The sequence below is a fragment of the Platalea leucorodia genome (genome assembly GCF_965183815.1).
Source record: "Platalea leucorodia genome assembly, chromosome: 7".
In the NCBI taxonomy this organism is placed as follows: domain Eukaryota; kingdom Metazoa; phylum Chordata; class Aves; order Pelecaniformes; family Threskiornithidae; genus Platalea; species Platalea leucorodia.
This window is the reverse complement of record NC_138829.1, coordinates 8,428,429-8,549,981: the sequence shown is the minus strand read 5'-3', so window position 1 is coordinate 8,549,981 and position 121,553 is coordinate 8,428,429. Positions and strand designations below refer to the sequence as shown.

The window sequence follows — 121,553 nt, the reverse complement described above, 5'->3', positions numbered from 1 at the left end:
ACTGGGTTTGGATTCCAGAAATAAGTCTGTTGCATGGGAAATGTGAGCCATCCCATTCAGCACAGTTTGTAAAAGCAGCAGCCATCTGTTGGGGTTTATAGAAGGCTGAGAAACAGGATGTTTACTTTTATTCAGATGTGCAGTGGATGTGCCTTGTATGAGCAGACTTGTTACAATACTAATAAAACAACTGGGACATAAAGCTCAAGAGAAAAGCTTGGTTTATGTAGTAAAATTGAACCTGAGCAAGATAGAAAGCATTACAAATATACGTGCACACATGCATATACATAATCATTTAAGTAAAGGTCAGCAGAAAACAGGCCAGACAGAAATTCGGAACAAATATGGCACTAAGTTTGAGGCTAGACTGGCTGCTTTCCAAGGTGCTTTGTGGAAACCGCTCCCAAAAGAAATAATCTACAAAAGGTAAGATAAGGAAGGGTCCAGTTTCAAAATAAACCTACATGGCAAAATTATGAGCTGAGATTCGTTTAAATAAACTCTCCAAAAGGGGATTTGGCATTACTGACAAAACCGAAACATGGGTGCGTACAGCGTGAATCCAAGACCTCTAAAAATGAGACAGAGGCATTCCTTTATCATTGACAGTGATCAGCGACACCACGTAAGACGCTCAAGAGGGAACGGGGCTCAGGTGTCTTCAATTGCAGGAAAATGTCACACACAATGTGAATAACATCATGCCACTGGGAACGCTAACCACCAAAGGGGAAAAACTCCCGTGAGAGTTCAGAGGACGCAAGCAGAATCCTGCAAATGCTGGGAGAACGAATCCAAGCAGTAACCAAAGATGCAGATGGAGACGCTGGCAAACAGCATTAGCAACAGCGAAGGTTGTTTTTGCCAACAAAGGAAAAAGTTAAGTATAGTAAATCAAATAAAATTAAACATGTAGCAGCAATAGATGCCCTACTTTTTTCTGCAAATGTCTTTTACCATTTTTTTTCCCAGGAGGTAATGGAGTATTTTTGTAAATCTCAGTTGAAAGCAGACTACTTTACTTATATTTCTGTCTAATGGCTTGAATAAGCAGATAACATTTCAGATGGCAAATATTTTTGCAACTAAAATAAAATAAAGAATTCTGCATACGAGGCGTTCTGATTGAAACATCCTGTAGATGATCACCAGCAGGACCAACACTAGATGGTAATTTTCTTGAAGAAACAATTTGAATGGGATGATAGGCAATGGTACCGTACGAAAGCTTTGGCATGCGTATGTGTTGTAATTGTGTCTATTTGTTAAAAGCAAAGCAGTGAGTCGTAGTGGGGAACAGGAGGCAAGTTAAATTACTTACATGTATGTATCAAAACAGTTTGCTAAGTGCAACGACACCAGGAATTATGAAAAAAAAACTCTAAAGCATATTCACTGTTGTGTATTAGAATGGTAGTGTGTAACTTCCTATAACATCCCCCCAAAACCAGCTGGATCACATTGGGAAAAGGCCGGAGGTGGGTTTCAGTGGGTGTGGAATTACATTTGATGGGATCAGAACAGTTTGAATGTCAAGGAATGAAATTCTGGATCAAAAATTGTGTACTTTGGGAGAAAGTTCAGTAACTCAGAAAGGATGTTTTATGTAGAAGATGATAGAGAAAATTTATTTTCATATATTCCAGGATGCGGCTTAAGTAGTATTTTAAGGTCCTAAATGAAGCTGCACTGAGTTTTCAAGAAAGGAACCTAAGATCGTAATATGAATTTGACCTAGGTATAAATCAGTGAAAAGAAAAAAATCACATTTTAAGATTGTACTCAGGCAGGCATTGAACAGCGCTGCCCAGGAGTATCTCCCACTCAAGCTACAAGATGGTGATAAAATTCCAAGAACTAAGCTTTACAAATATTACAGGACTAAAAACCCTGTCCAACAGCCCATCATTAGAACCCAGTAACTGCAAGACACTGGAATTATTCTACAACAACCTTTAGGGAAGAGCTTGTTTGAAGGGCTCTCGTTACCCATTTGTGTCCTAAAAGCCCTCAATATTAGGATTTCATTGTCTAGCATGTTTTTGGTGGACTTCCACACGTGAAGTACAGATGCACACCTACAGAACTGCAGTTAGAGATGAATCTGCTCAGAGGTAGGAGCTCATCTAGAAAGACACATTTTAGAACTAAACATGACTCAGAAGTGCACAATTCCGTTAAATATTTATTTATTCAAGATGAGCGAACAGTCTATGTGATCTGATTATTTTTTATCTGTATTTGAGCTGAAATGGCTCAAGTGGGAGCCACAGTTTCTTTGAATGTACTAAATATAGCTGAAGATTAATTTTCCAGAGGTGTCTGCTGGTGCCGCTTGGTGCCTTAGCAAATCACTGTTTTAACTCCTCCTTGCATCTTAAAAAGGAAAATCTCAGCTCTATTTTTGATCTTCTCTCATTCAAGTCTTGGCTATTGATTCTTGCTATAAATTCTTCCGGGACCCACCTGACACTGGGTAATGTTGAAAATTCTCTTAACTGTGGGGACTGGATAGCATGTCAAAGAAGTCACTCAATAATGATAATATGCCAAATCTTATCATGACATATCACAGATTTTATATTGGCTCAATTTTTTCTATATTTACTGAGCTATCTTCCCCTAAATCTGGTGTCTAGACTTCTCTATAGAACAGATTTTTAAAGTTGATAGTGGTGCATTTTTATTTAGTGGTAAATAAGCTTCTAAACTCCTTCACGTGTTGTATATATATTGTATGTTGCAATTATGGTAGCCTGTTAAAGTACAAAGGCAATTTAATGTCCTTGGTGCCCTTGGGCATCTGGTTTTTAAAATTTTGTTGTATTTGAACCTGTTCATACCCTCTGCCTCTGTAACAGGACGTGAAAGCTTGTAATATTCCATCTTGCCAGATAACACAAGAACAAATAATACAAAGCAGTTTTGAAAAATAAGTCATTCACCCATCACCATTCCATCAAAAATCTTGACAGACCTCTATCAAATTCAGCCTGAAGTTTTTTCTTCTGAGCTCAAGGTCCCCAATGTATTAATCCTCTCCTCGTGTGGGAATTGTACCAAGCCATCTTATTTCTTGGCTTTCTCTACATTCTCTTTTCTAAATACAGTCTACAGCGAATTACACAGAGTTAAAGGTAAGGAAGGATGCGTGATGGATTTGTACAAGGGTATAATGTTGTTTCTGGTTTTATTCTCTGTTCCTTTCCTAACCTTAGCATTCTCATCTCTTTTTGTCATCAAGTACTGGAGAGGCTTTAATGCCATTCCTTCTCAGTGTATCCTAAAAATCAGTTCTATCAACGTGCTCTTTTAAAGTGAGACATTCTCATCTCTTCAACGAACTTTTTAAACTTCCAGCACTTGCACAGAAGAACACCATTTCTCTTCTTGTTTCAGTTTTCTGGTTTTCTGTGGCCTGCTTGGTCAGGAGATTGTTTAGGTGGTTCTTTGCTATTTTCTGTCTAAATCTAATCAATTTCTGTCTTTTTTGAGGATTCATTGCTTTTGGATTTCAACTCCAGTTCCTGTCTCATGTGAAGTCCTTTCTTGCTAGTCATTTGTAGGGTATCTGTAATCCCGTACAGGGTCATGAAAGAGCCAGAAGTCTCCTTATTCACACTATTTTCTCAGTGGTGAAATTATCCTTTGTTTAACCTGACAGTGGATCTGGGAATGTTTTAGAAAATGCTTTTATAACCTTTCTTTTCCTGTCCTTCCTATTTCAGCAGCATTCATACAGATCCCTTCCCAGTGCTCCCCTACCGTCTCCACTGCTGTATCCGCCAGCCGGGGAAGAGCCAGCAGCGCTGACGGGCTTGCACCCGTGCTGCTGCTGGCTAATCCCCGCTTGCGGTGGATGGAGAGGGGACGACGCTGTTTCGCTCAGTGTGAGGGCTCTCCTGCTCATCCAGCAGACTCCCAGGAGGATTTGCGTTTAGACCTGTGACTAACACTCAGCCACTTCTGTCCACGTGGCTTTGCTCCCGACACCTCTTAACAAGTTGTTCAAAAGCTCTGTGGAAGCGCCCTCGGCACCTGTACAGCCCTTCCTCTGCCCAGCTTCATACCACAAGCTTCGGAACCCATTAGCACTTGTACTTTAAACTTACTTTAAGTGCTTTAAGATTCCCCCTGATGTTAAGCATTCCCTACAATGCAGAGCTACAGACTACAGAACAACACTTTCATTTGCCGTAATTTGAAAACTTTAGAAGTATCTAATAGGTTAAAGCTGTACCATAAGATAAAGCAAGTTGAAAAAAATATGAGACGAATACTTGCTTGTTCTCTTTTATAATAAAGAGAACAAGAGACCTCTATCTCAGCCTACTCGGTCCTCAGGGTTTCTGTACTTGGGGAAAGTCTCAAGTGTTTATCGACTGCCGCTATACCCACGAGATGCACCGAGCTCGGGAGGGAGCTGCTGGGTGCTTCACTGGAGATGTGGGAAGCGCCGAGAGCAGCAGTTCACACACTTAGAGCACTGCTGGACACCTTAACCACACACTGGTATTTTACTCATTTTATTTGTTCGGTTTGGGGTGTGGTGACGTAGGAAGCTGGGCCACAGCAGAGCGTGCTCGTCTGAAGAGGATGGCTTTATACTGGGAGATCCCAACAGCGTATACGTTGGCTTATATGCATTAAATGCAGAAATAACTGAAACGAGACTTGATCGCAAAGCGAAGAAGCGGAAGCAGACCTGGTTTCACTTGGGATTCAGACATTGCTCAGTGGCACAGGGGACCACGTAACGCACAGGCAGGCGCTCGGTTTCCAGGCGCAGTTTCAGGCGCCAGAGGCAGCCCCGTGGGCGGCTGCCCCGGGAGGGAAGGGAAGGGAAGGGAAGGAAGGGAAGGGGGGAGCGCTGGAACCTTCAGAGGCAGTTGGGGAGTGACAGTTGGAGAGAGGAGGCTGGCTGAGGAGCACGCCGCAAAGCCCGAAGGCACAGGTAAACAGGCAGCGGAGGAGAGTTAACAAAAAATTCAGAAAACTAGGCTTCAAGGAGCACCCGGGGCCTGAAGGCGAGTTCAGATGCTGGGGGAGGGGAACAAAATAAGAACAAAAAAGTGAACTGGGGAATAAGTGAAAGCAGCGTTGTGCTAGGAGGAGGCAGCTAGCCAGCTGCAGAGGCGAGCACGCTCCTACTTTTCTTGCCATGTTGACTACAGAAACAGACTTCAAATGACGCAGCGTCTATAAACAGAGAGGAAGAATTAGTTCCCGTTCGGGTAGTTGTGCCTGTGACCCTAAAATCCTTACCCCACACATGCATCAGGAATTCAGCTCCTGAGGGCACTGACAGCGTTATCACATAGCTGGTACAAGGAGGAGCGGTAGGCAAAAGGTCCGTGTAATAAGCGCTTGCTTATTATTACACAAACTCGGTACTGCAATTATAAACGTTGCCGAAAAGCTGGGCATACCATTCGTCCCCAAAATGTAAAACATGAATCGGAAGTCAACTGCAGGGTAAACAGACTTCATAGAATGTTTTTCGTTACACATGAATTTGATTCAGAAGTAAACAAAAAATCTGATTGTTCTGTTTCACTCAAATTGATGGAGCAGGACAGTTACTTTGATGCGGTATTCCACTGTGCTCATTTTTGTTAAAAGATGTATCACAAACGCCTTGTTCGCATGCTGATTTGCCTCTTCAAACAGCACTGCTGCTTCCTCCATAACGCTTTCTCTTTCTGGTCTTTTTCCTGCTGGTCTGAATAATTAGTTCTCTGGGGAGATCAAGTCTTTTCTTGCTTACTAGTATTGGAACAGGGAATATCCGAACTAATCCCATGGTACCCCCGATAATGCTCCTTTTGACATATAGAGATCCTTCATGTAGCATTATGTGACCCTTACTGTAGACAAATACACGTCAGTTGTACTCCGTGAAACATTTACAAGCTCCAGCTAGATCCATTTATGTTTATCGCTCCATGGAGCAGGACTTCCACAGTGGTATCTATGTAGCAATCCTGTTTGATAAGCTGCTACGTAGAGAGCAGAATGCCAACGTGGATGCGAGCTCCGTATTCCTGACTGGGTGGCCATAACAGATGGTCTATAGTGGAACCTCAGTCACACAAAAAAACGTGAAGCGGCACAAATCTGAGTCACTGGTACAAAATCTCTTTTGGAGGACTCTTGACTGCTGTTCTGACTGTTGGGGTGCTAAAAAGGACAGTGCCTCACTGGTGAGGAGCTGGCCCTGAAAATTCCTTTCTAAGCTATTTTTAAAAAATCCTTTTTGTAGGACAGTAAGGCAGTATAACTTTTAAAAAGGACAGGCTTGTCTTGTGCCTTTGATAGCAGTGGAGAAATACTGATCAAAAGAACTTACTATTGCTTGTAGATCTTCAGGAAGGCTTGCAGGTATTGAACACGTGCATATTTTTATATATATGCCTACAAACTTGTATGCGAGATGTTGCTCACGTGAACTTTATCTGACGACAGTTAATTTTTATTCTTGCAAACTGACATTATATGTATTTATACAAACACATATGTAAATATGTACAAATACACATCTATGTAAAACACCTGTAGTACTCATTTCTTCTCCATCTCTGCTTGGGATTCATGTAATCATTTTTAAAGTAGCATTTTTGCCAAAATACAGACTAAATAGAGAATAGGAGAAGGACAAGTAACAGCACCCCTTTGAAATATTAGCAGTTTTACATTCATATCTTATGTTGTGGTCTTAAATCTCCTTACAGATGGAGACTCTACAGACCAAAGTCAAAAAAGGAAAGCAACCTAGAAATAAAAGGGAAGCCAACTCTGTAAACTCTGCCGGCCAAGTGATAAAGAAAAGGTAAGGTTTCTATTTATTCACTCATAAAGTCTGTATTTTTCTTGAATTGTTACCATACAAACATCACTTGATATAAAACGCATCATAAAAACGCTTTACACAATCAAAATGGACAAAACATACCTCATGATGCATTTTTCATATAAGAAATAAACTAGCTGAATGCATTATTCACCAGCTTGTTCAGCTATACTGAAGAACTAATTCTATAGCTATTATACAAAGTCAGAATTGAAAAGTAAAAAACTCTCTGTGCACAGGACAGTGGACTTGGACAGCAGTCTTGATTTTTATCCCTTCTATGGCAGTTATTTTAATAAATACCCACATCACATGCTTCATTTTTAGATTTTTAGTGCTTTACAAAGATGGATTTCATTTCATACTGGGAAGACCAAAGTACAACCATGTAAAATGACACCCTCAACTTCACCTAAAAAGCCAGTCTAGCCATCAGACTCTGCTAGAGCTTCCCTTTGGCAGAGTATGCTGTCAATAACTTTATGAGCTGCTCACTGCACCGTTCAGTCCAGATCAAAAGCAGCACGCAGGACAGTGAATAAATCTGAGAATTAAAGTATGGCACTGACAAACACAGCTAACAGAATTAAGTACATATAACAAAGCAAAACGTGTGCATCTGCAGGTTCTGTCTCTCATTAATGGGGGCAACAGAAGTTACACTGTTTTGGCAAATTTTACCTTAGATTGGTATAAAACCCCCCGACCTACATTCTTTGTTATCAACCCTTGCTTGCATTTAGATTATTTTAGCTGGTTTAGTTCAAGTTGGTGTAGGTGAATTTAAAGTTTTAAATATTTACAAATATGTACAAATCTCTCTTCTAAATTTGGAGTTACACAATCGTTCTGTAACTGTGGCACAGTTAAATCTTAGTTAAGTTTTTTTTTTAAAATACAATTCTTCTGAGAAATGCAATTGATTTACAAAGGATGACAAATTCTACAGTTCTCTGACTTAAAATCATGTGGAATTTTATTTTAAAAGATGTCTTGACTGCTTGATTGTACACCTGTACAGCAATAAAAATGAAGGGATAGCATTAGGGCTGTTGCAGTAAATCATTTCTCAAGTAGCATTACTGTCTACTTGAGGGAGAAATAACTGGCTTGGTAGGTCAGCAGAAATGGATGCGGGGGTAAAACAGGTCAGCAAAATTATGAATAGGTCATACTGACTCAAAAGTATCTGTATTGGCATGTGTAAACAGGAATGTAGTCTGTGACAGGCATGACAGGAGATGCTGGTGTTGCCGAGGCCTTAATTGTAGTACTGCGTCCAGTCTTGGGTGCTGCAGTTCAAAAAAGATGTGAATGATTTTGAGACAACACAGGGAGAAGAAATAAGCATCCTGAGAGCTTTAAAACTGTGACACACAGGGAAGGATTGAAATGAAGTGGAATTGCTTAGTCAACAGGTAAAAAAAATTAGGGGAGACATATTTCTTAAGATGTGCAAGAGGCATACTGAGAGACGAGAGGCAAAACTGTTCACATCCATTACAGTTATAGTTCAGTAGCAGTGAGCTTTTATTTTAACTAGTGTTCCAGGTTCCTCAATGTGAGCTGGACCAAGGAACTTACCTGGCTGAAACTTAGCCATTTTGAAAGTAGTTTCACAACATCTTAAATCACTCTAAATCGAGCCTGCCACAGTCCCACCTCCCCCGTTATGCCAACATTGGTACTCACTCACCTGCAGGGTAAGCTGAGTCAAGAAGCTGAGCGGGACAAAAACTAGGTATCCTTTGTAGGATTAATAATGTTCAGAGGGTTCAGGCACTCACTACATGCACAAACAGGGGGGACGTGACTCACCCATCAAAGCAACCAGCTCTCAAACTGCCCTTGAGCTCCTTTCCTAAAAAAATGACTATACTTCAGAGGGTTTTGGTCATATCAACACAGGGGGACTACTGCTCATATGAGTCAATTTTTTTTTTTTTTTCTTCTGTCAGAAATACAGGGAAAACAGTGGATAGTATTTTAAAACATAATAGCCATATCAACACCATTAGTTGTATTTTTGGGGAAAAAAAGAAAAAACAAGCAACCACCAAACACCAAGCCATCAAGTAAATAAATTTAAACAAGATTTATGATATTTAACAATACTATTTACAAGCACTCGTTGTGCTGGCCGCTATACATATAAATACACTTAAAAAAAAAAAAAAAAAAGGCAAAATGACTCAGACAACAATCACACGCTGGCTGAAGAACCGCCAGGGCAGGGGGTGCGGGGCTCAGAACCCCGTGGCCGAGCAGAGCCGCGGCTTCCCGGCTCTCACTGCGGCGCAGAGCAGGGGGCCCGCGGGCCGTGCCCGAGGCGGCTGGGTCCCTCCGGCGGCCCCGCCGCCTCTCGCACAGCCAGGCCGGCCCCAGGGCCCCACGGCCGGCCGGGGGGAGGCCTTCCCGCCCACAGCCCTTCCCGGGAAGGGGGCTCTGGGCCCCGCTAAGAGGGCCCGGTGCGGCGGGACGGCGACTTTACCTCAGCGTTAGCGGGGTTTTACCTCAGCCCTGCCGGTTTTTTTACCTCAGCCGACGGGGCTCGCTCTGGCGGCGGCCGGCGCTCGTCCGCCTCCCCCCCGGCCCGCAGAGGGAGGAGAAGGGCGATGGCGATGACGAGCCGCCCGCCGCTGCGCGCCGCCCCGGCCGGCACCGCCTCCTCCTCCGGCAGCGCTCCCCTTTCCCGGCTGTCCCGGCGGCGGCGGCGGGCGCCAATGAGGCGGCGCGTCCCGGCGGCAGGCTCCAGTGGGCGGGCGCGGGGGGCGGGCCGCGGGCCGGGGGGCGGTGGCAGCAGGCTCGGTTGTGAGTGAGTGAGTGTGTGTGAGTGAGTGCCATGGCCGGAGCCCGCTGAGAGTGACAATAGGAGCGAGCCGGAGCGCGACCCCGACGCCCACCGGGACCCCCCCTCTCACCTGAGCCAGCCGCTGGCGGAAGAGGCCTTCCCTCCCCTCGCAGCACCGCCGCGCCGCCCGCCCGGCCTGCCCCCCCCCGGCCGCCCGCACCGCGCCCGCCGCTCCCCCTCGGCTCGGCCCGCACTCGGCTCCCCCCCGCGCCCCCCCCCCCCCCGCCTCCTCAGGGCCCCTCCGCAGGGCTCCGCCGGGAATGTGAGTGAGGCAGCAGCCATCGCAGGCAGGGGGCCGCGCCGAGTGCATGGGACTGAGCGGAGCCCGAGCAGCCGCCCGCTCCTGAACCCGCCGCCAACGCCGCCCTGCGCTGGGGAGGCCGCCAACGCCGCCGAGGCCTACAGGCTCCTGCGCCGCCGCCGCCGCCGCCGCGGCAGGGACCGAGCCCGGCGCGTACCACACTCGGGCCGCCGCCGCCAGGCATCGGCCGCGCTCCGCCAAGCCCGGCTCAGGCCGCCGCCGCCTCCCTCCCGTCTCCGGCTTCTCTACCAGGAGGGTCAAGGTAACTCCATCCCTCCGTCCCTCCGCGCCGGCCCGCGGGGGAGCGGCGAGGCGGCGGCGGTGCGGGGAGGAGGCGCGGGCGGGCCGAGGCGGGGGGGGGGGGCCGGGCGGCGGTGAGGAGGCGCGGGGGGCTGCGCGGAGGACATGTTCCAGCTGCGGTGCTCCGCGGCTCCCTTCTGGAAATGACAGCCGATAGCAGCGGGCGGGAGGCAGCTAATTACACCTCTGCTTCCCCGGGCGCGGAGCGAGCCGCTGGCTCCCTTCCCCGCTGATATCCGTCGGTATTTTCACGTCCACTCGCCTCTCCGTGCATTACACCCCCCTCCCCCCCGGGGACCAGCAGATCTGATGTGCGTGGCTTCGTATGTACCAAAATACTTCGGGAATAAAATAAGATCCCCTGCCGAAAGAAAGAAGCAGCAGTGGCTGGGTTTGCAGCTTTCCCACTCGCACACAATAAATAATCTGGGGCTTCTCCCCCCCCCCCCCCCCCGTTCGTTGAAACAGTGTGTTTCACTGTGATAGTGTATTCAGGGGAGCGAATCTTCATTTGGAGAGATGAAAAAAAGATCAGTGTTTACTGTAAGGTTGTTAGGCTGGATGTAGTCTTGTTGAATTAGAATTAGATTTTAATAATTTATAAAGCAGGTTAGGGAAACTGTTACTAAATTTACAGCAGAGAAGTGTCAGTAAAGCTTCTTGCTGACACAATGATCCTGCAGTTTAAGTGATCTACTTTAGTCCTTCTCCATTATTATTATTTTTTTTTGGTAATTTAATTTTGAGAGAGCGTGCAAACATTTCTGCAGAAATGGTTACACTTTAATGGTGCACGTGATGGGGAGGTGAATCTTTTTGATCAGATGAAATAGGGCCAAGCAATTCAGGTTTTAAAGAATATATTTTTGCTGATACTTCCAGAATTTGGTTTATGTAACAGGTAACTTTGTGTTTGCATGTTTTTTGGCGGACTGTTGAAATCCTAGAAGTGGGTTGCTAAAGTACAGGCCATTCTATTTCAGTTTATCTGAGTTTTTTATTTATTAATCTTGGCTGGGGCCTGAATGCCCGGGTGATGGTGGCATTTTTTTTTTCTCTAGATGATAAACAAGACCAGTTTAAGGTATGGGTTCATGTTGCTGATAGTATATTATATTTAGAAAGCATAAGTTGATAGTGAAAGAATACCTCAGGAGAAATCAAAAAGATGGAATAAGGTTTTTTCATTATTGTAATGCCAGCTGCACAGTTCAGCTTCTGGGTGCTGCACATGCTTCCTCGAAGAAGCTATGGAGTTTATACTTCCATTTTTGATAGATTTTGTGCACTTATATGTAATTTTGCATTAAGTAGTTCTTATCTTTTGGAACTTGTTTACACTGTCGTAGTAAATCATACTTTCTAAAGCTTTTCCTACAAAAGACAAACCCAAATAATGTCTGTTTCAATGGATTTAATAATTTATGAAGCATATGAGTAACCAAATATTTTAATAAAATAAGTACTCGAAAGTGTTCTCTATATTGTGGAATCAACTTCTTTTAGCATACGAGTCACTTCGCTAATTGAAGTCAACAGACATTGAGGATGAGTAATGCTTTCCAAGGACATGTTCTAAGACCCTGATCCTGCAAATGCTTATGCCGATGCTTAACTTTGCACGACTGTAGCCTTACGGAAGTCAACAGAGCTGCTCTTGTTAATAATTGTGTTATTAATGCAGATAGTTCTGTTGATTTCAGTAGAGGTGCACATGCTGGTGAAGTTAACTGTACCCAGAGCTGCTTGAAATATGTAGGCCTAAATTCCTCCTATCTCGTTTCCCTTAAGTATTACTCATGTATTTCACCAAGATGCGATGGGCCTTTTTAACAGGCAGGACAAGACTGCTAAGTACAATAGCTGGACGGATTAATTCACTGTTAAAATGTTTCCTCTTGGTATTTCTTAGTAGTATGGAATCAGCTACAGGAGTACTACCAAGGCAAGTTTTATAGGAAGAAGCAATGCTTGTTTCTTAGACCAGCTGATGGAGTTGGGAAGCAAACAAACTTTTGCTTGCAGAAACCTTTTTTGGCTCTCTGCCTCTCCCTGCAAACCTTGTCTGGCTTATGCCCTTAGAACAGTTATGGCTACCACGCTGCTATTCTTACAGGAATGCCAGAACGTGGAATAACTATGTGGAAAGAGACTCACAAGAAAATAACTGAGTATTTCTAAAATGGACAATAAAGAAGTAATATGTAAAGTTTGTCAGCGTTAGTGAAATTGTGAAGCATAGCAGTACTTTTTGCTATACTTTCTTAAATCTCTATAAAATCTTGTATGTAGGTGTGGCAAATAAACTGTATTTTTCTTCTGTCCTATTTTTTTTGTCCTATGCATATTGATGACTTTAATGCCAAGAAACCATTTGTACCTTTTTGTGTACCCATTCTTTAGCATGCATGGTCCCTTGCAGAATGAGTTTAAATTACTTTGTCCCAAAGAATATGTAGTTTAAGGCTACAATCCTATGTCAAGTCTACAGGTGTATGAGGTTCTATTGACATAATGATGTCAGCACTAGGTCTGAATTTTTCCTGTTGCAGGATTTTTAGCAAATGGGAGACACAGATAAAAAAGTGAGCAAGAAGAATTATTACACTGTTCAATTAAGTTTATTCCGTACAATTTGTAAGCATGTTGGTGGGTTAGCAGTCTATCTGGGTGAGCTGTCAGCAGGAGAGTGGTGCAGAAAGAAGAAGATTTTTGGAAAATTTGGTTTAATCATTACCCACTTCATCCATTTGGAATATGTTTGTAACGTTTGTTTTCCTTCAGTAGGGATATGTCCTCAGCACCAACTACTCCTCCATCAGTGGATAAAGTAGACGGATTTTCTCGGAAGTCCGTCAGAAAAGCCAGACAGAAGAGGTCACAAAGTTCCTCCCAGTTTAGGTCTCAGGGCAAGCCGATCGAGTTAACTCCCCTGCCTCTGCTAAAAGGTAAGATCAAGAATTATTTTTAATAAATAAAACAATTTTACTCTACAGCCAACTTCTAAACTCAAAGTATTCTATTGCCAGAAATTGCAGGGAAATTTTGCCAGCAATGAGAAATGTTTCATGCCAGAAATGTATGTATTTAAGCTCTACAAAATATTTTATCTGTAACTTGAGGGTGTGGTAATTGTTTGCAATACTTTTGAAAGTTTTAAATGCTAATGTTAACCCGTGCCATGACTTGAGTTTTCAAGGCACTCAGGCTATGTGTGAGTATTTTAGTTTGTGAATCCTCAACAGCTGATGTAAATGAACAATAGTTTTGGTAAGGGTAAATTGACTTGTGAGCAGAGGGAAACAGGTTTTTAATATCTTTTAATATCTTCCTTGACGTGTGGGTCTGCAACCTGTGACAGTGGTGCCAAATGGAGCCCACAGGCATGTTTTGAATGTCCTACAGCAAGGTATTAGTGGGGAGATGGGACCCCCTCTCATACCATTTGTGCATGGGTAGCTCCCAGCTCCTGGCTTCTGCTGGGTTTTGAAATCGAGAGGTCCCATGAGCTGCAGCCTCTCAAGAGGAAAGATGCTGCCAGTCGGGTCTTAGGCAAGACATTACTGTTTTGAGAGCCTGCGTATCCCAGCTCCGGTTGAGTTTCTGCTGGCAGATTTAACCTCTAATTTGGGAAAGAAAATTATGATCCTGCATACTGCCCTTGAAAGGATGCCAATATCTTGAATGCTTCCCCTAAATCCCAGTTGTCACCAAATTTCAGTACAAATTGAGGGGCCAAAAGCACCTCTCAGAATTATGTCTGTCTGGTGAGGAAGGTGGAATCACCTCTCAGAAGTCTGTCTTTTACACTGAATTCTCCAATGCTTTATTTACTTTTGTGGATTGCTATTCTTCTTTTCCGCTCTAAGTAGCGAAAATAAGCATGGTTGGTGTTGATAATTCTGGGAAATAGCAAGATTAATAGGCTTAATATTATGTCAGTCCCATTTTTCCTTTGTGGGAAAGTATATTTCATAGAATCATAAAATCGTAGAATCGTTAAGGTTGGAAAAGACCCTTAAGATCATCAAGTCCAACTGTTAACCTATCGCTGCCAAGTCCACCCCCAAACCATGCCCCTAAGCACCACATCTATGCATCTTTTAAATACCTCCAGGGTTGGAGACCCAACCACTTCCATGGGCAGCCTGACTACCCTCTTGGTGAAGAAGTTTTTCCTAATATCCAATGTAAACCTCCCCTGGCGCAGCTTGAGGCCGTTTCCTCTCGCCCTGTCACTTGTTACTTGGGAGAAGAGACCGACCCCCACCTCGCTACAGCCTCCTTTCAGGCAGTTGTAGAGAGCAATAAGGTCTCCCCTCAGCCTCCTCTTCTCCAGACTAAACAACCCCAGCTCCCTCAGCCGCTCCTCATAAGACTTGTGCTCCAGACCCTTCACCCACTTCATTGCCCTTCTCTGGACACGCTCCAGCACCTCGATGTCCTTCCTGTAGTGAGGGGCCCAAACCTGAACACAGCACTCGAGGTGCGGCCTCACCAGTACCGAGTACAGGGGCACTATCACCTCCCTGGTCCTGCTGGCCACAGTATTCCTGATACAAGCCAGGATGCCATTGGCCCTCTTGGCCACCTGGGCACACTGCTGGCTCATATTCAGCCAGCTGTCAACCAGCACCCCCAGGTCCTTTTCCTCCAGGCAGCTCTGCAGCCACTCCTCCCCCAGCCTGTAGGGTTGCATGGGGTTGTTGTGACCCAAGTGCAGGACCCGGCACTGAGCCTTGTTGAATCTCATGCAGTTGGCCCCGGCCCATCGATCCAGCCTGTCCAGGTCCCTCTGTAGGGCCTTCCTACCCTCCAGCAGATCGACACTTCCACCCAACTTGGTGTCATCTGCAAACTTACTGAGGGTGCACTCGATCCCCTCATCCAGATCATTGGTAAATATATTAAACAGAACTGGCCCCAGTACTGAGCCCTGGGGAACACCACTGGTGACCGGCCACCAACTGGTTTTGAATCCAGTCACCACCACTCTCTGGGCTCGGCCGTCCAGCCAGTTTTTAACCGAGCACAGAGTGCACTCCAAGCCGTGAGCAGCCAGCTTCTCCAGGAGAATGCTGTGGGAGACAGTGTCAAAGGCCTTACTGAAGCCCAAGTAGACAACACCCACTGCCTTCCCCTTATCCACTAAACGGGTCACCATATCATAGAAGGAGACCAGGTTAGTGAAGCAGGACCTCCCTTTCATAAACCCATGCTGGCTGAGCCTGATCCCCCTGTTGTGCCACACGTGCCGCGTAATGGCACTCAAGACAGTCTGCTCCATGACCTTTCCTGGCACCGAGGTCAGGCTGACAGGCCTGTAGTTCCCCAGATCCTCCTTCCGACCCTTGTAGAGGGGTGTCATATGTGCTAACTTCCAGTCATCTGGGACCTCCCCGGTTGACCAGGATTGCTGATAAATGATGGAGAGTGGCTTGGCAAGCTCCTCTGCCAGCTCCCTCATTATCCTCAGGTGGATCCCGTGTGGCCCCATGGACTTGCGCGCTTCCAGGTGGAGGAGCAGTTCAGTGACTGCCACCTCTTCGATAACTGGGGCTTCGTTCTGCATCCTGTCTCTATTTCCCAGCTCAGGGGCCTGAAAACCCTGAGGATGACCAGTCTGACTATTAACGACTGAGGCAAAGAAGGCATTAAGTACCTCAGCCTTCTCCTCATCCTTCGTGGCCATGTTTCCCTCTGCATCCAACAAAGGATGGAGATTCTCCCTGGCCCTCTTGTTGCTGATATATTTGTAAAAACATTTTTTGTTATCTTTAACAGCGGTGGCCAGTTTAAGTTCTAGCTGGGCCTTCGTTTTTCTGATCTTCTCCCTGCATAACCTCACAACATCCTTGTAGTCCTCCTGAGTCACCTGCTCCATTTTCCAAAGGCGGTAGGCTCTCCTTTTTTTCCTGAGTTCCAGCCAAAGCTCTCTGTTCAGCCAGGCGGGCCTTCTCCCCCACCTGCTCATCTTACGGCACATGGGGACAGCCTGCTCCTGTGCCTTTAAGACTTCCTTCTTGAATAACATCCAGCCTTCCTGGACTCCTTTGCCCTTCAGGACTGCCTCCCAAGGAACTCTGTTAACCAGACTCCTAAACAAGCCAAAGTCTGCCCTTCTGAAGTTCAGGGTAGCGGTTTTGCTGACCCCCTTCCTTACTTCTCCAAGAATTGAAAACTCTATCATTTCATGGTCGCTGAGCCCAACGCAGCCTCCAACCACCACATCGCCCACCAGGCCCTCTCTGTTTGTAAGCAGCAGGTCCAGCGGGGCACCCCCCTCGTTGGCTCGCTTACCAGCTGCGTGAGGCAGTTATCTCCCACACACTCCAGGAACCTCCGAGACTGCTTTCTCTCTGCTGTGTTGTATTTCCAGCAGGTATCTGGTAAGTTGAAGTCTCCCACGAGAACAAGGGCTAGAGATTGTGAGACTTCAGCCAACCGCTTGTAGAATACCTTGTCTGTTTTCTCATCCTAGTTGGGTGGTCTATAACAGACTCCCACATTTCCCACATTCCCTCCTCTACCTGTTTGACAAATTTATTAATCAGAGTATTGAAATGTGTAATAAATGTGTAATTGCACTTTGGCTTAGTTCTTAACCCTACTTCTTCATAAGAAGAGAGAAGTTGCAAAAAAAAAAAAACCAACAAACCAACCCTCACAAAAACCTCACACCTTAATGTGTGTCTTATAATTTAATTAAAAGTAGGATTCTAGGATTAGTTCTAGTGGATTTGTCATTAAAATATTTGGGGCTTCTTTCTGTGGGATACCTGTAAGAATGTGCAAATGGCCATACTGGGTCAAAAGAAAGGTCCATCTAGTCCCACTGCGTTGTGCCTGACAGTGACTGGCTTGGAAGCATAGAGGAGAGTAGAAGAGCGGGAGGCCTGGAGTGATGCTGTACCTGAATGCTGCCCCCCTTCAGCATGTCTCAATTTAGGATCTGTCGGTGCCAGTGGATTTGACTTTGTAGTCTGCAATGAGTATTATTTTATGAATTTTTCTCATTGTTTTGTGACAGCACGTTAAAGAAGCAAATGCTCCTTTAAATAATTTCGAAGCTCAGTTTTATACTTTTGCAGGTCATTTTTGATATGCAGGTCATTTCCATTGAAAATACTAGCTGCTGCACTTCAGAAGGTGAATGGAGTTTATCCTTTGGCTTAAATGGCTAGATTACTGGAAAACATTGAGATTTGTATTTGTATAAATGAAGAAATTGATGTTACAGTTATTTCATTCTGTTGTGTAGTCCCATTCAGGGAATAAACTAGGCGTGTGCACAAGTACAAGAAAAATGTTGCCTTTGTCTGAGGACCTGGTCTTGCAGAAACAGGCATATGCAGGTGCTTAATTTGACTGCTGTAGCTAGTCCCGTGGATTGAGATATAAAACTATAATAAGATAAAACAAACAGATGGGGAGCAGAGAGTGTTGGTGAGACATTTATGATTAGTGTCATAATGAGTTACAGTGGTCCAGCTTCAAATTAAGAATCTGATCCTGTGAGTTAGTTTTCCCTCTTTGACATAATGCGGATTCCCAGAGGCACAGGGATCTACCTGTGCAGATTAATTTCCAGGATTTGGGCCTAACAAGCTATCTGAAACAGCAGTGGTATTGGCCCCTGCTGAAGGGACATTGGTAGTTAAAAATTATGCTACTGTTTGGAAATATTCTTGACCTACATTAATATTTGTAACATTCAGGATTATTAAACTTGAAAGAAGTGAGGAAACAATTTTCTCCTGCATTTTTCATACTTTTCTTGGCCAATTGCCTGAAAGTCCTAATTTTTTAAACTCTAAGGTTTACACTTATCTTCAAACAAGTGACTAGTCCTATTATTTCAGTCCAGTAACTACATGATTTCCAATTTTATCCTTATTGTTTGGGTCTGTCAAACCAGAACAGAGAAGAGATTTCAGCAAAAGAGCTTTTTAAAGTCTCAGAGAAATGAAATCAGTTTGGAGATCTACAGTTGCTAAGTTTATTTAAACTTCTTGTTTTGGGTAAATTTCAAGTTTAATTAAACCTCTTCAGAAATATTTCAATACAGGAAATTTTTAGAGGACTGACCTCTAATTCAATCTTAGATGTGTTTCATATTCGTGATGGAGGGGCTTTGCTGACAAAACCAGACATGCTATGCTCCCCTCTTTTCTTTTTTGTATAACCATGTTGCATATTGACATTTGCAGGCTGCCTTCTCCCAAACACCATTTTTATGGACTTTAGTATCTTCTTAGATTATAAGAATCATGTATGCAGAAAACGAGATAAATGCTTAGTCCATTCTTTGCGAGTTTTTATACTATGCCTGTCACCATAATGATTTGAGCACCTTCCAGTAGTGTATTAAGTGACGTGACTACACATCTGTCACATCTTATCTGCTCTCATTCCTTTCCCTAGGGGCAGAGTCATATATAGTGAAATGGCTTGTTTTGGTAGTGTTTTAATGCAGTCTGTTGCCTTCTGTGAACATACATGCCTGTATTGCAAAAACAGATAGATAAGTCAGCGTTGTTGTTGTTCATTTGGTAATAAAAATGTTTCAGGAAAGAAAAATAGAAGAGATGGTATGTTTTGATGCTTTGTACAAGTCTGAGGGATAACCTGATATTTAGGAAATGTAGTAAGAAGAACTGGAATTTTCAGTATTGCTTATTCCAGAAAAAAAGTATAGAGAAAGTAAGTTGTTTCTGTTGTTTTTTGGGGTTTTTTTTTGTTTGTTTGTTTGGTTTGTTTTTTTAATTAACAGAAGTATGTGTATTGTATCTTTTTGTAAACAAACATTTAATGTATTTAGAAAATAAGATGTGTCTTCTGGGGCTCTGTTGGGCTGAGTTTAGGCTTTCAAAAGCCACAAGCCAAAAAGCTGCTCCGTTTGCTTACAAGTAAAGACTTAGCTTTTCTGATAATTTAACTATATTTTTATTTATTGCGTTATGACTAAATCTAATTTGGAGTTATGTTTTTTTGATATGACTAATGTGCAATATAACACTTTAAAAGCAGCCTTTTTTTTTGTTTTAAGTGGAGAGGAATGGGACGAGAAGTGCATATGGGAGTTGCGATACAATTGTCCTGCGTTTTCAATATGTGCACTCTTATATATGTTTCAGTCTCACATGCATTTTTTAATGTTTGTGTGCTCTTGCCTGGTGTATCTTGCAGTGCGTTATGGCTTTTGATTTCGACTTCACTTTTAAAGAGGCTTTTGGTATCATCATCAAGGCTGGCAGGTCCCCTAGATAACTGGTTTGTGGCAGAGCAGTCCTGGTGAAGGGCCCTTTTCTGGGAACGAGTACTTCCACCTCTGTGCCTTAGTCGAACCCAGCCCAGGTTTGTTAACCAAGTTGGTGGCATACCTCAAATCATGCTTGTTCTGTCGAGGAAGATAGTGTTGTGTGTGCATGAGATAGGTGTATTATTTATTGGAGGATTATTTTACTTTCATTTTGTATAGGTAGTCTTTTTACTTAGAAGTCTCTAGAGGTGGATCAGTAGGAGTGCAATGTTAGAAAGAAATTGGTTGGAAAAAAGTATATTGTAGTACGGGACATGTGAAAACAGCAATTTCAGTATTACCTGTGAAAGGGGCAGGGGGAGTTCATTTGTGTTTCTGCCAGTATCTGTAATGGTAGGGGAGTGTCCAGAGGATGAAGACATACATATAGATGACTAAAAAGATCATATGCCTTATGAATACGTGTTTATTATCTTGAGAAATTGGACAGAAAACTTGCATGTAATTCACAGTATTCTTCCCATCCCCCTCGCCCTCATTAAAAAGTCATAAGTTAGGTAAAGCAAACCATCCAAAACTAAGACTGTTAAATTTTAAATCAGTGTATCCCATTTTTGTGATTTCAATGTCTGCCTATTTTTTCCTATCATCCTCCTACATTTTCCAATGATCTAATATAATTAGTGTACTTTACTTTCAGGTTTTCTAAAACTATTGTATATTTCTGTTGAAAACAGCTCAAAGTATGATTTTTATTTTTAGATAATTTTTCATCCTTAAAATAGGCACTCAGAACAGAAGTTCTCTGTCAACAATACCAATTGCTTTGCTACCTCAATATTATGAAATTTATTGAGCTTCTAATACATTTATCAGATAGTTTCCATGGCATCATTAAAGAATTGCTGTAGTGACAACGAAAGAGCATTGCATAGTCAAAAAGGGAAAATCTCTTTTCACTTGCTGTTTGCTTTTGGTCATTATATTATTTCCCTATAGTTGAGATTTTATTATAAGCTTTTCTTATGAATGCTATCTATAGGTCAAATGCTGAATTTCCTAAATAGTAAAAAGTCCTACCAACTCCAAAAGACTCTTGACTAAGTGAGAACTGCAAGATGTGCACCTTCTTTTTCAAATACAGTTACATCTGATTTTTTTTTTTAAATCTCCTTTATCATAAAAAGGTCTGGCTTTTTCAGCCTTAGGATACTGCCTTCAGAACTGTACATATAGTTATGATTTGAGTTGAAGAAGAATAAAGATATAGCTTCTATTTTCTGTTGACTTCCATGGGGGTTGGCTGCTTGTCTTTTCTGTGCTACTCTCCATTTGTGAAATCTGGAATGCTAAACTGTTAATAATATACCTAAGCTAAATACTTTCTCTTAATTTATAAACAGGAATTTAGGGTCACAGTGGTTATGACTTCTCAAAATAAAATTTTGCTTTATTTCTATAATTGGAAATAGATCTCTAGACTCCTAATTCATTGTGTGGAAGAAATGCTGGAACTGTACATAATCAATGGTGAATCAAGCATCAGTCCTGGAAATACTTTTAGGAATTTTGTGTCCATTCTGGCTGAAATAAATCTGGACATAATGGGCCATCTCTCTGTAAGATTTGGGAATAGGGCCACAATCCCAAAAGGGAGGAGGACTTAGCCTATTTGTTGTTTTTCCTTAAGATGTATGAGGCTCTTGTCATATGTAATTAATTTCTTCACTTTCTCTTGTCTTCTTGGCAATTGTTTTTTGAATATATACTTAACTTTCTTTTTATTTTTTTCAGCATCTGGTGGTTGTAGAATAATTCTTTCCAATAATCTTCAAGGTTTCTGGTTGTTTCTAAGAAGTATTTGTTTGATGGTGTTTAGAAAGGGCCATATACTAATTACCTTCTGTCTTTTTGAATGTTTCTCCACTCGTTATTGTCTCCCACATTTGGAATGTAGTTTTGTCGAGCTACATTTGTAGAGAATGGGCATGTGTGGAAATGCTGACTTGAAATTAAGATCACAGTAACAGAATACCTCCTTATCTTAACAGTGTATTAGTGAAACGGCAGTCGATGAGAAATTCTGTCAGCTTAGCCCTGATCTTCTAATGTTTCCCTTCAGTTGTCTTTATTTATTTTTAAGTCTCTTTAGGTCTGGCGATTTTCCTATAGCCCTGGTGGTGCTGGTTTTTTGTTTGTCGAGGGGGATTTGTTTTGTTTTGGTTTTGCTTTTTAACCTGAAGCCTTCAGTGTAATTGTTTTACTTCTGGAATTTTTCAGTCTACCTTCTGGAAATGTTAAGTGATGATCATTCCCACCTCTTTTCTTTTTTCTTTTATTTTTTAAATTTATTTTTAAAGTAGCTTGTAATCACTGTGTGAAATGTATTTCTGTACAATTCACAAGATTGAGTCTAAAATCCTGATAATTTTATGTAGGAATGTTTACGCTGTACCGTCATCAGAAACTTTTGTTTTCAGTCTGTATTTATAGAGTATGTCTCTATAATATGTTTCCCAGTATTATCTATTTCTGTAACAATACTACAATTTAATTTTCTGTGTCCAAGTGTAACTCTATGGGTCTGTGATAGAACCTCCTGTTTCTGTAATAAGTACCTCCTTTATATTCCTTTCCTTAAGTACCTTTGACAAATGTAAGTTCTGGTTTAGCCATGCAATTATTTCTATATAGTATGCATGATTGTTGAAGTATAGTGCTGCCCTTATAATTCATTATGATATGGAGCTTTACTGTTGTGAAGGGTACATTTTCTGTGTCTCTGGAATGATGTGCATATTTATAAAATCTGTGTTTATGTATATTAAATGTGTATAATATAGATCTGTGTATATAAGTAAGTGGTATATATATTTCATGTCATCTATAAAGTTTAGGTTTTGAGCTTATTTAATTTTCTGTTTTGGTTTTAAAATTCAGTAATACTACTGTTCATTGGTAAAGCTTCATAGTGAGGAAGCAGGCCCTTCACGTTCATCCGTTGTAAGCTACTGCCTCCCTGAGAAAAGAGCTTTTTCATTTATGCTTTCTGGGGAGTGGGAGGAGGACAGAAAACTATTTTTAGGTTCAGGGTAACTTCCTTTCACCTACATTTTTTTCATTCAAGTTATTACTGTTTCTTTGGCTCAATCAGGCAAAAATCCTTAGAAGTAACAGATGAGAGGACTCACTGAGTTCAAGTGAGTTTTGGTAGGGTTGGGCATTTCTGGATTAGTGGTGGGACCATGTAATCTTGGTAACTGTAATTCACAAATATCAGCAAATGGGCGCACATTACTTCATAAAAGGTTAAGGAAAATCTGTTAGAAAAATACTAGAGTATTCTTTCAGAAGGATATGGCAGGGCTTATCTTAGTATGAAACCTCGCTGGTTTTAAGTGTCAATCTTCGTTGCAGGTGCAGTTACATGAGGGTTTTTTTCCGGTGGACAAGCTTCTTCGAGAAATTCCCTAGCATACACCACAGAGCACTGCCTCTCATCTGTGCTGAGACAAGTGTCTGTGGGGCCACAATGTAAACCAGATTGTTAAAAACATTTTGCCTCCCCTTAATTTTAGTGATGTGCTTGACCCTGTGTCCTCTCAAACAGTTAATTCGGCAGAACTGAAATGGTGGTGATCTTTTACGTAGGGTTGATAGCTTCTGTGTGTGTGGTTTTCTGCTTTAAGAAAAAAAAAAGTAAAAAAAATTGCTGCAGCTACAGTCTGAGGATCTTTATCAAATGTTTTCAAAAGATAAGGCAGCTGTCCAGAGAACCGATGTAAAATACTTTTGTGCCCTTAGTTGTTGCACTTGATTGGAGAAATTGTCTTGTTTTGAACAGTCTTGAAGTCAAGCTGCAGGGGAGTCAGTTTTGATCAGGAATAATAATGATTTACAGTAATGGAAGGTTTTTCACCAGTAGGTTTTGCTAATTGATAGTGATGTGTGTATAATTTTGAAAATGTATGTATTCTTAGATTTGTTTAATATAACAATGTATTTTTTCAATCTCCTGTAGAAAGTTTATTTTTCAAGTCACAGTATATCTGATATTAACTGTTACATTAAGTTGTATTGCTTGAAGACAAAGTATGTAATATAATAATTCTATTTTAAATCACTAACATTTTACAATGTTTTTATTAATACATTTTTATTAAAAAGGCTCATTATTTTGCATTTATGCCCTTAATTAATTTTTACCACTATTTTTTCCTTTCCGATCTGTGTAACAGGTTCTTAACTGTGGTATTTTCCATGCATGTAAAGTGCATGGTCCTTCCCCTAACATCTGCAAGAGTCCGGGGCAGAGAAGGAACACAATATAAGAGTTGATGTACCTGGTTAAATGGGCAGAAGGAGAGAAAGTGAAAGGGATCCTTTCTGGGTAGCTTCCTAAAAGAAAAAATAGAACAGCGGTTTGCTGTAAAGTCTGTTGAACATCATTGGACATATTGCCAGCTCTTCTGTAACAGTAGCTTCTTGTGTCCCCTGATCTGAAGAGCTTGTTTTAAGAACTTCATGTTGGACTTCAGAACTGACCAAGTTCTAAGAGAAGTGGAGGCAAGCAGTTTGTTATTCTGATTATAAAAGTTTGTGCATAATTAGGTTTTTTTGAAGATTTTTATGAATTTAAAAAGACGTATCTGCTGCAAAACATCCATCACAGACTTAGCCTTCCTTACTTGGTGGTTATCTTGCAGAAGCTGAAGTAAATCATCAGTGGTATCTCAAGGATGATGAATAAATGCAGATAACTGTGTGTACCTACTGGTAAAAGTATTCGTTTTAGGACTTGACCCCCCAGTTGGAGATAATGGTTAAGTACTCAGATACAGTAATTTTTATTCAGAAAAATCGGGTACCTTCATGAAGAATAAGGTTAAGCTAAAATTGTATGTTGCCTGGAGAAGTACTTTACTGTCAGATTTTCATTAAAACAATGAAATAAATGTGACTTGCACAGTTATCCATTTTATGCTTTTCATTGTGAATAGTGGCTAGGTATAAATATAGTTTGTGTAATGGGAGGGGAGTGTTTCTTTAGGTATTCTTTTGTCATGAGGTTAAAAAGATCTGTCATTAGAATTGTTATTTTTAATGGGTTTCTAAATCTTTTTGAGGAGCATCATAAAAAATGTTTAGTGTCATTAAGAAGAAATAACTGTGATTTGTGTTGGATGTGGTCTGTAGTTTTCTGTGGGGTTCCTGGAGGATTTTCAGGAACTTTTAGGGATACATTGTGTGTGATCTCTTAGTTTTTCACCATGCTTGTGATATCTACCTGATCTGAGCTGGCCTTCTGTTGTTTGGGATTTCTGTGCCTCTTCTCAGTGTCACGAGTTTAATTTAACATCATCGTGACTTTCTTGGCTTCTTTTTTGTGTGTGCTTGTACCAAACTTGGATTTTCAAGTTTTAAAATGCAGGTGGCAGTAAATTTGTTGTTGCTTTCAAGGTTTTGAATATATTGTCATATGGATTACGTTGTAAAGGAAGACTACTGCAAGTTAGATTTCTCATATTACAAATTGATATTGAGGATAGTCAGAAACTGAGGAAAGGATGATTCCAGATTTTAGAGCAATTAAATATTCTGATTTTTCTTTTATGTTACCCAGTAGGATGTAATGCGAATGCACAAGCTTCCGTTAGTTTTCTTTGCAAGTTTAGCTCATGGGCTCTCCACTTTCACATTCCAACAGCAGGCCATAGATGTTATATGCAGACTGTTTTTAAATAAGAAAGTATCTAGTAAGTGTTTTCTGACTTAAGTTTTGAACAGTTAATCTTGTGTGTTTATAGAGAATGTATTTTCCCCTGTGTGTGGAAACAAAGGTGCTGCAAAAGATGGTGATTACAGCTGAGACAGTACTTGAATCACTGTAGAGAGCATAACTTATTTGTTGAATATTGTCAGTGTTACCAAGGGGGAGTAAATTTGGCAGCTCGTTATCTTTGGTGTTTTCAAATAACATTTTTGGGATAGCTTTTTGAAGAAGTTGAGTGGTAGTGTGTTACTAGTCATCTTTGTTCTCCTTCACTGTCCCTTTATTCCACCCAGCCCATACTTCTTTCTTCTTTGCTTGTTCTTTATCACTGCCTGCCTTACTCCCACTTTCTACTTCTTCCTATAACCTCTGACGGATACAATTCACTTCTTTTTCCACAAGAGGGTGATAAAACTCACTCATACATGTTAAAACAAGCACTCCAGGTGGAGTGGGTTGCAGAGGTTATTGAAAATCTCAATATAATAAAATTAGATATATTTATAAAGACAAAAAAATTGTCTATTCATCTTCTTAAGCTCCACCAGTGTGTTACAGTGGTTGTTTGTCTGCACTTCTGGAGACAAGACTAGACCTGTCAGGATGGAGATCCACCCTGTGAAGAGCATGCCAGCTCCATCCTGCCTCTGTTGCAGTAATCAGACCTTACTGCTAGACAGTCTTCCCTTTCTGTTATTCATGCAATAATTTTCCTTGTCATTTCTCCTCTACACACACTCTTGATTTTTTTTTTTTCTCTTTGTCCCCACCCTCCTGCTTATTATTAGCAGAAAGGGAACCTTCTTCCCCACCAATGCTAAGAAACTGCAGTGGTTGAAATTTCTACTCATCTTTAAGAAGTGCAAAAGGGTGAAAAGGCAAGGCAAAGAGAGAGAGAAAATAGCCACCACTGTGATTTGCCTCTAACGGAGGATCTTAGTAGAAAACTGTATCTGCTTTTGGCAAAACCTAGACTTAGGAGGTATTTTACTCAAGATTAAAAGCCACTCTAGTTTCTCTTTTTAGGACTAGAAGGGATGATGGAGAGAAGTGTTTATTAGTCCTTCTGAGAAGAGTAGCTCCAGAATTGTCTGTCTTCAGTGATGGAAATTGAAGCTAAAGTTCTGGCACCTGGTTTTGGCTCTTGGAAAAGTAGTGCAGTTGTCTCAGGGTGTGTTGGATGGCAAAGGTATGGGAGCAGACCTGTTAGGTATGTGGGGGAGGGTTGGGATGCAGGGCTTTTGAGATCCTCTTTGAGGAAGAGACAGCGTATCTGAGGTGGCTGTTAGCCTATATTTTGGATGCCATAAACTCAAAAAAAGTGTCCGTTGCTGTAAACTGCTTTAAAATGTCATCTGAGCTGCCAGATTAAATCTCGTTAGCCACAAGTAAAAAGAACTGCAGCGAGTCCCTTAGTATTAAGAGAAATGAGCAAATGGGATCTATACTGTGGATTAGGCATAAGCTAAGCAGTGAAAAGGCTCCTGGAAAAATTCTAGACACTTCATTGTGATGAGTCAAAAGGAGTCCTGGCAAGGAAGGAGAAAGGAACAAAATGCTTGAGGTTATGTTTACGCCATCCTTCCATTAACTGTGAAATTTCAGGTCACGGAGTGAAATTTCTTATCATTCCTTAATTTCAGGAAAAACAAATAAATGCCCCAAATAATAAATAAAAAAGATGCAGTCTTTTAAGAAAAAGACAACCACAGAGTCAGTGATGTCAATATTTTGTCTCCTTCTAATAGTAGGAAATTCCAAAGGCCGGAGAAATGTGTTGAATTTCCCAGGACAAGTCTGTTCCTCTTCCTGTTCTTTGTGTCCTCTTGTCCCTAAACTACCACATCCATAATGCGCACAGTCAAGTTCAACAAACAGCATTTGGAGCGCCTTGCTTCTTGGGCAAAAAGGGCCAAGTTTAAGGTTTGGTTCAGGTATCTCTAAATCTCAAGTGGGACAGATTCTTCCAACTAACGCACTTGAGGGGGACACCGCCACCCTTCTACAAGGGTGAAGAAGCAACCCTTCTACAAAAGGAAAAATAAACCCCACAAAACCCAAGTCATTGTTAGAATTTCTGTATATGCTTCTGAGCTGGTTCTGAGAGAGTGTAAGGGAACTGGAGAGTAAAAGTATTTTTCTTAAGTTTTCAGGATATTCTTCTAATGAAGGAATGCCATAATATCTAGAAACAGAAGTAAGTGACTTAGAAGCAGGTTTCGAAGTATCTCTAAGCAACTTTCTTTTATTTCCTGCTTGGTAAGGAACAGTCATTCCTGTTGCAGAAACTTTCTTAATCAAGGATTTTGCAGAGAGGAGGATTGACATGCCCTTCAGAATAGATTCTGAGGTGACCTCATTTGACATGAGTGCATCGTTGGTCTCCCCTTGGTTTGCACACTTGATCCTAGCATGAACAGGCATTGCACCACAGCAAAAATTAATTTGAGAGCCAACATCTTCAAAGTTATTTTTCACTTGTGGTGAAATGTGCCAAAACTTCATGGTCAATAAAAAGTAAATGGTTTGGAAATGAACTTATTTTCATGTTTATTTGTTTTTGGATAAGTATTACACTTCTGGATTAAAAACCCCTTATATTTCAAATATAGTGGAAAAGCTCTATGGCAATACATAATATGCAATAATAAAAGACAGACTGTTCTTTCATTACAGTTGGTCTTTTTAGATAAAGCATTCAGTACTTGATAATATTTTTGCCCATGTAGTTTTAAATGTCTTGCAACAGGACCTATCTCGTATCCGGAGCTGCAGCAAAGATAGTTGAACAGAGTGCCCCCCTGTGCGTGCTTCATTTCAGGAGAGGAGTCAAGTGGGTGCAGGGGAAGCGATTCAGCCTCCCCCCCCTCCGAGATTCAGTGGCGAGATGGGCAGTGCCTCCTCCTCTTCTGAGCTCATGCCGCTTTTGTGGTTAATGCAGTTTTTCTGCATTGTTGTTTCCCAGGTTTCTTGTCCATATTGAATATCTATATTTGGGATTATTTTTCCCAGATGTATTAGTTGGTGCTTTTCCAAACTGAATTTCACTTTGTTTTCTGGCCATGTAAGGAATTTGCTTAGGTTCCTTTGTATTATTTCTGACTTTACTGCTACTCAAAGTTGCCTATTTAATATCCTCAGAAGATGTTATCTATATGCTATTTTAATCGTATAGATCATTAAGGAAGTTATTAATGTCTGAACTAAATTGATTCTTATAACTCAGTGGCATTTCTTTCCAGTTGGATACTTTGAGATTTTTATCCTTTTATTTCTAGACTTTTCGGCAGTGCTATGTTTCTCTTCCTCTCCTATCCAAAAAAATTGGAATCAGATATAAACATAGGACTTTCAGGGAAAACAGAAGTGTGATTCATGGTGGAATGGAGTAAACTTTGTAAATCCAGTCACAGTTGAAATTTAAGCTGTAGTATAATCATTGTGTATGTATCTTCACATTGATTTCAATATGCTGTCTTTGTAGTCTAATTTGTACAGTAGTAGTTCTTAAATGATAAATTATTAAGTAAATATTTTCCTAGTGGAATGTGCTTTCTATTTTTGTATATAATCTTGAGAACAGAATGTGATTCTTTTCTGTAGGGTCAGCTATTTGAAATACTTGCCTGTGTTTGTTCTAACTGCATAATCTATAATCCTCAATATGTCTTTAATCCACTTTATCTCCTACAGAACTACATCTCTGGAATAGGGAAGCATATAGTATGATAGATAGAACGTAAGGGTATAAAGTTTGGGAAGATGAAATCAATTTCTGAGGTTAGTATTGATAGGATTTGGCAAATACCAGATAGAAAAAATGACTAGTTAAGAAAATTAAATACTCCTCATGTTTTCATTCCTATGGAATGAACAAATAATAAGTTTTACAGTATTTCATATCTGGAAATATGATAAAATTAAAGATGGAATTTACCACCTGGCTAACCTTAAACGTCTCCTACAGTGTTAAGGGAAAGGAATTCATTTATTTTCTTTTGATTCTTTATGGTTATCGCGTGAAGTCAAATTGAACTTAATGTTTACCTTTCTATGCATGACTAAGATGGAAACCAGAGTGCACGTTTCGTAGCACTGACCACTTGAGATACGAGTGGATGCATTAACCTGGAACAAATTTAGCCGTGGATTCAAGGAAGGGTGTTTGTGTGCATGCACATGCGTGTGTAGAAGTCTGTCTGTGGGTGAATAAGCGTGTTCTGGTATTGGTTAGGAGCGTTTTTGACAGTTTGGTGTGTTGGTTTTGTTAAGGATTGCACAAAGAGCTTCTGTTGTCATTGCTCCATTAGAATAATGGAGGAGAAAAACTTGAAAAAATTGCCTGTAGCCTACCTGTATTAACAGGCAAAACGTGACCCTTAAACAAAATTATTGGTGCTGTTGGGGGGGCGTGTGTTTTGATGGAGCTGATAAACTGCATTTTTCAGGTAGGAGAATAAGGGAAGACCAGTCATCAACAATTAGCTATCAAAATTTCAGATTTTTTTAATTAACCCCAAACAAACTTTATTTAAACCCGCTATTTTTGTGTGTAAATTTCAGGTAGAGTATTTTATTAGGTGATTATCAAAGTGTTAGATCCAAATAGAGTTGACTTTTTTTCCCCAAATGTCGCTGTTGCTTTTGTATGTTTTGGTAACTGACAGCAATTGAAGGTCGTTAAATAAAGCAAGTTGTCAAAGGTCAGGTTTGTGTATTTGTCTAATACTAAGGTATTAGCTACCATTTGCCAGGGGACAATGGATTTCTCATTTCGCTTAGTGACAAATAATCTCATTTTACAAGGTCTTTGGGTTTGGGGGGGTGGACTGGGGAGAGTGATCGTGTTAAATGGCAAACTTGGACAGCACAGGTTTTTGTTAATGAAACCACACTACTTAGCAGGCCTGGGTTCAAAGACCACCAGTACTTCTATTTATTTATTTTTTTTAAAGTAGTTGGTGTTAAACACAAATATTCCTGGGTTTGTATTGTAGAAGGTGGTGATGATCAGCAATGTTAAGTAAACCTGGCGCATCAGTCCTAATGTTTGTTGTTCTTAGAAGTGGCTAGGAACATGCATAACACTGAAACCCCCACATTCTTATAATACTAAAGAGAAGGAAAAAGGTAGTGTGGAATTTCAGCGTTCCACATCTGTAAAACTTCTGAGAATCCTCTGAGGGGATGTAAACTGCGGGGAAGCTTATTTACGTGAGTGGAGATTTCCTTTATAGAAAAAAAAGATACTGTGTAAAGCAGCATGGTCCTTGTTTGTTACTCACCCTTAAAAATTATTCCATCTAATCCATTCCCGGGAAGGGATGGGAACTGGCTAATGGGGCAGCAAGTGAATCTGAACCCAAAAATGTCTATTACTGCGCCTGTATACGCCATCGCGATAGCATCCATGTGGCTGCAAGGAGGGAGGGTCTGCAGAACTGACTTCCACTGCTGATAGAACTTAATTTTATTTTTTCCAGTAAGGAAATAAGTGGGAATTTGCATTTTTTCCTTTTAGATGACGAGAAGTTTTCTACCAGCTTCGCTGCTTAAATTCATATTGTGCTTTCTGTGCTGCCATACCATTTTCAGTAAAAGAGCAGTTGCATGGAGACAAAGAGGCTGCTGATTTAAGTCTCAATAGAGAAGTCTGTTAGGCTTCAACTGTGGGAGGATACTAAATGTAGCTAAGAGGTTGGCAGATGCTACCTGGACCAAAACTGCTTGAAAAATATTAAGCAGCTGTTCAGTAGGTTTGCCTAAAAACCATTTAATGACTGGAAGAATTGCTGGGAAAAATGTGACAGAGGAGTTTTGGTTTAAAAATTTACTTATTGTTTGGATGTAATTTGCTGTTCATGTGGAATAAAAGAAAAAAGTAGAGTTCAGCTACAAATATTTTGCTCGTGTTGATGTGAGGGGAAGAAAAATCCAACCCAAGCCCTTTTTTCTCTTCCCACCTGTTTTACAATTTTTTGGTAAATTATGTGAATTTATGCAACATTTTGGCTTTAAGTTTCAAAGGGAGTAATACTGTTTCTGATTATGTAAGTGAAGCTGAAAGCTTTGGAGTGTTGTCTTCTGAAGTTTTCAGAAAGCTCAGTGTGTCTGCTGCTATTAATGTTTTTCTAAGCTATAACACTGAAAATTTACCTAAAGGGTTTATTTTGCGCTGCAGTCTTTGAGAACACCATAAGGAGGCCAGAGCGAGGTGGTGGGACTGGGCCTGAATTTCAGCCGGCTGCATGCAGAGCTGCGTGCACGGCCCAAGAGGCGAAGCTTTCTTCATCTGCACCTTCCTCATCCCTGGCCTCCTCTGCAGGTTGGATAGTCCTGGTAGCTGCCCTGGTTTCTTGCCTTCTTGCTGAGCCGGAGTGTAAACGCTCTTTAGCCATATCATTTCTGACCTGTGAGATGCTGTGTGGGACGTGTGAAATGAGCTATCCCAGCATTTTTGGTTTGTTTTTCCTTTTGGCGGGTGGAGAGGGGAGATAAAAAAGTTGTGTGAAGCTGTTGTGCTGCATGACTAAACAGAGAGAAAAGGCCCAAGGAAGCCATTGCTCAGGACCAGGGTAGTTAATTTAAGCAGGGAGTATGAACTTCTAATTCATTTCTAAGTGCGGTTCCCTTTATGACCTGTTCCATGGGGAGACTTGATTACAGGATCTCTGTGCTGGGTCATTAAATAGTTAACATCAATGGAGATATTTATGCTTCAGAAGCTAAGATTTGCACATGTGTGGGTATAAGCGTTTCCAGTAGAACACATCTGATACTTAACCTGGAAAAAAGTCAAAAGAGGTGATTAATGTTTTGTACCTTTGGAATAGCTTTAATTTTGTGTGCCTAAAGCTTCTAGGAGGTGCTGTAGAAACTGAGGGGAGAAAAAAAATCTTTTCAGCATGTCCCACCCGTACTTCTTCACATAGAGCCACAAAATAATATTCAAATGAACAAGAATCTCTTGATTGAATCTAAATGGAAAATGCAGTTTTCCATGGCCTAATTATTCCAGAAATGACCATTTCATTGTAGGCAAATTTAACTAAAACCTAGGAAATTTCTGCAAAATTATCTGAAAGAAAAAATACTTTTCTCTTTTAAAGTGAGGCAAAGAAAAAGCAAAAGTTTTTTCACAGAGTCTGTGTTGATCTATCTCGGCTACTGGTTCTGCTTCTGATAGAAAGGGGTTTTCAGTTTTCATTAATATGTTCTTTGTCGTTTGCTTACTATTTTGTTTATTGTACAGTAAAGTGGCTAAAATTTCTGTACACACAGTTTCATAAATTTTCAGTTTTTCTTGTAGGATTTCTAAAAATTTATTTCTGAAAGAGTGCACTTTGGCCCATGTGAAATGGTTGCTTTAGAACTTCTCTAGTGGTCCCTTGCTGTTTGTTGGGGGTGGGTTTCGTGCCCTGGATCAGCCTTTCGCTTTGTCCACAAATACCAGCCCAAATTTGGCAGAGTTCTGAGACGACGGATGATTATTTTGTGTGTAACAGCTAGATAGGGTTATCATAATTAAGAATGATCAGGCATTTTAGCATCTGTTATTAACCAGAGTGTGCATGTGTCATCCTCGCAGAGCAAATGAGGATGATTTGTTTGCTCTTAGGTGTGACAGAGGCATCAGTATTACTTTTCTTTGGGGCACTGATAAGATCAATACGAGGATGCATCATGGGGTCTGGGACTTGGCATGCTTGAAGAAGCTATAGGAGAATAAGAGAGATGTAGACCCATTAAATGATCGAAGACCCAGAGAAAATGCCTTACGCAATACAATTTAAAAAAAAAAAAATCTGTTTGAATAGTTTATCAAAAAGCTTGAGACCAGATCTGGTCATAGTGTCTTAGGGGGAGAAAATACTGGTCAAATACAAGGAGAACCAATGCTGTCAGCTAAAGCCAGAAATTAGGCATGCGTTTTTAATAACGAGGAAAAATATGTGCTGGCAGGAATTACTTAAAGTGATGTTAGATTCTCTGTTTTTGTGCTTCCAAATGAAGAGTCACAGTTTCTTTAAAAGTTATATTTTAGTTGAACACAAGTTACCGGACTTAATTCATGGAGGGTTGCTGCATTTTGAAATCTCAGGGAGTGTTTCATTTAGGTTAGACTCTCTGCTCTGGCAGCCCCTTCCAGCTTGCATTTTCCTAGATCGGTAGCTGTGAGACCCCAGCCATTTCAGAAGCTTTGAAGGAAAGGCAGTACGGTATTTGGGAAGAAAAGCGAGACTTTCATGAGTTAGACTAGTTTGACATTTCCTTGGAGGAATTACACTTTGTTGTTCTCTCTGCTCTGTCTGTCTTGGGTGATACTCTGCTAGTTGTTTAGAACTGCTTGCTCTTTTTGCTGCTCAGACTGAGACACTGGGTCGTGATTTACAGAATGGATGATGACTCAAAATGCAAGTGAACTTGGTGGGAACTAGTCCTGAATACTACAAAGAGCTAAGTAAACATTCAGAAAAACGAGGATGTCTCAAATTGGGCATTGCAAATTAATGGATGCTTTTAATATGAATATTTTTATTTCTCAGTGTTCTTTTAAATTAATACCATGTGAATAATAAGGCATAAAAAGGACAGTCTTCAAAAATGTTATTCTTGTTTGGCTTGAGAAAAACAAGAGATAAAAATTAAATATGACATTATACAAACTCTTCACGATTTGCTGCTTTTATTACAGCTAAGTAACTGAAAGATTGCTCTAATCTTACTTTAATAGAACCAACTCTGATTGAATTCTTTTTGTTTTTCTTTTCAAAAATCACAGACTGTCACAAACATATTTTCAAAAGTCTTGATTAAAGGTAGTGATGCAGCCTAGTGAAATTCAGGTATGATCCAGACTGGAGCACTATTCCTTCATTGGCTCGCCTTGACTGTGAAATCCCTTCCTTCTCAGTCAGACTTCTTTTTTTTTTAAAAGTAATACAACTTTTAAATGAATTATTCTGTTTTTAATTCATTATTATAATTCATTAATTATACAAAATTAATTTTTTTCCTAAGAGTGGTGTGCTGTGTATTTTTTTGTATTGTTTTTACTGAAATCCATAATTGTTCCTTCACCGGATCTGTTTCTTCTCATTAGCACATTTTAGCAGGCCTCACCAGGTTAAAGTAGGGCTGTAGATTTAAAATAGTTTGAAACTGCGATCCTGCTTAAGGTCTTCTATTTTTTCAGTTCCTTCTGCCTCCCCTGAGCACAACTGTCTTTGCCTGCCCGTTCTCCCCTCTTTCTTTACTGCTGGGGAGGACACTGGTACCATGTGCATTTGTGATCCTTGTTGTCAACTGAAAACTGTTCAGTGGCAAATGCCTTGTATGTTCGCTTGGTATTCCTCTCCTTGGGTCAAAATCTTAGGGAATATTGAACAACTTCTCCCAGTACTGTGAAGTGATATTTTACAGAGCCAAAACGTTCATCTGTGTGGACTTTCAGTATGTTTTTTCCACTAATTTTGTGGTGTAACATGCAGTAATTTGTTGTAATGCGTTACATGTCCTTATGCTAACTTTTGCCCTTCTTAGGCATTTGCCTTCCCATTTCCAAACAAATGTCTTAAAAATAGTCAAGCAGATCATTGAAAGTAGAAGGGAATGGCTGCCCTTACAGAAAGGAGTGAAACCTCAGAGATGCTGATGATGTGATTTAAAAAAAAAAGAAAAAAAAAAAAAAAAGAAAAAAAAAGGAAAAAAAAAAATTCATGGCTGTTTTATGCCAACTCCTTAAAACTCACTTTTTGATGGGGTTTTTTTTGTGAATTTGGGGAAATGAAACACAATATGCTGATGAATCCAAAATTTGTGATTTGATATGTACTTAAATACAGGCAGTGAATTGCTGAAATGAAAGCTGTTCAGTGTATCTTGTTGAGAAATTACTATGCTCTCATTCTCTGAAAATAAAGGGTTGTAATTCGAGCCTGCCTTTTTAAAAGAAGAGTTTCCTCCAATGTTGTTTCAAGGTAGAGTTTGAAAAAGGAAGTAATTTGTATAATGTTGAAATACAGTTCAGTGTCAAAGCAACCGAAGAATAAAATTACTCAAAATAAATAGTTGCTCTTATTTTGAAAGCGTGTCAAAGTGGAGGAGCTTTCTTTATGCATAGTTGCTATTGGCTGCACAAACCCCCCGTTTCTGTGGCTAATGATAGATAGGAGTATTAATAATATAATTCGTGCCTTGTCATATTTTGCTGCTTAATCATCTTGTTTGGCACTCCCCCGGCCGTGTTCTGTGTGGCCATAATTCAGGAATGAAAGCTCACTCGGGCACTGGTATTACAGTCCAGTAATCAAAGAGGCTGGGATTATGCAGATAATGAAAGGACTGGCCAGCGTGTGTTTACCCATGAAAACTGGAGTGAAGTTAAGAGACAGTAAACAGCCGGGGAGCTGCCTTCCGCGCGGGACGATGGCCGTCGCTCCTACGTCACGGCTGCTTTAAAGATCCAGGGTGGGTAAGCAGAAACCGAGAGCGCGCTCGGGTTCAGAAACGTGTCAGCAGTATTACTTGAAGTTTCTGCCATGAAAAACTTTATTTCTTACATGTCTTTAGTAATGTTGTCTTTTGTATGCTCTTGCTGCTGTCAAAAGTAGTATTTCAAGGAGGTTGCCAACATTTTATTAGAAAATACTTGATTTATAAGCAAACAGTTTCCTGGTCATTAACATAGATTAGAAAGAAAGAGGGGCTATAGCATGAATCTGAATGCAAATAAAATAGAAAATCAGTATTTTTTCTTTGTTTTCCTTAATTTTTTTGTTAACAACTAAAATTTTAAAATCTAAACCTAACATTTTCTCAGGGGCTAGCACTGAACCTTGTGAATCGCTTGTGATTCAAAGCATTGCTGTCTTTGTCTGGATAACTTTTTAAAAAAATTTTGGAGTAGAAAGCAATTGCCTGGCTCAGTACTGAAGGTGGTTGTAGTTGGGGGGCACTGTAACGGATAAAATGATGAGAGGATAAAAGGAAGTACCTAAAACCAATGAAAGGGGAAAATGAAGTTTAGTTGCATTTTGGTTGGTTGGTTTGTTTTGGTTTGGGTTTGGGTTTTTTTTGTTTTGTTTTGTTGTTTGTTTTTTTTTGTTTGTTTGTTTGGGTTTTTTTTGTTTTGTTTTGTTTTTTTAAAGCTCAAGAAGCCCTTTCTCTCTCTTGGTTTATAAACGGTGTTTCATCTTTAAGTAGTGTAGTTTCTTCCAAGATACCCATGATTTTCTGTGAAGTGGTTTCCATGCTCTTGTCAATGCATGAATAACAAATAATAGAATGGGTGGGGAGGAAGTTGATTGTAATTTGACTTAAAAGCATGAATGTTTTGACCTCAACGATTGGCAGTTTGAAAAGAATGATTTGCTGTGCTGTTTGTGTGAGCGTTGGGTTGTTTAGTGTTAATCACCATCCAGTTATGAATATAATTCACGCGTTAGACAAGTGAATTAGACCATAGGCTAGTGTTGGACTTTTAAACATACCTTCAGTAAGCAGTCATGTTAAAAGGAGGGATGTTCTTTAGAGTGCTACGTTGATGGAAAGAAGCAATACTCATCTTGTGGATGTAATGAAGGTAAGGTTCTTCAGGTTGTAGAGGTCTGGAAAAAATAAGTTTTGATTTTTTATTATTGTTTCTTATGTACTTAAAAGATGGATTTCCTGAGATACTATTTTGAGTGACTACTCATTGTGAAATTTTCATGCATAATCGAAGGATATAAGGTGTTGGGGTTTTTTTGGTGTTTTTTTGTTACTGTTTTTTGTTGTTTGCTTTTTCTAATTGTTTATGGTTTAGGTTCTCAGTTTTGAGTAGGATGCTTTTTGGTTTGGTTTATAACTTGGGATGGTTTTCTTTAGCCAGCTGTAAACTTCCATTGACAGGTATTGTTTAAAAATATTCTCTCTATGCATGCTGTAGCAAAGCAGTGGACTCAGAGGAAAGCTGATCCTTATTTTTTTAAATGATACTTTCATATGGCTTGTATTTAGAGATGTCTGATGAGCTTTATGAGAGTGAGTGGAAATTAGATCAATTTATAACCTGATGCTATATTCAGAATTCTTCTAGCCTTGAGAGCCCTAGAATCTGAGGAAGCATAGGATCAGTCTCCACGTTGTAACAATTTTTTCTGCATTTCAGAATTAAGACTGATTTTTGTGATATTCAGAAATAAGTCTAATTTGATTATATTAACACTTTGCCTGATTAAGGATTGTTGAATCAAGTCCATTATTTGAAAGGCGGGCATGTAAAGGGAGATGTGTGTTAATGTCTGTGTTACTCTGGCTAGCGTGTTATGTGGTAACATTAACAAGGCAAGGGCTGATCTGTGTGTTGAAGGATGTTAAGAGGGACTGTATTTGTATTTTAACTCAAAAGAGAGATTGCAGCATATTTTCTTTTTTGCACAACTTTTTGCTGAAGTTAAGACAAGTTTTGAAGTTGTCATTGAACATGCCAGGGCCTGAGTGGGTTCTCCTCCAGTTGGAGGTAGAGAATTATGTGCAGAGTAAAGGTAAAATTGACTTCTAAAGACAAGTTAGAATTCCAATTTTCCAGGTTTTTAGGTGAAAGTTACAAATCCGGAAGCTTTCATACCAATCATATGTTTTTAAATATTTCCATAGGGAAAAAAATATGTGTTTCTGTTTAGTTTAAGAAAGGACACTGGGATTATTTATTATGCATAATAAAACAGAAGCTTAATTTCAAAATACCACTCCAGCGAGAATTTTGTATGCATCCTGTTAGCCTGTGTATTCTACCCCTTGGACATTCAGAAAATGTGAGGTGTTTCAATTATTATAATTCAGACATTTCTTCTGGTCATCAAATAGTTCTAAAATTCTTCCTACAGATTTCAGTAAGTTCATTACCTGTATTAAGGAAAAAACCTTCCTTTTTTTTTTTTTTTCTTAAGTGCAGGAAGCCCAGAAACATAAAATGACCCATGATTGTTATCTTAGACCTACCCAAAAGTAAAGGGTTAATGGCAGCTTGCTAAGTAGTGACAAGAAAAGGTAGGATGATCAGGGAAGGGGCAAAATCAAGGGAAGTTATTGCTCAGTGGCAGAATGGGGAAGCAGGGAGGAACTGGACAGACCTGTTGTGTAAGGGGCTGGGCTGCATCAGTGCAGCGCAGCGGAGGGGAGCTGGAGCTCCCTGATACCCAGTTAGAGCTCCCTGATACCCGACCTGGTGGAGTACAGAGGAACAAAGCGAGCGCTGCGTGAGCTGATTTATTCTGCAAGTGAGAGAGGAGGCAAGTGCTACTGCAGGCACACTGTTTGCGGTATCCGAGCTTGCTCTGATGTCTAAACCGCTTTTCCCTCAACTTTTTTAACTCTGAGCACTTCATAACATTGGAAGAAGAGCATGAGAATTCAAGGATTACTTAGTATGCTGTTACTTGGAGATAGTGAGGATGTGGAGAAATGATAATAAAATTTTATTCCTGAACAGGTGAAGTACGTTATTGTACAATAATACAATTTTGTTTGCCTTACAAGTACTTTCATCAAAAATACTGATGCATAAACTTGCATCTGTCTACAAGCTGGTTGAATTTTTGAGTAATTTGATTTTTTTTTCAGGTGATCTGAGCTATTGAAGGGAGGGCCAGGGGTAAATACTTGCACCATGAGTGCCCTAAGGTGGTGCCGATGCCTCAAGGAAGGATTATCTTGTAGTGGGAAGAGTAGTGCCCAAAGCAGAAGAACCTGCCGTTTTCCTCTTCATTGCACAAGCAGCCTTTTTCATTTCCTCTGCCTTGCTGCATCCCGATCGAAACCTTGCATTAGGCCAAGGAAACCTGTGTGGCCAGGTGAGGCTGTGTGCAGTGAGAGAGAACAAACTGGGCTGCTCTTTGCACCTTATCTGAGTGAGGACGAACAACTCAGGAGAGCTCATCCAGCTCTGGTAGGCCTGGTTGAATGCAGGAGATGACGCTGAAATGGTAGAAAAGCCCTGTAAGCAGTAGGGACCTGCGAGTCCAAGCCGGGAGGGAAGCGTGCCGGGTGGATGCATGCCATGGGAAGTCAGTGGTGTCCTCTCCTGCGGCTGAGCCCAGCCTGGGGCATTTGGACTGATTGGAGCTGACTCCCCTACATTTTTCCCAACATTTTGGATCAACAAGCATGAGGTTTGGGTGTTGGAGAAAGAGTGAGAGGGATGCTCTCGAGCTGGTTTCTAGGGCACAGGTTGCCTGGTGCTCCTGTGATAGGCTCTGCTTGTCTGTGTTGGCTTGCTCTCGCTCCCTCCAGGCACCGAATGTCCCTCATGGCGCTGTCGTGGGCAGCAAGGATTCCTCGCTGGCTTTGAGGCACCGTGCATTTGAACCCAAATAGATGTGCATGCCTTTTCTATAATAGAATTAACTTGAGTTCTTGCTGTATTACTTGTGTCCTCAGTCTGGACCAAAGTTGTACACAGCTATACAGAACTGTTTATTTAAAACCAAAAGCAACCCCAACCAAACCAAACAAAACTAATATAAGAGTAAGAAGTAGGGATGTGCAGGGCTAATAGTGTGGTGGTGGTTTGCAGGGCAAAGATTTTGCAGTCTGCTATATGTGTTCATTCTTTTTGGCAGAATCACATTTAAAGCAGATCCTTTTTGCCGTCGTTTCAAGTGAAAAGAAGTTCCTTTCTCAGCAAAACAAACCATCATACAAGCATTCAGTTTCTCATTTGCAGAATAAATGATTTCAAGTTCTCTTGGGTCCGCATGGATAAAGTACTCCACCGTTTTACCGGATGCTGTGTTCTCCAAAACATCCCATTTTTCTAAATGTCTGTTTCTTAATTATCCACAGCTGAAGGCCCTTCCCTTTACTCTTGGCAGCCTATGCAGTCTTTATGGGGTGGAACAGGATCTTTCTTTAGTCCTAGGAAATAGTATTAATCCTGCCAGTATTTAACTGAATCCAGGATTACTAATCTGTTGAAAAGCTCTGCTTTTAGTTTTTACAGATGATGTTCAGGACATCTGATAGTTGCATTCATGTTGTCAAAAACGCATGCTGTGTTTGTCTGTGGTAGCCTCAGAATTTCTAGAAGGGATTCATTATATTAGTATTAAACAATTGCGGTCTTCATTAGTAAAAATGAGTCAAGTTCTCTTAATAAAATGGTAATTTTCTCATTTACTTTCTATATTTCTGAAGTAATGGCTTTTAAATACTCAGCATTTAAATTTGCCTTTCTAGTGGAATAATAAAGTATTACAATGACTGTAATTTAGAATGAATTTAGGTAATTTACTTATTTACTTTTCCCAGTGTTTTCCTAGTAGAAGCTGCCTGACTAGTCTGTCTGTCTGTCTCATGATCTGTTTTCCCTGTTTGTACCAATTTGGTTGATAACTATGCAGAAGCAGAATAGTTGGGAGGAAATTCCAAAATGCTTCAACTTAACTTTTCATTAGCAAAGAAGCAAGCAGGGCTCCCTGAGTAGTTTGAAACATCATTTTGTAGCTGTGAAGCCAGCTGTTTTATGTCATGTATATGAGAAAGAAGTCTGCATGGAAAAACACCTGTTTCAGAATGGGTTGCTTATATGTGTGTATTGTCATCACTTGTTTCAGTCTTTAAAAATCTAACTTTACATGAGTTTTCTGTCTTTTACAGATTGGTCTAGGTAATATGTAGGAGAAAAAAAAAAAGCCTGGTGAATAGGTAGAGTACAGTTGATCTCTAGTGCTACAGTTATCTCCTATTTTATGTGGTGCTTCCTTATAGGATTTAAAACCTTAAATGCATAAAACTCGGGTGCGGGAAAGTCATTACTTTAAAAAAAGTGTGTGAATGAAGTTGCTATAGAATCTTGGAAGCTAAAATTTGGTTAATTGATATTAAACTCTGGGCTTGCATGGGAACAAATTTACTGGAAGCTTTCTCGTTTGAATTAATGCAAGTATGAGGCATAGAGATTCCTCAGTGCAGCAGCTCAGAAAGAGTTACTCAACTAGGTTACTTTTCCAGTTGTGACTAAGGGGCCAATTAGCAGCATCCGGAATGAGACAGCAGCGCCTAGGTAAAAATAGATGGCATTTGGAGAAGCTGGCGGCTGTTTTGGAGAAAGTCTTCAGCTGCAGACTGAGAGAAGCAAGACAAAGAGGCAAGCCTCAGAAAGAAGTATTAGAAACATGATTGTGAGAAACTCCATGAACAGGCAAAGGTAGGAGCAGACCAGAGAAACGGCAAGAAGTAACACCAAATTGGACTCTCAAACTGAAGGGCCTCTGCTGCCGAAGGAATGCCTGAGCTGGGTTCTTCACTCCATTCTGACAAGAGAGATAATGCAAGCATTGATATTAAAATGAAACAAGCTGTAACGTCCTCTGAAAATGACAGGAACCAGAGGAGTGGGTGTAAAGCTTGCTAGATTGTTAGGTCTTGTGTTAAGGATTGATATTTTAATGCCTCTGTCAGAGGAAGGAGTAAGGCACACAGAAGTGCTGCTTCAGTAGGTTTGCTTGACGGCGATTAGTTGACTACTGCCAGAGCCCCTGAGACCAAATAATTGAGTAATATGCGAGGTGCAGGGAGGGGAACTTGATGGCATGGGATTGTATTTTGCTTTCTAGCCATTACAGTTATAACTTTGTCCTGTGACCACAACAGTTTTGATGGTCTCTCTCGGTCATTTCTGTAGGATATTGAAGCCACTGGATTAGTATAGTTTAAAACTCTTTTGTTCTTCACTGACCTACTTTTGACTGCACGTTAGCTATTGGATTGGGAAAGGGCCATCTGTACATGTGCCCGCTGATACAGCCTGAATGTAAAGTAAAGAGAACGCAGAATGCCGTCTGCCTTCTCTTGATAAACTTCCGTCCAATGGAGGTAATTACTTAAAATACTAATTTTTACAGTAAATGGCATGCTCTACTTGTCATTTAATAATGTATTAGTGAATTTGATATTTCGTGAAAAATAAGAAGGCAAGAAAGGATGCACCTGAACTCCTATCTTTAAATACACAAAGGAAGTGTGTAAGTTAAGAGCATTTGGTCTAGTAGTGAGCCTGTTGCTTCCTAAAAAGTATGGGCAAGCTAGAGAATGTATGATCTGTGTATTCATATGGTCAGATACGAAGCAGGTTTGCTGTACTGTATATGCTTTCTTGATCAGTGATCTGCACCTGCACAGGCTCTATAAAAATACCTTTTAAAAGTTATGCTAATTCACCAATAGTGTATTTGGGTCACCTCACTTGTGAAGAGGAGCTTTCAGACTTACCTGTGTATGTATAAACCTGCAAAATACACACTTTTACTGCTGAGTTTTTCTCCATTAATTTTTTGTGGCATACATAACGGATGAGATTGCTCTTTCCTTTTCTTGATTAGTAAGCAATGAGCTCTCTGCCACTTAGAACAAAGGTGTAATCGCATTTCTAATGAACCACCGTAACACTCCCATTGACTTCAATTTGGCCCGGATGCCAACTGAAGATGAAGTTTGTGACCACAGTATGGCTGAGGATAAATATTGTTGGTAATCTGTTTTCAGCTTATCATCTTCAATAGAGAAGCACCTTAACTAGTGAGTAGTTTGGAAGGGGTAGAGAGGGTGGCAGTTGAAGATGAAGAGTATTGTTTGGTAACCACAGAGGAAGGGTTTCAATTATATTTAATGCCTAAACTGTTATGTCTGGTTAATATTTGTAACAGTCTAAACTAATAATGTTTTGCAAAGTGACTGGATGTGCAGCAGAGCGATACCTTTGGTTAGATGAGTTGCATGACATAGCCTTGTCTGTGTAGTTTGCAGTTTTCTCAAATTTCTTTATGAATCTTAAGAACTTAATACAAACCTCTTTATTTGTAATGGGTCAAATATTTATTTTTAAAGGTAATATACTGTGGTAGACTAATACTCATATTGCAGAGGAGCTAAGTAATCTCTAGAGAAATTCACTTCAGGTGCCAAGGCCCACTGATCATCAGATAGATTTGTCTGTTCAGTAGCAGATGGTGTTTCTGAGGGACAAAAAATCCTGTGATTGATATGCATGCATGCAGGTAAATATATTCTGCCAAAAGAAAACTGCATTTTTTTTATTCAGTGTTTTTGGAAGAGGTCAGAGGTAAAGATGGTATGAAAACAAGTCCATGCACATTATAGTAATGCAAGGCTATGATAAGGGTTGTTCTCTAGACAATTACAAATATTCAGAAATGAGGTCTTTGCTCTCCAGAGCCTTGTGTTGGGGAGATAAAATGTCTACCTTATTTAAGATTCAAGCAGCAAAAAAAAGTTGCTGTTCAAAAGATAGAAAAGTGGCTTAATACACTTTAGGTATAACAGAGCAGTGAACTCTAAATGTGCATAATTACTAGTAAATGAGCCTCTCATTTACTTTGTTTTAAAACTGATAACTTTAGACATGCCATTCTGTGATGGAGAAGATCGTATTTTTAATGGGATAGCTGGTATTTTTGCATAGACGTATGTCATGATAACACAAATAACATAAAATATACAGTGTAACACAGACTAACTTAGAATCATGGAATCGTTTATGTTGGAAAAGACCTTTAAGACCATCAAGTGCAACCGTTAACCTAGCACTGCCAAGCCCACCACTAAACCATGTCCCTAAGCACCACATCTACCTGTCTTTTAAATACCTCCAGGGATGGAGACTCAACCACTTCCCTGGGCAGCCTGTTCCAATGCCTGACTACCCTTTCGGTGAAGAAGTTTTTCCTAATATCCAACCTAAACTTCCCCTGGTGTAACTTGAGGCCATTTCCTCTTGTCCTGTTGCTTGTTACTTGGGAGAAGAGACCAACCCCCACCTCGCTACAGCCTCCTTTCAGGTAGTTGTAGAGAGCAATAAAGTCTCCCCTCAGCCTCCTCTTCTCCAGACTAAAAAACCTCAGCTCCCTGAGCTGCTCCTCATAAGACTTGTGCTCCAGACCCTTCACCAGCTTCATTGCCCTTCTCTGGACACGCTTCAGCATCTTGATGTCTTTCTTGTAGTGAGGGGCCCAAACCTGAACACAGGATTTGAGGTGTGGCCTCACCAGTGCCCAGTGCAGGGGCACTATCACCTCCCTGGTCCTGCTGGCCACACTATTTCTGATACAAGCCAGGATGCCATTGGCCCTCTTGGCCACCTGGGCACACTGCTGGCTCATATTCAGCCAGCTGTCGACCAACACCCCCAGGCCCTTTTCTGCTGGGCAGCTCTGCAGCCACTCCTCCCCCAGCCTGTAGCGTTGCATGGGGTGGTTGTGACCCAAGTGCAGGACCCGGCACTGAGCCTTGTTGAATCTCATGCAGTTGGCCCCGGCCCATCGATCCAGCCTGTCCAGGTCCCTCTGTAGGGCCTTCCTACCCTCCAGCAGATCGACACTTCCACCCAACTTGGTGTCATCTGCAAACTTACTGAGGGTGCACTCGATCCCCTCATCCAGATCATTGGTAAATATATTAAACAGAACTGGCCCCAGTACTGAGCCCTGGGGAACACCACTGGTGACCGGCCACCAACTGGATTTGACTCCATTCACCACAACTCTTAGGGCCCGGCCAGCCAGCCAGTTTTTTACCCAGTGAAGAGTACGCCTGTCCAAGCCGTGAGCAGCCAGCTTCTCCAGGAGAATGTTGTCGGAAACAGTTGTCAAACGCTTTACTAAAGTCCAAGTAGACAACATCCACGGCCTTCCCCTCATCCACTAAGCGGGGTCGCCTTGTCATAGAAGGATATCAGGTTAGTCAAGCAGGACCTGCCTTTCATAAACCCATGCTGGCTGAGCCTGATCCCCTGGTTGCCCTGTACGTGCTGCATGATGGCATTCAAGATGATCCACTCCATAACCTTCCCCGGCACCGAGGTCAGGCTGGCAAACCTGTAGTTCCCTGGTTCACAGGTTGTAGGGGAGTATTATATAAATGTCGTGTTTTTCCCCTCTGTTGGTGAATTGTTCAAGATCCTGAACAATCTGAAGATCGAGAGGTTGCTGTAGAAATGGTCCAGAATGGGAATATATGTCTGTGCACCAGGGAATGTGGGAGAGCTCTACAGTAATTGCAAAAGCAAAATAAAATAAAGTAGATTTATTTATTTATTTTCTGTCATTTAGACAGACCTACCAGGCTTGGCAATATGAGAAAGGGTGTTCCTTAAACTAACAGCTTGACTAATTTGAGTTATTGTCATAAGTTATTGAATAACATAGTCTGAGCCTTCCAGATGACCATATCTCAGGGCAGCTGGTTAAACCTAAGCACTAGAAGGCCTTATGCAAGGGAAATAATATCTTGAAGGAGGGAATGATGTGGTAACCTCCTTTCTTGACAAATCAACCACGTGGATTGCTTGTGGATGCAAAGTCCTCACGTAGCATCTTGAGTAATGCTTTCTAGTTTCTCAGATGTCATCCCAGTGTGTAGATCAGAATGTACCTTCAGGTTCTCCTGTGTTTTCTCGTGGCTCAGCCGGGATGTAGCGGGGGTGATGTTCTTGTGCTTGGGAAACACAGATGAGCAGCGAGCACTGTGGCTCATGTTCCTGAGGGACATGCCGCTGCAGATGTGTCTCCCCCTGCAACCCCGGCTTGTTTTTGGCATAACATTGAATCCAGCTTGAGGTGTTGATTCTGATCTCAATGGGCTGAAGCTAGTATTTAGAAGACTAAATGAATAATGAAGGCCAAATCCAGTAAGTTTGTTCTTTTGTCGTGCTGGAGCTTCTGCAGTAAGGCGGACACATGTAAGAAGTTGAGCTTGCTGGGGGATCCGTTTGGGGACTGTAGAATGAACTCCCAGTTTGTGTCTGCGTCTTCCATCATAACTTTGGGGTATGTTTGTTAAAGCTTGTCTTTTTCTTACACAGACATAGCATCTTGCATGTGTGGAGTTCCATCAAATTTTTACTCCATTACACACATTGCTTCCTCTATGGAGAGAATGAGAGCGCAAACACGTGATGGGCAGTCGGGATTGCGTAGTGCATTACTGGAAAATACTGGGAGATTATTGTGGTAAATTAGCATAGAGCAGACTATGTTCTTGACTAAATTTATACTACCAAATGAGAAGGGAAGTTATGTTTTCAGGGTTCAATTAAACTCTTCTAAATGTATAAGTGGGATTATAGAATTTATATTTTATATGTATAATAGCTCTCACTTAATTGCTTCTTTCACTGGAGAATGAAGTACTCCTGTGACTTCTGGGATAAATTAGTGGGTCAGTATCAAGCAGAGTAGCAATCCTGAGCCCATGTGGATGAGAGCTATGTTTTGAGTTTCCTATGCTCTTGGTTCATTTTTTTTGCAACTGTCTAAGTGTTTCTGAATAAATTTCATAAAGCAACTCTGTAGTTTGAGCAAAATGAATATTGTATATTTTTATTTGGACAGATGGCAGTTTCAGAGCACTTACTAAGCAAGGTATAATTTTTGCACTCTTACAGGAAGCATGTACACCTATATAATTTTATCTTGACTTCATTATGTACTTAATGCACCAAACAAATAAATGCCAGTGCAAATCCTGAACTGCCTTGTGACCTCAGTTAGAATGGAAGGTAACTGTAAGATTGCTGTGACATGTTTGTATTCCTATATTTAATGATTTAATGATTATAGAGCAAAAGCTTCTCATGTCATGCAGGAAAAAATTGTGATCTGATAAGAATCTTATCGCAAGGAAGACAATAATCCTCTTAAGGATTCTTCTGTCTTAGGTCAGCAGGCCATCGTGGTTTTTTTGCAAAGCTGTTTCTTAGTAGCCTGGAACTAGTAAACATTGTTCTGGGTTTTAGTTTTTTTGCCATCCAAGGAACGCAGAAACCATGAGATGTTCATTACCAATTGCTAGTCTTGCCATTTTCTGATATTTGCCATTAGTTTCCAACACAAAAAAAATTGCACACAATGTAGCAAGATAAAGTTGAAGCTGCAGTGTAATCCATCATTCTCTCTCAAATTAACAGGAACAAAGTACAAGATAAAAGTGATATGAGCATAGTGTGCCAAAGTTGAAATAATGAGCTGAGACTTGTGTCTATATTGACGTTTGGAATTCCAGTGCTCTGCTAAGAACTTGGGAATGGATGGAGGATGGCAGGGTCCTAGAGACTAGCTAGGCAATTAAAAATACACTGAAAAACAGCCTGAAGACCTGTTAGTGATTTTAAAGGAAGACAGCAGTAGGGTGACCCAGGGGAGCACGAAGTTGCTATTGTGTAGCTTTGCTCTATGTCTGTAATTTGAGAAATCACTTGGAAAATGAGACGTCTTTGTTTATGTGGTGTTTCTATCTCTGGTCTTCGTGATGTGTTTTAGGGTAAAGGAGCTGAGCAAGTATGCAAGTTCAGCTTATTTTGGATTTGCATTTGCTTTACCTGTAGCTTTTGCTATGCAAATGTTTACGGAAAAGTCTGACTTTAATTCTGGTGTACAGCTCCTCCTGGTAACAGCTGAAAGGAACCAATGGATGATTCAGCACTGGAGGCATTACCAGCTAGAATTGAGCAAAAGTGTAAGGTTTAATACTTACTTACTAATCCTGGAGTCTCAAAAAACCCAACAGCAAAGATTTTTCATGTAGTGTCAGTCTTTTGTTTGTAATGGAGCACGATGTTAAGATTCAGAGATCTTAAATTTGTAGATATTTTGATTCTTAGACTAAGGATGTTCTAATGCAGCTCTGGGAGCTCCAAAGTGTGAGCTGATAGTACTGGATTTTAGTGTTGTCTCACCGCGTAGTATTGGGTTGTGTTTTTACACACCTAGCTAAATTAACAGGTCAGTGCCTAAAAAGAAAAAAAAAAAACAAACCAGACCACCACCAACCAACAAACAAAAAACTCCAAAACAACCACAAATCCTGAAAGTGGGTATATGCTTCTGTTTATATAAATTGAGAAAGTAGAAGACAAACAGTTTGGGTTCCTCCCCCCCCCCTTTTTAAGAACATTTAAAATCCATCCCCGATTTTTCTTTTTCCCTTCCCGTTGGAGAACACTTTGAAAAGCAACAGTTATGTCTTTCATATCTAAGGGTAGAAGGTGAGACAGAAGGTGTGTGGCAAAGGTATCCTGATCATTTCTTCACTACCTCAGGTCAGTATTCTCAAGTGGCAGAACAAACATGAACAGCAGCTCTCTCTGGTGACTGTTCAGTAAATCTAGTGACTTCGACTTCTCTGAATGAAGGTTAGCTTGTACTTTGAAAGTGCAATTCAGTAATAACCTACTTAAAACAACTAGCATAAACTTTCTGAGCCAGTGTAAAAGAAACTTGAGTCAGTCCAGGAAAATTGGCTACAATAACTCTCAGTGTTTCAGCAAAGTATTTTTGTCTTATTTTGGGATTTTATGCCACGTATTCAATTTAGGAAATTGAAATAACATTTATGTGTGTTTTTGCCAGCCTTTTTACTTCCTTTAAAAAAAATGGCTAGTAATTGGTTTTGAAATATTGGTAAAAATTGGGGGGAGAGGGAGAGAAAGCAACCTACAAAACCTGTGATCAGCTTGGGGCTAAAAAAGAAGTGTTAATTTGATGTCTAGGGAAACTTGCCATAAATAATGTAATGGGATATATTAAAGATGTCACGGAGTGTCAGGAACCTCTAGGTATGTAGCTGCTTAATCAAATCTAACTCCTGAGCACTAACTCATTCATTCTTGTTTTGCTTAAACACTTTGAGCTCTTACTTTTTCCTTTTAAAATATTCTGCTATTTTCATTGTGTTACCTATTGCCCAAACTATTTTTTCCTCTCTGTCTTTTCCAAGTCTCCTGCTTATGCTCTACCTCATTCTCTTTCTCTCTTTTTTTTTTTTTAATACTTTATGTTGTTGCTCTGCCACCTTTGGCTTCCCACTCTGTACCTTTCTCATATTCACAGCTGCTTTGCTGTTCTTCCATCTCTTCTGAAGTTTTTTGGTACACTCATCCACTTGCTCTTCTCCCATCATTTGTTCTCTAAAATTTGTGTCATTTGAATCCTTTTGTGTACCTTCTCTGCTGTCTTCTTTGACCTGGATCATTTTTGCCTTGAATGTACTTGTAGGTAGAACAGGTAAACTTTGACTGTCTTGGATTACTCCATTAGTCTAAACTCTTCCCATTCATTGAAGAACTAATGAGGAGGGATTGAAAAGTGTTGTCAAGGAGGAAGGTATTGCTGCTTGATTATAAAAAGACATGGTTGCTACTAAGTGGTGGTTATTAGTAGATGGCACCATATGCTACCAAATATCTTGTAAGTCTCTATTTTTGTGGGACCTAGAACAGCAATTGGTGTACCCAAATACCCTGGTAATCTCGTCTTCCATTAGTTGCTCATGAGTTCTGACTATCCACTATACATTTCCTTGATTGCTTGTTATTAACTGAGATACTCGATATAACTCTGTTTCCTAACAGATTCATCGTGTTAGGTTAATGATGAGTAAGAGAATCCAAAGTTGTAAAACCTATGGCACCCTGGAAGCTCTCTGCTCACTTGAGGGTGGCACATCATCCATGCTAATTTGCATTAATGCAATCCTTTTGCAACAAGTATGGATGTAGCAGTATTTTGCTATGGCTTATCAGTAGCTTTGACAACCAAGCTCATGGTCTTGGTCCACTTCCGATTTGAAAGATGTCCACAGCACAGACACCGTTGGTGTAGCCAGTGGTGGAATGAAGAAGCGTTGGTCATAGATTGACAAAGTGTAGCCTAAACGAATCTTTGCATTGAAACCTTGGCTGCCGTGGGTCCGGATTGAGCCCTATGGGTGAAAGAAAGGAGGCTTAAACTGTTGCCTGCACCATGCCCACTGTGGAAGTAGGCAAAAACTTTAATTGAAGTTTCATAAACTTTAGAAGTATAGTTTTTAAAAATATACTTTATTGAAATTCTTTTTATTGTCAATTTGTTTTTAATTCTTGGTCTTGTGATGAAGGAAACAGCAGCCTTTCATCCATGTGTTCTATTAAGGGGTTGAAGCTCATGAGATTTTACATATGTGAGTAAACGCAAAATTTTGATTAATATATTTAAAAGTATATTTACGCTATAAAATTTTGGCAGTGTCTATGACTAAGAGTACGTCTGTTAAGGAATATCCCCTGTTGCTTGTAATGCTACTCCATATACACTCAAGGCACTCAAATCAAATGCTAGATCTACACTGCTTTCAGACCACTCGGCCCAGTAAATGATGTTTGTTGAAAACCTCTGTGAAATGATCGGGGAGTATTGGCAAGCAGTAGAGGAGTTCACAGTATCCAGGATCCCTGCACAACTACCCAGGAGACTCCCACTTGATGAGAACTTGTTCAGTTTGATCAGGGAGAAATTAATGGTGAGGGAAGTAATTCTCAATTTTGTGATTAATTATCTGAGGAGACACTGATTATCAGGAGAAGTGGTGGAGTATGTCCTGTGCTGCGCTTCTAATCAGGCATTTTGAATGTGCTGGAAACAGTATGTTAATGTTGCGCTTTTCTTTTTGTGCGTGTTCACTCACGAAAGTCAGCTTGAGTTTGTCCCACTGTATTTATTGCTGTGTGAATAATGTTGGTACTGGTTAGACTTTATATATTTGGAACACAATGCCTAACTGCTGCCCTGCCTGTATAATTATTAAGTATAGAGAATGGGTTGGGAAAACAGCTTTGAAAAAAGCACCTATTATAAATGAATGATTACTGACTTCACAAAGCATTCATAATATTGACAGCCAGTCAGGAAAATTAAATAAATGCAATCAGGATAGTGATTACTTTTCTCAAGAAGTGTGTGTAAGAAAGAGAGGGCAAACATTTGTACTTCTTGGCATCTTAAGACCAATATTCTACTGTGAAAAGTGGCTTATAGAAATGCGGCTCGTTATGTACTGGGGTATATGTATGACGAGAACTTGAGTTAGCTTCGCTAGACCCTCTCTTGAAGTGAACTTCTCAAAGGAGACCAAAAGGCTTTCAAATTCAAATTTGCAAGTTTTATTTGAATAAAAACTAGAAAGTTAGCTTCTTACAAAATAGAGTCTTCATAGTGACCTGTTGGGGATAGATGTAGACATAGAGAGATTTATCCACAACTGCCTACTTTGTGCAGGTAGGTCCTTGCTTCAGCAGGTGGTTATGTGTAACTTGGTGGCTTGGTGAGTGGCAGCAAAGCGGGAGGGCTTTGTTCGGTTTTTTAGAGCATTTTTGGCACAAGGAGATTTTACTTAGCTAGAAAAACCATAATCCTAGGTTTATTTAATAACTGGAAGATATGGAAACTGAAGAAACATTGGGGAATTATTTTACTATCAAGCTGATAGGGAAAGAATATCGGAAACAATCTTGAGGGGTGGAGGCAAGTGAATACAGAATTCTCAAATGTTGGGAAATTATAAGGAAGTTCTTAGAATTAATGTGAGTAAAAAAGTTACTCTTAATCTCTCTGTCCCCCATTCCGGACATATTTCAGTTTTAGTACGTGTTTTTATTTTTCATGGTTAATGTGGTGGTGCTTGCTTTTACTAACGTACAAGATGGTGCTAGTTCTTTATGCAAACGTCATCAAGCTAATTAATAACAGTAATGTATATACTGGAAGCTATAGTTATTCTGAGGGCATTTTGATTTTAATTATTAATAAACGTTCTGATAGTACATATGTGGGTGCAGGGTAGCATGTGTGAGCATATCCTAGTTTTCTTAATATTTTGTATGTAATCTGCATTGTTTGTCTTGTTTTATTCTCATTCTAGGCCCTGTATTGCCTTGCATCTGCAATCCCGTGACTTTTTCTTACAGTTGCCATGCTGGCTTAACCAGCTCAGTGCCTCCCCCCGTCTTTACTTCTTCCCTTCCCGGCATTACACCCCTCATTGCAAACTACAGGCTGAAGTGGATCAGGGAGCTGATCCAGGTGTTCGGTATCTCCCCTGTGGTTTTTTACTGCCACTGAGTGGAGAACCATAGCTCAGTTCTCTGAATGCATAGCTTTACTTTTCTATGATCCAAAATCAGTTACTTGTAAATCATTTTAATTAAAATATGAATGGAGTATAAACATAAATATTTTTTATATATGTTAGACACTTGCAGCTATCAGATTTTTATGTCTTTATTTGATAAAAGGATGCAGAAGGCAGAGACTGCAGAGATGATTGATGAGAAGGGATGGGCTGGTTGGTTTAGGATTATTTTGGAAAAAGGCTATTAAGAGAGAAACTGAATTGCTTTGGCCATTTTAGGATTAGTATTTCAGCCCTTGAGTAACAATTGTTGGTCCACATCTAAAAAAAAAAATTACAGTACTTTCTGTCAATTTTTCTAATAACTTTATAAGACACTTGATTTTGTTAAAGGCTCTGATTCTATCTTGATTATCATTGTTCAGATGTATTAGTACTTGCTTTCACTAAGCCAGTTTCTTTTGAATCTGTGAATACTCAGTGTGTTTCAAAAGCTCTGTACAGTTTTAAATGGCTGAAGAGAAAACTGACAAGCTTGAAAATTAACTCGTGGCAAAGACCTTCTGAAAATGAGGAGAGTTCTCACAGTCATCCAGACGGAAGTTTATCTTTCTTTAAATTTTGATTTTAATAAATGCATATTCTCCTGTGTATTGGACATAAATCACAAGTGCCACTTAGTAGCGTCTTTTTGATTTTATTTTATAGATTAAGGTATTATAGGTATTTACACAGATTTATTAGAGCAGTTGCTCAATTTTCAGTTCTTTCAACTGAAAGTAGATACAATGGTAATATTGCAGGTTATTAAATTTTGGGGCCTAAATGTTTGGCTGCGTATTAGCACAAGAGTAAAATGTTGCGGAATTCATTGAAAGCTCTGAGTATCCGTCTGCTGAGAAGAAAATGATTTGCTGTTTTTCATCAACTCTGAACATCTGTAAGGAGCTGCATGTTTCATTTTGAGTCATTACATTAAAGAGTTCAGCTCTGCTGTGGAGCTCGGTAGGTCTGTACCCCAAGTACCGCTGCGCTCCCTGCTCCGGAGAGTGGCATCAGGGTGGCCGGGGAAGTCCATTTTTAGTGATCTTTCAGTAAGTTTTGTACAGCTGTGAAAGAGGTGTTAGAGGATTAAGGAAAACACCAAGGAAAAAAAAAAAGAAAAAGAAAACGCAAACAAAAAAAACCCCCAAACCAACCAACGGCATGGCTTCTGTGGGAATGTGGGAACATGGAATACTGATTTCTGCTGCCCTTTTCTTGTGCTGTGCATATTAGGACCCCCTAAAATTTACTCTCATGTACTTTTCCTGTTTCCAAGTAGAAAAAAACCTAGGCATTAGGTGTTACCCTGTTCCCAAGGCACCCCGAATTCCCCAGAACGATGGAAAGTATTATTGCATGAAACTTCTTGCAATTTTCTTTTGTAATGGGAATGGCAACTTATTTAATAAAGAAAAGCAGATATCACCAGAACAATTGGGTTTTGGGGTTTTATTTCTTGGGGCCTTGGGTTTTTTTTTGTTGTTTGTTTGTTTGTGGGTTTTTTGTGTTTTGTTGTTTGCCCCTATAGTTTGCATGGCTTGTTGACGTGGTAATGCTGGCAAGAAATTCACGTAGTGTTCTGGAGTGGTTTTTCTTGAGAAGAACTTAATTATATTTTTTGTTTTGTTCTCACACCTCCAGATACTTAACTGGAGGAAAAAAAAGAAAACAAACTTTTATTAGGTATTTTAATGCTTTAGTCATTTTTAAATTTTTATTTAATACCGACCCTGCCTTAAAATGAGTATAATCTTGAGTCATTTGAGTCTCGTTATAACTTGTGCTGAATTGTATCTTAATGGATTCCCATTTGATTTCAGCCTGTGTTTTTCTTTGACTAGGATATCCTTGTCAGCCAAACTAAACACGTGCAAGCCATGTAGAGCAATGCAACCAAAAACCCATTATGTTCATATAACATAATGGGGTTTATTGATACCATTTACATACTGTCATGTTCTAAGGTGGATTATAGATAGCATAACAAAGAGTGGAAGTTAGAATTAAAAATAACACTCTTGAAAAGTAACCGATTGCACTGTTATCTCTTTTTCTTCAGTTTGTATTTACAGTCTGTCCTTTGGAAGAAATCGTTAATCAATTAATTGTTGCCTGCTTGCTAATAACAGTGAATTCTGATGTCTGTTTTCCTTTTTTGTATTAATTGAGGGCAGGTAATCAAGAAAGCAGTAACTAGTCAGTTCACGAGTACTTTGCTTCCCCAGGCCCTTTATCTCCTGTAAGGCTGTAACCTCAGAAAGGTGGCTCATAGAAGTGGTCTTTATTGTAATGGGTGAACAGCTTTAGGGTGACCTGGTTTTGGGACCTTCAGTTTTCCAGAGGTGTTTGGGGGGACTGTTCTCCCACGGAGCTCTTCTCGTTGAGGTTCTGCAGGACCACGTTTCTTGCATCTTCTGTGCCACATATCAATATAGCCTGTGGGAATGTGGGGTGAATAATTACGATGATACAAAGTGTGGTGTCATAACCAGACCACTTCTTTTCCCCCTTAATTTGCTTTGGACACAGCTGTCGTAGAGCTTACCCAAGCCTAATGAATATGAGATTGGTGTGTGCTGCCTGGTATCATCTGTTAAACTTTACCAAGATTTTGGTTGTTCTTTGCGGGATGCAGTTTGTTAACCTATTGAATCCTGTCACTACCGTGGTGCTGTAAGCAGAAAAAAGGTTGAATAAACTGTTGTGCTTTACCATGTCAGGTCAGAGAGCACGTAGCGTCTTTATTTGTATTGCAATCCATATTTATTCTTTCCAGTGTTTAAGCAATGCGGAGAGTTGATCTGAAGTGCCTTGGGGTCCTTGCATCTCTATCAGTACTTTTTAAAACTATGCAGCTGTATGCTATGACCTTGCAATATTTCATAGGTCTTTTGAACTTGAAACTAGTAATTGTTGTGTATGTGGTTTTAATTAAAAGAGATTCATGGTACTTCATCCTTAAAACTACTATACAACTACTAACAGCTTCCAGTGTTCACCAGGTATTCCTTAACTTGACGTACTCCTGTGTCAACAATAAGAAGTTCCATTTAGGTTGGCTTTTTACTAGTATGTCCAAGCTTTATGAAATAAACATCAATTCTTTACTATTAAAATATTTCTAGTTGAAATCAGCAGAGATTTTCATTTACGTCTGGTATTGTGGCTTGGAAGGTGATTTGCTGGATTCTGGTGCTGACAGCATTTGTGCCTTTAAAAAACAAAAAAAAAAGGGCGATTGAAGGAAGTGAAATACCCTCTAGTCTGAGGGCATACTTTCAGAGTAAAAATGCATATTTCATTTCTGCAACTTTCTGCTATTCTTAGCCTCTTGTGCACATGAACATTGGATAAGCTAAGCTTTCTGTGTACTCTTTTGATGCATTTGATAAACTGACAAACCGCTAAGCAGTTGATATTCCTGTTATTATTTTATTAAGTCTTTTATCTGCTGAGAATTAAGAAAACAGCAAAAGTAGTAAGTAGTACATTCTGCTTACTTTATTGGTCAAGCACATACTATTATTTTGTGTAACAATGTTCCTATTGATGCATGTTATGTGTTCATCGTACAGCAAAATATCCTCACTGTGTTTCAGTAAAATTGATTTTGCTATCAAAAGCGTCAACACAGGGATAATGATTGAATCTGAAAACTTGTTTGCAGAATTATAGTCTTGCTGTGTATTCATATACATATTCATGTATATTCATATAGAGTTATAAATGACGCAGTGTTTTTAGAAATATAAATTAATCAAGCTTGATCTGTTTGACAGTTCTTTCATCCTTCTTTGGAGTGTAAGTTAATGATGGTGAATGTCAGCCTCCAGTGAAAGTAGTGGTATATTGTAGAATTAAGCCTTGAATGCTGTTGTGTTTGTATTCTCCACTTCAGCCTGGACTTTTTTGGTGAACTTTATTTTCTTATGAGCGGGTGATGATTAAATTACTTCTACAACACGTCATTCAAGATCTCAAACACACAACAGTAATACAGTTCCTATAAGGGGTTCGTTTGTTAATCTGAGCTCTGTTTTACAAAAATTGTATGAATGCTGCTTTCCTTTGCAATTGATCTTCAAAAAGAAATCCTGTTTTGTATAATAAGATGCCAGACTCACAAAGATTTCCTTTCTTGTTTCATAGACGTTCCATCTTCAGAGCAGCCTGAACTGTTCCTAAAGAAACTTCAACAGTGCTGTGTCATTTTTGACTTCATGGACACGCTTTCAGACCTTAAAATGAAAGAATACAAGCGCTCCACTCTTAATGAACTGGTGGACTACATTACAATAAGCAGAGGCTGTTTGACAGAGCAGACTTACCCTGAAGTAGTTAGAATGGTGAGTTTCTTCTTTCTCGTAGTCTCTTTAAAACCACTTGCCATTCCAGTTACACATTGTGGGCGAAATTGAACCCTGGAGTAGGTGGATTAAATGAGGCCTTTGGTTTGTATTTTCTACTAGACATCACTTGGGGATAATTCTCCAAAGACAAAAATACTAATTTTTATATATGCTTAATTAAAGTCAAGTAGATGATGGTTATTATAGTGTCACAGATGTATGAAAGGAAACCTGGATTGTTTCCTGATGGAGAAAGCCAGCAGCCATAAAATCAGAATCCCTCACATTTCCCCCCACCTACCTTCCCTCTCCCCCCCAGTATAAATAATGGAATAATTTTTGCAAGTTTCTTATCTTTCTTTCAACTTTATCCAAGCTCTTGAGTGTGTACTTTAGGCAGATATAGCTTGAAGTATGCACAGATAATGATTTTTAAATAATAAATGTTAAAAATGTTGTATAGGATCAGTGTGAAAATTTCCTGGTTATATTACGTGGATTCATAGCAGCTGCCATTAGAGTGAGCAAGATTTCTCAACAATAAAGCCATACCTTGTATAAATAAATTGTCATATAATAGTGTTTTCAATGTAAAAATGGAAACAGTACCATATGCTAGCTATATGGTGAAGAACATTCTTTGAGATTGGCAAAATCAATCGCTGCTTTAAAATGTTTATTCCGTACTACCATACGGAACCCCTATAACCCTTCTAACCTGTTATCTAAATGAGAAGGCAATTAGTTAAATATAGAGTTGGTGATGTTGGTTTCCTAATGGCACTGTGTGATCATGGAATCCACTGGCTATGTGCTGTAAGAAGAAAAACGTGAATAGATTTTACATTGCATTATATATGTTCCTTATTTCTTTTCTGACACACAGATACATGCTGTGTGGCTTGTCTGTAATATTTAAAAATAGCTGTAAATTGTGACAGAATCATCAAGCGGTTAGTAGTGAAGATAAAAACCAGAATTAAGGGTGTATGGAAAAAATCTTAGTATGGCTTCTTAGTGTGTATGCATTGTCAGAAAGCCTATAATTATGTGATCAGATTCTTCCCCTTCTCCCCCACCCTCCCTTTCTCCCTTCCATACTGGACCAATCTTCTGAATGAACTGCTTTTCAGTCTGTTGTGTTATTTGTTCAGCATATGGTTTAATCCACCATTCAAATACCGGTCTGTACACAGAATTACTAGTTCTTTGCTGAATTCTTTTGCTGGTGCTGCACTGTAGTCTCTAAATGGTTTGCAAATGTTAGTTTAATCTTACTTGTACCCCTTGTGGTAAACAAATTGTATTGTACCCTTTGTATAGACAGGACACTTACGCGCAGATAACCTCAATAAAATTGGGTACTTTTTCTGTGTGTAGAAGATGCTCCAAACTCACCTCCTGGGAGAATTTGCTTTTTTTTTTTTTTTGGCATTTCTGTTATTGAGGTTGTATTCTCGTATTGACTTTGGTTATAGTTGTTTATTGCAGCAACATTTGTAGAATAAAGACTCTGCAAGTTAGTGTTGTCTTAGGTTGGGCCCCAAGAAACAAGAAGAATTTGATCTGTAACTGCTCATAAAGTTCAATTTGAATCATAAATCATAATTTATGAAGGAATCTGAACTTGAACTGTAGAAGAGATGCAAAACCCCTTTGCTAGCACTTCTACTGTCCCTACAGTCACTTATGTTGATTCACAAAACTGTCTTTATCTTAAGGAAATGATGCATTGCCTAAATAGTTTGAAAAGCATGGTTTTAAATCATTTTCTTAAATATAGTGTGTAACTATGATATGGAGGAGTCGCTGAAAGTAAAGTTACAGCGTGAATTTTTCCAGTGGATTTCACAGATAATTTGCTAATGGAGCTTCAGGAATTCCAGTTTCAGCTTAGCTCATTTTTGATGGAAAACTGTTCTTCTTTTCTCCAGTGTTCCCTAATCCTTTCGTTGCATCATGCCCTTCTTCATCTTACTTTCTTCTGCCTTGCATTTGGGCTCCAGTGATGAACTCAAGCTACATTTTCTCTTCAGTGCCAGGGTACTTAAGCAGGGCAGGAGTGAGAACATTCTTGAGCCCTGTATCTGGCTATTCAGTGGCCCCTGACTGCCCAAACATGTTTTTTTTACAAATAAAAGGGGCCTAAGTAATTAGGGAATTGGACATGTTTTTTTCCTAAGGAATTTCCTGAGAAAGTTGTAATATTTAAATTTTGTAAGAAACGCCAGCCTGCAACAGGCAGCTGTGCTTTGATGAAGGTGTAAGCTATTGGAAAGCTGGAGTCTCCTAATTGTGCCTGTCGCAGCCAGCGGTGTTGCTGGTGCATGTGCTCTTGGAAAAACACTCCTGGTGGCTGTATTCCATGGGAGCAGGATGCTGAGCTCTGGTATTGAATTAATGTGAGTGAATTCATGGCAAATGCATGAATGATTTCTGTCGATCATCCCAACGGATGCTAATGCAGCATTTCTACTAAACCACATCATCAGGGCTTTTGTGCGTTGCAGGTATTTTGTATTTTATGGGTAGGCTATCTGGTCAAAATGCTATTTTTCCTCCTGGTCTTTGCCTATAAAAGCACGACTTCTCCATCACTTTGAGTACAGTTATACAGGCTCTAGAGGGAAAGGTAGGACTAATATTATATAAAATAAGTTTTCAGTACTTATTGCCTGGTGAAGAGACAGCATTAGTCACTTTGTGCTGAAGCATTATGGTTGGTGTAACTTGTTCTTTGCAATAAGTGCATCTTCTTGTTTCGGGAGAATTGTGCTCATAATCGTATACTGAGACAGACTTAACTATACACAGTTGACTTCATGAGTGCAACTGCCGCTTTTATCTGCTTTTGAGGATTTTCATCTAGGTCTCCAACTGTGTTCACAAAGGAGCTGTCACGTTGACAATCTCTGACCTGTCATGATAGCGAAGAAAACAGCAGTATCTATGTCCTGACCAAATTAATGTCCCCGCTGACTGCCTGCCACAATTGACACGGGAGTGTTTTGATTGAAAGACCAGTATCTTATATCTGATCAAAATGGAGCACAAGTGTTCTTTGTCCCTTTGGAAGGTCTCCTCCCTGTTATGTTTAGTGTTTACGAATCCAGGAATTAATATTTCTTGTTTGGCCTTTCAGGCTACTGTAATTTCGAGGTGAAGGGAAGTATTGTAAACAGGGGAAAAAGAAAGAAGCTGTTTTGTGAGTTTTGGCATCATTTAAGCACAGAAAAAAAGGCATACCAGTCTGAAGTTGATCTTTAAAAAGTTACTAATGTTTATGAAGAAGGATTAACGGCTAAAGTGTTTTCTTATCTTAATTATCTAAAATGTCCAAAGAAGTAATATCTGTGGAAGAGCCTTTTTTTGTTTTAAACTTTTATAATGTACATGTATATTAGTGTTCTCTGTTTGTGACCCAAAAGGCGTTTGGCTTTACAGATAGTAGGATAGAAAAAGGTTGCCTGTGAAATTCTTCAGAAACTCTGAGATTTTTAATTACTTCTAAAACGTGGTGGTGTTATGGTATAAGGGTTTGAAAAACAGTCATTTTGGGTAGCCAACATAACAGCTTCTGGATATTTTTACTGCCAGTCATCCTAAATTCATGCCATTAAAACCTTAATCCCTAATCGTAATATCACATATTTTCATCTTGTTCTCTTGAGCATATGATATGATGTTGTACACAGCTCAATGTGAAATCACTTGGCTATTTGTCAGCCTGTGTGCATGTCCACTTCTTTAAACCAGTCTCTTTAGCTTGATATATACAGAAGTGTTTGGCATGTTACTGGTTATTTAAAAAAATAAAATCAAGTTGCATTTACTAATGGCCACCAAAGCAAGCTTGCAGGGGCCTCGTCACTGTCATCAATATCATTTGACGGGAAGAGCAGTTGGGATTTGCGTTAATAGCCATAAGCTGGACAGATTTATTCAGGAGGGTATTGCTCAGTGCGCTTCCCCTGCAGTTTGATGTGTTGTTCAGAAGGGCATATGACATTCTTTAGAATTAGGCTAGTCTTAGGAAAAAAGGCCCTTGCCAATTAAACCACACTCTGCTAAGAAGGAAATGCCAGTAATATGACTTTACGAGCCAATAATTGGACACTTAATCTAAAATTTGCTCCTGTCTGAGCAAAATGTGGAGGCTTAAACTAATGATGCTGATTTTGCTGGTAGATTAAGCAATGGTAGTTGAATGAAATAAATGTTTGTTATTATCTGTGGTATCCTAAAGGGTGTATGTAGTAGAGCTTTTTGTGTTTTCTGGGTTTTAAGACATAGATTGAGGAAACTGATTTCTTTCATTTAAAAAATGGGATGGGAAAAATTGACAAGCTGTTAAACTGAGAAATGTGGATGAATCTCTGCTGGTGAGCAACATTTCAGCTCTCCTACTTGCTTCTTCAAAAATCGTAAACCCAACCCCTGACGTTTACTGTGATGTTTATGCAACATCCATGGACAGTTGCCAGCCCATAAGAGATGGCTAATGAAACTTTTTTGAGGGGTACCTTTTAGAATGGAATTATATTACTTTGTTCTCCTCTCTTTTAAGTGCAGAAATGCCTTTGGCTTCCTGTTGTCATCTTTATCTTTCCTGTAATGACGAATCAAGTAAAATAAAACTGTAATCTCTATAGCCAAAATGAAACATCATATTAAATGTCTTGTGGCTCAGAAGCTGTGTTGAGCAACACAGTGAAAGAAACTTGGTTAAATAAATACCGAAATAAATACCAAAAATTGCATTTGAAAGGTCAAATTCTGATTTTTTCCTTCTTTCTACTGACATAAATCTAAAGGGATTGCATTCCTTTTTCTGCAGGTTTGTCGCAACAGATGTGAGGGCAGAGTCTGATCAGGAGTTTGTTTGTGACAGACCTTTTAAACATAAAGAATATCTTGTTAAGCCATGAATTTTTTAGCATGCAAGGAACCTATTTTTAGGACGTTTGCTAGCTGGTAGACTTTATAGGCATTATGAATGTCTTTATTTTCTATAGCTTTAGCTATAGCTTATGACTAAGTATGCCACCCTGCTTGCTAAATGTTCATCCTGTTTAGGGTTTTCCATGTTAAAATGTTTTTGGACAGAGATTTTCATGCAAGTGTACCTATATTCAGTCTCAACTTTTTGATTTAGCAAAAAACTGTGCATATGTTCCTGTTGGTTCTTGTATTAGATTTAAAAGTATACTACTAACTGTAATTTTGAGCTTTAGGGAAAGAAATGAAATCATATACTTTTACAAGAATTGACAAATAATGTCTCTCTTCTAATATAAATTTTAGATAACTTCAGGAATTCTGTAAAATATGAGGAATTAATCTTAAACTTAACTTGAACCAGTGCAAGTTCAACAGATTGTTTTGAAACCATCTCAAATGCAGAAAGGAAGATGCCGTGTCCTTTGACTCCCCAAAATGGACTTTGATTTAAAATTGTCACATAGGTGCAGCCATGATGGAATAAGCATGTTATCGAAGTTTTTTTAAAAAAATAGATAAATATCATATTGTATTTTAAATTCTGTTCTTGTTTCTTTAATGTGAGGGTTATCAGTTCTCTAGAAGCAAGAAAAGAATCTAGCTTCGGTTTCTTTTATGGATTATTTCCAAATTCCTCTGTTAGATGCTTTTTATTATTCACATTCTTTGTACACCTAGTTTGTACAAAACCCACAATGCTTATTAAAAGCAGAGACTCCGATGTTCTGTACTCCTCTCAAAAAAACAGTTGGAGGCAGCTCCTCTTGCAGTAGTTGTCCCTAATAATTTTTCCCGACAGTATGTAATTACATTTACCCGTATCCATTATTCCTCCTGTTGGTTACATAGGCCTTTCATTCGTCAGACTTTGTCTGCATAATAGTACAGTGACTAGGTCTAAAGCAAAGAAATAAACTGGAAAAAACATTTTTGTTCCAAGAATTACTTGTGTTGACTGCAGCTATTTTTTTTATTTTTTTAAAGGAGCGTACACTCCCACCCCCCATTTTGGCTGTGTCATCTTCTTAAATACCTTTCGAGCATCGTGTCTGTAGATAAGCACAACGTGAATCTTCTGGGAGATTGTTTTCTTGGGTTTTGAATTTTTTGTTTTGTTCTTCAGTTTGGAGTCTGAGACACTATGAGTTTAGTAATGCTGTCTAGAGTTCAAGTTCATGTATTGGCAGGCTTTCGCTTGATCTGATGGCTACTGTAGAAGTGATGGGCTCTTTCTGCTGGTACTGTGTGCTTTAATTTGTCCAAGATATTTGAGTTACTGCGATGATGTTTTAGATTGTATTGTATAGAATTAGCTGGGCACGCATTACATAAATAGCTGTTCCGCGGGATCATCTCAAAATGTAGTTACACGGAGATGGCGATGAGCGGAGTTATTACTGGTAGGGGACCCTGTTTACGGTTCAGGTCTAAGTGACCTAGAGTGGAATTTCAGAGCTCCGGTTTCCAGCAGCGCACAGGGGATGGCTCTGCGCTGGCACTTCTGGCTCAGATGTGAGCGCGCTCTTGAAGTGGGTCTCCCATTTGTTCTCACTGCGGTTTGATGCTTGTCATAGAGAAGTTTCAGGCTTTGTGAATTCAATTCCTTTTGGATAAAATGCCTACGCTAGGAGTGTACCTAATGCTCTCCTACTTGCTAATGGGCTTCAATGCAAGAGATCACTAGAAAGAAACTCCTCCTTCCAACCATACAGAGTGTGGACATTGTACGTGAGCACCAACTCTTCTGTTCTGCAGACCTGCTCCTATTGCACTTCTCTGCCAACAGAAGCATAGCCTAAGGACCTCAATTTTACCAATTGCTCGTCTGTATGGGTGGAAGCTGCTACCACCGCTGAAGTGGGTGATGGTAAGCTAACAAGTTTAGGAGTCCTGATCTAGAGCTAAATTCTTGCAGGTTATTGATTGAATTTTTAAAAGATTTAAAGGTCAAGAAAAGATGAGAAGAACCGTTCCCCCCCCGTGATCTGGATTGTTGACTGTGTTCACAGTCCCACGTAGTTCATTTTAATGTAACCAAGTCAAAAGTAATGCTGCTGGGCAAAAAGAAGGCATATAATATTAAGCCCTGGAAGACTCTATTTGCACCAACAGTGGTGCAGAAAAGGATCTGGGCATTGTATCTTGACTATCTTAATATGAGTTTCTGATACAGTGCACCGTTCAAAGAAGTAAATGTTGACAAGTTCAAATGGCAACATGCAGAAAAACAGGGGGAGATGGTCTGGCTTTTTCAACATACCCCAGGACACTTGCGCACAGGTGGGAGCTCAAAGGAAGGAAGCAAAAATAATCACAGGATTAAAAACAAAGAAAGAGACCAACAACTGGCCGGGTTCAGCAGCTCTATCTTTCCACTAGCAGCACAGAGGTTGAGAGGTGATATGTCTATATAAAAATACCCATATATAAATAGATACATACCGTATATGCAAATATATATAGAGATGTAGAAGAGATCTGGTGATTTAATGAGAAACAACGGGGAATCAGGCAGATTCAACCTTGAAATCAGAAGCAGTGCTGTAGTTAAATTAGTAGTAAAACTTTAGGAGAAGAGAACTGGTAGAGTCATTTATAATCTTTTAAGATAGAATTAGATATTTCTTTTTGTAAGATGTACCTCAGTCAAACTTCTGGGAACAATTCAATGGGTTATATAGAGAGATTACAGCTGAGTGACTGCAGTAGTCACTTCAGGCTCTAAAATATGTAAATCCATAAACCATATTAAAAAAACACATATGCAGATATATTTCAGAAGGACAAGTTTAGCGTCTGTTCCAGGGGCCGTTGTTGTCTCCCAGTTAGCGTGGCTTCAAGTTATGGCCTAATTACATTTTATTGTTACTATATGTTGTTAATATGCACAGTAGTTTAAACATGGTGTGTGTAGAGATACTGTGTTTCAATTTCTTATATACATGGGGTTTATTTGGATGGTTCCACATACTGGTAATAGAAGAACAGGTATTCCCTCTGAGCTAATTGGGTATTAATTTATCCTGTTTTTATATAGCTAATGTATTAAGCTTCCCTGTGTGTATGTTTGTTTTCATTTCAGGCTCCATTCAGGAAAACTATTACTGATAAAAATCTTTGTTTCAAACAGCACAGAGTAGGAGCACTGGGCTGAAATTGAATTTGTGAAGTGTTTCTGTTACAGCGTTGTCATTTTTATAGCACTCCAGTGAGGGACAAAGAGAGGACTTCTCAGAACATTTCTTCCTGGCATCAGACTTAAGCCTCTTAGTACTTTCTTTTCTAAAAGTTATTTCAAATATAAATGTGGTGATAAAACCAGAGCTTTCTTGAAGCTTGTTACTTTTAAGCGTGTATTCGTAGTTTCGTAGTTCTGGATTGCCAGGTACCAGTCGTCAGATCTGTTCAGAGCTTGCAGCTCATTCTTGGTGGGGGTATCAAAGCAGCCTTCCCTATCTTCTTGTTTGTTTTTAGTGAATTGACCTGGACTTGTACTTGCCTGGAAAACTTTTTCTCTTGCTTCTAGTCAGAGCTGTGCCTGACTGACACACCGACATGGACCTTAGAGGTGCCTGGGCATTTCCAATTTAAAAATCTATCATTTTGGCATTTCCAACTTGATCTTGGAAATTTTAGATTCAGTGCTGATGGGTAGATTTTACTGATTTTCTAAATTGGTTTCTGGCACTTGGGTATTCAAATTCTGCGTAGTGGGGGACCAGTGATGTACTTTTCTATGCCCAGTTTGGTGTGTGCTTCTGAAAGGGACAGTCATGGAGAACAGCGTGCAGATGTCTTTGAGGACGTAATAGGGGAGATCTGTTATGATACAACTTCCTAGAATATTAGAGTTCTGGTTTGCTTTACAAAAATATCACCTGGGCTTGGAGGCGTTCCTAATCAGTGGAAGATGGAAGTCAGTATTGATCAGCAGTCATTTGTGTCGGCTGTGGGAGAGGAATTGTCGGGGACTGTATACGCAGGCTGGCAGGGGTGTCCTTTGGCTTGATGATCCAACAGAGGTCAGAAGAGAAATGATTCAGCTCTCCAGCTGAAGGGATTTTGGCATGCTGCTTGGGCCCAGGGACAAAAACTAAATAGCTACCTTATGCCTATCTGAGAAAAATCATGCTTTCCAGATTTGATGTTGCGTATTCCCATCTTTGCATGGTGGCTGTCAAAGTCTCTAACGTACAGCTGGGCAGTTCATGCATGGAAGAACTTGTTGCCTTTGGTTCTCCCTTAGAGGCTTATAAACATTAGCCACCTAGAGGCTACTGATTTAGATAAGCATGCTATAAATTGACGCTGCATGCAAATGAGCTATCATGCCGTGTTGTGGTGATTAATGTAACTGTAATGGCACACATTATTTTTTAAAATTATGATAACCTGGGGAAATCACTTAAAGATAACCTGTTCTGTCTGTTCATCTCAGGAGAATATCTGCATTTTGGCTCCATATAGCTTATCTTTACTCCTAATGCAAAAAAGAAAATGAAAGAGAGCAAACTGTATACTAGGACCATATTCTAACTTGCATTGCATGTACTCCTGCATGTTAATTTTCTTATGCAAAAACACTGCTTCTGAGTTGCCTTAAGACTGGCCTTTTTTTAATAGGCACTCTCCAGAAACCATTCTGGTTTTGTTACAAGCTCAAGATTCAGGTGTCAGTGCTGGCACTCAACTAATTGTTGCTGAACCCTTCGTACTTCTGTCATGCTGTTAAGGCCCTGGCACTAACTGCTTGAGGCTTGGTTTGACTTAATTTAAATCTTACAGGAATGTGTTTTAGTTTAGCTTTTCATTCTGAAAGTATGTACTTTTTCTTGCAGGTTTTGCTTGTGCCATAATTCAATATTTGTTCCAGTTTCTAAACACAACAGCTGATGAATACTTATGTTTTCTCTGATCTATTAGTAAAAGTTTGATTAATTTATGTATGGTTAAATTTGCAGAAAAATTTCTTACTTGTTTCAAATGAAGTTTAAAGCAGAAAAAAAAACCAGCTGCGGAATGCCTTTGGTTTTGGTAGCTCCCTATTTTGGTCCAAATCCTGAGAAAGCTGGGATTTTTGAATGTGAAGCATTAACCAAAAATGCTTCACTAAGTATTGCAGAATCCCAGATGTTTGGATCCAAGACACCAATAGGTACATTTCCCCCTTTTTACTTGGGAATCCTTTGGGCTGCCTACCCTCTTTTGCCCTGTGCTCTAACACAGAAACAACTCTGTCCTACTAATTCTGATCACTTTCCTCCTCTCCCTGCGTTTTCATATCAGGGATAGCAGAAGGAGGAGCTCAGGAATTCTTGAGGAAAGACAAACTATAACATGTGTGTATTCCTGGAATAGTTATTTGACTTCTCCTCATGAGATGAGAAAAGTCTTCATGGAGGGGCTCTTGAGAGCAAGTGAATGAGTCAGGGGAAGAGGATGGAGAAGGGAGAAAGAGAGTATCTCCTAACAAATGCTAGTCCTCACTTGGCAGGTATGCACATAGGGCAAGTAGAGCTCAGTGTCTATCAGCACAGGCTATCATAAGTGCTCTATCTGTTAAGGCTGAAAGCCATGTGACTTGAAAACATGAGATTTACATACACACTGAAGGCTTCTGTAAAAGCATGTTTTACTGTAACTGTAGTGAAATACACCCTCTTGTGGCAAGAAGAAAAAAGTCCAAGCAGAAACCCGGGTGACCTCTTTTTTTCTATGCTCACTGGTTTGCCTTACTTACTCTTGTCTTTCCCCGGCGTTCAGTGAATATTCCTCACTGCTATGCACCACATGTGCTTTCCTGCAGTTTTCTGTTGTTTCATCTTTCTGTTTATGCAGTACCTGCATCTGTTCTGTTTGTCTTGCAAATTCTAAAACTTCACTCTGTCTATCTCAATCTGGTTTTATCAGTATTTGGATTGTATTTAGACTCTTGGCTTTCAAGTGCCCTTTCTTATTAAGTTGCCAGCATATTGAAACTATGCTGTACAGACTAACTTTAAAACATTTACAGGAGTAAAAGGCTGGAAAAATAAATAAGGATGTTGAAGAACATACTAGTTTTGTTTCTTAAAGAGCTTAGTTTGTCAGAATTACTATGAAGGGGTCATGTATACATCGGATTAGGAGATAACATGCTGCTTTTCCCAGCTGTTTGATTAACCAACTTAGAGATGGGTCAAATGCAGTAACAGAGTGCAAAGAAGGAACATCACCTTCAAAGTGCAGAAAAGGCCCTACAGCATGTTTGCAGTTCATCAGATTTGCTGCATAATAAGCTGGTCACTCCATTCAGCACTATAATTAACCCAGGAAAGCACTCCCGTTCAGTCTTTGCCGATAGCATGAACCTCACAGAGCCAAGCAGTCTCAGCAAAATACCTCCAAATAAGATTAAGCAAAGTGAACCAACCATGAAATAAAATGTAGGCTAAGTGACGAGCAAATACTATTTGTTGCTTGCATTTAGTACCAAGTTCTGTACTTGGCATGAGGTGTCCAGTCATATAATGTGTGAAAAGCATTGGCAACTCTTAGCAAGTGCTGACAGATGAGACCTTAAGCAGATATCATTAATGTTTTCCTTGTGCAAAGGAAAATAACCAAGTGTTGTATGAAAACACTTGTAAATGCATGCTGATGGCATTTCCCGCAACTCCAAAGCAGTCATGGCTCTCAGCCCATTGATGCCCAGCAGGATTGGGAATTACATGTTGATGGGCTCATCTGGAATGTGGTGGACACAACTGGTGGCAGACTGGGTAATGCTGGGTTATCAGTGGAAAGAAGAAGCAAAAAGATCTGGAGAAAGGAAAGGCAAGGCTGGTGGCAGGTTTGTAAAGTGACAGGTTCCTTAGACCTGTACTGTTGCTAAAGAACTTTGTCAGAGAGCAGGCAAAAAAATACTGCTATGTGATGGAGGACAGATAGAGTAGGTATAGACATGGAGAGTCCTGAAATCTAGTACTTATTTGAAAAACAGATCTCATTATTCTTTCTCTCACTTTTCAGGTATCTTGCAATATCTTCAGAACTCTCCCACCTAGTGACAGCAATGAATTCGATCCAGAAGAAGATGAGCCCACCTTGGAAGCGTCATGGCCACATTTACAGGTTTTTGATCATTTATCTCAGAAGACATGCTTATCATTGCTTAATGTGTCTAATATTTTTCTCAGCTTTTTTTTAACCTGTGAATCAGAACTAGTCTGTGAGACACTAACATTTATTAATATTGTTCATGGCTATAATATAGTACCTACAAAGACAGGAGAGTACTTTGTGAAATTTGCAAAATGGTAGAGCTTTCTTTCAAAACCATATTGATGGTGTCCCTCATATTCCTGTTTTCCTTCATTGATTTAAAAATTATTTTGCTTTCCAAACTGCTCTGATGCACAAGTGTTTTTCAGCAACTTCGGCAAGAGCATTGTGGGGATGATACTGCTAGCAGTTTTGCTTTACTGAGGGTAGTTAATTTTCAGACAAAAGTACAGAGGTGTTGGCAGCTGATCAGAAAAATGAACAAGAGTTTATGTGCCTATCTATGTCTTCCATCCTCTCCCCGGGTCGAGGTTTGCTTTCAGGTGTTTGTAGCAGGATGCATGCTCACTGCTGTGTATCATCCCTTCCTCTGTACCTCAGATGTCAACACAAGCTGTCTTCAACAAAGAACAGAAAGTAATTTTGGAGAAAGCATTGTTGATGCTAATGCAGTAGATTCCTTTATAGAAAATATAGATGCAGATCCTGCCTGTGTTAGTCAGGACAATGATTTACACCGCTAGTAAATTTAGAAGAAGTTTGCCTGAGTAACAGTTTGTGGAGTCTGGGAGTTTCTGTGAGCAAAGGAGCACGATTGATCTCAGCTTGAAATGAGGATTTTATTTGACAGTTGCATGCACAATCCTTGCCTGTGAGCAGTTTGTTTCACTCTTTTGTGCTCTCAAATTTAGAATCTATTGAAATGTAGGTTTTGTCCCTCATTTATATTTAAATTTCACAAAAATAAGAATCTTGAAAACTTCAAGGCAGCTCTCAACAGCAGCTCTGCCTGCCTGGAAACAGCACAGGCATACATAGCTGTTATCTTATGTCCATTGACACTAGTGCTGTAGTTTTAAAAGTCATTATTTACATGGAAATGATGGAATTTCTTAGCCAGTGGATGATTTGCTGTCATCAGGAGGAAATGCAGGTATTTGTCAGGAGTTGATGGAATTGATTTCCTGATGATTTAATATTAGTTATGTAAGCTGTCGCTTTTTCCATGTCATATTTCTAAACCTCTCTCCCCCTTTTTGATTTCCTATTGTTTCCTTTGGGATGTCAGAGAACACTGACATAAAGCAGCAGCAGCAGTATTGCAGCATATTGGTGTTTGCATGAAAAAGTTTAAAATTATTTTAAAGCATAATTTTTAGCTTCCTTTCTCCTTTCAGTATCAATATTCATACTCACTGAAGTCAGAAGGGAAAAAGTTTTCCATGGCTGCTCTTCTTGAAAAGGTTCAGCAAAGAGAATTGCTAGCTGGTAGCTCATCTGATCAGTGACAGGTCAGAGTTGCTGTCTTACAAGGCCACAGCGGTCCCTGTTTCGCTTCGCTTCCTTTTTGCCTGGTTTTTAGACTCTTTTTCTCCACTAAATGAAAAGGCTGTTGCCATCCCACTGAATAGTTTAGGCAGAGATGGAATTGCATGAAAGTAAGCAGGTTTTCTCCAGCCCTGAGGCTAATCTTTATAGTAAGTTCAGAAGTTCTGAATAAATTCCGGTTTGTGTTCTTCTTCTGTTTCAACTTGTAGTAGAACGCTACTCTAAGCAGTTTCTAATTTAATTTAAATATTTCCAACGGTTTCACCAGCCCTTTCAGAATTGTAATGTCTGTATTTGATGTGACTTCAGCAGTTCAGAGGGCAGTTTAGATGTGCTTTCCAATTACTCTAGCAAGCTTTACAAGATGATAACAAGCTTTACAAGATGGCAGTGCCTGTTCTTGATGATGATATGTCTTTGACTGGAGTTAAATAAGCAAAACTAACTTTAAAAGTCCATGTAATTAATTCTAACTCTAAAGTAGCAATTTGATAAAGCAGAGAAATCTTTTTCGTCTTTTTAACCTTTTGCTCTGTGGAAAAATGAGTATTTTATTTTCTAGCAAAAGAATTTAGGGAAATACTTAAAACTGTGAAGAGTGATCAAATCATAAACTAAACCATGGTTGTTTTTTTTTTTTCTTTTTTTCTTTTGCAGCTTGTATATGAGTTTTTCATACGATTTTTGGAAAGCCAAGAATTTCAGCCCAGCATTGCCAAAAAGTACATAGATCAGAAATTTGTATTGCAGGTAAGCTGATCTGTTTTCTTTAAGGCTTCATTTTGCTTTTGAAAAAAATTTCTTTAAAAACATTTTTAGAAATTGAAAGTGTAGCTTTATGTGCAACAGAAAAAGGCTAAGCAAGGATATATAATGAACGATTTCAGTCTGTGGAGGTAGGGGAAATGTGTGTCTGTGTGTTTATATATCGGTCTCTGTTGCTATAGATATATACAATAGTTGGTTTGGCTCCAGTTTTGATACCTTAATCAAAATATTTGACTTACTGGTTATGAGAGGGAGCTGAAATAGTAACTGTTGAAAAATGAAAGGTTTACTATCAAGTAGTCTAAAAATGCTGTTATCTAGAGAGACTACTTAAATGCCAGTTTTAATGTGTCTTAATATTGTTAAAATATTTCTGTTGGAAGGGGAAAATATTTCTTCCTTCTATCTCTGCTGGAGAGCTGGCAACAGGGGCAGAAGTTCATTAACAAACCTATTCCCAGCGCAGTACTGAAAACAGTGATGCTATAGTGGTCGAGGAGGAAGTAAATCAAAAGGCCATGTAAAGTTCAAGCTCTATGAAAATCATGGAAGAAGAAGTAGCACCAATAATAAACAACACTGGCAAAGAATGGGTAGCTTTATTTTTGTAGTTTGCGTGCCGTCGTTATGGCTAAATGGAAGAGATGGCCTCTGTCAGTCCATCAGCTGGTAGCCAGCTTTTTACACATATTTCATCTTCTTCCTCCTTGTGTACAAGCTAGGCTTCTTGTGTGCTTTGTTATTTCACTTGAAACTACAGTAGTTGGTCTTCTCTACTGAGGAGTTTTCATCCAGGCCTTGACAGACACCGGAACAGAGGTGGCTGAAGGAAGATGTTTTCTGGGATAAGCCAGGAAACTCCACAGTTATGACTTTTCTCTTCAGCTTTCAGGAATAGGCTTGTCTTGTGTTTTCTGTTCCCATTGTGAATTTTTGTATAACTGCAAAGTCAGAAGGAACTTCATGTTTAGTGCTGTCTATAGCTTGCTTTTGAAATCAGGGAAATTTAGAAAGATTCTTACTTAGTTAGAAAAGGGAGTTTCCTTGCGGTCTGAGACTTGAATAAAAGCCAAACTAGAAGTGGCAGGAGATACTCAGCATTTCTGAAGATCTTTCTCTCACCTCTTTGTCATGGAGCTTTTATTTTTCCCTGTAGTGCTTTAGGCAATAAAAGTAGTGCTTTTACGGTCCTTGTATGTTGTTTGTATGAAGAATACCTGAAAAATGTAGCTAAGAGAACAATTTCTATCCTTAAATGCAAAGATTCAAAGAAGGGACTTCAATTTCCTTATTAGTATCACAAGACCTTCTTCACCCTTCAAAAGCAATGGGATATACTTATTTTTTATTTTATTCATCTTCTAAATACAAGAGCATTTTTCATCTGGATCAGACATCTATGATGGAGTTCCTTTTTTGTTCATCTAAATATTGATTTGAACAAGGGGGTGCACCAATGTGATCATCCAGTACCTGGTGGAGATGTAAGAATATGCATGGGGGGTAATCAATCTTGACGGGTTTTTCCAGACTGATTTTATTTTCTTTAGGTACAGCAGGATTGCATTAGAAGGAATGCTTGTGTTCGACTTCAAAATCTAGAGAAACAAATTCCTAGATGCTGCTGTTATGTGCTGCTGAACTTGGTCATGGCTGGTGGCATCTCACTCATGCCCTTTCACGGCATTCAAACCTGTTACAGTTTGGCACAGGGGAATGGATCTAAAACAAGGATTTTATTTTTTATTAGTCTTGTTAGTCTTTAATAAATCTACTAAATGAAACAATGGTATCAACTGAAATGGGGAAATAGGAGATTTTGAAACCTACGTATCTGAAAATGTATGATACGACAATTACGAGTTCAAAAGAATTCTAAGCATTCGTAAGTTCTTGCCACATGGTTAGGTGATGCATTTTTACATATTGCTATGCACAGTGTGTCAATTTAAAATTCACATTTTTCTAGAAAAAGTTCTGTTGAGCCTTATATATCCATGCAAGTAGATATACTTCCGTGTCTGTGTTTGCGTTTAGCCTGTAGGAACAGGAGTGTCCTTCCACTTCTTATTGTATTTGTTGTGTGTTTAGAGTAATGCCTAAGAATCTGTGACTACAGGTCATAGGGAACGAATGCGAGACTTAGGAACATTAAGCATGTTTGGTGTTTCATGACACTGACAACACAAGTGTGACAGTCTTTGAAATCAGCTTTCTCTCTAAATTAATTTGGTTTTGTTTTTTTTAAATTTGAGGAACTTTAATGAAGTGTTTCTTGGCAATAAGAATGCCTATATGAAAAAATGATACAGTTTTTTTTAATGGGCATTTTTCAGTCTTTTTCTTGTTTGCTTGCTTTTTGCTTTTGTTTTTTGACTGTAGATGTATTTCTGGCTTTCAGCTGTATGTTTTGATAAAATGCTGTACTTAACAGTGTACCTGTTCATTTCTAAGGCCTGCTTATATACAGTCTGAAATGGTTGGCAGTGGTTGCTAAGAGACATACTATTCAAATATATCCACAAGTGTCTGTGTTATGTAGGTTGCTATTTTGGAAAATTTATTTCCCTTTTCTATGTATGTTTAGTGTCAGAATAATCATGTAAATTATGGAAGTCTTGCAGCTTAAAAATAAGACTATTGTTGAAAGCTGATAACAAATTGGACATATCAAAATAACTGTCTTTTTTTTCTTTTTTTTTTTTTTTTAAATGAGAGACTGAGTCTTAGTTCAGCAATGCTTCCACAGAGGATCTGTATAACAGAACTGGAAATACAAATATTTTGCTCCTAAAAGCAATCCAGTAAGAAAATTAAAAACATAAGTGTTTCCAGCTGTTTGCTGTCGTTGGGTGAAATTTGCTATTTGGGGAAAGATGAGGTGACTATTTATTTATTTAACTGTAGAACTAATTGAACAAAGCAATGTCTGTATAACCTCTGGAGGGCAGCTGACAAACCTCATTGTTTCCTCGTGAAATTCCCACTACAGATTCTTACTGCAAGGAAAAGATAGTGGGATCTCATGGCAAGCTGCAGAAACATCCAAAACAATGAAGAAGAATACGTACATCTGTCCTAAACCTGGCTGTTAGAAAGCAAAATCTCAGGCAGCTTAACAACTTTTAATCATCTTTTTGTGTCTTTTTTCTTTGTCACCTCCTCAAAGTTGTGTAGCAGTTTAACAGAGATCAGGTAGCATACGTACACTGGCACATCTATTTGTAATAGGTATTTATAATTTATCTATTTGTGAATCCAAGATAATTTTGTTTTCTGCCATTCCTGTAATAATTTTCTGACAGCATCTTATACACTTGTAAGACCTCTTTGGCAAACTGTCTTCGTTTCTCTTGCAAGACAGGTACTGGTTGACAGTTACTTTCTTTTTCATGCAAGAGAGATACTGGTTGCTTATGATTACTACCTTAGACTTCCCTATTTTCTGTGCATTTGGGGCGGGGGGTTGGGTTTGTTTGTTGGTTTGTTTGGGTTTTAATTTAAGTTTACCTTCTAACTTACTCCAAATGTCTGCCAGAATAGCCAATGTTGTGGTATCAAAAATGATGAAGAAGAAAGGGTAGGGGGAAGCTCATACTTTTGTGGCAGAGGATTCAAGGGGAATAGAGCAAAGATCTGCAGGTGATATTCCTGCTGCTCCTTTCATGCCTTAATTCTTAGAGGCAACTTCAGGTGTCAGTGTTTCAGGATATATTTTGTACCATACAAGACACTGGGTGGCATTCTCTTTTGATCGAGTACCACATAACCATTTTGCTGTTTAAAATCTTATTTAAGATATACTTAGTAAACGTGGGTTTTCTGTTGTTGGGTTTTGTGGGTTTTGGTTTTTTGTTGTTGTTTTGGGTTTTGTTTGTTTGTTTGTTTTTTAAGCTGGATATGGAAGTTACCATTTTGTTCAGCCTGGAGGTTTAATTCCCCCTGATGCTTTGAATTGTGTTGAGTGGTGGAGATCCTGTAACAGCAGAGCCAATGCTGGCACTGTTCAGTCTTTCCACAGCGTGAAGGCCATGCAATCGCTAGGAAGGCTTAAGAGCTCATAATATAAATTACAAGCAATTAGAAAAATGTGACCTTGACACAATGTTGTGGGAACAAAATATTAGAGCAAATGAGGATCTTTTAGTTCTGCAGAGTGAAGGAATAGTGCCTGGTAAGAGGAAAACTGTTTTATTTTGTAGATATGACAGCATCTAAGAATTTATTTTATTTGTTTTGGGGGAGAAGGAAGGCAGCATTTTTGAGCCAGTTAATCAAAAGTTTATTAGCTGTTTGAAGATTTCCAAAGTTTTGTTATGTCAGAAGTGGAAAGTAATAAACCGAGTTTCATGATGTTGTACTGGGGTTACAACAGATTTTTTTAATACTGTATTTCTACACCTTGGGTAACACGAATATCACATTCTTACATACATGTGCTTTCATGAATTTAACTTTCATATAGAAGTCTGTGTGTCATACTTGTCAAATGTCTACTGTTTCAGTTCTCTTTTTCCTTTAAATACAGCTGTTGGAGCTGTTTGACAGCGAAGACCCTCGAGAACGAGACTACCTAAAAACAGTCTTGCACAGAATTTATGGCAAGTTTCTGGGTCTTAGAGCATTTATCCGAAAACAGATTAATAATATTTTTCTACGGTAAGTTGTGGGAGAAGGTACTTTTCGCTTATGAACATTTTAGGAAACTGATATATTACTTATATTTAACTTTTCTTGTTTTAGATTTGTTTATGAAACTGAACACTTCAATGGCGTAGCTGAACTGTTGGAAATTTTAGGAAGGTAAACGAGTCCTTATTTATTATCTATCTCAAACTTCCCTTCTGGACACATCAGAATAGTGTTGGATTCGGAAAAAGTATTACTATAAGCCCTGATTCTGAAAACAGATGTGCACACATGCTCATCTTTAAGCCCATGTGCAAATCTCTGTCACATCTTTGCCAAGAGTGTATAACTGGACACAAGCTACAGCCAAAAGCGTTGGATTGATTTTGTGTGTGTCTTAAATTTTGTACACATCATCCTTATATGCTGCAGAATTTTTTTTTTGAGCACATTGACAGTGTGAATATTTCAAGTAAATCTAATTCTGGTAAGTTCATTACTCAAGAACACCTTGCTTACATGAATTTACAGACCACATAGACAAGGTCTTATCTGTTTGGCAACAGGTTTGTGCAGCTGTTGATATGATTGTGCCTAAGTTGGAGCTGAATTGCTACCTAGATATGTACTGCACCGCTAATATAAAGCGGGACAAAAGTCAGCACCTCTTTACAAATGGCATGAGCCTGCTATTTGTAAACAAGTGCTGACTGCTAAATTATTTTAATCTAGAAAGTGCTTGTTCAGACCTCAAGAATGTTTTCTGTGATGATAACACTAACAAATATTTCTCTTCTAATTTCTAGTATTATCAATGGTTTTGCTTTACCTCTTAAGGCAGAGCATAAACAGTTTCTGGTGAAGGTGCTGATCCCTTTACATACTGTCAGGAGTTTATCACTCTTCCATGCACAGGTAGAAATTACAAAAATATTTTCTGCTTAGTTAGAATGATTTTTTTTTTTTTTAAGGTTGCTTTGGAAATTTAATTGTGTAGCACATAAAAGGTGGGAGGGAAGTTTTGAAATGTGGAAAAAATGCAATAGATTTTTTTTTAAATTCATTTAATGTGCTTTGTATGATAAATGTCTTACTTCTGATTAGATAATTAAAAGTCTAACATACATCTGTAATGTTTTGGGGATTTTGTTTAGTAGTTAAATTCTGTCTTTAGGTTTTCCTCTCTGCTATTTTCTCATTCTCACAAATTTGCCTTTCCCATTCCCTCTCCGAAGAGGATGTTTGGGTTTCCTTAGCCTTGTGCTGTCAAGGCTCTTCTTCACCCTGGCAACTTTCTGAATACTGATATCCACTGATATCCACTGATATCCAATTTTGCATAATGTTTAACATTCTCCCTCACAGATTTCTCAATACTGCATTTATGCTCTCATATCTTTTTATACATTCAGCTTTCGTGACGTAATTTTTCCTCTGATAAGTGATACCTGTTGCCTTTCTCTCTAATTTGCAGATAGTGCAGTCTTTCTCATGCTGATAAAGCTGTGCTTTCTAAATATGTTATTCCAGGTTTTAGCTGTGTCGGCTCATCTTGCAAGAGCATTCATGATTTTGACAATGTATAAAATGTGTAAAAAGGCGCAGTTTCAGAGAGTAACAGAAGCTTCAGAACATTGGTTGTATGACTGTATTTAGAATTCCAAGTTGCTCTGATTTTTATTGTATATGCTACTTTGTCACCCTAATTTTTTTTTTGTAATGTGTTCTGTTGTTTCTTATGAACTGAACTTGGAGTGGATTTGCACAGTGCAAACTATGCACCTCAGTTTAAAACTGGATGCAATTTCGCAATTTGAGAAAGCTGTATAGCATCTTACCTTGAGTCTCTCTTTGTTTAAAAATCGTTTCTTTATGGTTTCTTTATAGAAGTGTTCTAACTTTGTTTTCTTAAATCTTTACCACTTCACAGCTGGCGTATTGCATAGTACAGTTTCTGGAGAAAGACCCCTCACTCACAGAACCAGTAAATATTTCTTTCGTACTTCCCCCTGCCCCATCATAAACAGCTTTCTCTCTGTTGAGAGAAAAGTAAAAAAATCTAACTTTTTTTTTTTCCTTCTAATTTAGGTCATTAGAGGTTTAATGAAATTCTGGCCAAAAACCTGCAGTCAGAAAGAGGTAAGTGATATGCTAGTATTAACGAAACATAAGAGTTATTTTGTTCTACAATATAATAGGTAGGGAATCTTTAGATATTTCCAGGTAGATAGTACGTGCTGTGGTGGATCTTGGTATTAATTCTTGTAGCTGTTTTTTTCCATACTTCAATTCTGGTTTTTTGGACAGTTTTGACTATGAAAAGAAAAGTTTGATAACCATGGTTTCTATTCACAAAATAAGCACTGGTTCTTCTGCAGAGAATTTCTTTTTGTTTTAGAACGGAGAAAATAAACATAGTTGAGGATAGATTGGAAAATTCTGTTAGATTTGGAATTGTTTATATGTGAGGATAATATTTTTCCAGGGAGGATGAAAGATATTTTACCGTCTGGTGTTTACGTACTAAACATGTAAAAGATGTGGTTAGACATTTGCATTTTTATTTCAAATTCTTGATGCAAATCTGAGTTTCCCTAATGAGATTTTGCGACACAGCAAAACTGTTATTTTGAGTATTGCTTCAAAAATGAGCTAAAATTAAGAGACTCTGCTTACTTAACAGAGTTTAAGCCTTGGCCAAAGTCTTTGTCTGTATGAGGCTAGGTTTTCAGCATGGATATACTGGTGCAGTTCTGAATTTTGTTGTAAGGACTACTTTAAATACAGCATTTGCACACACTCGTCCTCTTTCTTTTAAGAGACTGAATCCAGAAGCTGCTAAAGGTATCACGTTTTTTGAGAGAGGGTCTTACTGAGCTAGTGAGGCTTCCATTTCTCCCTGAAGTGGTAGAATTTGAGGGTTACCAGCATTTTGCTGATCAAGATGATTCAGAGGTTTTATATTCAATGCTTCCTTCCTTGTCTTTAGGTCATGTTCCTAGGAGAGCTGGAGGAAATCTTGGATGTAATCGAACCATCACAATTTGTCAAAATCCAGGAACCCTTGTTTAAACAAATTGCCAAGTGTGTCTCTAGCCCTCATTTTCAGGTCAGTGGTAGAGGTTATTGTTTGTATAGGAATGTGTAGTCTCAATTTCAAACATAACACCCCCCAAATATAAATATTATTTTATGTTATGTGGTTTTAAATACTTGTCTTCTGGATTTCTACAGAAGAGTGTATGTTGCAGTGGAAGTTTTGAGCTCCATGAATAACTTGTTAGATGTGTCTGGGGTTACAGCACAGAACTTGCCGTTCTGAGCCACATAAGGCCTTAAAGTGTATCCAAGCAAACTTTGAGCCCTTCTGACTGTAGGTGACGGGTACTCACCATATGGCCTTCGGACTGATAGACCACGTAGGATGTATTTGCTCCCTCTTCTAGTGCAGTATTGTGCAGCATTCTTGTTTTCCTACTTATTTCCTTCTGTAAGGAGATGTCTGGTTAGAGGCGTTAGAACCCATAGCCTGTTTTCTTCACATTGCATAACGGGAAAGAAGGGGAAAGAATAGGATTTAAATTGAATCATATGTGAAGAGAAGATAGGATTCATGGCCTGGAGCGTCTCCGTATTAAGCTAGGTGACCTATCCTGGCACAAAGGCAGATGTGACTGGTTTCAGCTCTTCCTTGGACTACATTTGTTTTTAGCATAATTTAGATCAGTGTTCTCCCTCCTCCCTCCCAGCTCTTCCCCAAGGTGATTATTATCATTGATACCTTCCCCACACTTAACATCTCTCCTCCCTTATTCAGCCCAGCTACTGGGCCTTTCCCTGTCTCCTTCCTCTGGTATCCCAGCACTGCTCTCTTCCTTCCGACTGCAGTCACAGGATTGAGGGAAAGGGGCGATGGGAAGTCTGTCTGCTCTCCCTTCCCCTCCGCAGCTGCAGCATTAATGCAGTGTCTGCACCTGGTCTTCAGTGAGTAACAACATATCACTCAGGGGAAAGAGAGAATGGATGCTGTGGGATCTGAATTATAGGATAAAAACTTAATTCCATTAATGCATGTTATGCTACTGATTAAAGTACAGTTTTAATTCCAAAGTTAATGATTGCTGTTAATTCATAGTTGTGAAATTTCTCTGTGATTTGTTTTTCCTTCAGAAAATTACAAAATTATAGGTATCTGAATCCCTGTTAATACTTTATTCCTTTGACTCAAGGTGGCCGAAAGAGCGCTGTATTATTGGAATAACGAATACATCATGAGTTTGATAGAGGAGAATTCAAATGTTATACTTCCCATCATGTTTTCCAGCCTTTATAGGATTTCTAAAGAACACTGGAATCCGTAAGTTTTTGCCATTACATTTTATCTTACCATTTGCCATACCACTGATAAACTTAGGGAATGTCTTGCTGAAGAACATCAGAATGGGAGAGATCCATATTCAAAGCTGGCATGGGCAAGTGCAACTCTGTTAATGCTAATATAAATTAGTCTGTACTTGAGCTTGTCTTAAAATGTTTTTAATTATCTGGTATGTGTACAAAAATCAGTACCTTATGCGATAAAAATAGACCTTCTCACAAGTTGGAAAAAAGAGAAATTAGATGTTACATTGTTATTGAAGAAAAAGTGTTGCTCATCAAACATTTCTCCTACACAGTTTTTTATAAACTGGTTAACATCTCAAACCTGATCGTAAATGGTCTAGAAGAATATTGCTTGGCATTAATAAAGCTTTGTGGCTCTATCATGGATGATACTTATGCCTCTGGTAGACCTCTGGTACTGGCATTTTTCTAAACATCTATGAAGCATATAGGCATCAGTATATTCTTAGGTTGGGTTGTTTTTTTTCTAAATCTATTTAAATACACAGTAATAGAGCAGTTGCTTCATATTGATACCCTGTTAATTCAGCATTTTTAGTTTTAAACGGAATGACCTAGTAGAAAGTGTTTTAATGAAAAATACTATTACAGTGAGATGCCATGTATTTTATATTTTAGTTCAAAAGTTTTTCTAAGTCAAGATAGTTTAGTAAATCCAGTATTTTTAATAAGCTGTGCTACGTTCAGGTCCCAGTTGCTTCAAGACCTTACTGTAAAGTATTTGTAAAATATTTCAAACATTAGTCGTTTTGTTCTGTACCTAGCCAAACCCTCAAGTTTGTGTGTTTACTTGACGAATCTAATGCTACTGGAAAGCTTCTGTAACTAACGCTGGTCACAAAAAGACACTTTTCATGGGATAGTACCGCATTACCAGTCTCCAGCCTGCCCATGCTCCTGCCCGACCTTTTATACTATGCACTGGGATGCTTCTGGGAATGAGAATATTCCAGTATCCCAGTTCGCAGAGTTTTCATACCCGCAGGAGTTTTGTACCTTTGACACACAAGCCAGGTTAAGATACATATAAAATAAAGAAGGTATTTAAAGAATTTTTGTATTTATAAGAACTTTTATAGATGTAGGCAACAAAAATGAAAATTTATTGAAAGAGGTGAATGATAGGGGGTGCATGGGATATGGCACATAGTTTGTCTGCTACATAGGTTAGCTCCGAAGGTTCCTGGCACCTGTGATGTTGATTCGCTGCCTGCTGGCCGAAGAGCTGTTTCTTAAGCAGCCCCGTGTCTGAATATGACAACCATAGTAGTGGATCAGGAACTGGGATCTCTTGGTTGATAATCTGTTCCAAATTCTTTGAAAGTTTTTTTTAGATTCGTTTCTTTCCCTTCTCCCTTTTCAGTTGCTTTGTTCTTTCTTTATCTTCAACTCTGCCAGAAGGGAATTTTGACCTCTAGATAATCAGACTATTGGCAGACCTATCTTACTTTGGAAATTCTAGTATATTTTAGATTAGTTATCCAGTCAGATGGTATAAAAGAGTAAACTGATTCTACCTTTTTTGAACCTTTGTGGGACAGAATGCCTTTGAAGCCTTTTTGAAATTATTATTATTATACATCATTTCTTCCTGTACGAACAGATCATGCTTGTCATGTTTTATGCAGTTAAGCAACTTGAATCCAAATAAGCAGTGGTGTATTGGCTCTTGGGTAAGGTCAGAAACAGCAATAAGCAAAGCATGCAGGTGTTATAGAGAAAGGTATATATAGATACTGTATATATTTTTATATATATGCACAAACACACAGTTTTACACAGATACTGCAGCACTCATCTGAAGGATTTGTGGTTTTTTTAAGAGTTTTTTGCTGTACCAAAGTGAAAATGAATATAAAACGTACAAGGAAATCACTCTTGAAATATAGCCTTGTATTTCGCATAGATGCACTGAATATTCAGCTTCATTGAAAAATCATAAGGAAATATGAATCACTCCCATTTCATATTTAAATTCTATTCCTTCTGCCAGCATTGATGATTTGAATCCCTGGAGTTGCATTCGGAATTGCTCCACAGCATGAGGGAAGAGTCTGTAGTTACGTGTAATAGCTTTCTGTTGTTACCTTTTACCCTAGAGTTTTGGTTTGCTCCATTTAAGTAGTCAGTAGAGACATGAAAGCTGATTCTCACCTTTAAATATGTTAATCAAAAGTAGTTTCACTGAAATCAAAGAATTTACATTATCATACTTGCAAGAGCAGAATTGGCCGCAGAAATGCCGGTAAGAGAAGACACTTTTATTTCACGTTTGATTTCACCTGAAACTAATAGACTCCTTTCTTTTTTTCTTTTTTAATGTTTCACAGGGCTATTGTGGCTTTAGTCTACAATGTGTTGAAGGCATTTATGGAAATGAACAGCACCATGTTTGACGAGCTGACAGCCACTTACAAGTCAGATCGTCAGCGGTAACTTTTTAAAGCTTTTTTTGTCAGCTGTGCTTAAGGCCTGCTGTTTAGTTTCTCCCTTACACTCAGATGCAATTGCATAATCTCACACATAATAGACACAATGCCTGATTTTTCCCCTTGCACGCTCTTTAGCCTTCTCCTTGTAAGATGTAAGATAATATCATGTACATATTGTTCTTTACCCCTTATGAAATACAGTACCCATTGCGTTGCTTGGGAATCGGCATTCCTTATGGAATTCCTTTTGACTCTGCATTCCAAAAGACTTAAATGGATCAAGATCTTCAATAATAAAAGAAAAACAAGGGTTTAAAGATAACACTTTGCTTAAAGACTTCAAAAAAGTTACACTGAGATTTAGAAAGAGATATGAGGGAAAACCCTAAGATTTGATTTTCCAAACTACTGTTCGTAGGCTAGGTGTGGTTTTAAAGCAAAGAGGCATCTCTCAACCCTTGCATTTCTTATTCGGAGGTCTTGCTGTATCTGAGTCTTTTAGCATGCAGGATCCATTAGGTACACCACTCATACGATCATTTGTTCCACCCTAGTAAAATGCTTTTTGTCTTTTCTCCTATTTTCCTTAATCTTCATTTTCCAATTATAGTGCAGCATCTTTTCTCAAAAGTTTCAGCTTATCCAAAGTGTCAGGTGAAAAAAATGAGGAAACCTCAGGAACCCTGACCAGTTTGCAACTTCATTTAAGTCATACGTTTTCTGTGACTCAGGGTTCCCCCAAGCAAAGCAAAGGGTACTGCATGTCGTCAGACCTTGTTAGGTTAGTATAGTCTCTAAAGTTTCTTGGAGGCCACATTTTTTGAATTGTGTGACTGGTGTCACACTGTGCTTTTGTTCTGCTTTGTTGTTGTAAAATACAAAGTTTTATACACAAAAAATCTACACTTAACAGGTTAGTTCATTAACACAGTATTTAACTTTTAGAGACTTGGATATTTGAGCTAAGATGGCAGATGAATTCTAGATCGGTGTTGGTAAATAAGGCTCAATCTGCTAGTGCAGTTGAGACAACACTGCACGGTTTTCTAGCCGAAAAGGCAGAGAATCTTGGGACTGGTCATCTAATCCAGCCATTTACTGAGGGAGCTCAGTGACTTCAATCAATTTGCGATTGCACTTTGCCCCTTACGATGAGGAACGCTGCTCTTAACAGGACCAGACACTGTAGCAGGGTGTCCCGTGCCTGGATAGTGGGTGAGGTTTATTGACTGAACTGCACAAAGAATTTTTCTTGCACCTGCTGACGTTCTGTCTCCTATCAAGGCTGGTGCTAACCATTTCAGGATTTTTATTTACTACTTGTCATTTTAAAACATGTAAATACCTGAATGTATAAACTAGGATATTTACCTCAATGTTTATAGAAAATTTTTAGCATCTTAATAAAACAGCATTTCAAAAGGGTAGCTTTGATACCACTTAAAGCTTGAGGAGAAATATGTTCAATATTAATGACTATGATAGGTCAAATAGGTAAGTTGGATGAGGTGATCTTCCTCTAACAGTCTTTTAGGTAAGGAGGCATATATTTCATAATGATTAGAAGACAAATATCGGTAAGCAGCCTGAAAATGTCAGGCTATTTCACTTATATTTAATTTTAAATACTTTCTAGTGACAGTGGGCTCTTTCCCCGCCCCCCCCCCCCCCCCCCTTACTGTTCTTCAGGGATTTTTCTGAAAGTTGTTTGTATTTTTTATATGTTTAAAATAGTCTTGGGAAATTAAAATTTCAAATAAATGAGCCAGATGTTGGCATTTTGACTGAATCAAGATGTGTAGGAATGCTTCTAATCCACTGAAATATGTTTCAAGAATTCTCTAATGTGACTGGCAGAGAGTCTATATCTCTGTAATTGTTAGACTTCCATTTCACCTGAACCTACAAGGTGATTTAATAGAAACTGAAAACATTTTGTACCTTGCAGTATCAAGGAGATTTATTCAAAGTAAGCTGTGGCAGAGACAGGAAATTTAGAAAGCAAATAATGCAGGTAAAGCCAATGTTAGGTTAGCTGTTTTAATTTTATCAAATCAGCCATTAGAGTCTGTTGTTAAAGCAAATGCTACATAGATCTTCTTGTAGGAATCTGGTAAGGAAAAAAAAAAAGTAAATCACTGAACAAAAGACACATCTTGTAACTTGAACTTTTCCTTGGCTGGTGCCTGAGCTATATGAAAGCCACCAGTCAATGTAAGTACAAACAGTGATTCTAAAAGGATAAGGGAATGCTTGCTCTAGAAAGTGGCTGTTATTTATAAGATTCAAAAATACCTAGCTTAAATAAATAAACTTGAAAATAATTAAGTGCAAGTTAGTCCTGAAATGTTAACTTTTATAATAATGATATACTTGTTCCATAATCTAAGTCCACTGCATTTTTTTCTTCAGTATGACAAATTAGTGTCTATGAACACTGTCACTTTGTTCAGCTTAGGTTTTATGCTCTTTTCCTACTGCTTTGGTTAGTGATATTTATGTAGGTAATGAAAAGAAAACAAGAAAAAAATGTTTACAAAATTGAAATATATGTTAGGAAAATTGCACTTATGCTCAACAAAATTAGTGCTGCTAATTAATGTCAACTATATATTTTTTAACATAAATATTGTACAGTCTTCTCTCCTGCTAACTCTTTGTTTTATTTCATCTGTCAGTGAGAAGAAGAAAGAGAAAGAGCGTGAAGAACTGTGGAAAAAACTGGAGGATTTGGAATTAAAGAGAGGTCTTAGACGTGATGGAATAATTCCAACTTAACAAAAAAACAAAACGGCATTATTAACCTGTGGAGTCACACATTTATGTAGTAGAAGATGGAGCAACAGTTTTCTGTATTGTGCAACTTTACAGTAGATTTCACATTTGTTTCATTATTACAACAGCACTGTATATACCTGTCTCTAAGTAAAGGAAAAAATAAGGACTTTAATCCAAAGTTTGGACAGCAGATGGACTTCTCAGAACTTTGCAAACATAATCATTGTTTTAACCCTTCTTTAAAACCAGTCTTCAAAGATCTGTTGATGAAAATTGCGATGTCAAATTCCATTGTCAGGACCTGTTCCTTATTTATCGTTAGCAGAGAGTGTAATACAACTTTCAAATGTGAACAATCTTAAAATTTAGCTTGTCTTTCTGCTAAACTGTTAAGTGTATTTATAGTAAAAGAGAAAAAAGACTGTCATTTCCTTATGAGTTTGTGTAACATCCTCCTTCTCTGGATAACTTTACTGTAATTTGACTTTTTTTCCTTTTGCACATCTTCATAAGTTGAATGTCCATTCAGATCAGGGCCATGAAAAACATAGGTCCTGAATAAAAGTTTTGTTTACTGGTGTGAGCATTTTTTTAGTACCAGGCTGTCTCTGGTGCTTCCTTAATTTGAACATTAGGAGTTAAAAAACAAGTAGGTGATAAACATAGTAGGAAAGGGAGCTTTGGATTCATGCACCTATTTATTGCAAATCCAAATTAGTGTCCACAATCCTTTAAAAATGGGCAGTGGTAACACCCTGGACTTCAGTACCTAACCAGTATTAGTGATACGGCATTGGACACACATACCGGAGTTGTTTTAGAAATACTAATGGCTAAATTATTACACTATGTTTTTATTGGACCATTTTGAAAGAATAAAGACAAACGCTAAACAGTGCAAGCATGAAATTGATCTCCAGTGGTCATGGATCTAATTGGAAATTGAGTTGAGATGGCAGTTTGGACTGTTTGGAGTTGTTGCCTTACTTTTTAATATGTATTTATAAAGTGTTCCAGCAAAAGAGGATGTAGCCTCTAAGAAACATACTATAGTGTTTTTGTGGTTTTAGTACTATTACTCATCACAATACCAGCCCTATGGTCTTAGCTGGAAAGGATTCTGGATAATATACTTCTGCATTCTCATCTGGATGCTCATTCCTAACTACTGTATTTGTTACCAAAAGTGGTTCTACAAATGCTACTGAAAAAAATTCTGGAAATCCTAATGTTCTGAGTATTAATAATAAAGTTTAAAATGCTTTTATATCAAAGGTGCATTGTGACCAAATTGTTTAAAACAAAAGAGAAAAAAAAAAAAACAAAAACAAAGAAGAGGGCTGTATTATAAGTATACATTATTGGCTATCTGCTTTGTATTTGAAAGTGGAATCTTACATCTTTGGTAGGTAAAATGCTGATAAGACTTATGTACAGTATATATTTAGCTAATGCAGTTGCATTATTATATACCGAAAGGTATGTGTTTCAGGATTTTTCTCCAGGATGCTTTTGAACTGTTATAGACATATGACAACAGTGAATTGATAATCCTAAACCATCAATCCAGCAGTATTTGCAGTATAAAACTGAATTGGTGTTCATGAGTCTTTGTGATAGTTGCAAACATGAATTTATGACCTGTTGCCATTGATAGAAATACAGTATAAATACAAGCTTGTATATTTTTCTTCCTACCATTTAAATATACAGTAGGATTCGAAGTTTTCATGTTTTCACGCACGGAAAAGAGGTAAAAAAGAATTCCCTCCTAGACTACTGACTGTTTCAGGATTATCAGGTCACAGTTTGTACTCCTGGGTCTGCGCACACAAATGCTGTAAACTCAACGATTTTGTAAAAACTTGACACTGTTAATTCTGGAAAACAAGTGGAACTAGTCATATGCAACACCAAACACAACATGGTTTATTGGGATTAATATGAGCTTCTTTTAAGAACACTGACTGGGACGCAATGTAAAGTAGGCAGTTACTGTCATAGTTGAAACATTTTATTTTAAAGTGCTGAAGCAAAGGTGCAAGCTGAAATACTGAAGATTAAATAAATTTATAACAAATCATGTCCCTTAGCCCATTGATTTTGACAGTCTTTTATTTCTGTTACCCAAAAATGCTTGCTAGTGTGATTTCTGTGTGAAATGATCATGCTTTACAAGAGGGTGGACTTAAACTCATGCTGAAAGACTATGTTCAATTGTGAAAAACTGAGATAGGATGGAGGAAAAAAGATTAATATTTTCCACCTGGTGGAGTAAAACACAACAATGTGAAATTAGAAAAAGCACCTTGTCCTGTACTTAGAGTTTAGGTGAGTGTTGTTTGTTCGTAACTATTTTTGGTTTTGACATGACATTCTGGTATTGATCATACAAACCTGATGAGAACCTGATGGGTTGCAATATTTTGTTACCTCTGATGTTACCTCTGATGTGGGGATAGTGGGGAGTATCTAAAGTTTATAGATGATTTATCACTTCCAAGAAGGAACGTTGCGTTAAAGTGAATGAGACGATGTGATATTAGTCACTTGACTCTAAAAGGCTGATACGACACTAGGTTGCACTGTGCGATGTACAAGAAGAAGCACTTGCCACAATGACATGAGCGTACCCCCGGGATCCACTGTTTGCTGCAATCCAAACGCGATGTCCTGCCGCTCTGCAGAGCTCCCGTTGCTATCAGTCGGAGTTGTAGGCAAAGAAGAAGGCAGCGTATGGGCCCAAGTGTGATCAGTGTGTCTATTTAATTATGCTTTCATTTGCTTCTTGAGTTCAGAAACTACCTTTATTTGTGTAAATGTGTTTATTAACTGCTCGTACAGCAGTTGTTGGGTGGTCGCTCGTGTCCTGTACCATATTGGTTTCAGGAGAAGGGATTGAATGCTCTCTGGTAGAAGGAAAGAGCTGCATTTTCAATACTAGGGCATTGCATCGGGTCATGGGGGATATAACAACTGTAAAAGTAAAGTTCCTCTCATATACTTTAAATGGAGCACACATTGCTTTCTTCATCTTGCAAGTCTCCCTTATTGTTTTCCTTTCATTGCTTTTGAGTGTTTTTTGTCTCTCTTCCAAAGGTTGGAATGCTTTAAATGAAAGTATTCTAATGCTATTGGAGCGTTCACTAGCAGGGTTACAGTAAATTTAATCTTGGTTTTGTTAGCATAAATAAAAGGATTTAATTTATTTTTTTTATCTCCTCCTATATATGGAAAAATCGAGGGTGTTGGAGCCAAGAATTGCTTCAGTAAGAAATGCAGCAGCTGTACTTACACGTGCGTGAGTACAGCCTCAGGCTCCCTCGCTCTACGGAAAGGAAAATATATTAGGAGCTTTAAAGACCTCTTCATTGTTTTGCGAGGAGGCAGAAAGACTAGATTCTTCTCCCCCCAAGTAACACTGAAATAATTTGCTTTTAGTTCTGTCTTGGAAAACAAAGATAGCCTTTTCTCTTAATTGTGTACCACCACCATCCCAAAGCAGTTGCCCTAAAACAAGACAAAGGTGACAATGCGCAAGATTGAAGATGGTTTTTATTTACGTGTGGCTTTTTTATTTCGGCTCACCTGCTTCCCTCAGCAGCTCCGGAGTGAGCCACGAATTAGTTTTTCTAGTTGGTATGTGCAGCAGATTTTGTATAGCCCAGTTTTTCATTTTGAAGTCTATGAAGCAGTATCTTGAAACAGAATGGAGCTAATTGTGATTGAAAACTTTTACCCAAGTGTTGCTTCCCATCCAGGGAAGCGTACGCTTTTTATCATGACCTCTCTGAATACAAGTTTTTGTTATTTGGATCACTTACTGTAAATATGTTGTATTCATAACCTCATGTAACGATGAGGAGTTTTCAAATATAAATAGTACCGATACATTTCTTGTTGTTGTCCTATTTTTGATTGTAGTATAGCGAATGACCTGTCATGCTTTTTGTTTCAAGGTTAGCATTAGATTCATAGATCTTAATATTTTAGCATTTCATTGTTTAAGCAGGAGAGGGCAGCAAAAGTTCATTTTTCCCCATAGGAATGCTCTGGTCCATTACCGTTTTTAAACTTAGATGCATCTAACTATCTGTGGGTAGGGGGGGAAAATGAAACATTTTTTATATATATTAAAAGGTGCATATGAAAATATATAGACTGGTCCAACCAGACTGTGAAAATGTCTTCTACTCTACATCCAAGTAATAATAAAAGAAGAATACCTTCCACCTCTGGATAAAGTACAAGCAGGTCTTAAGCTCTTGGGTTCAAATGTCATTCTTTGGAAATAATTTACTTTCTTAAAAATGGTATCAAAGAAACTCGAACTCAATGGTGCTCCCAGCTATAAATGTGTAATCTTCCTCTTTTGCACATGCTCAAGAGGCTCTGTACTGTGGGTGCATCTAAATAAAGAAGCAATGAAGTGTTTTCCAGGTGCTTGGCTTTTTTTTCCCCACCTCCTCCCGTCTAAACATCATGTACCTTTTCCCCAGTGAACTTCCAGCAATCAGGTAGCCGTTCGTTCGCATGTGCTACGTGTGAGGACACTTGTCTGAGAGGAAAAAACCCAAACGACAAGGTGGTAATTTAAGTTTCTGCCAGAATTAGCATAGTAAATGCTCAGTTTTCATTAAGTTTATTTTTTTTCAAGGTCCTCTCGTGGTGATGAGCATCCTCGCCCTGCACAGAGCCATGCCTGTGAGGGAGGTAAAGAGCAGTGGATACAGCAAAGAGGCATTAGAGCCACACAATGTCCTTGATAAACCCTGTGAGCCTGACCCTTTGCAGCTGGTGAAGGAACTTGTTCTTTTATAGCATCGTTCTACTGTTGCAGTCCTGGTGCTGCTCTGCCTTGCAGTTTGGAAGCGAAGAGAAAGGCTTAAGATGGTTCTGTACATGGGAAAGACCCTCTGGAGAGAACCACGGATACAGCCGGGTAAGGGGCAAAGCTGGTGAGCAGCTTTAGCAGAAGAAAAATTTATTTTTTTTTAATGTCTTTTAAAATAACTGTTTCCTATGTGAATTATTCCAGTAGCCTAATTCTTAAAAATTCTTTCCATTTTGATTTTTTCCAAATTAAATTTTCAGCAGTTGGATCTTGCGTGCCTGTTAGAAGAGCCCATTATCACAAATCTCTTTAAATACTTTTAAGACAATATTCAGATCACTTAACAACCTCATGTCTCTCTACTTTCTTATTGCAAGGCAAGTATTTTCCAAAGAAGTTAAAAAAAAAATGAGAACACGCAATAAGTTGGCCTTCAGGGTAGGATTTGTCTTCAGCACTTGCAAGTTAGAAAACAACCTTTAAAGGATTGGAATTAAAAACTTAAATTAGTTTCCTACTTTTGGTAATGATAATTGCTTTGCTAATTTTTCATCTATGTCTTTCCTTCTCGGGAATGTTCTGGTTTCTCATATAACAGCAGAGCGCCAAGTTTATCTGACATTAAGTTTGGAGCCCAGCTCACACGCCGGTGGCCTGCGCAAGCGGCTTTGTGTGCAGGGGAAGGCTGTTCCCAAGCCTGTGTTCAACCAGTGCTTCAGGGTGCAGGACAGCAACCGCTTGGGTGTTAACCTAGAAACCCATCCGAGGTCCTGTGTCGCGAGTTCGGAGCTATTGATGGTTTTAAAGATGAAATGCTGAAGCCAAAGCGAATATCCTGAATTTGTTAGCAAATCCCTTGAAAGAAAGTGTACTAACCCACTGTGAGTAGCAGGCCTTTCTGGAAGTCTCCATCACATCAAAAATTGTCATACTGAAACTTTACCTTTTACTATTTTTCTGGGTTTCTTTTTTTTGTTTGTTTGGTTGGTTTTTTCCCCCATTCATTTTGTCTATTCAGTACTGCCCCCCTCCCACCTCGGAATCTCTGAAGGTGTGAGAAGTTAGAGATCACTCGGGAAGGATGGAAAGCTTACGATACATTTAAAGAAATATATATTTTGTATTGCTGGACAGTGGCTCATACCCTTGATACACACTTGAAAATGTCTGCGAACTTGTCTTGTGTTACCCCTGAATCTGGGAAGGTCTTCCAAAAAGAGAATGAGAAAGAGAGATTCTCTACAGCTTCTGACTTTTGTGGTTTTTTTTGTTTTTGAAATTCTTACTTTGTCACCACCTGGGCCAAGTTTTTGCTTGTGTACAAAGCCTCTGCACTTCGCCGACAGAGAAGGCAGCAGCCCGGAGGCAGTACGTACAGAGCACCTGGCTTGCGGAGCAAGCAGCCCGCCGGCGGCAGAAGGGAGCTGCAGCGTAATTGCCCTGACAGCGAGGAAGGAAAGGCGTTGCGTTTGCACCAGGATGCGTGCAGGCCTCCAGCGACTAAAGGCAGAGGTTACCTGCAAACCTTTTTTGAATTGAGCAGGCTTGGGTCAATTTTGAATCTTCACCTTCTGGTGAAGCGGAGGTGGTTTAGCTGTGTAAGCAAACTGGTCAAACAGTTCAGCTCAATTTTGGGTATCTTGTAATATTAATTCTGCAAAATGTACTGAGTAGGACTACAGCTTATGCTCATCTGTCGTCCCTATGACTATGCAATAACTCCGATGCTTTCCTAGGTGTTACTTGGCTACGTAGATAATGTGCGTAAGTAGAAAATTGCTGTGTACTTAACCATCTCAAGCCAAGACTGGCATCTGCATCATATAGCCTTCCATTTCGGGCATCTTGGAGGCAGTAGGCTCAAGTCTGCAGCTGACAGATCTCAGAGTACACTGGAACTTGGCAAAACACGCTCTTGATTTCTGGAGCAAGGAAATGTGGAATTCAGACAGTGGTAATTAGTTTATTAGTCCACAGACTATTTCACAAACACAAAGGGATGTTATCGCTATTTGCTGTCCATGACACTCACCAGACAATAATTGTCATGGTTAGTGATTAGGCACTGGATTTCAAACGTCAGTTCTGGCCAGATGAAAATTACTCTCAGGGATACAAAGGAAAATATCTCCTACCGCAGTGCGGTGCCCCACGCCGTCCCCCTTTCTCCTCGTGCTGCCGAGTGATGCCAGCCTCCTGCAACCAGGCCCTGCAAACACCAGCGCGAAGGCTTGCAATGGACTGAATTTAAGCAAAATTTGTTGTTCTATTCAAAATTGTCATAAGGGGGACAGGATTGGTGATGATGGACCAGGGGATATTTTAGCCTTATCCAAGCAAATGCCTTTCCATGTGGTTAGCTAAAGAACTGGGATTTTTTTGAGAGGTCCTGTGGAGCCTTGTTCTCACCGGACTTCGCAATGTAACTCTGCTTCAGCAGAAACTGTGTTGAAGCTTTTTTCCAGATCCAATTCTATTTCTATAATGATGCTAAATCTGTTAAATCCCCCTAAAATATCCAACATGAATCATTAGAAGACCCCTCCTCTGCTTCAAATCCCATTGCTATCTATTTGATTATTCGGAGTTTGTTGGTAAAGTACTTTGAAAATGTTGAAATCGATAAATTTCCTCCAATATTTAGAAATGCTTCTGCAATAAATGCAACAGAACAGCTGAAGATTTGTGAGATAAGGGCTTTGATTTGACACCCTAATGTAAGATCACTGAGGGGATCATTTTTTTTCCTTCCCTTTTTCTTCCTCCACCCAACCTATTTCTGTTTTCTCTTGCTGTAGGGCTAATTCTGCTGATGGTAAATTCGAATATGTGCAACACAGAAGCCAAATGAGAGAAAAAAGGAGCTGCTTTCAAGAGCTGTGCTTCCAGAGAAGGTCTGCGTAAGTCCCCCTTACAGCACAACCTTCAGCGCTCCTCCCTCAAGCCCTCCTCTACGCGTGGCAGTCGATGTCCAGTTATCCCCCAAAGCTCCTAGAGAGGTAACACCTTAATTGAGGGGTATCTCTGAGAAATAGCTGCAAAGACCAAATCATCACAGGCTGCATAAGCCTTTTTGATTCTTCTAATACAGTTTAGACAGGCCAAGCATATGCAAGCATTCTTGCTGGTTTGTAGATCTTTGTCAGAATTTGGGAGAGCAGCATTTTAGACCATCAGCTTTCAACTTTTTCGACTTTTTTTCTCTGAATTTTCATCTGGTTTTGTTGCAATGAGTGTGTGTTACTAACTCCCTATGCAATCCAAATGCACTTTAGTAACAAAGATGAAGTTCTAGGTGCAGCACAACTGCCGGCGCTTGGCTCCCCGTGTCTCTCCTGTCCGGCTTCGTGAGTACGGCTTGCAGGAGCCCAGTCTGAGGCACTGACTCCTCTGACACATGGTTGAACTGAACTGGGACAGAAGCTGCAGAGAGAAGAGGAGAACTGCCAGCAGGCAGGTGCACGTGGCATGATAACACAGAGTTTATTTAGGAAACTTTATCATAAAGGGATATTAGGCTCTTTGCCTGAATTATGAGAAGTGCTATTCCAACAGCAGCCCCCTGGTTTATATCAAGTGCTTCAGACTTGACCAAACCAAGAAGGGGCCCTAGCATTCACGTGCAGGAGCACATTATCTTGCAGCAGATATCAGGTAGGTACAGAGTTGACCCTTTAGTTTATTAATTCAGTGCTGAGGAAAAGAGATTAACTAAATTAGACTGTTAAGACACATGCCTCCTTCCCTTTTTTCCCTCCCCTTTTAATCAAGCATAATTTATATCCCTGTGTGCTGGTTTTGGCTGGGATAGAGTTAATTTTCTTCCTTTCAGCTGCGGGGGAGTGAGCAAGCGGCTGTGTGGTGCTTAGTTGCTGGCTGGAGTTAAACCATGACACCCTGCTAAATCCACCATCATTAAACTGCTTTCTCTTTTCCTGTTCTAAATTACGAAACCAGTTTCAAATTGTTGGCAATGAAATATATGCAGTGTATAACTTAATAGAACAATATCCAACCTATTATTGGGATTTGAAATCTAACAATTAAATGTAAATGCTTGGATTCATTGTCTAGGAAAACAGAACCTATAACTAAACCATTTAATGTCATACCACTATTTTCTTTTGGTCAGGCTTCAATTAGTCACTGACATAGGATATTCTGTTTTGGTTGCATCGTTATTGCAACAGGGAGAGTTAGCATGAAATCCAGATCCTGCAGTAATAAATAACAACTCAATTTCCAATGCTTAGGCTGTTGTTTCTGCGTAAGCTTGATTTGATGGGATGACTGTTTAACCAACCTTCGTTCATTACGGTAGGATAGCTGCAAGGCAGAACTGGGATAAGTATCTCAGTGCTTTATTGAACAGAACAGAAACAGAAAAATCAGATGAAAGGGAAGCATTTCCCTTACAACAATCTTTTTCAGTAGCCAGGATGAGCAAAATACAGGTAAGGCTTAGGAGCAGCGATTTCAAGCTTGCTATGGAAATACTAGCAGTCCATTAAAATTGTGTGACCCTACCTCCATACTGGCTTGTCTCCATCTGTGCTGCCTGACTTGGCAGCGGTTGAAGTCCCCAAAACACAGCGTCGAAATGTGTTTTCCTTTACTGTAACCTTGAACTGTTTTCCGTGTGTTCGCATTCTGTCATTCCCATCCATTATCCTCATAGATTGTTCATGCTAATATGTTTTCCAAGTAACATCTTACTGTCTGGAAATGTCTCTTTGCAGAGTTGGGGGGGTTATCTTTTTGCCTGCAAAAAGTGGGCTGGGCAGGTGAGAGGAGGAGAAGGGATTCTTGCATCCTCGTGCTGGTGGGATGGGAGTGTGAGCGATGCAGGGGGACATACCTGCTCTGTAACCCTCACCCATACCCCTGGGCTCCCCACTCCTTAGGTTTTCCATCCCACAAGACTTCCCTGAGCGCCTCGGTGACTGGACTCCTCCTGGCTCCTTCTTGCCCCAACCTGGCACGTGCCCTCTCTCATTCAGTTTTCCTTTTCTTCCTCTTCTCAGAGACCATCTTTCACACTGTCCTAAACCCTTCCCTCTCCTTCAAGAGGCAACCCTTACTCCTTATTGCCAAATCCACTGTGGCCCCAAACTACATGCCTCTGAACTGGAGCTCACCTAGGCTCCAGTTGTTTTGTTTGAGCCTGCTTCTCCTGCCCTCCAGAGCTCAGACCCTCATTGCCTCCCCTTGGGTGGGATCCCCTGGCAGGTTGTGCTGGTTTCAGCTGGGATAGAGTTAATTTTCTTCCTAGTAGCTGGTATAGTGCTGTGTTTTGGATTTAGCATGATAATAATGTGATAGCACACTCATGTTTTAGTTGTTGCTAAGCAGTGTTTATACTAAGTCAAGGATTTTTCAGCTTCCCATAGTTGGCCAGCGAGGAGGTGCACAAGAAGCTGGGAGGGGGCACAGCCAGGACAGCTGACCCAGACCGGCCAAAGGGCTGCTCCATACCACATGGCGTCATGCCCAGTATATAAGCTGGGGGAGCTGGCCGGGGGGCAGCGATCGCTGCTCGGGAACTGGCTGGGTGTTGGTCGGCAGGTGGTGAGCGGTTCCATCACTTGTTTTTCTTGGGTTATGTTCCTCTCTGGCTTTTGTTGTTTTTCTTTTAATTACTATTACCGTCATTATTATTATTATTATTATTATTATTATTATTATTATTATTATTATTATTATTAATTTCAATTATTAAACTGTTCTTATCTCAGCCTATGAGTTATCTTACTTTTGCCCTTCAGATTCTCTCCCCCATCCCACCGGGCTGGGGGCAGCGAGCGAGCGGCCGTGCGGTGCTTGGCTGCCGGCTGGGGTTAAACCACCACAGTCCTTTTTGGCGCCCAACGTGGGGCTCGAAGGGTGGAGATAACAACAGCTCTGTTACAAGCATTCATTATATTAATTTAATAGTCGCTGGTCGCAATGTTGTTTTGTTTGCATGGTTGTATTATGTAAATCCTCACTTGCAGTATGTTTATATGCGGTGCTGTTTATCACTTCTGGGAGATGGGTCGGGATTATGCTTTTGCTGTACGGTGTAACATCATCTTATGCCACGATGATGTTACTGGGCAAAAGCCGCATTCGGTCGCTGTAGTCGGTGTTGCCGCCATCTCCGTGCCTCCGGCGCCATCTCTCGGACATTATCCATAACGACACCCCTCGCCTTTCCTCCTCGGAGATCCGACCGATGGGGAAGCGGGGGGGATTCTTCCCCCATTCTTTCACCTTCCCTTTCTCCTTCAGGCTAGTTACACCACCTCTCCAGAATTTTGAATATCCTTGGGATGTTCAAGCCAGCATGCTCCTATTGCCATGTCTCCTGAATGTGTTTCAGGTATTGTTCAACTGCTATTTAAAAAAATCACCCGGAGGCCTGTCCCGAGGCTGGATGGTCACGGGTGGCACAGCATGTGGGAGAATACGGCCAGGTACTTAGACAACTTCTCACCTCCAGTGGTCTGGAACTTCACTCCCAAACAACTACAGGATCCTGATGAAGTGATAAGATGCTTGGGGAAAAAAAAAAAAAAGGCCGTGGTTATTCCAAAGAGGCACAACTTGTGGCACTGTGCCTGGCCTTGGCTAGTATCTACCAAAGACTGCTCAGTATTATGCAGCACCTTCAGGGAGAAGAGAGGGAAAACAAACCGACAGGCACTGCAGCTACTCCAGCCCCCGCGACAGACTGCAGCTGAGCCAAGGAACCAACCTCTGCCGGTAGCAGTCGCCCCTATACACAAGAAGAAAAGTTGGACACAAAGGTCACCTTGTTTAGTAAGGGATGGTGAAAAATCAGGGCCATCATGAGGAGAGGAGGAGGAAGAGGAAGAACTCATAAACGAGATGGAAACCACCCGATCCCTATCCCTGAGTGAGCCGCAAGATATGTGAAAAGATTTCAGCCATCATCCAGGCAAGCATGTTGTCGCCTGGCCGCTCCGATGCTGGAATTGGAGGGTAGAGAAGCCAAACAGCTGGGATCCCTTTTTAGGGAAGGGGCCATTGACAAAGCGATTGGAAAAGGGGCACAAGGCCTCAGCCTCTGGAGGTGACTACTGTCAGGTATGAAGGAAAGATAGCCCTTCAAGGAAGATGTTATACATCGCCCAGGCAAATGGACCACCATGGAGAGAGGTACCCAGTACCCGAGGGAACTGGCTGTACTGGAGGTGACTTATGGTGACCTGGACAACAAGCAGTTTAACTGGGGTTAAACCGTGACACAGGTCAAGTCGTGCCTCTCACCTGGCTCTTCTAGAAGAAAGACATCCTCTCCACTGCTAACACTAGGATGTGAAAGACTTGAACGTAGCAAGTCAGTAATGACCCAAAATCAATATCAGATGCTTAGAGAGGAGGATATGTAGAAAAAAAGTGTGTGTTAGTCCAGAGCAGAGCTTGTCCCTCTGCAGAAGGGGATTCTGTTTTGATCTCAAAAATAAAACCCATGTTTTCCTATCTATGGCTAAGTTTTTTAGAAAAAGAATATTTTATTATTTTTACCTTGAGCACACTCATACTTGCTTGAATGATGGAGATCTTCCCTCTTCTAAGTACAGAAACGTGATGAGACGATTAAGTACAGCTCTTCTCTAAACTGCAGGACTTGCTTAATTCTCTTCCTGCCAGAGTCAATGATGGAAGTCCTGTGCCTGTCACCAAAAGTAAAATAAAGATCTGTGAGGAGATTGGACAAATCTGCTGTGTCTATATGGGAAACTGGTCAGTACTAACAGGAGTGATGTGGACTCATTTCCTCTTCCTGCAGTAAATTTATCCTATTAATATCATCTACTATTGTGTGTATATTAGCTGGGTGACCTCTGGAAAGCTTTTATGCATATAAGCTTCAGAAAGAATGTGTGATCCCGGTTTGCTTCCTGCCCGTCTTACAATGATGAACCCGTCAGCTCCAGAGAAAAACGGAATACATTTATGCTGCATTATTTGTGACCGGTACGTGAGCATGCAGTTAAACACTTAAGCACATACAATAAAACCCAACCCCTTGATGTTAAGTAGAGACAGTTTTTCTAAGGCTGTCTAGACACAATGTCTGCGTACAAAAGAATCTGGTTATGAACAGGGCAGCATTGTTCAAAAGATTATGTTCTGCTACAGGGGAAATCGAAAGGAATTTTTTTGCTTTCAAGAGCAGGGAACTACCCTTTCCTGGTGCAGTTGTCATTTCATGACCAGTGTTACTAAGATACTGTCTCTTCTCCTCTGAGACTCTCCATTGTTATTACTTACCCAAGACATGCTGTCTTGAGAAAAAACTGCTTACCTAGTCTCTGATGTGAGAAAAAATGGAAATTAAGCAGTGTAACTTCACTTTCTTTGTCTGGAGAATGCCAAATGCATACAGGAGAGGTATTTTGTACAGACTGCAGTAAACGTTGGTATGATGCTGAGAAGCAAGGTGCGTACTGTCTGTTTTGGCACCCTGTAATGGAAGTGGACTGACATTTTGTGGACGATGGAAGAAGGTAGCTTGCATGAAGTGCACTGCTCTGACCCACACCTGCAGAGGAGAAGGGACGCTGGGGAAAAATGTGGGTTTGGAACAAAGGTTTATAATTGGGAGTGCTACAATGACGTGAAAATGAAGACCAAGCAAAATCTGTTCCAACATTTATCTTCCTTCAGGGATGATCAGATATTTAAGAAATTAGGGAAACAAGTAATTTTTTAACATGTCAAATCTGTCTACGTCCAGGAAAATGCTTTACTCCAGTTGTCCCAGTGTGTCAGGATAGGGTTGCCATAGCCATGTCAATCAAAGGCTGAGCCTGGATCTCTTGCTCTGCCTGCCTGTGCTGTTCTGGTGGTTGGACACTATCGTTTTATCTCACAGGCTAGCAATTTCTTGGGTATGGATGAGCACTTCACCGATGCAAGGTTAGTGCATCTGACATCTCCCCAGCAGCAGCCCTAATGAAATGTCATGCCATGTGACAGGAATTTGGAGCAAAGGCCACCCTGAGAAGTTGCCTGTCCTTGTATGCAACAAGTTGGCCTCTGTGTGGGGTTTAGAGAAGTTGGGGTCCTCTTCAGTGCTGAAGACAAGGTAACAGAAGGAGCGGGGAGCTGTGTTTAATGCCTCTGGTAATTTCCTACTTCCACATGCTGAACAGGTTGAGCAAAGGAGAGAGATTCTGAATAAAACCATCTCTGGATGAAATGCCACGAGCCTTCTTTAGGCACGCATGAAGATTCAGTGCCCAATGGCTTCAGTGATAGAAATCCCTTGACGATGATGACAAGACCAAACCCCAAAGCAAGGTTCCTTGGACCATGTTTGAAGTTCCCTCACTCCTGTGACATGGAGAATCCTTCTCATTCCAGAGTTGCCCTTGGGTCAGGCAGGGAGACCGAGTGGGCACAATCTTTGTTGCTCAGCCTAGAGCCACTGCCTGTTTCTTATGTATTAGAAGGAGGTTTGGGAAACCTTTGCATGGACACAGTCCTGCACATGCAATCAAACAACTGAAATGGGGGAAAAGAACAGATTAGCCAGTTTTAATCAACCTGTCAAGACTGTGGCTCCTTGGATTAGAAAAAATGAGGTGATTTCTCAGTTGAAAAGGACTGTGAAACTGTGATGTACAGAAGCTGTCATTGTCACCAGTCTCTTCAGAGACACATTGCTGGTTCCACCAGCGTTCTCCATGCTGTGCAGAGAATATCACCCAAAGCAGGAAAATTGGTAACTGTTGGACTGTGGATTTGTACTGGTACCTACGCCTTTTCAGCACCCTGGGGCCAGTCTCTGCTGGGAGGGTTTTCTAAAGGAAGTACAGGCCAGCATAGCTTTCCCCTTTCAGTGTCAGTGGAGGTTTGGCCATTGCTAACTCTTGTAAATTTAACCTGTAGTGTGCGTTGCTCTTGGGTGATACTAAAGGGCCATGGATTCAGAAATTCAGTTCCATACATCTGGAGCCTGCAGGACATCTGATCCCTTCATATAGTCATCACTGTTGCTAATGAAAGAGGCAAACCTTAACTTTAATTTTCTAGCCTTAAGTTTAGGGTCAAACCCAACATTTTATTATCTTTCCAGCTTAATCTGCGAGTCATTTGTGATGCATTTTCCTTATAAAGCAACATCTGTATGTTGTATTCTTTACGTATCGAAGGGGTTCAGAGTCTTTTAGTATTTCAAGTTGAGTGGGAATCCCTGGGGTACAGTTTGGCACACTACACTGAAAACATACCTTTTAGTCGTTTCACTGCTGGATTTCAACTTAAATGGCTGATTGAGGATTTAAACAGCTGGACTTCAGCATCTGTTTGCCACATGCCAGCTGCCAGCAAAGCAAGAAATTATTATACTGGGCCATGATTTACATATTTGACCTTTGAGCATAAGAGGATATAGCAGACATTGTCAGAATCAAATACAGTATAAAGCCCTGTGAAGTATGAAACTTGTCTTGTTAGACTGTTGGATCTTTATAAATTAATCTCTGGTTCAAAAGTGTCTTTAAATGACAAAAGCATTTTGTTTTTATCAGGATTTATCTGTCTAATCTAATTAAAGTAGACATAGCTCACAAAGACTGCTGAATATAAAGCATGCTTGAAGAAAAGCAGAGGTGTGTAGCAATAGCACCGTGAAATTGAATTTGTGGTACTCTTTCACTTAATCTGTATTGCTTAATCCATATGCAGAAGACTACAGGCTCTGACCTGAACTTTCAGTTCAAGTATGAAATCGTTACTACTGTGATACCAGAATTTGTAAATAAGTTATAAATTATAATGAGTGATGTGTTCCCAATGGCAAAGAGCTGTTCCCTTCTGGGGCAGAGCTGTGTTTCAGAAAGCCCTGTAGGTATCAACACACTTCCATGGACAGGGCCTTTGTTTGTTCTGTGCTGGAGTTGGCATTTCACAGGTCACGGCATATGTGACAGCACGAATGATTTGCTATGCCATAGTGTGCCTGCTGTTTGCTTGGTTTATAAGAGTGGTTTTGAGATGGATTGTGACTAAAAGGTGATATTCAGGATTGTTTTATGATAGTTGTAAAAAAGGGGTGCTATATGCACTCTCAGCATGGCCTCCACATTCTTCTTTCACAAAGAACAGGTTTGGCTCTCTCCAGCTGTGTTACAGCAGGGTTAAAATGGATACCCCTGCAGAAGGGACACGGGCATGATTGCAATGTGACAGTTACAGAGGGACGTGGCCATGGCAGTGATGCTCATAGGTGAAAGGAGGAGCTTCGTCATCTCTCTTCTCGTCTTCTTCCCCTGGTAATTCTTCAGTTGCTGACAAGTTGGTGACCCAGGATAGACAACAACGAACTGGCAACCCTATAGTCACCTAAGCTGTCTCTGTACAGTTGTCGAGTTTGTTTCTCAGAAGCCTGCCGGAACCTATTTTTCTGTATGACCTTGTGTCTCTGTGAGCCCTGCTGGTCCCGTAACATGGGATGACTCTGCACCCACAAAGAGCTTCTTAAAATCAGTGGGAAGGGGGTGATGAACTTAAACTGGAAATAGTCTGAGGACTCAAAGTGTTGACTGAGATCCACATTTCCCCAGAGGGTAAAAAGAGATCAGGCTGGAAGATTTGGTTCTGTCTGCTGCTGAAACTTCTTGCCTGTTACTGTCTGGGTCTATGCTGTGCGGAGGTTTGGTTTGGCCAAGTGCCTCTCTGGGGTTTGGGAGTCTTGTCATATTTGTTTTCCTGGCTCGATTTTGATTAGTTCAGTAGTTCTATGAGTTTATTCTAACAAGATTCACAGGAAGAGATGGTAGCTTTGTTTCAGGAGACTTCATTTCCAGCTTTGTCTAATTTGTAAACTTCACTCATCACCAAGGCAATGTTGGAAATGGAGCATTAGCATCGGTGGTGATGCATGTCAAAACGAGGTGGTTTTTTTCCAGTGCACTGGACATGAACAATAAGGAAATCAATGAATTAAGATAATGTATCTTTGAACTTCCGTAGTTTTTATTAAGAAGCTTCATCTTCAACTTCTGAGCCGAGAGGAGAGGATTAATGGAGCTCCGTCATTGCCCACTAGTCTGTCATAAAAGCCTAAAATGTCCTTTCCAAAGACCATTAGAGGAAAGCTATGGAATGCAGAAGTGATTTGAGTTAAATTTGTTATTGTCAGTCACATACAGTTTACATAGCATCTATATTTATTGGAGAATCTTTTTCACGTTGCAATGAACTCAGAGCAGATCTCCAGGCGATTACCTGGTGTGCAATTAGAGAGCCCAGTTCTCACCCACGTCAATGTTTAGCCAACTCCATTGGATTTGAATTCTTGAATTACACTGGGCTGAATGTGATCAGCATCATCACCATAAACGAACAGTTTAACAGGCAAGAAAATGTGGCCACAGTTGAGGACGGTGTAAAGGTATACATGCTTTCAAAAGCGGCTGTGAAAGCTGAGAAGCGCATTACCAGTAGTGTGCAATATACACCGTCAGTTATTTAGTACAGGTTTGATACAGGCAAAACCAAAGTGCAAGAGTAAAGTGCTGCAGTGTTTAAAGCTTGCGTTTCAGATCCTTAAAAATATAAAGTGAAACACAGTGCTATTATCTCAGAGTAAATGTCTACTGTTCTGTTGCTTATAGCATTTCTGTCCAGGTGGTCTAAAAAAAAGTATATTGCATATCAGTCTATCAGTCTATTCACCTTAATTCTTTCTGTTTCTGTCAAGCCCCTTGGCTGTTTATATCAAATTTGACAGAATGCTAATGCTTAGTATTTTTCAGGTAGTATGAATATTGTGGATCCATGTCCGTGTTACTGCTCTCCTGAGCAAGAGCTGCAGTACTGTTGCAACCCCTACGAGATATCAGGGAACACACACCCACAGGAGTGCAGGTGTCATGTCTCGGTGATCATAGAGAAACCCCTTTTTCTTAAAAATGGTTTAAGATCAGTTAATGTTTTTTTCCCTCCTGCACTGTAACGACATATCAATGGTCGTTTACATCAATGGTTGCGTTGCCTGTTTGGGTAGCTTCCTTTGGCACTAGTTCTGCAGGTGTTGCTCAGGCAGTTTTCCTGGTTGAGTTTCTCCTGAGACAGGGTGAAGGGCTAAACAGAGAGCAATGCTAATCTTGGAAGCTGTCGTATAGAGGATGCCATTTATTTTCACACTCAACCACGTATTGCCTTGCCTTGTAGATGTCAGAAGGGCTCAAAACTTGGCAGGATCCAGGGAATTACTCAAGGACTTCATGCCAAGCAAAAGTCTGTGTTCTCTTGGAAAGTTTGCACATCTCTGTATTGAGGATGAGTTTTGCATTAATTAGACCCATTTTTATATTATTTCAGGGCATGCTATTCAGCCATGGCCAATTGTAAGTTTACGTGGGGGCTGCTGTTTTTTGCCTTTTTTGTTTGTTTGTTTTTAAGTCTTAAATTGATATCTTTCCTTCAAATTTTTTTCCAAGCTCATTAGCAAACCAAGGAGAGAAATCCACTTTTCCCCCTAATTAGTGGTGTATTATTCCTTATTACTAGGAGCTATGCTTGACAAATACACCTTTCCAGAGCAAAGATATGGTAACCTTAAGAAAGGAGTCTCCTTACTTTCCTAAGGACCATGACTGAGGAGTTCCACAGCCTGGGCTTGGGCTTGTGCCTTTACTCTCCTCCTCATCCACTCCAGACATGTGGTTTTCCTTTTTCCTGATATCACTGTATATATGATAACTCCTAAATCTTCAGGGAGTTCCCCAAGAATGTCCCTGTGTCCTGGTTTCAGCTGGGATAGAGTTAATTTTCTTCCTAGTAGCTGGTCACTGTGTTGGTTTGTTTTTGCTTTCAGAGTTGTGCTTGTTCTCAAGAGCTGGGTTATGTCACACCTTACTTGCCAGGTTAAACCCTCCCCTGGGATGGGGAGAGAATTGGAAAAAAAAGGAAAAAAAAAAAAGTAAAATTCATGGATTGAGATAAAGACAGTTTAATAGGACAGAAAAGGAAGGGAAAATAACAACAACAACAACAACAACAATAGTAGTAGTAATAATAATAATAATGATAAAAGAATATACAAAAAAAAGTGATACACAATGCAATTGCTCACCACACACCGATGATGCCCAGCCAGCTCCCGAGCAGCAATCGCTGCCCCCCGGCCAACTTCCTCCAGTTTCCATACTGGGCATGACGCCGTATGGTATGGAGCAGCCCTTTGGCCGGTCTGGGCCAGCTGTCCTGGCTGTGCCCCCTCCCAGCTTCTTGTGCACCGGGCAGAGCATGGGAAGCTGAAAAGTCCTCGGCTAGTATAAACACTGCTTAGCAACAACTAAAACATCAGTGTGTTATCAACATTATTCTCATACTAAATCCAAAACACAGCACTGTACCAGCTACTAGGAAGAAAGTTAACTCTGTCCCAGCTGAAACCAGGACACCCTGTTCCAGGCAAATTCTTCCTGGCAGTCAGTTTTTGAGAAAGGTATCTTAAGCAGCTCTTAATCTTGGCAATGTGCAACTTACTGACACTGTGGAGTATGACTCCTGAATCAATATTTGCACTACTTAAACTGGGACAAATATGAGGGAAACTGGTCTGCTCTATGACTTTTTTTTTTTTTTTTTTTTTAGATGGAGGCTATCCTTGCACCATTGGGTCAGGGTGTATTTTGTTGAAAGCTGTCCTTTTCTTGACCATGGAGAGTCTTAATTCCTATTTGCCTTTACATTTTCTTTTCTGAGTTTTTCTTCCAAAACATTTTGCTCAGAATTTAAGGGTTGAGAAATTCATTTTTCTGAGGTACCACATATATAATAAACACATAAAACAGGATTTTTAGTAAATGTATCCAAACTATAATACAGACTGTTTGCCCATATTGTATAAAATCAGGTTATGAACAAGAAGCTGAACTGAACCTTCAGTTCTGCTATGGATTTATCTTTATTGGAATTACCTTGGTTTGGGTGCAATACCTGTATACTAGAGATGCTCGCTACCAATTTTTAGAAGCTCCAGCTCTTCTAGTGGCTGTAGGGCCCTCAGTACATCTCTCCTGGATTGAATCCATCATAGCTACAGGCCTTTTTCAGCAGAATAGTGTTATCTCACCTGGTTAGACGTGCCTCAAGCAAACTGTAAATTAGCCTTTTTTCTTACTGTTAAGCCTCACCCTTGGACTTCATTTTCCAGGTCTGGATGGAAAAGGAGGAGATAAATAGTGTTTGAGAGTTTCCTTGCAACAGCAATGCTAGTAAGGCAGTGTCTGTGCTGGAGCAGCTGTGATATTGCTGCAGGCAGTGCAGTGCTATTTCACCGCAATTCCGATCTGCTGGGCTAGATTTCGCAGGTCTGTCCATGGGGCTGTTCTGCCGTTCCTAACACAGGTACCCCCACAAGCAGCAAGAAGTAATTGTCTTTTCTGTAAGACGGGTCATTCCCCTAAGTACCAAGTGTGGCGTGATTTACTTCCACAGCAGCCTCGACAAATTCTCTTTTCTGACTCCATTCTTCTCACCCCAGTGCTCATTCAGCTGGTGCCAGTTTGTGTTGTGTTAAGCTCAAAATGAGCAGAAAGTCTCCTAAAGTGGAGGAGTGGCGTTGCGTGCCTGAGACCTTCAGCCAGGACTGGTGTCCCACTGTTAGCAGGGAGAGCCCCCGTTTATCTAATTGCCATCTGAGAATACATCTGATTGTTGCGTTGTGCTTTCTGTACTTACTGTTGGCAGTATTTCTGTCAGAGCATTTCTATGAGCTTCACTCGCTTCCTTTGATTTTAATTTACAGATCAGTCATGCCCTCTCAAGGTTAAACCTACTTTGCCTGTCCCTTTGCAAACCAATTCTTCACATTCTTTAGAAATGTAGCAAATGACAGAAAGTCACGCTCCAAGGCAAATACACAGCAGCTGTGGGGATGGATTAAAGAATATTAATGTACTTGTTTGTAATGCTGTTTTCAGGACATAAAGGTTATCTTTCTTTAAACAACCTATTGAGACAAAGTCTAACATTAGCTTGTACAGGGCAAAGCGATTCTGGTGCTAATTTTTTCAGTGAGTTCATCAAATTACATCTAGCGTATATAGCTTCATCTCCTACCTGATAGTTTTATGACTCACTCTTCTAACCTGAATCCTAACCTCTCTTGGATGCCTACGCCTGTGAACTTGGCCAGCAAACCCATACCACCTCGTCTCCTCACCCATTTCTCCTTTTCTCTTACTTTTGAACCTACAGCCACCCTTCCCGACCTCTCTTGTGTGCAGTGCATTAAATATCTCCTGTCCAGTCACTGTCTTTGCTTGCCTGAATGGCTACCGGTTTCTTGTTGGCCTGCCAGCCGCCTACGTGGTTCGCTGCAGTACTTACTATGTGCAGCTGCTCAGTGTTGTTATTTCCCTTGGTCTGTCTCATTAGCTAGCACATCTCAGCTCCTTCCTCATGACCAATCCGATCCAAACTTCTAGTGCATTAACTCCCCATTCCTTACTGTACCTCCTTGCCTACTTCTACAGTCTTCCTCCTCCAGCCTCCGTTGGCACAGTAACGTTACCTCAGCTATCCGAGGCCCTCTCCTCTCCATGCTCTCTTCCATTTCTTTACTTGCAGGGCATCTCAAGAAGAGCATTTGTAAGACTTCCACAAACTGTTTTTCAATTCCTTCTCCAAACTCAGCAATGTTGTTGGTGTCCACAAGAAGCGGGTGAACTGAGCTGACATGAAAATGTTTTTAACGTTTTATTCACTCCTCCACAAAATTTTGTGAGAAATTCTACTTCTGCTAGAAAGACCTAGAAATCTGGGGAAAAGCCAGTAATGCTAGGTTGAAAAAAAAAAAGAAAAAAAAAATCTGTTTTCAATCTGAAACCAGAAGTTCGGCACCTAATATGAAAAGCAATAATTTTTCATTGGAAAACACAGTGGTTTTTTTTTTATTATTATTTTAATATAGTGCTGATAATTTTTTTTAACCTACTTCAAATGCTACACAAAATACTACCATAATCACTGTCAGTAGTGCTTCGCTTGCCTATGAACTCTTGCCTTTCCCCCCACTATTTGTTTCTCTCTCTTTCTGAGTTGTGAATTAATCAGGATACAGCCAGGTTGCTCATAGTATCTGGCATTTCTTGAGACCTATCGAAATATAAATAGTCCTTGTATATGGTTAATACTAGGAAAAATACATTAGGGCATGTTTGAAGTTGAGAGGCTCATCATTGAAGGACAAGGATGGAATTAAAAATTCCCTGCATGGCTGAGAATTTGGGTGTTCATGTTAGTTAATCTGTTTGGGTAATTTTTCTAGAGGTATTTAAAGAACAGATAGACGTGGTGCTCGAGGACATGGTATAGTGATGGACTCAGCAGTCATAGGTTAATGGTTGGACTCGATGATCTTAAGGGTCTTTTCCAACCTTAATGATTCTATGATTCTATGATTCTGTGATTTTAATCTGGGAGTTTTATGTGGTGTTGAAGTGAACAGCACCTGGTATTCGTCTGGTTTCTGTGCATGGGAGAGGAGATGGGGAAAGACAGCATGAAGCTGCATCCAGAAGGCAGTGAAGAGCCTATGCATGTCCAAGGTCTCTTGCAGCTATGGAGTCCCTCATGTTTTAGGCTGAGAGCCCAGAGGTCTTTTGAACAAGAGAGGCTGTTTTTCAGAAAGCCTCTTGGAGTGCATGGGCTGTATATTGGGACCTCTGCCAACGGCAGGTCAGCAAGGGGCCTGTTCAGGAGCAAAGCATCGTCCCTGCTGGCAAAACCTCCCCGAAATGCACCTGGGAATGGTGCTGTCCTGCCAAGAGCAACTGGAGCCACTGGGAGTCCAAGGTGGGCCCTCAGGATTTGCTGAGAAGTCCAAAGGCCTCTCAGGATTTGCTGGGAATTGGTTGGGTGAAGCCCACAGGACTTTATAACCACTGATGTTACACAGGCTGGAGGACTGCAGCAGGCTCCCGTGGCAGCTCGAGTGCAATGCCTATGAGGTTCACTTGAGGGGCAGACAAGGCCATAAGTTACCAGTTCTCATAACCCTGACACCTTGAACGTCATACTTGCTGTCTGTGTTCTGCCTGTCCACAATTCAGAGGACAAGCCACACAAGCCTGCACGGCTGAGTGGGTGCACAGTCCTCCCCAGGTCAATCTGTTTCTGTTTCCTTCTGTGTGTCTCAAAAAGGGAAGAGGCAGGTAAATGGTGGACATATTCATCTTTAGAAGTTTTATCTGTGTGTCGCCTTTTATTTCAAATAAATTCAAAAGATCCAGGGAAAGAAAAAATACGCAGCTTTCAAATTTCTGACGTACACTGAAGGCCAAGTGTATGTGTAGGTGGTATATTTATTAATTAACTTAAATAAAAAAAAAAAAAACAAAACCACAAAACAATAAGCTAACAAAATTCTGCCTGGGAAAAAGACGACACTCAGGCTTTTCATGAGACATGATACAAATCCGTCACAAATCGGTGTCTGTCCCATGAATAGACAGGATTTTCAAAAGAGAAAATAAGTGAGAGTCTGCAATTTGTCTTTCGTTTTACTTTTTTTTCAGTACAAATGGAGACAAGGGAGCAGTATCTTGGTTAGCTGAAGTCAGTGAATCCAAACTGAATTATACAAACTGAAAGTCCAGCACCTGTTTTTCTAATCCATAGAAGAAGAGGGATCTGTCAAAGCTGGCTGATCTGCCATCTGGCATATATTTCCTGTACCTGTCTCTAATCTTGGGCTGATTTTTGCTGTCACATTTCCAGAATCAAATAAAGGGAACTTATGACAAATATTTTCGCTTTTAGCTGCTTTCTCCGCAAGTCAGGAACGTCTAAAATGTGGATTTTTTAAAAGCCTTTAAAGGTTTATTTTCAGGTTTTATTTTTGGCCAGTGAAAATTACAGTAAAAAAGTTTTAGGTTTTTTTTCTTGGAAAGTTGCTGATATTTTTAGACCAGTGGCAAGACTTTGGCTGTTCCTCTTGACTTCCCTGTGATCTGATTTGGCTTCTAATCTCCTGCTTTTCCCTGTTGGTTTCAATGGGAGAAAAAGGTGTCCAGGACATGTCTGGTGGTCATGTCTACGGAGATAATTACAATACCTCCATTCAGTATTCCTCCTCCAACGTCCCACCTGATAAGTCTTCACGTGAAGCTGAAGTCCTTTGCTGCCAGCAAGACTGTGAATAATAATGAGCAAGAATAGTGGGAAAGATCTTAAACATCCCCCCTGTCCCAACTTCAGGACAATTTTCGAATTTTCAGTAAAAAATTCTGTTCCTTTCTTCTTTGTTCTTCCTTTCCTCTTGCAAAAAACCTCCTTGTTTTGAGGTTTTTTGTTGTTGTTGTTTGGTTTGGTTTTCTGTTAAGTGAATTAATTTTCTGAAGCAGTTGTTCCCCATGTTATGATGGCAATATAGCAATAGCACTTAATGCCTGCTGCTTTTCTGTGTTTTAGGAGGCATTTGTGAAGGCCTGGAGGCTGAAGTTGTAAGGAGGGACTTGGGTCACGCCTGGAGACCCATGGCTCGAGAATGCCCTGCACTTGGGTGCCTCCCTATCTGGATGTGCAAGGCTTAGCCCTCTCGCTGCAGGCTCCAGGGCAGAGTCTTTGTACGGCTGATAAAGCCTGAGTCCTGACAGGGACCTCCTGGGCTGCTCCCTTAGAAGTACGTGGTTAAGAGGAGTAACTGTGGGGAGGGAAAAGGTGAAAGGAGGAGAAAAGTTAGGACAATGGTCTGATTCGGTTGTGTTGGTGTACGTACCAGCATATCCTGTAAGCTTAGGTAAAGGTCTGCTGCGTTGTCATCTCTATGATGACATATAATGACATAGACATAATGACATATAATGGCATAGACATATATCTATATATATCTATATCTATGGGACCTGGACAGGCTGGAGAGGTGGGCCTGTGTGAACCTCACGAGGTTTAACAAGGACAAGTGCAAGGTCCTGCACCTGGGTTGGGGCAACCCCTGGTATCAGTACAGGCTGGGGGATGAAGGGATTGAGTGCAGCCCTGCCAAGAAGGACTTGGGGGTACTGATGGACAGAAAGCTGGACATGAGCCGGCAATGTGCACTCACAGCCCAGAAAGCCAACCGTATCCTGGGCTGCATCAAAAGAAGCATGGCCAGCAGGGCGAGGGAGGTGATTCTGCCCCTCTGCTCTGCTGTGGTGAGACCCCACCTGGAGTCCTGTGTCCAGCTCTGGGGTCCTCAGCACAGGAAGGACATGGACCTGTTGGAGCGGGGCCAGAGGAGGGCCACAAAAATGATCAGAGGGCTGGAACACCTCTGCTATGAGGACAGGCTGAGAGAGCTGGGGTTGTTCAGCCTGGAGAAGAGAAGGCTGCGGGGAGACCCTATTGCGGCCTTTCAGTACTTAAAGGGGGCTTATATGAAAGATGGGGACAGACTTTTTAGCAGGGCCAATAGAGATAGGACAAGGGGTAATGGTTTTAAACTAAAAGAGGGTAGATTCAGACTAGGTATAAGGAAGAAATTTTTTTACGATGAGGGTGGTGAAACACTGGAACGGGTTGCCCAGAGAGGTGGTGGATGCCCCATCCTTGGAAACATTCAAGGTCAGGCTGCTCAGGGCTCTGAGCAACCTGATCTGGTTGTAGATGTCCCTGCCCATTGCAGGAGGGATGGACTAGATGACCTTTAAAGGTCCCTTCCACCCCAAAGCATTCTGTGATTCTCTAAAGAGGGGACAGTGGCTCTTTGCTATGCAGAATGTCCTGCAATGTTATTGTGAGGCTTGTTTGACTGTGGACAATTGCTTCCCTCTTTCACTTCTTCCAATCACCATTTCCTAATTTAGACAGAAAAGGCAAACCTTGAGGGTCAATAACCAGCCTTTTACATGCCAGTTTGGGTGCATGGAACCAGTGTGATTTACTGACCAGGGAAATAGCAGGGCCACATAGTAGCAAGAAAAACACTGAGCAGTGCCTGCTTCAAGCTTAATAGCGAAATACAGCAAGTGGTCTGTGGGTTCCCAGGAGGCGTTAGCATGAATATGACCCCTGCTACCTCACCAAAGGTAGGCTATTGACCTAGGAAGTGAAATAAGGACCCCGAGCCATGGGTTATTCACCCTGAATAAGGGAGAGCACCTATGTGATGTACCTCGTTTGGTCCTGAATGCTTCAATATCACATTTCCTCAATGTCTATTTGCTGGTTTCTGTAGCTCGTAATACTGAAGGCCTGAATACAACCCACTGGAAGTGTGCATCTGATACTTGTAAGGTAAATTTACAAACTCACAATAGTCACTGTTCCATATTTGATAAGACATGCATTTTCTGGATATCAACATATGCTGTTTTGTTTTCATTTTTTTTGTTTTTCTCTAGAACGTCGAGGATGGCGTTTATTTAAATCAAGGTTTCCTCTGTGTTTTCTCTTCTCAGGGTTGGGTTGTATTGCTGTGGCCGTCTTTAACATCAGCACCCTGAGGCGTCCATAATCACCAACACTTACTGTGCCTTTTCTGGATGTGCCTGGGTATTGGAGCAGTCAGCGCTGGGAAATCACTGTCCAGCTGCAAGCCGGTGGCTGGGAAGGGAGGTGACTTTCCCGGGGTCGCTGCGTGAGCTTATGGCTGCACTTTTCGCACCCTCTCGTGTTTTATGAACTCGCGGACCAACAAGTTTTCCATTGTACCAAGGTTCCTCAGCTTCTTTCTGTCCTATGAATAGCTGAAACTTGTGTTTGCGTGGCAAAGGCAATAGACACGATTTCCAAATTTCCTTTGCACAGTACTGCTTACCTGTGTGACAGCTGCTTGGCTCTTCAAGAGAACATTTGCTTTTCTTGCAAACTCACACCTCCTCCCCTCATCCCTTGCCCTTGCTGGTACAGAGCAATCGAGTGAAAAAAGGTCTTATGCAGTTGACAGAAATACAGGGTTTTTTTCATACAAATACTTGCAAAGTCTCCCTTCAGGGTGTTTACTCAGGGTAATTAGGGGGGTCATGATTATTTCAGTGCCAGCCTCCAATCTCCTCGCAAAGGTGGTGTAACTCCACTACAAAAAGAAGACCCATTTTGCCCCAGTGCATGCTCATTATTTCACTCACCAAGATACTCTTTTTGTTTCAGGGCTAATGTTATGAAAAGATACCCTTTAGGCTAATCGCTGTTGGAAAGGAGAGGCTTGCTTTACAGTCAATGACTTTGATGCCCTGGGTAGTTCAAGTAAGGATCTGCCTCTGTCTTGCCTTGATTGACAAGAGCCTTTCTATAAATTTCAGCAATTAAGCAACCCAGTAGCAGCTGCTAGGGAGATCTACTGAGCACAAAACTGACAAAGATTGCTGTGCAGGTCTCCTGCTGCTCACCCTGACGTCCTGAAACACCATCTGCAATTTAAACCTGCAAAAGGAGATCTGACTCCAAGTTAGGTGAGTGTGCTTCTGTGTTTGCTCTGTGTCATGGCTCCGGCTCATGAATAAAGCAGCAGGTTTTGCTAAAGTGGCAAAGCATAAATGTTCAGTTTGTTCTGAAGTTTGTCTCTTTCGATCTCAAATATCTGCTTTTAAAAATAAGGAATTTTAGCCTTTTTTTTTTTTTTACTCTGTTGAAGCTATTTGTAAACATACACTCATTTAATCACATGTAAGACTGTAGTGTATGCACGGCCACATATATGAAGGGTTCACTGTAGCAAACTTCATGTGCTGATCTAAAACTCTGGTTTAGCAAATTTAAAGCATTTGGTTTGACAGGAGCCTAGAGACTCAAGCATCAGTCAGGCAAAAGGCAGGCCAAGCTCATTTAACTTAAGTGTTATCCAGCTGAGGACACAGCCCGACGTACACAAGTCTGTGTGCCCTATGCAGTAGCTGACTTTCTCAAAGTTAAATGTCAAGCCTGGGGTTTCTAGGTGGACATTTTTAAATGCAGTGCAAGTACGTGAGGTATAAAATGGGTCTTGTGGCTTAGAGCTACTTTCCAGCTCTCTTCTTTTTGACAGAGAAAGTTTTCCAGAGAGGCTGGTTGCTTTCTTCACTGATGGTTTGAGATAGAAAGGCAGCAAGTATCAGAGGGACTTGGCCGATGCTGAGCTGTTTGGAAGGTATGAGGAGTTCGAGCCTCCTCTGGTCACCTTGGCCATGTTCCCTCCACCTAACCAGCTCCGTTCATTGGCTTAGCAGCCTTGGTTGGGTTTGAGCTGGCTGGTAGGGCAGTGTGTGCAGGAGGGACAACCAACATTGCATTTGCCTCTCTGGCTGCAGCCCTAGGAGTGGACTAGCACAGTCCATCACTCAGAGTATTGGTAATGGCAACTCCAGTAACACTTTTGGGAGGTGCTAATCTCTCTCCAGAGATTATAGCATGAATTCAGGGATGCTTGGCTCCTGAAAAGTAAGTGGGATAAATCACTCTCGTCAAAACGCTGGTGTTACCTGCAGACCTAACCCTGCTGAACACATGGAGATGCAGCCATGCTGCTTCCTCCCCGTGCAGCAAAGTAAGGAACCTGCCACCTCCCATAGGTGTGGATGACAGACAGACAGAGCCCTTCCAGACTGTCTCTGCCAGGGCCAGTACTGCCAGGGCCTTCAGCCAACAACATGTATGTGCACTGAGAGAGCAACCAAAGGCCTACCCAACCATTGGCCTGGTGCAAGCTCAGGGCAACCCAGCTGGGGTGGCAGGAAGGCATCTGCTGCAAAGTAAACTTGCAATATGGAGATTTCAGTGGGTCTGAGGCACTGGTGGGTGGCTTTATCTGTTCCAGGCAAACCCTACTGCTCTGCAGGGAATGTCTGCACGCCGCTGCTTTTGGTTAGACTTTTTCACTAAGACTTTCCCTTTCTGGGAGCAGATGACCCCTCATTCATACATCTGCCCATCTTCTCTTGGGTTGAACGAGCATGGGGAATAGTGTGTCTGAGGGGAGGAAGGGGCATCCCAGCTCTGGAACTGAGCCTGTGCACTTGCATTTCTTGCCTCCTGGACTGCACTGCCTCTCCCAACCCTCCGCTTCTCTCCCTTCTGCCTCAGCATGAAGCTCCACTGCGTGATCCTGGGCGCTCTGCTTCTCCTGCTGCTGGCCAGCTGTGGCAGCACACTCAAGTCCTCCGCCATTGACCTGCGCACCTTCATCGGCTGCGCTGTGCGCGAGTTCACCTTCTTGGCCAAGAAACCCGGCTGCAAGGGGCTGCGGGTGACGACGGACGCGTGCTGGGGACGCTGCGAGACCTGGGAGGTGAGGCTGCGCACGGGGCTGAGGGTGGCTGGCTGGCACCGACATCCCTGGGTGGTGCTTTCCTCCCCTAAGAAAAGCCCTCAGAAAAACCCCCACCAAACATTAAACAGCTTGCAGCTATCTACAAGGCAGGCAAGGGCTGTGTCCCGCTCCATGACCCCCTCACCACCGCTGTCGACAGCGGAGCATTTTGCTGTAAGTTGTTTCCTCCCTCCTTCCACTGCCTCAAAGGGAGATGCACATCATCTGATGATATTAATGAAGCACTTATGTAATACTGTTATTATGCAATTTGAAAGCCTCTTACAGCTTAACCACTTAAGGAGAAGAGGCCTTTATTACTTTACTGGAAAAAAAATTCCTTTGAGATTAAGATGGAGCTCCCGATTGATGGGTAATATATTTTGTTCCAAAAAGCAAATCCCAAAGATAATGTCTGTTTCTAATTTAGTCCTGTTTTAAGTCACAGCCCTGTATAAATATGAAGTAGTTATGATTTGGGGGGGTACAGGGGGAGGAAAAAAAGAGCATAAGTACACGCACTTCAGAGAACAAGTTTCTGAGTGTCTCTGCCTTTCTGCCACTGGAAGGCTCAAGGGGCCAGACCCACTTTAATTTATTCAGGGAAGCTTCAAGTGACTCCAGAGCAATTTTGTCCACATGAAGACAGGGGCTCTGTATAAATGAGCAGAGGAGGCGCCAGGGTCTGTGTGCCAGCTCTGACTGCCCACTTTCACTGCGTGGTGGGACAAGGGGAAAGGCCACCAGTGGCCAGATTTCCCCGGTGGGATAAGGTTCCTTCGAGGGACCTCTTGTCACCTGGTTCCCCCTACTCCCAAGCTCCTCTGGCAGCACAGACCTTGCAGACTCTCTTACCGTACTGCAGCTCCACTGGCATGTAGTTAAGATGAATGCATCTGATTGTAGGCTCAACAGCTTCTAGAAAGCACCACGATGTACTTGGATGGGGGGAATTGGTAAAAGGGAGGGTGTCTGGGTATCTTCTTGCTGAAATGGTGCATCTATTCTTTTCCATGCCATCATTCTTAGTTCCCAGGGAAGGCTCTTTACACAGCACAGAGGGAAAGAAAGAAAAAATTAAAATGTCTCCTGGCTGTGTTACCTTATGCTGTTTCCCATCTGTGCAAGGGAGAGGATTACAGCAGGGTCCCATTCCTGTTTGCGCTGCCCCTTCTTGGACTCTTCAGAAAATGGGTGCTCCTGTCAAGGAAAAACTCCTTTTTCATGATAAGCAATGCCACTGTGATACCACATGGGAGTGTGGGTTTCAGGGCCTTCAGGCTCCCATCATCCCCTGATGGCTGAGGTCTCTGGCCAAGCTATTTTTCTCATGAGGAACTGCAGACTTCTATGCTGGCTGCTGTGCCGGGTGCATCCCCCATGGAGTACATTCGTTGGGCTTAGTGGGATGTACAGCCTGACTGGAAAGACTGGTCTGGCTGAGAAAAAACCAGCAATTAGGCACCTGGATGCACTTCTAGTCTTAAGCAGCTCGTGCACATGGAAGGGCTTCCAGCAGAAAGGATTTTCTTTGATGGAAAGTCAATCCTTTTGGAAGAAAGCAGCTGCTTTTGGCAAACATGCTCATTTGGTCGAAAGACTAATATTCTGCTGAAAACCAGCTTTTTGGATAGGCTTTTGTCTTCCTTCAGCAGCTTTAATTGAAGCTTTATGCTTTAAACAAACAGAAACATGCGCACACACCCACTCCCCTCCATGGCAGGGCTCCAAGATGCAGGTGTTGAAGGATGTAACCTAAAAATTATTTCTATGGCCCCTTCCACCTGATCCAGTGACTCCCCTATTTACACTAAATCCCCTTGAGGAAACCGGGACTCCAGATGTTTGTCTTGCTTCTTGCCTGAGGCCAGCATTTCTCCCCCACAGAAGCCGGTGCTGGAACCACCTTACATCGAGTCTTACCACCGTGTTTGCACCTACAATGAGACCAAGATGATGACGGTGAAGCTGCCCAAGTGTGCCCCCGATGTGGATCCCTTCTACACCTACCCGGTGGCCATTCGCTGCGACTGCGACATCTGCTCCACTGCGACGACCGAATGCGAGACTGCCTGAGCTCTCCTTTCCCAGGTCAGGCGAGGAGGGACCAAATTCTTCCCTGGCTTCATACCCCTGGTACCTCCAGCATTACAGAGGGTGTAAGTCAGTCCAGAATTTGATCTCACCCTGTAATGCTCCTAATCATTGACTTTTCTGAGCGGATGAGGCTTAATCCTCTCTCCTCATACTGTTCAAAGCATTTTTGCTGTAGAAATGTAGTACACAGCCTTTCAATAGCAAATCCTGTGGGAAGAAAAAAAAATGATGCAGTTTCCCTTCCTTACAGGCTTTTCACACTGTGTGACCTTTCTTCAGGCACAAAGTGCACATGGACTAAACAGTCACTGGGGGGTGGAAACAGGCCACAAAGGCATTACAGCCTGTCTAACAGCCTCTTTATTCATGTTGGGTTTTAGCTCCCTCCCAGTAATGTAAATGCAATTGCCAACATTTCCACCACCTCGCCCTCCTAGCCATTAGCTCTTCTTACCCTGAGGTCTATCAGGAATAATAGTCAAAGGAAAGGCCTTAAGGCCAATGAAATGGAAATGAGTATCCAAATTGCTACCTTGAAATTAGGGTGAACGCACACTCAGCCCTGATTCAGCAAAGTACTTAAGCTCATGATTAAGTGTTTTTGCTTAATATCAGTGGACTTTTACAGTTAAGCACATATTTCAGTGATTTGCTTAATTGGAGCTATTCTGTCGAAAAAATCTTGCCTTATAAGAGACAATTCCTTGAAAAAAGAGAGAAACACATTAAATCTGTAAAACCAAAAGCGCATATTTTCCCATCTGCTTTTGTCCAGGGATAGGAGCAGAATTGACTTCATATAAAATCAGCAAGACTCTGCAGAGCCTTTCCTGACAATTTCCAGAGTTAGAGGGACCAAGCCAAAACACGATTGTGGTTTGGTTTCAGCGAGCCCCTGGCAGAGGTGGTGGGAAAGAGGGGGCTAGGAAGGGCGTTCCCACACTTCCCTGCACCGCTCAGCTCCATGGAGACCTGCTCCTCTGAGGATGCACACAGGGCTGGGGGGCAGCCAGATGTGCTCACAGGAAAGCTGTGGCCAGCAGCGTGGCCAACATGGGTGAGACAAGCCCAGGACAGGAAAGAGAGCAGACATGCCAAAGGATGGTTCACACCTCCTCAGACCCACTATTTACAAACTAGGACACACCTGGGAGCTGCTGCAACAGCCCCCCAGTGACCACAGCCACCTCAGTGCCTTTGTCCTCTGGTTCCCACCTGGAGGAGGACAGATCCATGTTCACCCCTCATTTCTCCCCTGAACAAAATGGGAAATTACATGAAAGTAGAAAGATTTGCCAAGTGAGAGGGGCTCGCAGGAGCTTCCGAAACAAAGACACCTTCTCAGGTAGCCATTAGGAAAGAACTGCTGCTGAGAGTAATATCTGCACCTGCCTTCCCCCCAGTTAAGTGCCTTGTCTTCTGGATGCAGTCGCCTTCATTTCCAGGGATGCATGCTTGAAACTTCCCCAAGTGTCCTGTCCTCACTGAGACAGATTTAATTTAAACTGTAATTTATTAGTTGCTGTCACTTTTTTTTGTCTGTGGAATTGTAAAAGCTGCACTGTGGTTGAGTAGGAAGGAGGCAATTTTATCACTCTGCCTTCTGTAATCCTGAATAGAGTCAGACAGCAGCAGGAGCAGTTTGCTGCTGCTGCTGAGGTTAACTGCCTTTAAAAAGGTCCTTGTGTTTTCTTTCAAATTGCATCTCAAAATCCATCTGATCTTGTTATTGTTCTAACTGGCATTTATTCTCACATATTATACTCACATCAATTATGGGAAACCTGCAAATTATTTTGTGTCCTTAATAAACCTCAAAATTGTAGTATGAAAGCAATTTAAAGCAATGTGTCCCTCTTTATTTATGCGTAGAGGTTTCTCATGTAGAATATGTATAAGCTCCTACAAACTCTTTGCCAGAGCTGTGAACACCTGCACAACATCTCCTCAATGCTGATGTGAAGTCATTTCCTTCGCTGGATTTCTCTCAGGGAGGCTGGCTGTGCTGTCATCTCAGGCTTGGAAGTAGGGTTAGAAAGTGGCAGGCTTCCTTCCTCTGCAGCCAACAGGAAATATGGGCTGCACTCCGATACGGCGAGACAGTAGAAACCTCAGCAAGCGTTCAGAAGGAAACACTGCTGGGTGTCAAGGAGGGTTTTGACTGATGCAGTAGCAGCCAGACTGGGAGGTGGAAGAGGAAGAGTGGGAAGGATGTATTGACTGAAACCAAGCTAACATTTCTGGTTGGTCTTTTAAGGAGATCAAAAGCGAGTGGAGATGCTGTGGATTTGCTGTGGGTGACAAAAGTACAGCCAACGCCAGAGCCCACCAACCCGTGTGACTGGTGCACATCCCTCTTTGTCCAGCTCTGCTGGGTTCCCACAAGTGGGGCACACCACAGGGAGTTTCAAGGAGCCACCTTCATTCCTGCTGCTGGTAATTGCAAATCTGGGGCTTTTTTTCAGAAGTTCTTACACTACTATGTCTTTATTCTGTTGAATTCCCACCAATTTTGATACTCGTGACCAGGTCTTTTGGCTTTCATGGCCTTTATGCTGCAGCTGGGATGGTATGTCCTCCTCAGAATTTGCAGTCAGTCAAAATAGCCCACACATTTCAGAGCACAAGAAGCCCCTTCCCAGGCCATCTTCATCTCTTTGGGGGTATTTTAATGCTCCTTAAAGCCACATATTTAAATCTCACCATCCCACCTGTCCAAAGCAGTTAAATAGCCTTTCTGTCTTTGGTGCACAAGTTTGCAAGGAGTGTTTGTCACAGAGGCTGTCACATCTCACATATTATCTCCCCCGTGAAAACTCCTACTGCTTTTTTGTGGCACATTGGTTGTTCCCTTTGCCTGAACACTGACCGCCAGCACCAGACAAGAATCCTCACAAACTGCAATGTGGACCTCTTAAAAGTGTCATTTGCCGCTGCACATTTAATCTGGCATGATGTTCACTACTTAAAAACAAGGGAAAGAAATTTTGCTCTGCATGTATCAGGGGAACTTGAATTCCTGGGAGAATTGTACTTGCAAAGCTGGGAGCAAAGCGTGGCCAGAGAGAAGCTCTTTCACAAAGCCTTGGTGTTGAACCATTCACAGCTCTGCAGCCCCAGCTTGAAATACCTGCTGCAGTGAAAGGCTTTCTGTAAGAAGGGAGATGGTTGCATCTACCTGCTCAGAAAGGAGAAGCTACAGATATGGAGAAGGCATGGTTATACGATTTGGGGACTGTACTTGGCTCTTGGCTCTGCCATAAACATGTCAGGTGAGCAGGGGCATATCAGTGAATTTCTTTGTGCCTCAGTTTCCCTTCTGGACACCAGGAGTGATGATACAGCTGATTTTTTAATTCCCGGTGTGTTTTGGAGCACATAGGCTGTAAGGTCCCTTGTGATGAGTCATATCTGTGTCCTGCACAGCACTCAATTTCTCAGGTTTGTTGTCGCTCTTTTAACCTGAACAGCAATAGTCACAGTCCTGCAGTGCTTTGATTTTTGACAACAATTTCCTGTTATATGACAGCTGCAAAAATCCACTGGGTCTTGAAGCTCAGCTTCCCTTGCTCCTGTGCTGTAGTCGGTGGGCCCAGCCAGACCGACCATGTCAGAAATCAGTATATTTTACCCCGTCTTCAAACCTGAGTTACAGGGGGAGGGGGGGCAGGAAGCTCCCCGGACGCGTGTTTCCTGCATTGACTGGATTTCTCCTTGGGGACGGGACAGGCAGCTCCCTCCTGCTCTCATTGTACTCACAGGAAAACATCGGAACCGCCGCCCTGGGTCGGAGCAAGGGGCTGTCTCGCCCAATATCCTGCCGCTGACAGCAGCCAGCAGCGGATCCTCAGGGAAATGTGAAAGCGTCAGGGCTGTATAGAGGTATCCTTCCCCAGCTATATCCACCCAGCTTTAGCAGGGAGCAGTTTAGGAAGTTTCTGCTCAGGAGGATGCATTTGGCGTCTTGTTGTTAACCTCAGATGTGCAGGTCCTCCACGCTGCTTCTTCCCGGACAAGTCTGGCAGTGGAAAGTCTGGTGACTAATGCTAGCTTCCTCCAGGGGCAGGTAAATCCAATATATTCCAGGCTCTGCCCTCTTGAATTGTCCTGGCTCCTCTGGGGACGTATCCATTTATAGCAGCCAGGGATTTGGGCTGCAGTGCATTTTTATTAGGAATAGACCTTGCCACCCTTTGGCTTTGCTCTGTGAATGAGCACCCCAGGCAGGGGCTGGTTAAGCCTGCTGAGATTCACAAGCTGCAGGAACATGAAAAGAGCCTTTCTGTGGCAAAATTTGCTTTAGCCCAACCAGTATTAGGGATATCGTTCAGGAATGGTGGGATTTATAATCTTAATTTGAAGACCAGACTAGCTGGTCAATGGGATTGTTTCTGGTCTTGAAACCAATGGTAATGAAAAGCCGGGTAACAAAAGCAGTATCATTTTTTTTTAATTTACATTTTTATCTTTTTTTAAACAAGATCCACATCTCCGCACTGAATCCCTGGAAGACTGGAGCCAGTCATATTCTTGATTCCAGTCCAGCATTTAAGGGCTGTCTTTCCTCATGTAACTTCTTCAGCCCTTTAAGCATTTCACGTTCTCTCCCAACTCGCCCTGCCCTGGCTCCTGGACTGAAGGTTACACAGCTCATCATCTCCCTTGCCATCCGTAAGGGTTTGTTGGAGGTTTTTGTTATCCGCGTGTTAGGTTTGTCAGGGAGTAACAAACTCCCCTCAAAACTCCTACCACTCAGGCTAACGCTTTTCCTAGCTGCTTTACCAAGAGCTCCAGTGCCTGCTAGGCTGCTGCACGCTGTCTTCTCTCCGAAGCACTTTAAATATTCACTCAAGGGAGGGAAAAAAGTCCTCTTATGATGCTGTGATATCGCAGTGGAGACCACAGACAGTGATGCCAAGAATCCTTATTAAAATTCAAAAAAAGTTCTATTTGAAACAGTAACCAACCAACCACCTTAATATTGGTGGAAGATGGGAGACTAAACATCTCCAGGCCAGTCTCTGAGGGATACCCTGGGACCGGAGGGAGCCAAAGGCTGAGTGCCAGCAGGGAGCCAGGCCTGCAGGTCCCACATCTCCACCTTCC

General features: G+C 40.6%; 2 protein-coding genes and 1 long non-coding RNA gene across 6 annotated transcripts; 2 read left to right on the top strand and 1 right to left on the bottom strand.

Annotated features, from left to right (window-relative positions):
* Nucleotides 1-5,276: 5,276 nt before the first annotated feature.
* LOC309593132 lies at nt 5,277-9,551 on the bottom strand. The gene is made up of 3 exons (XR_014228731.1): nt 9,390-9,551; nt 8,672-8,714; nt 5,277-8,145 (listed from the first exon to the last, which is right to left on the bottom strand). It is a non-coding gene; the product is annotated as an uncharacterized lncRNA (long non-coding RNA).
* Nucleotides 9,552-9,638: 87 nt separating this feature from the next.
* On the top strand, nt 9,639-89,974 carry PPP2R5E (protein phosphatase 2 regulatory subunit B'epsilon). Of its 4 annotated transcripts, XR_014228760.1 has the most exons (15): nt 10,183-10,267; nt 13,090-13,253; nt 56,475-56,671; nt 68,687-68,788; nt 70,925-71,017; nt 75,564-75,694; nt 75,779-75,838; nt 76,471-76,579; nt 77,595-77,648; nt 77,753-77,803; nt 78,654-78,773; nt 79,894-80,021; nt 82,399-82,500; nt 85,179-88,033; nt 89,936-89,974. XR_014228760.1 is itself a non-coding variant. In XM_082317589.1 (14 exons), the coding sequence occupies exons 2-14, from the start codon at nt 13,097-13,099 to the stop codon at nt 85,276-85,278; spliced, it is 1,404 nt and encodes a 467-aa protein (XP_082173715.1). In that variant the 5' UTR covers nt 9,639-10,267; nt 13,093-13,096; the 3' UTR covers nt 85,279-89,416. The 4 variants fall into 4 exon arrangements, 3 of the variants coding, with proteins under 3 accessions (XP_082173715.1, XP_082173717.1, XP_082173716.1); XM_082317589.1 differs by lacking the exon at nt 89,936-89,974 and having other exon boundaries at nt 9,639-10,267; nt 13,093-13,253; nt 85,179-89,416; XM_082317591.1 differs by lacking the exon at nt 89,936-89,974 and having other exon boundaries at nt 10,038-10,267; nt 85,179-89,416.
* A 24,151-nt stretch (nt 89,975-114,125) lies between these two features.
* GPHB5 (glycoprotein hormone subunit beta 5) lies at nt 114,126-116,426 on the top strand (the record flags this gene model as incomplete). Its single annotated transcript, XM_082317755.1, has 2 exons — nt 114,126-114,329; nt 116,238-116,426. The coding sequence occupies 2 exons, from the start codon at nt 114,126-114,128 to the stop codon at nt 116,424-116,426; spliced, it is 393 nt and encodes a 130-aa protein (XP_082173881.1).
* Nucleotides 116,427-121,553: the final 5,127 nt, after the last annotated feature.

Coding starts and splice junctions, on each gene's coding strand:
- PPP2R5E (XM_082317589.1), top strand. CDS start 13,097: ATGTCCTCAGCACCAACTACTCCTCCATCAGTGGATAAAGTAGACGGA. Junction 75,695..75,778: donor ATTAATAATATTTTTCTACG/GTAAGTTGTGGG, acceptor TTCTTGTTTTAG/ATTTGTTTATGAAACTGAAC. Junction 78,774..79,893: donor TCTCTAGCCCTCATTTTCAG/GTCAGTGGTAGA, acceptor CTTTGACTCAAG/GTGGCCGAAAGAGCGCTGTA.